This window comes from Haemaphysalis longicornis, unplaced genomic scaffold (genome assembly GCF_048455015.1).
Source record: "Haemaphysalis longicornis isolate Haplotype H1 unplaced genomic scaffold, Haemaphysalis longicornis Haplotype H1 scaffold_7, whole genome shotgun sequence".
Taxonomy (NCBI): domain Eukaryota; kingdom Metazoa; phylum Arthropoda; class Arachnida; order Ixodida; family Ixodidae; genus Haemaphysalis; species Haemaphysalis longicornis.
In genome coordinates, this window is record NW_027526422.1 from 153,864,115 (window position 1) to 153,984,699 (window position 120,585).

Sequence of the window (120,585 nt, forward strand, 5' to 3'; positions counted from 1 at the left end):
CCTCTTCTAAAACTCGCCGCGCGCGAGCGCCTTGCGTTTGGGCTCCCCTAGCTTCTTGGGGGCCCCCAAAGCCGGCTTCTCGCATTCTAAAACTGCAAGATGCCTACGACGCGGGGGGGAAACAGGCAGCGTCATGTTTGCTCGCTAGAATAAAGCTCGAGTCCTTGCAAGTTTCATTCAGCGAAATGGCTACGAAGTATGCTCAATCGCAAATTACAAACAAACGTGTTTTGTTTCGTGCGCTCCGTCAACTGCATCCAGCTTTACAGAATGGAAGGGCACCAATTTTTTCATGTTTTTTTGTTTAGCATACTATGTCACTATATAATAACTGTACTGGTGGGTAGCATCACTGGTATTACCACGAGAAATCAGCACCGCGATCATTTTGTCGTTATGTATCGTGTGCTGAAATATTCCAGTACAGTATAGAGATAGTATCCCACTTCACTGCGGTTCTAAGGGAGACGCTACGCTCGGTTTAATTATTGTTCACCTCGGCAGGTTTTATGTTCATTCTCGGTGCATGAACCATCAGTCGCCCTTTAAGAAATGGGCCGGCCTTTGTGCCCCTAGAAGAAAAAAAAACAAAAACGAACCTTAGTGCGTATTTCTAGCACGGTTCCCTATTCATGGCAGGTGAGGCAAGTAATTGTTCGTGTCAATCTTGGGAAAAATAGAAGGTGCGACATGAATATGCTGCGCTTTTTCCTTCGTTCCTGATAGGCGATGTTTGTGAAACGACTGCACCCAGAGTAACTTACCCTCTGTTGGTTCACAGTTCCACTCGCTGCCAGGAATTTTCTATGGCAATGAAGTTAATGGTGGTAGTGAAAGCCAGGGAGACCAAAACATAATGAAGGGGGGGGGGGGAGGAGGCTCTAGCACTAGAATGACCATGGGTAAAGAAATGCAAAAGGGGCAGTTTCGCACTATATTTGTCCCACTGCACTTTTACTTGTAATATTCAGGAAATTGCCGGCGTGATCAGTGTTTGCTGATTTGCGACTCAGCTTTTTTTTCTAATATAAAGGCTTGTACACACATTAAAGTTATCCGAACATACCGGTGCGCACATTAATAAGCCATGTAAAAAAACTCACGTTTAATACATGCACTCAACGTGATTGCAAAAATAAAAAGGGAGCCATTCCATTCTATACATGGTGGATGACCTGCCAAGCTTTTTAAAAAAGCACACGATGACATAGAAGCGACAGTGTACGAGGAAATATTCTGTGGCAAGCTCCCTCACTTTTTTGCCTCACACCCTCTCCTCAACCTCCCAATCAGAACGAAGACTAGCGATTAAAGGCTTGCAAGCAAACTGACCATGGCCGAGTTTGCCCTGACTCTTTCCCTATATCCCCCTCTCCACTTCCCTCCCTTTGGAACAAACTAGCAATCAGACAATTTCACTGCACAAGCGCACAAGGTGCTAGCTGGACCTTGGTCGAGCCTGTAGGCAAGATTGATGGAACAATGCACTTTCTGGGCCCTCTAATGTGCTGGGCATCTTTAATTTGGGCATCTTTTTAATGTGCTGGGCATCTTTTAAAGATGCTGGGCATCTTTAGGCACATGGGCGTCTCCATTTTTCACCTTCAGAAAAACAGCTGTCACAGCCACGGTCAAACCCGCGTCATTCAGAGCTCAGTACAGCACTTGCCTTAGCACCAAGCCACCAAAGCAGGTAGCCGATAGTATTCAGGGAAATAGCTGGGGAGGAAGTGGTAAACGTTTCCACGTAATGAAGGCCATGGAAAAGCCCGCTCTTCTCACCACCCCTCTCTTTATGTGTTGGACATATCGACAAGTTCAAGTTGTGCAGTGGGAGAAACCGCAGCTGGCCAAAAGCATAGCCCCACAACACCCAGCAAATCTAGCTGCTTCAATGCATTTACAGACTTCCAGACGACAGATCTCCTTGACAGCTTGCAGAGTGGTTAGGCTGACAAAACTCAAAGCATGAAAAAACAACAAACAACTGCACTATACTTGAGACACAAACACAAAGCAAGTGTCGAACCATATTTGGTGCGAATAAACATGGATAGCCTAATATCCATGGGATTAATCTATAGCTCTCGAACAGTTGACTAGATCCCATCTTTGAAGCTGGTGTTGCATGCACCAGTGCTTGTGGAACAGGTGGCATCACACCTGGAGTTTTCGCCTTGCCAGCCAGTCCTGCAATATTTATGGTGGGTAGAAAGCATGTCCGCTTTATTATGGCAGATGGGCTGCTTGAATACAAAAGGTAAGAAATATAAGACGTAAAATGAACCAGTATTAAAAAGAAAATTAGAGCCCTTCCACGCTGGGAAGAGTGAAGTCCAGTGAAGCTGGTGCTCTGGATGGATTTGCTGCGTTGAATTACAAGGACAGTGGCCCTATCTTTGTGTCACAGACTAAGGACACACACGATTATTGGGTTGAGGCAATGATGTTTTATTATAGCACAACTACGCCAATCACAGTGCAGGTTCTAGTGCGCTGCACAGGTTGCCGCCGAAGAACGTGCGGTGTTGTGCAATATCTAGGTGGACCGTAATAACAAAACTGCCAATCACGCAGTTCATACATGGCCTGCTGTGAAAGCTTTGAGGCAGACTATGCTACAATTTGTCATTACATCGCTAAGAAACACGGCCCACTTTTCGAGCCGCCCGGACAAGTCACAACTTGCCCGCTCTGTTGCTGCTCTCCGCAGAACCATAGCTGTTTAAGAGTGAAGCTGTTGTTGCTGGCCATAATGTGCGCGGCGTCATCAGAAAATTCCTGGTCATAGTTAGTCACACCGTTTACCGTGCACGAGACCATGCGTTTCACGAGGTGCCCCCACCGTCGTCCAGGCTTTCGCGTGGTGCTCGCAAGAAAATACAAAGAAAACAATTCATGTGCGTATGCCCCTCGGGGAGGGGGGCACAAGATAGCTTGCGCTATAGTCGCCCAGTTCGTGAAGTCGGTTGCCACCGGTTCTTGCGTGTGCTGACGCGTTCCACTTTGGGAGAAATGCGAAAGCCCGAGGACAAAACGATTCGGGTCTGCCAGTCATGCATAAGGAAGTGGACGATATAGATGGATATGACAATGACTACGCCTACCACAGAGAAAAGCGACAATAGAACATGTAAACAAACTAATTTCGAACGTAATGCAATACATGGTGGTGTGTCCTTCAGTGCCTACATAGAAAACCTCCACGCTTCGCTGCGGTTTGAGCCTTGCGCAACTTAGTGCAAGCTTTGCCAATTTTTTTACTGCTGGTATTCACTAGCGAGGCGTGCAGGCTGGCAACCGTGTGAGTACGCAGTCACTCGTTACGTCAGGCTCCGCGGGATGGCGGTACTTGTCCATGCTAAGCACATGACTGTGTTGCACGTTAACAAATTCTACCTCAACGAACGCAAAGTATTGCCTCGAGTTTAATGAGAGTGTGATTAATAACATCTCTGTTGACACCACTGTTCAGAATCTGGTTGAAACGGAGCAAACGATGCACGCAGTTTTTTTTTTTCCCCGGCGTGCGGGCAGAGTGGCTTAAGCCGCGCCATGTCTGTGGAGCATCTGCTATGCCTGTGGCCGTTTCAAGTGTTGCCAAGCGAAGGAATTGACAGCTAAAGTTTTCAACCAGTACCACCTATATGCACGTGGCTCAGCAAAGGTATACTTCTCCATGATCAATGGGTGTATTGTCTCATCCAAAACCATTCCTTTTTTTTTTTTGCATTTTCAAGTAACCGTTTCAAGACAATGGAAGCCCAGTTTCACACACGCGCCATGTATCCAGAGATCTTATTAGAGCTTTTTGTACAACCAACAATTTGTCAGGCAATATGTTAATTTTGTGACAATGCCATCGGTCCCACTAAGGAAGCTTCATTTCAATGTACGTTTAATCCACTCTGCTGCACACAGAGTCCCTTTAAATTCGGCTTCATTGATTTCTATTGACTTTGAGGTCTAACGCGCTGACGCCACACAGGCAATGACACGCGCTGTAGTGGAGGGCTCCAGATTAATTTTGACAACCTGAGGATCTTCAATGTACAGCGAAATCTTGAACACATTGAAGTTTTTGCTTTTTGCCTCCATCAGCAAATTTAACCTTTACTTTTTCACACTGATGCATCGCTGGTGGGTGCCACAAGCTGTCTGGTATTAAAGTAGGAAGACCTTAGCACCTCCATCTTCACAGCGCACAAATAACGGGACAAAATAAGGGATAACACTGGACAAGTGCTAACCGCTAACCAAAACCGTTGTCCAGTGTCATCCTCCCTTTGGTCCCATCATTTGTGCGCTGTGGAGATGAATCTGTACCAACTATCCCGGTTTTCTACGCTACTTAGCACCTCATAACACAAGACCCTATGCATCCCAGCGAAGCCCAATAGTATCAAATACATGTGCATACATGTTCATACAGGTGCAGTAGGACAGGAGTGACATGCAACCCCGCAATGCCAATCTCTGCTAGATTCAAGCTGCTACACACTACTCAGGTTTCTGGCACCAGATATTAAATCAAAAGCAGGATGTGCATGACGAATGTGATACATGGCTTTGGAATGAATACTGGAACCAGCATTGGTGCAACACCTGCACAGCTGCATGTTTTCAGCACACAAAATTGCACTCAGTGGCAGTACTAGGTTAAAATTGTAGCAGCACAGTTTCAAAGCGTCGACCCATTAACTCTTCTAACCCTTTCACTGCCACTCCTGAGACAACTAGTGTGAAAAGATTATTGTGGGAATGTTGCGTCATCGAATAAAAAGTGATAAATGCATAGGTTGTATCGGTAAACTTTACACGAGATGGAGCACATCTGTCTTCATCCACACTGCTTCGTCTTATCCCTGCAGTATCAAAGAGTTGATAAACTTTCTGGCCATTGTCAGTGATAACACAACACCAGTACTCTGTCGACTGCAAAACAAAACAACAGTTCTTTATGCAATATTAGCATGAAAGGTTACACGTCTTCCATTTGACATTTCTTCAAGCAACCAACTGTCCCCCTCCATTCAAGGCAGAGAGACGGCTGCGTTCTTCCGCGTAACCAGAGTTCCGGATTTGAAGAGCATGGTGCCCCCTGTCCAGTCAAAGGCCCCACCTTGGTGCCTGCTCTTGGCTTGCTCCATTATCCAGTTTGTGGGAGTGGTCTTTTCTTTGGGATAACTTTGAGTCAGTCACAACATTCAAACCAAACATCAAAGGGAGTCGCGCTAGCTGCATGTTGGCTGCCAGCTGCCGCTTTCAGTGCTGCATTGTATTGAAGAGAACATCAAACCAAAAGGCTTTTGATACACCAAGACACACTAATTGGCTGGTAATAATATTTGTAACTGGTTATGTGTTCATTTGTTTGTATTCCATTCAAGTGTTCTTTGGATAAAGTAATCCTGAATACAGTGCTTGGATGCCCTGCAGAGCATCTTTGGGCTTTACTAGCACAAAATTTCCACTGAACGAACATAAAAACAAACCCACAGCCACTAAAAAAAATTACGCAGTGAAAGGGCTAATGTGGCAAGCCATTTATGGTTGCGAGAGCTTTACTATCATGCTAGAGCAGCTGCTGTCACCCTCTAATATTCGAAACTACTCCCCTCCTCTAACATGTCACGAAAGCTTTGAAAAGCCAATTGCCCAGCGAGATGCTACCAGTGGTTTGGCATTCAACTCTTCAGAGCGGCACACTGCACAAAGCTGTGTTGCCTGCTTTTTTTCTTTCCTTGGTGAAAGTAGTGAAAAGATCAGAATTGCCTCCCCTGCACACCTCTGCATGTGCATTCGCCTTGGCGTAGCCGTAGTGTAGTACCTTGCAAGCACTAGATACCTTGTGCTGTGCAAAAAGGTATCTCAGTTTCATTTTAGGGTGCAGCGGCGCCTGTCGCTGTCTATGCAACGGAGTGAGCGAAGAAGCAGCAAAGGCAGAAAGAAAACAGAGGAGTGTCTGGCAAAAGGGTGTGGGAAAGGGCGGCAAGCACGGCTACGGCGTCATTTCTCTTACTGCCTCCCCCTCACACTACCCCAGACACTGGCCCGTTCACCACCTATCCAAGCCACCGACATTTGCACAGGAGGTTCAAACACTATTTGCAACATGCCTGCTGGCGGCGGCAACGTGCTCCGAGATAACAGCAAAGTAGTGCATGCCGCTGTGCATTTGCTGATCACAAGATGACTTCCTGAGACACAGCAGATATGTGCCATGACCAAGACGGCTGCAGGTCAAGTCACCCACAAATTTTGCTTTAGGGAGTATGGTAACCGTCAGTGCACACCGACCCCCCCCCCCCCCCGCCATTATGCTTAACTCTTTCGCTACCGCAGAAAATTGACCAACTTTTAGGGGTCCAAGAAAACATTTTTTTTTTCTGCTAAAAAATTGGTTAGGCACTAATTGCAGGAGCACAAAATGCCGACTATTTAACGGCCTTTCCAAGAACACCAGTTTTTTAAAGGTTTTCATATATCATAGTTGTGAAAAAAAAAATCAAAATCAAAATTTTTGTCAAGTTGTCGAAAAAAATGACAAAAAAGGAGTTGTGTAAATCAAACCACCGGTAGTAGGAAAAAATTAAAATATACATTTTGTAGGGACACATTTCAAAAACACACCCTAAAAAAAATGGCGACTTGCGCGGAACAGTTTTTCAGATATAAAAAAAAAATGTTGGCACGCACGGTGCTCGTGTCATGCGGTGAAGCCCAACCGCTAATTCAAAATGTGCAATTTCGGGTGGTTCTTTGGAATAAATCTGGCTGTTTGTCATTATAAGACGCAACAATTTGCCCCCACATAACGTAAACACATTTTGTCAATGGCTGACTTTGCATTTACAGCGAGCACAATATTTGGGACAAGCACACTATGCGGAAAAAAACATGCATGAAGTTGAAAACGGAACGCCGTGGCTGATGCTTGCTGTCGTTCACGGTCAGTTATCTCTCAAAACATAAAGCTGAGCTTTATTATCATCTTCTTACTCGCAATTGTAGCCTTGCTCGCAAAAATGAGGTAAGATGAGCTACAATCGTGCCCTGCGATCTTTGGCCGAGTAGCAGTAGCGCGCTGAAAAAGATGAGCACAACGAGCCTCCTCTATTGCAGCGCCACCTAACATTTTTAAAATGAAACAGTACAAAAACTTATCAGAGACTCCGTCCGAATAGATAGTTCAACTAAGCAGCAACATTAGATACCCGGATATACCCTCGCATGGAAACGAACCTGGAAGGCGAACAGCTGGCAGTGTAAGACCTGTTTGAAGCGCTGTCCTCGGCGGAACAGATATCTGGCGGCTGGGTGTGACCTTTTGACTTGTATCTGAAGTTCTTATCGCAGAAATCGGGTTAGGGTGGGGGGAAATCAGGAGCGCCGTGCTTTGTTCGAGGATCAGTCGCGGACGCTTCGGACACCATGGCAGGTAGCCTTTAAGTTGGGTAACTGCGTAGTAGCGCTGGTAGCGCTAAATATGAATTTCGCGATGCAGAAACGAAACCGAAACTGTTGTAAACTGTTTGCGAATGGTCCTGGGGTAAGTAGAACTACCCCAGTACTTATAACAACTTGCGCAAAGGCAATAAAACTGCCTAAAATCATAAAGTAGCTTTGCAACCAGGCACTGCTTGACATTTTCAGCCGATTTCTGGAATTATTACTGTCAGAGCGCGAACCTGACGATTGAAAATCGTTTGCTAGTTCCCCGTTCACGCCCTGATAGCAAAAAACAAGCGCTGGTGCAGAGTAATTACGAGTTGCACGCATTCTTCGTTGGTAGCCGTGACGCGCGATGACCACGCCCCTTTTCCACACCCAGGTGATTCAAAAGCGTGTCAAAAATCACGTTTCTGTTGAAAAAATAAAAAAAAAAAACTGGTTTTGAAAGGCCATTTTCTGATCTAACTCCGAACACCTTTACTTGTTCGAGAAACGCCTGGAACGCTATGAAAAGGCGCTCCCAAAAGTATCGATCAAATTGATCGATTTTGATAGGCGCGGTAGCGAAAGAGTTAAGGGGGGACACTGGTCTTAAAACAACTTCTTTTAATTTGCAAGTAAACTCTGTGAAACTTGCCAGTCTTGCTATTTTTTGTCCACTGATTTCAAATATGCCACTATTTTTGCAGTAGGTCAATTAGTTGCCGAGATAATTAGAGAGAATTAACCATTTTTGCCCAAACAATAGACAAAACAGTGTTGGTCGCGAAACTTTAATCTTCATATTTTCCAATACTATGAACCTTGGTGAATGCAATATAGGAAGCAGTTTTCTGATGCACCGCTTGGAACTAATTTTATAGCTCATTAAACTTTGGTGTTTGAAATGGGCACTCAAAATGGTAAAATGGTTCTTTGCCACTGGTGCCACCAAGGTTTAATGAGCTGTAAAATGAGTTCCCAGTGGTACATCAGAAAACTGCTTGCTATATTGCATTCCCCAGGGTTCATAGTATTGGAAAATATGAAGATTACAGTTTTGCAGCTAACACTGTTTTGTCTATTGTTTGGGCGAAAATGGTTAATTATCTCTAATTATCTCGGGAACTAATTGACCTAGTGCAAAAATAGTGGCATATTTTAAATCAGTGGAGAAAAAATAGCAAGACTGGCAAGTTTCACAGAGTTTACTTGAAAATTAAAGAACTTGTTTTAAGACCAGCGTCCCCCCTTAACGCCAAGTGCTGTGCTCCCACGTGATTATGGTTGCCCTGCTAGGTGATAATGGTAAGTACCTTCCGGTGCTGTTTTCACTCGCAATTTCTACCGTGCATGCAACTTAGGTACCCATTTCCCAGAAGAAAAGGTACGCATTAGAACTGAGCAACTACAATAGGTATGTTTGAAACAGTGGGATCCACAACTGAAAAAATGTGACACCACCACTCTCCTAACAGGGTGCAAAGTCCTGACACAAAGCGATACATGAAGCAACACCAGTAGAGAAACGAGGTGCCCATACAGTGACTGCCAACTGCACCCAGTAACTGATACTGTTGCCACCCGTCCAGAACAAGGGAAAAGAAAGGCCATCAGGCGCATCTGACAATGCAAGCCCCTCTGCCGAGTCCCTGTTCCCTCCCCCTCGGAGGAGCTTTGGAGCGAGCCCGCGCAACCTGGTAGCAGCAGCCGCTCCCCTTTGGCCTACTGGGAAGGGGGCCCAGCGTTTCCCAGGGGTCACCACACGGAGGCGGGAGCAGCAGGGGCCAACCATGAGGACCCCGGACCCCCGACTTCACTTGGCATTATTGCTCCTCCCTCGCCCAACCCTGGGGGCTGCTCCTCCAAAGCTCCCTCAAAACAGAGACCTTTCAGCTAATGACCACCCGCGAATGTCCCTCCGACTGCTGTAAGCAGGGTAATCTCTGTGGTGCACACTATAGCAGCCCACAATATTACGAATGTTGAAGCGAAGAATGGATAGAACTTGGAGCAGCTTTCAGATTCAAGCACGAAGGCCACTAGTGATCTGTCACGCTTTTGTTTGCCAGTCATCAGCCGGTTAGCTACCCACGACACACCGACTAATCGCCCCACCCAAAGCCGCCTTCAATTGCAGGCTCCATTTGGGTGAAAACGTGCCCGGCTAAAATGCCAAAACAGAGAGGGAGCGAGAGAAGAAGGAAGAAGAAGAGTGACAGGGCGTGCCTGTGGGGAAGGAGATGGGGGGCCCCTTTATTAGCTCAGTCGTTGTCCTCGTCGTCCTCCTCCTCCTCGTTGTTGATCTGGAAGTAGCGCAGCTCGAAGGCGTCCTTGGTGGTCGCCACCACCCGCAGCCAGTCCCGAAGGTTGTTCTTCTTCAGGTACTTCTTCGTCAGGTACTTCAGGTACCTGCAGCATGGGTGGTACGCACGCTATAAAGTCTCCGTGCATCAGCAGGTCACTGGAAGCCTCCCGTCTGCCATTAAGGTTTGCTTCAATTGCGCAATCTAGACGGCTGCATGCAATGCCATGTGAACCCGAGTGGCACAACATGGCCCAGTAGCTGTTAATGTCAAGCAGGTTGAAAACTACAGTCCATGCTGCATCCATTGCCGAGACACCTGGTTGCCACGACTTCACTACCAGTGCTGCATGTTCAGTTACTGCAACATGATTGATTGATTGATTGTAGGGTTTAACGCGCCGACGCAACGAAGGCGATGAAACGCGCCGTAGTGGAGGGCTCCGGATTAATTTTGACCACCTGGGGATCTTTATCGTGCGCCGAAATCTCGTACACATGGGCGTTTTTGCTTTTCGCCTCCATCAGAAAAGCGGCCGCCGCGGCCGGGAATCGAACCCGCGACCTCGTGCTCAGCAGCGCAACGCCTTAGCCACTGAGCCACCGCGGCGGGTTACTGCAACACGAGTAAAATTGCACTTTACGGGGCCCAGTCTCAATCACAATCAAATTAAAATGCGAAAAAAAAAAAAAAAAAAGCACACTGTTTTTTGCCCCTTGACAATCTCTCGCTGCCGGGTTCTGTAATGACTCCAGAGATAAGCACACCACAAATCTTTTGTTTTAGACCACATTGAGGCTGCATGAAACTCATTACCGCGCTACATGCTTGAGAACAGCTGCCCTCACATAATCCTCATTCAATTGACCTCACGACTAGCATCCTCGTGTTGGGTGGTTCTCCACTTTTATGATAAAGGACATTTCGGATAGTGTCACTTGTTGACAGGCCTTGTAACAGCCCTTAACTCTGTCCTTACCGTGCCATAGGCCACTAGGTTGGTGAGCCCTCAAAAATCCACAACTTGGTGTACAGCGTCGATGCATACATGGAATCATAGCATAGGAATGTGGGAACAACTTGTATATCTTAGATTTCGTAAAATAAATTTTAGGCCCAGCACAATCGCCTATGTATCCTCCTTGGACCCGAGTAATGACTTAGTAAAAAACCAGTTAGTTTTTTTTAAATAACTGAATTTACCAGAGTACAGGGATGATTCTGATGTCATTCTTTGTGTTCTATGACATTTCATTAAAAAGTTATCAGATGTGCAATATATTGTAACGTTACGGGGCATAGTGGTGGGCAATACCACTCGGCGCCATTACAATATTGCACCCCGAGACTAAGTTGTCAAAAAAAAAAAAAAAAACATGGACCATCATGTTATAAACAGTGTGTGCAGCATTGTGTTGTGTATGCGTGCATATGTGTGCCTCACTGTTTTGGCCGAAGATAAAGAAGCCGATCGGCCATAGAAAGTCCGTCCTCTTCTTGACATCATTACAAACGTCTGCTTCACTCTTCAGTGCTCACCAAACATCTGCGTTGATGAGCAAATTATTCCCTTCAGTAGGTAAGTGCCCAATGAAGCAGTTCTTGGAAAAAAAAAAAAAAAAAGATAGGCCTGAAGAACTTTAGCTTGGCAAGGTCTCGAAGCCTTGTCTTAGATTTTAAAATTTTTTCAGGGGAAAGGAAGCCTCACACAAAAGAAAAAATCCCGGGCCTGTGAAACTGGGACAGGGGCGAAGCATGCAGTGTATATAAGTGCATTCCTGGTGCCTTGGCATTTTTGTCCACGGAGATTAAACCACTGGAAGGTAGAGGTATACAGCCTTGCTGTAAAAGTCTCTTGTCTTTGAAGGACAAGCTCTCTAATGCAAGGCGTAAACAAGTGTTCCGGTGCTTTTTAAGAACGTGTTACAAAGCGCTCCAGCGCAATTTGTAAACAAGTGTCCCGGTGTTGTTTTAGTATGCGTTACGTTCTAGCGCAAGGCGCAAACGAGTTACTTGATGTTTTAGTACCATGACTACATGAACCAACGCTCACGACGACTACATGAGACGCCAACAGCCCCATCCCCTAAGGGGCTTTACCCCTAAAAACATGGAATCGGTGCTGCTTGTCCCCATTGCTGCAATCCTCTAAAGAATTTCGACGGCCAGTGATGTCCTGTACTGGGGCGAAAAATTCCCATTTCTCGGTTAAGAAATTCCCTATTTTTAGCATAGTTTCCACGCAGGTTTCTCAAGAATTCGCTGCAAAATTCCCTGCGTCGTATTTCTGCAACTGACAGATCCTTACGTGGCATGCCGTTCGGTTTTCGGCGTTAGCCAGAGCCACGTAGGCCTACTTTACGTAGCCTTCCGGACACAGACTCCATTCAGAGAATGAGAGTTTCAGCGTGAACTAAATTCTGCTACCTCTGCCACTCGGCAGTCTGACTCTGGTACTCTGGTGCCATTTCTTGTTGGCTGCGAGTACGCGGACTGAAGCGCACCCGAAATACTGTTTTGTATATTGCGCAGCCCTTCAGCCGCCACCGCTTCGCGCTTCACTAGCTCTTCCTCATGGAGTGTTCTTTCTTCTATGCTCACTGCTGTTTTATGAACTGTATAGGAAGCGCTCTTGGATGCTTGTAGCTTGCGGGAACACGACTGCGGACATTTGAACACAAATCCGACGAAGCGTTAAGGAAACTTCTTGAAAGAAAACAGTTATAAATGATCCGGAGTCCGGTTACTGACATTATTTTTCTTTTTTACTCCACGAATCCTAAAAATCCCTCCATCTATTAAAGATTCCCATTTTCCCTCTTGGCCACAATTACAGATAAAAATTCCCCGGAAAAGGGAAAATTCCCCACAACTAAAGAGATTTTTTATTATTTATTTGCAAGAAAGGCCCCTAATTTCAACAAAAAGAAAGAGCAAATGATTCACAGCAATGCTACATGTCTGCAGTAGCTCAAGAGAAAGAAAAAGTTTTGTGGACGCCCTCAAAATCGGCCATGTTCCCGTGGTACGACAGATTAACGCAAGTCACGCACTAAAGTTCCAATGGTGTCAGTCGGGAACTAAAATGCTTGCAGTGTGGAGTAAGGTAAACCGTGCTCCGTGACCCACACTGATTGGGTAGATTGGTATGCTGTATGCTTGTAAAAACATTTAAGTCATTAAATAGATCAGAGCTACTAACAAGTGCTTAACACCGTGCGAGCCGTTTTTGGCACGCTAGCATTCATAGCACTGAAGTACCAATTTTAAATCTGTGTATCAAGCAAGGTGCAGCAAATTCGGGACCCATTTCTACACGCCTCTGACCACATATCGGCAGGCGGCAATGAAATGCTACTTCACACGTTTGGTAAACAGGTGGAACAACTGCTGCTGAGTGGATAAAATTTTTTTTTTGCCTGCAAAGTACTTGGGAGAACATTTAAATTGAGCACACTGAGGAAAAAATTAACAACAAAAAAAAAAAAAACCAAGTACCCTTCTGTCCAAACAAAAAAAATGTGGGAAAGCAAAGCTTTCCATAATCAATGCTAACACCTAACAAACCAACTCAGAAGCGAGTACCTGTTTCTTATCGGGACGGTCTACTGCACGGCAATTGTGCTCTCTACTGCTTACTGATATGGGCATCCTACGACTTTCCCTAGCTTTCAACCATCGTCGTCCTTAGACCAGGGCACTTTCTAATTTTGCGCGTCCATGCACCCCCTCTCCAAATCGCACGTGCTTCGACCATGCCAGAAAATGCAACGGGACAGATGCCAGCTTCATAACACGAGGGACGCACGCATTTTAACCACGGGAAGCATTCTTTTTTTTTTTTCCCCACACAATCATCATCCTCGTCAGAAAACATTAGCTTTCCTGCAGTATGTTTTGGGTGGACTACAGACTACATCAGCGAGAGGTTAAAAGCTTCGCTTAAAAAAGAGAGAAAGAATTTTGGTGGGTTGCACAACAGCTGATGGCCACAAAAATTAAAGCCAAAGGGTTCTACGGCGTCTGACGCCCTTGATAGAGCAGCACTTGCCTCTTGGAGAAAGGGACCTCAGCGGTGACGAAGACCTTGCTCTTGTCCTTGTCGACGATGATCAAGTTCGACAGGTTGTTGGTCTTGCCGTTGTACTTTATGCGCTCGCGCAGGTAGGTCTCCTGCAACAGAAATGAAGGGGCATCAGCACCATGACGTCCATTCACGGCAAGACCAGGGCTCCATCAACAGGCTTCCCACCTATGGCTATCCCATGTCAAAGTTACTGAAGTATACTCCAGCTGCTCCCCACAGGACCCATGTATCAAAAACCGGTCCAAGATTGGCCCCCTACACTTGGGGGCAAACTGACTAGACTGCCATCTGTGGACAGGAAGTAGTGGTAGCACTCAAGGCTGCTGCCATAAGGTGTAAGAGAAAAACTGTAGAAAAATTGCGCTACCAGCTTCGCACTTTTTTCTGTGCACTCAAGGCGACGTAGCGTGCAGGGCGAAAGAAAAATTCTACTCTTCTAATTAATTGTCACACCTGTAAATTATCAAATACTTGCACATTCAGATCAACTTTTTTTCCTCAAAACCAAAATTCTAGTGCTGAAAGAGGTGAATGTTTCCTAATTAAGTAAATGCTTAGCAAAGTCCAGTTTTTGTTGCCTGGGTTGTCCTTTCCAAGCATGCGCCTGCTGTCACCAACAAGCAGCATTCTGCCAGCGTACCGTTCGCAGGTGTCATTTGCTGCCTGCTTCCGTGCAGCCCTCTGAATAATATCCCATGGCACAAAAACTAGTAGTTGGACAGTTGCACACAAAGCACTTCCATGTTCAAAGTCAAAGGAGGCCACAGAGTTTCCTCTCGTACACAACAATCGAAATGCCACCCAAAATTCACCTTTCCACGTGCCCACTAAGCACGACGCCCTGCCATGTACACTTGCCGCTCAAGTTCAATGAAGCAGGGGTGTTTGCGTGGCCAGCATTCTGATGCAAAGTTTTCCAAACTGGTGTGTATCGGAGAACTCCGCCCCATGTCAAACCAACCCATGCTCAGCTGTTGAATCTTCCCACCTCATCCTCCAAGTTCCCTGTACGCCTCTAATGTGAAACCTGGGGAGGAGCGATGTAGAGTATAGGTGCTATTCGTTGAAAAGTTTAGCAATCAATTTCTTCGCCAGGCAACACTGGAAACAGCCACAGACATGGCCGATGCGCCAAGGACATGGCGCGGCTTGGGCCACTGCGCCCGCCTCTGCGTCATCGGGCCACTGTGTCATCTGCTCTGTTTCAATCCGATTCTAAACAGTGGCGTCAACAGAGGTGTTATTAATCGCACTCACATTGAACTCGAGGGAATACTGTGCGTTTGGTGAGATAGAGTTTGTAACGTGAAACAGTCATGTGTTTCACAGCCGTGCTTAGCATGGACAAGTACCGCCATTCCGCGGAGCCAGACGTAACGGGTGACGGTGCACCACGGCCCAGCTAGAGCGGCGGCGGCGGCGAGAACAATAAAGCCCCGTCTCGACGTGAAGTTCCGCCACCAACGCACGCACTCACACGGTTGCATGGAGAAGAGGGGTGCCTGATCTGCAAGCCGTGCGCACAACATCGCCTAGCAACAGACGCTTGGCCACAGATATGGTGGCGCACAGTTGGTTGCCTGCATGCATTTCACGCCATTGTATACCGGCTATATAAGTATTCTTCACGCCTTGGCATTTTCCCCCACGGAGATGAAACCGTTGGGGGGTACAGGTATACAGCTTTGCTATACAAGTCTCTTGCCTTTGAAGCATGAAGCGCTCCAGCGCGAGGCGTAAATGAGTTTCCCGGTGTTTTAGTACCGCGACTACATGAGGTGATGATTACAATGACGACGACAGGAGACGCCAACAGCCAAAGCCCCTGAGGGGCTTCACCCCTGAAAGATGATGCACCAGACCATGCCCACAATCGCTTCTGAATTCACTGCACGGGGTCAGGCTTGCCACAACTCGCACAAAGGCAAGCAAGGGCTGGGCAGACTAGAGGAAAGACGCGAATGAGAGGAAGCCCACAGAACCGTGCTGCTACAGCACTTAGGGTCTGTGCCATGCGACTGAATTAGAAGAATCAAAGTAACTGTGGTCCCGTTGACTACAACAAAAGGGAGTGAAAACTGCACGAGCATTCAACGTCATCCGTATTGCTAAAAAAAACTGACGTTTATCAGCGAAGTGACGCTGCAGATGCTGTCAAAAGACTGTAGTCTTCTGCCACAAAAATGCCTCTTCTCTTTCCTGATTGATTGATTGGTTGTGGTGGTTTAACGCGCCGACGCTTCACAGACTGTGAGACACGCCGTAGTGGAGGGCTCCAGGTTAACTTTGACCACCTGGGTATCTTTAACGCGCGCCAAAATTTCGAACACAGGTGCTCTCGCTTTTCGCCTCCATCAGAACTCTTCTCTTTCCTGCTCCAATGAAAAACATAGTGGAGGTTTGCTCAAGTAAATTCAATTTTCCCGCATTCCACAGCTCGCGCACTCTCCACTGCAACCTTCCGTTACCGTTGCACTTCTTGGAATGCTACCGTAAGGGCCAGTCACGTGCGAGGGCCTTTTGTATTTTTGGGTCAAAACATTTTTTTCAAGGCGTACTTTTTTACTTGCTATCACAAAAATCAAGCAGCATTGTACTTTTGGTTACAAAAAAAAAAAAAAACCTGCAAATATCACTTACATACCAATGCTTGGCCACAAATATGCCTATTGTTTTCTTTTTGCAGAACAATGTTGACAAGTGTGACGTGTTTCATTTAGTGGTTTGAAAAGGCTTTGCCGACACAAACCTCTAATTCAATAACTGTGCCAAGTTTTGGCTTACTGGCTGAATAGACGACCCGCGCGACGTCTGCAACAGCTCACATATTACTTGGAAGGCTGCACAGAAACAGGCAGCAAATGACACCAATGAAAGGCACTCTAACAGAAAGATACCTGTTGACACATGCTCGGAAAGAGCAAACCATGTCGCTACCGTGTAAAACCCCTTCACAATCATCCTTGCACGCCCTGTGGCATGTTTTGTTGCTAACTGAACCTCAATGGCAATGAATTGATGGGGGTCGCAATGTGCTCTGCAGCCGTCCAAACCTGACAAAAAAGCTCGAACTGTAAACCGTTACACGGCGTGGCATCCAACAGGAGACCTAAGAAGAAATTGGTCTTGCACTGCACATCCACCAGAAGGCCTGTTGTGTGCAAGTCAGCGCTACTCTACATAAACCATGTTGCTGGAAATGCAAATTAGTTCCATGTTCTAACTGAGATTTCAAGAGTTGAGGCAGCACCTGGGTTATAAGGTGCATTGTTGAGGAGGGCTGGTGCAATGTATACCCCACCTGCTTGCACGTATGTATAAAGAAGCAGGAATCAAACCAGGTAAACTCTCACTCAGAAGCGCAACACCGCAGCCACTATTGAAATTGGTCTCTGAATTTCAGCGGCCAAGAACAGACACGCTCGATCACCAGGAAACTGCGGCTGCCTCCAAGCAATTTGGAAAGCAGCCACCCGGCACTACATAGGACTAAAAGGAAGCCCGCCATCAGCTGATATGCCCTTCAACATGCAGGGTTGCTGTGTAAATAGTGTTCCGGACGATTCGCCATCTTCCAAACGATCCTCGGCCCATTATTTCTCCCCCTCCCCCCACTGCACATGGTACGCCTACTGATGTACCGCAACTGAAACTCAATATGAAACTGATGTTCCATATGTTGCCACCAAGCCAGTAGAAGTGCTACCCAAAATTCATCCATTCATCCACTAAGCACGACGACCTTATCTTTACTAAGGGGAATAGCCTCTCCTGTCGCACAACAATGCGTCACTCCACATGGTAGCGGCTTATTCCATATGATTTCGATGGCGGCAGCTTTTTCAACGAGGCAAGCTAAGAAAGTTGCCGCCCTCAAGATCAGCCGGTGTAGGCGACCACATTCCCCGCAGCATCTGATATAGATTTCCTATTAAAGAACTATTACCTCAACCTGAGACGTGCAGTGGCTCCAGGCCACTTACGAACTCAAGTGAGATGCGAAAGTTGCAATAGAGAACACAACTGTAAAAGCACGTTTTTAAACAAACGATGAAATAGCCTTCAGAAGGCTTTCGGTCCCAAACCTTGCTTCTATCTGCGAGACAAGTTCGCACGTTCCCTTTAACAGGCCGCCGTAAAAAGCCACAACGCAGGTAATAGACGACACTCATTGCAAATCGACGCGAAACCCAGCTGCCGAACAGAGCCAGGCTCAGAATACGAGCGAAGGTCGGCACTTACAAACTCTGCCACTTTCATGATGCCATCCTCGACGGGGTGTGTGCAGTCGATGGTGAACTTGGTCTGCACCTTCTTTTTCTTGCCCTTGCCTTTCGCCTTGGTGGGCCGTTTCGCGACAGCCTTGGTGGACACCTTGCTGGCGGCGGCCTTGGAGGCCGTCTTGGCGGCCGGCTTGGCGGCTGCCTTGGGTGGCTGTGTCTGCGTGGGATCATGGCACCGCGCCGGTGAGACGGCATGCACGCTTAGGGCTAGCCAGCAGTCAACGTGGTTGAGACAGATCACTCGCTCGGAGAGAAATCTGGGCGCCCAACCATTACAATCTAGTTCGGGACATCGCACAAGATGTTCCGAAGCATAACTGTGAACAGATCGCAACAAAAGAACGCTCAGAAACACAATTTAAAAGCGTATTTTTAGAGAACACGAACTCACCACGGCCATGTCTGTTGCTGTACACGTTTAGAAAGACCGGCGATCGGGACGCCACGCAGCACGGGCAGAAAAAAATTCCTGCGCCAGGAACACTGTCTAAAATTGTTGCTTTGAAACAAACAAACTAACAAAGTATAACCATAACTTGTTTTAAAATTTTGTTTTATTAGCTATTTCAGTGTTTAAACTTTTTGATTGATTACTGCTGAATAAAAAGTGGGACTTGTATGCAGCGCCCTCACAACATCCCGAAACCCTCACTTGTGCGAAGGCGAGCCAGGCCTCGCGTGACAGCTGAGGACTCGTAAATGTCGAGTCGGGGTTAGTGGGTTGTGCGCCGAATCGTCGCCCGTCGGACAAGGAATGCTGGGCGAAATCCTGGAATCTAGGAAGAACCCGTTCTGACCGGTAGGTTCGCAAATCTCCCATCTTTGGGCGCAAAGGAATTTCGCAGCGAGCACCGCTAGATCGCCGGGCCCCGGGTAGGCGGTGCCCGAAGAAACCGGTGCCCCTTTGCGGTACGTCAACTCTGTACTATGGCGGCGGCGGCTCAATCGATGGCGATGACCCGTACTCGGGGATGTTTTCTCTTGGTTCGATAAGCCGTTTAACTCGACTTCGGGTTATACTTTGGCCCCTTTGAAGCGTTCTCCAAAAGCTTCTTGTCTGGAGCTAGCAGTCGACGGTGCGCCAGCGCGAGTTCTTCTGTCCCTGCGTGCGGGACTTGGGAGAGCCGGTCGCTAGAGGGGGGCGTCTGGGAGCCCGAGCATGCGGTTTAGTTCGTCGCCGCCCACCGACGGGGGGCTTTTCGATCTGTTCCTCCGCCAGCCCCCGGGTTCTAGCCCGTGTCGCGTGATCTTTGACTATTGTTTGCGGAAGAGGATCCGCATTCTCGTTGCGAAAGCGAGCGCAACCACTTTGTCTACGCTGCGGACATGTGGCTGTGCGGGCTTCGCGCTCGCGACCACATGCGGGACATTACTCCCTCTCGCTTGTCGCCTCTTGTAGAGATGCGGCAGAGAATAATAAAAAAAAATCGGCGGTGTTGTGGACTGACCCGGAAACTGAAAAGAGGACGGCAGTGTCACAGCTAGGGGCGTTCAACGCGGTAACCGGTGTGGTTGTATTGGACGTGACATCGCTGACGGCTTCATGGTGTTGGAGTGCGCTGAACTATGAAGTTGCGGCAGCTAAAGTTTGGGGATTTCAGCTAAAGCTTGGCGATTTCCCCTAAATCTGGTCGATTAAGGTTTGTCACGTGCCCTGGTTGTGACCGTATAACGACTGTTTACCTTCGTTGGTCGAAGTGTTATCTCCACGTTCTATGATTCTATGAACACTGCGGTGGAAGGCCTCTTGCATTTGCCATCCATGGTCCTAGAATCTGTACACGTAGTGTGCGAAGTGACGTCGACGAATCACCTCTTAGCATTTGTGCACACGCAAAAGGTTATTCCGTGGTTATTCCCAAGACTTGTACGTGAAACGTTCGGAAACAACCAGCGAATAATTTTGTTCCGGTTTCTGCCGTTCACTGCGTCCTTTTTTTTGTAAGCACTTTGCACATTCCTGAGCAAAAAAACAGGGAGAAGGTTTGAAAAAGGTATGTAAATTTACACCAGATTGAACTACCCAATTCATTTGTCGATAATAAAACATACAAAATGGACTTTTGTAAGCTGTAATCATAAAACCTGTCGTTTGCTGGTCATTTGAATTGTGCGGAAGACGAGGGGACAGCGCAAAAAAGTTGGGGCATGTAAAATTACATTTAATAGAAACAATCATTTTCTGGTCATTTCAAATATATGGTGAGGGAAAGATATTGCAGGGAAAATTGGGAACGTTCAATACACACATCGACACAGAGCCATCTATGCCTTCAGTATCGACATTGCCACCATCGTTTGGCCAGTTGAGGGAGCGGTAACTAGCCAGTCCAAGAAATGCTACCTCGTTTTTTGAGTTGAGAAAGCAGTGGTTTAGTACAAGTCGAAACCAGAAAATTGCATTTTGACTCCGCATGATATTAATATAAAAACTTAAGCTCCCTAATTCGGTCTCAAAACAGGAAAAGGCATTATGTAGAACTAGAGAAACTAAGCTGCGGTTTGAAACATGCTGGCGTTGGTGTAAGAAACGTGGGGGAAGAAAATGTTGAATGACGTGTGTCCAGTGATCCCTGCTGCTGCATTTTTCCCCCCGTTGCTACCATTGTTTGGTTTCACCGAAGGTGTTTTATCAAATTGCTTTATCTTCGCAGATAACACAAGGCCACTGTGTCAAGCGTTCATCGGCTGCGGTAGCTTGAGATTACCTTTGAAAGCGACAGAATTGTTAAAAAGCGTGACTAGGGGGTGGAGTTGCTTAATTAACATTTGATGTGCTGAATATTCAGGCCAGTTGCTTTCACATTTATGCATAATGCTGTGTTCCATAACTCGAAAGTGAGTCTGATTGTAAAGGATTTTGGTTAAAGTAATTGAATGCAGCAGCACGCATAACGTGTAGTGGTTGGGGGTGGTATCTCCATAATAAATGTGCGCTACAAGGGGTGGCTCTAAACCTCGCTCGGATATTGGTGGCACAGGAATAGAAGGTTCTTTCTAAGTCTAACATTTATTTTTAATGGTGTAACTTGCATTACTTTATTTTGCTGCAAGCGTTTTAATCCCTTTGTCATTTTTTTTTACATTGCTGGATTCCCTGTAGAAATTACGAACAAAGAGGAAGAATAATAGAAATCATGATTGTGAATTACCTGTAGCATTGCAAGTGTCACTCTCATCTTTTAAATTCTGGAAGATGGTATTGAAATACCTATTGCCGCTGATGTAAGTGCCAGACACGAGCGTTTCAACAGCCTAATTGTTGTCCTGCTACCTGTTATGATTTCCTGAAACGGCCTATTTTAAAGGGGCCTGGATGACAAAATGAAAGTTAAGTGGTTCATTAGAAATGCTCTTTTGTCCTGATAACAATGATGGCAATGTTATCGCATACTTCGAACAAATAATGGCGATTAGAAGGGAAACGGGCAGCAGTGGTGCCTCCCTAGCCACACTCCGGCAGCTTTTCTGATGTCACGGAATCTTGCTTGTGCAATTGGTGGCTTAAAAGTTTTTAAATACTTCCTGTGTTTTTTCAGTTGCAAAACGTTTCTCATGGCCGAAATGGAGCTGAGTGAGGTGCTGAAGTCTGGTTCTTTCAAATTAAATTTTGTCTTCATGGGCCCCTTTAAGATGTGAACTTCTGGTCTCCTGTTACTGCTGCTTTGCATTCCCCATACGCACTTGCAAACTAGAGTTGCAGACGAAAAACCCGCCGCGGTGGCTAAGGTGTTGCGCTGCTGAGCACGAGGTTGCAGGTTCGATTCCCGGCCGTGGCGGCCGTTTTTCGGGTGGAGGCGAAAAGCAAAAATGCCCCTGTATACAGGATTTCGGCGCACGTTAAAGATCCCCAGGTGGTTGAAATTAATCCGGAGCCCTCCACTACGGCGCGCCTCATCGCCTGTGTTGCGTCGACGCGTTAAACCCTGCAATCAATCCAGTTGCAGACGAAAACACGAAGTTTGCTTGATAAATTTGTGACATAGAGAAGGGGGAGAATAACAGCCTGTCGTGAAGAGCCCTTTTTTACCTGTTAGCAAGCACCATGGGTGAAGTGTCCCCTCACGGTATGGTGGAAACTTGAACAGTTTGGGAGCAGAGTTCTTCCCAAACTTTAGCTGAAAAGGGTTCGAGTGAGGACACACCCCATGCCCTCTTGCCTTGTGTCATACTGATTTGATGGGGAAGCCATCATAACTTTGGCACTTGGCAAGTTTTGAGTTGCGACGCAAGCAGTGTCTTGTGCAATGCCGCACAACCCAAGTGGGTGCAAGTAAAGGTGTCGCAAAGACTTTTGTTTAATACAAAGTGGCTCATGGCTCAGTAATCTCGACTTCGCTACCCCTGTAGGTGTGGTCGCACTTAATCGGAGTGCTTTCTTACGTTCTGTCATTTTTTAACGGATTCCGTCACCAAAAATGTATGCCTTGTAACTGAGTGCTTAGAAAAAGGGTAAGGCTCTGTTGACAGCCTCGTTAAAAAAAAAAAAAAGGCACCCACCGACCGTCTTTCTTGCAGGTGGGCCAAGATGATTGGGGGCCTCTTCATCTACAACCACAAGGGGGAGGTCCTCATCTCCCGCGTCTACAGGGATGACATAGGGTGAGTGCTGGCACCCCGCTCCTTTTTTGGCTGTGGCTTCGACCCCCACTTTGGCTTGTTGGAAGGCTTTGCCCTGGCTCCCAGGCTCTGAAGGCATGCTGGCTGATTCACCAGGGTTCAGGCTGACACCCACACACGCCTGGTTCGCAAGGAAGCCTTTCAGTTGGTCTGTATGTTATCAGTGTAGGACTTGCCGTTGATAGCTTGGGAGTAGCGTGAAAGATGTGAGCTTTACAGGGCAGATTTGTCTTTCTTGTTACGGGCTCATCCGTAACAAGCAGCGTGCAACACTTAAAGAGGGTGCTCTACTCTATCGGCGTACTGGATGGGCGTTTGTGAAGGTGAACAATGGGATCTGGCGAGCCGAAGTTCGCTGTATTGACACCTCTGAATTTTTTTTTTTATTTTCACAAGCGAGGAAAAGGGCGTGAAATTATTCAAGAGCAAGCACGTTTTCAATGCATCTGGGTAACGCGATGCCGCACAGAACTGCACTGTCAGAGGTCACTGCACTTGTCAAGCAGATTAAAACAAGGAGCCTTACGCCGTTGCAATTCTGGTTTCTGACCACTTTAAACTTTACAGGTGTTTATATGTGAGTGGTAGTGCACCTGCTTCAAGCAAGACCCTTCTGCATACTTGCCAGGTTTCCTGATTTGTCCGGGAGACTTCAGAGTTTTGACTGTTCTGTACGATTGTACGGCTGAAACGAAAATCTCCCAAAAACGCCCCCATGTTTGGCCAAATCCTTCTCCCTCTCTGAACAGTTGAGCTGCAGCTGCCTGAAAATCCAATCCAATCTTACACCAATTGACATCGTTATCAGTGATGAGCTAAAAAAGCAAAGTCGGCGATGCGGACAGGTTGGACCAGTCAGTACCACAGCAACGCTGAATGCGAGAAGCAGTTGGGCATGGAAAAAAAAACTGCACCCAGTTTTGAACCTCTATGTCTGACAATGCCCGGTATAGTTCTTTTGGCGAAGTGTCGCAAGGGCGACCATTGTTAAGCTCGAGAGTATTCGCAGGACTTTCTGACAACGGCGGCATCAGCTATGTTGAAAATTTTACAAGTGACCAGTGGTGTAGCTTTTTAGTAGTTTAACGAGATAGTTTGGTTCCTGCTCTGTTGTAGTAAAAATAAAAAGGCATCCAATCTTTCACTCTGTTGCTATCAATCCCCCCCCTTCAGATCTCCCTAATGCAGTCCCGGTGAAACTGGCAGGTATGCTTCGGACATTTAAAACGGGGCAAAAAGGAAGTGTCAACGCACGCCAGTTCGTTCTTATGCCCCTTGCACTTACGAACCAACACATGCTTACCTCAGAAAAAAAGATGTGCTTGTGTTTTGGGGATATTGTCTTAGCAAATTGACCAGTTGATGTCAATGAAATTTTCTTGGAAAAGATGTTTACTAAGCGCGGAAGTAACCTTGAAAGAGGAGGCTGCTGTATTCTTCGTGCTATATGTATCCGCTGCGTGCACTTTGTACTAAATGTTCGCTGCATGCACTTTGCACTTACAATGAAATCAACGCTTCTTTACCACTGTTCCTGTATTTGTTCATACAAAGGCTATGCTTGCTGTTCTGCATAGCACACTGCCCTTGCGCAAAACAAAATGCAATTGACACAGGACAAGTGACAAGCGCTACTTTGCCTACTTTGCGTGAATCACTTTCAGCGGTGAATTTAACTAACCTGTCGATATTACTGAGCAACAAACAGTTCTGACCGTATTTATTTGGTAGTAGCAGTGAGTGACGAAAAAAACATGACAGACCCAAAAAACTTCCGCTCTGCTGAGCAGTTATTAGAGCAAAAAAAGAAAAAAAAGATGCGTAAGGTAGCAGATCGCAACACTCAACCGAATACAGGCACATCAACGCATATAGGTGTTCATCATAAAATCGTTAACTGCAGTAAGTGACAGAAAGCTGTGATGGCTAAAACGAAAAATTCCTGCAGTGCACAAGGAAAGGAGACATTAATGTTTGTAGTAGTCAACAAAGTGCTCTCTTAATTCCCGTGCTCGGAATGGCTAACATGATTTCAAGGCATAAGAAGTATTGCCTGATAAAGAGCACATACAGAAACATGTTTTTCTATGAAGCATTTAAGTGCAAATATGCCACCTTTCCTCTTTATCTCCTCTGTCAATCTGTCATCCCCCCCCCCCCTCCCCCCGCACCAGCAGGTGTTTCGGTGTCCACCCCTAGGTGTGACAAATGGCGCCTGCTGATGGGCTTCCTTTTCAATTCTCCGGACAATTCATTTTTTCATTGAAACGGATGGGTAGTGTATGACTGGAGCCCCAAGCGTTTTGCGTTGGGTCGCTGGAAATACCGTTGGCGCGTATAACGGGAATCTTGGACACGTCGATTGTTTATCACCAATGAAACGGGCACTGCATATTCTCATTTTTTTTTGCTGGCTGTCGTTTGGTTCTACTGGCACATGTTCAAAAAACAATTGACACCAGTCATCCGTGCACAAAACATACAAGGAAATGTAAACAAGCATTTCCTTCGTGCGACGCACACTGTATCCGTCATGTTCGCTGGTCACAAAAAAAGGAACATGCTAAAAATCGAAAGAACTTCATTTCTAGAAGAGAATTAGAGTAAGTATTTGCACAGCCCGCGATGTAACACTTCTTGCGCACACAACGAAGTCGCCGTCTCAGCGTAATTACATTAGCGCTGTCTGCTTGGCTGCCCACTGTGTAGTGTAGAAAAATTTCGCAAGGCGGCGCTGCAGTTTTGTTATGCGGTCCCTATTGGCGACTTTCCGCAACATGCAATGTAGTCTACTACAGAGCTACTTTTATTGCTTGCCGCTAATGGGTTGGGTGGTTACCAGTATTAGAACTTCGCCGTGGCAATACCAATATGGACTAATGATTTGTACAGGTTTTGAACAACGAAAACTGAAGTTGGCCTTCTTGCATCCAGAAGCTGGACTTCGGAGCTAACGTCGGACGCGTGCTTAAGTAGAACGTGTTAATGTACCACTTCCATTTTCTTTAGTTCTTCATCACATGATGCAAACGAATGATGAGAAAAAATGCTAGTGTTTTTCTGCTAAGTTGTTTCATGACAGACACTGTAGACACTTTGCTTGCTCTAGCATTGCCTTAAAGGCCAACTGCACTCAAATTTTCGACAACGTGAAAATAATGTCACCTAACAGTTCATATAAAAAGGGTGCGAAATGCAAAATATTGCGCTTCAAACATCAACGCGCGCGACGCAAACGGCTCACGACATTCGCGTTTTCGGAACCGAAACTGAATAGAAAAGGCGGCCATAGCGGCGGCCGGACGTGACGTACGTGAGGGAACGGAAGCGACCGCGCCAGAGCCGGCGGCCGCTCAGAGCCGCCTTCAAATGCGCGTGGTAGCGCCGCGTTTCGCTTTTTTATTTCCACAGAAGAACTTCCACTAACGTTTGCCCATGATAATGGAGTTGGGCGCAATTCCGGCATGCCGTTGCTATCAATCCAGATGAAGTAGACCGCCCGACAGTAATTTTTTCCATCATAATAACTGCCGGAATAGCAATTTTCGGCATTGCAAGTAAAAGACGGACCCTGATTTACAAAGCTATTTGCTCGTACACGATATCGAAAAGCAGCTTTTATTATAGCCGACCCCATCGGCTATCACGTCGCCCTCTCTGAAGGGAACAAATCGCACGCGGGCGGAGATAGATCACTATTTCTACTATACATCACATGCAAACAGCTTCGTGAATATCGGCCCAGTATTTTTCCCCTGTGTGCACATCGATAAAGGGATCTGAAACTATAAGCCCGCCTCCAGAGCTAAATGACGCACTAAAACGCGAAAACACTTCCTATCTACCGCTGTTTTCTACTTTAACCAGACACAGGTACTGTTGAAAACGTTTTACTTTCAAATAAACTAAATCTAACGCTCAAGTAAATACTTCACTTGGGAATAGAACAAAAATATTATCTATTGTTTAGGAGAGGAGCAGTTTAGTTTTCGCACTTCCCAAATACGACGGCCAATATTTGTGCGGGTGTATTTGTTACTACGAGAAAGGCTGATTTTGGTTCACTTAGGAGACAAAAGTCGCACAAATGTTTATAGCCGCGTGTACAAGAACTCTATTTGGGTCGTAAAACTTTTGGAAATGTGTAAAGGATAGAGGTGGCGTTGGGCCAGCCCAAATGAGGCTAATATTGGACGCGGAAGTGCAAGTGGTCAATAATTTATAATATACCTTTTTTGCTGTGGTAAATGCAATAGGAATGACAAATGTAAGGCAAGTGCTCCTTTCGTGCTATTTTTTCATTTCATTTTATTTCATTTATTGAAGCCTTAAGGGCCCGGAGGCATTACATAAGGCATTACATATTTACTTGAAAAATATTACTTTCAAGTAAAAAGAGTTTTGCTAACTCCAGCACGTTCGCAAGTGCCTGAATAGGTTCAGGCTTCTAATCATTTTTTTTGCATTGAGAAAAATGTGGGATATCACGGCCTGTGCGGTTAGTTTAAACATTTGATGGCGACGCCGGTACAGCGCGCTGGTGTAGCAGAGAAACTTCGGGCGAACGCATCCCTGCGCCCGACGGAGCGCCCTGCAAGTCGCCGGAGTAGCGCGAGCTTCACGGAACAGGTTCCCCAACCTCCGTCACAGGCCGCTCGGAACTTGTTACGGCGACTCTCCGCCAGGTGCAAACGTCGTCTGCTCGGAGGTACTTTGAACGGCGGTACCTAGTGCTCTCTGTGATTACGAAGCTAAGGATTTCGCCACGGTGATTTTAAGAGCATAGACTACTTATTTGGACAAAAAAAAATTTTGAGTGCAGTTGGTCTTTAAGAGTTCGAAATGCCAAAGAATTTTCTACTTGTGCCCCCTAAAACTGGCACGATTTTTCTGGGGAACATGCTGCACATTAAATTTAGGGTGCTAGACATAGCTGATCATTGACAGCAAATGCTTACATTGTTAAAGTGAACGAGTGCCTTTCTGTAGAGGAGGAGAGTGACCGTTCTGTGCTTTTTTGTCAACTACAGGCGCAATGCGGTGGACGCATTCCGGGTGAACGTGATCCACGCACGGCAGCAGGTGCGCAGCCCAGTGACCAACATAGCACGCACGTCCTTCTTCCACATGAAGCGGGCCAACATCTGGCTGGCGGCTGTGACGCGGCAGAACGTCAACGCGGCCATGGTCTTTGAGTTCCTGCTCAAGATGTGCGAGGTGATGCAGTCGTACTTCGGCAAGATCAGCGAGGAGAACGTCAAGAACAACTTTGTGCTCATCTACGAGCTGCTGGACGAGCTGCTGGACTTCGGCTACCCGCAGAACACTGACACGGGCATCCTCAAGACGTTCATCACTCAGCAGGGGGTCAAGTCTCAGACCAAGGAGGAGCAGAGCCAGATCACCTCGCAGGTGACGGGCCAGATCGGCTGGAGGCGCGAGGGTATCAAGTATCGCCGCAACGAGCTGTTTCTCGATGTCCTGGAGTACGTAAACCTTCTTATGTCTCCCCAAGGCCAGGTGCTGAGTGCGCACGTGGCAGGGAAGGTCGTAATGAAGTCTTACCTCTCGGGCATGCCCGAGTGCAAGTTCGGCATCAACGACAAGATCACCATGGAGACCAAGGGCAAGACTGCCAGCTCCACCCTCGACGACCCCACCCGTAGCTCCGCCTCGTCCGGCAAGACGTCCATCGCCATCGACGACTGCCAGTTCCACCAGTGCGTCAAGCTGAGCAAGTTTGAGAGCGAGCACAGCATCAGCTTCATTCCCCCCGACGGCGAGTTCGAGCTCATGAGGTGAGGCTCTCTAGATTTTTGCTTGCCTTAAATATAAACTCGGCTCCCTTAAAACGTGCACGCGTTGGCGGTTGTGGCTGCTCTGCCCTGCTGCAGGTACCGCATCACGAAGGACATCAGCTTCCCTTTCCGCATCATCCCGCTGGTGCGAGAGGTGGGCCGCACCAAGATGGAGGTCAAGGTGGTGCTCAAGTCCAACTTCAAGCCCTCCCTCATCGGGCAGAAGATCGAGGTGCGTGCTGGGCTTTTCTGCTCGGGGTAGCCTGCAAGGACCCGAGCTGTGCCCTACGATGTTTCAGCTCGGTATCCCACAAGGACCAGTGCTGTGCCCCCTGATGTTCAAGTTTCCTTTTGCAGGTGCGCATCCCGACGCCGCTGAACACGAGCGGGGTGCAGCTGATCTGCATGAAGGGCAAGGCCAAGTACAAGGCGAGCGAGAACGCCATCGTGTGGAAGATCAAGCGCATGGCCGGCATGAAGGAGACCCAGCTGAGCGCCGAGATCGAGCTCCTGCAGACGGACGCCAAGAAAAAGTGGAACCGGCCTCCCATTTCCATGAACTTCGAGGTGGGTGCTACATTGTGACGTCTCTGCTTGGATTTGGGGGAAAGGGAAAAAGATTGAGGGTGGAGAATACTTTTACATTACAGCAAAGGCTTTGTATGTGTTTGTTTGAAGTGTGCCACTACCGTGTCAGGTTATATCTATAGTGAGAATGGCGCGTTCAAGTGTTATGTGCACTGTTCATCCGCATGCCCTTCTATATCGCCATAATGCCATGTTCGTGCTAGTGCAAACGTGGCTGGCATTTATTCCATTCCAGCTTTTACACTAGCCGAGCAACTGCACATCCTGCTCTGCGTCTCTAATAATGGGGTTGGGATACTGGGTGTTACCAAGCATTACTCCAGGCCTTCACATGGCTAATACTGAAGGTTAGGAAACAGGGTTCATTATTCGCTCTTTTTACGGTGCCGCTTGTCCAAACATTTTGACATTCAATTGAATGGCAGTCATCATGATGCCAAATTACTGCCCATCTAGCCGCCAGGTCCCAGACAGTGCCTAATGCTATTTTGCTAGAATGAAGTTTACAGTGCAATTAGAAAGAAAAAACAAGGAAGCGTGAAGCAACAAGAGCGCTAATTCTTAGTGACTATGTTGCCAATTAATTTCACCGCGTGAAAAGACATGTGGAAGATCGCCAATATGCCCTGCAGCAGTGCACAGGTACCGTTGTTTACAGGCTTAGCTGGAACAGCAGATTTGACTTTAGCATTGCATATCTCAAATTCTGAAGAAACATTGTTAAAAAAAATGTGTAGGACTTGAGTTTAGCTTTGAACTCTTTTGTTACCATGCCTATCCACATCGATCGCTGGTGATCGATGCCTTATATCGCCGATTTCAACATGCTGTAGTTGTTTCTTGTGCACCTAATGTGCCACAGTAGTTAGTCTTGGCATTGCATTTTAAGAATCAGTTTAAATTTTCTTGCTTTAGCGACCTCAGAATATGGCAGAACATTATTCGAGCTAAGGTGCGGGTATTGTTGCAAAAGGGAGTGTGGTTGCTGCGCTTGACAAAAAGGCATACTGCTCATAGTTACGCTGCGTTACCATCAAATTTTCATGAACTGCTCCCAGCAAGTCAAATATCAAACTGTTGTCCGTGATGAAAGGTGTTAATTACCTGAAAAATCAGCTATTCATTAGTGAGTTTTGGTTTGGAGAGCGGGGAGGTTTATTCTGCCAAAGCTTATTTGTGAAGGTCTCCCGCATGTCTAACAAGTGTACCTGGCGTTTTCAGCCAGTTTCCAGCAGTTTCGGTTTCGTTTTTGTGTTACACGCCTCTATATGTTCACTGGCCGCTTTCGTTTCCATACGAGGGTATTTCCGGAGACCTATTGTTGCTTTTAGTAGAACTGTTTATTGTGACAGCCTCCAAGTTTTGTATTCTTTTCGAAAAATTTAGGTGCAATGCAGGAGGCTCGTAGTGCTGAACTCTTTTTGTCACGCAACAGCTACTTGGTGAAAGCTTGTTGGGGCATGAATCTAGCGCAAAGCACCTCGTTCCTGCAAGCAGGGCTACAATAGGTAGTCAAAAGATGATGATAAACTGCAAGTGAAAGTTTTGCAGATAAGCGATACAGGGACAGTGAATGCCAACAAGCATCCACCCGGAGTTTCGTTTTCAACTCCAAGCAGACTCCTTCACATTGCGCGGTTGGCCCGGGTCTTGTGCTGGCCGTAAATGCAAGGTCAGTCATTGACAAGGTATTTTTACATCACACAGGGACAAATTGGCACCTCTAATAATGTCAACGACTAAATTGCTTCTGGAGAACCATCCGGAGTCGTGCATTTTGAAATGGAGGTTGGGCTTCACTGCATGGTGCGAGCACCGTATGTGCTAACATTTTTATATATCTGAGAAATTCTTCTGCAAAACCCCATTCTTTTTCTAGGATGGGTTCTTGAAATGCTTACTGACAAAATTCACATAGTTAATTGCTTCTACTGTCAGCAGTTTATTATAAACAACTTCTTTAGCAATAATTTGATGTGTGGACAAAACTTGTGATTTCGATAATTTTTTTTGTGTCTACCTATTATTTATGAAAACATTTTAAAAACTGGCACTGTTGCAAAAAGTATTCAATCATCTACATCTTATGTTGCCACAATTTGTGCCTAATCAGTATGTTTAGCACCAAAAATTTTCTTAGAAATTGTTCAATTTCCTGCACTAACGAAAGAGTTGAACATGCGCTGCTCCAGCTAAGCCAGTGGATGACTGTACAATGGGTGTTGTACGGCTTCACACTATGAAACAGCATGCTCCACGAATGCAATGTAGTTGTAATCTGCGTTACAATTAACACGTCGCCCCATGTACTGCCCACGAAAGGAAAAAAGAAAATAAATGTATGTGTGTGATGCCCCTGATAAGGGGATAGTGTCACGCTACCCACTAGGTGGGTCCACACGGAGTTGATGGGAAGAGAGGCAACACAGGCTTGGCTAAAGAAATAATTTAATTAGCAGTGAAGTTGGGCTAGTGCCGACGCTCTCACCCATTCAGGTGATGCGACTCGTAGGAGCGGGTCAGGAAGGCGACTGTGATTGTGAGACGGTGTTGCCCAAAAGCAGTCAGCTGTCTTGGGCAGCATTGTCTTAGTTTTTGGTCACAGGGCTCTACGGAAGGGAAAACATGGTACACTCCCTACCTTCGCAGTTGAGATCCCAAGATTGTGAAAACAGCGGAGCTGGTGGTCTTAAGTCTGCCCATCTTATCAATAGTTCGGATACTTAATACCATTGAGCGCACAACATCTCTTTCGACTAGAACACCTGCACGTCGGAGCTTATGCTGTCACTTGGTGCAAGCAATCCTTCATCCAAAGCCAACACCCACGCTACAAACCCAAAGTAAATGCTGAACGTCCCAATTGTAGGCACTTGTTTCATGATGCAGGGGATCTAAGTTCAATTCCAACTGCAGGAAGCGTTTTTTTTTTCCCTTGATGTGCGCACTCCCCACATTTGCTCTTTGCCTCTTCGCCACTTCCCCTCACACTTCACGGCCTAGTGTTTTCCTCCTCTCCACTTTGATCTGCCGAGTTTTGACCGATGCCAGGCGTGGTGGAACTCAAGCTCAAACAGCTGCCCTGTCAAAATTTGGTTTAGCCAGAAACGGGGGAGTTCATATCTCGCTGTAGTTTTGTCCGTCAGGCAGTTCTGCTGCCACCCACTAAGGGTTTTTTGTTCCATAGTACGATTTAGTGGGAGAGCTGTGGCTGGTAGGGGACCAGCTAAAGGCAGGCATGGGATGTAAGTGTAGCGTTTGCCTCCAAATTGTGTTTTCTCCCTAATCCTTTCTCCCGAGCTGTTCATGCATGGTTTTGTCGCCACAAGGTAATGCCCTTCTGAATTCGATTCAGCCACATCTTGTTCGAACTGGAAGCCCACAGTACTACTATTTCAATTTCTATCTTCTTTTTTGTCAGTGCCAACCATGGAGCAAGAATAACATAGGAGGTGAAACGAGACTTCCTAGCGTGCGCAGATAATGTCAGAAGTGCTTGTCATAGGTTAAGCTAGTGGCATCTGCCCTGGGTGAAAAAACTGTGGTCACTGCAATCGGTATTGCACTGCACCGCCATGGAAAGAAGTCCGGCCGCTGTCATTTCGCTTATCAGGTGCCGCTACCCTTTCCTTCACCGTCGCAGCTACGAAGCTTTGCAGTCCGCTTTGGTTTTCATTGTGGCATTATCTGGTTACTCGCCCTCCCTTGCCACAACGGGCCGTTTCGCCTCCTATATATTCTTGCTCGGTGGTGCCAACCAATTTCAGAGAATCGGTCTTATGTCACAGGTGCTGGAAAGCACACTGGTGGCCACCCTTTTGTCTTTTTTTTTTTTGTTGTAATATATCTGGTTAGAGTTTGTGTGAAAACTGACCTGAGTTTCATTACGATGAGGCAGTACTTTGAGTAAAGTGAAATGCTATTGTCTTCAGTCTGGTAAGCAGAGTTCTGTGTGAAACAATGCCCGTCGTCTAGTATAGTATGGTTCATTGTGTAGTAATGCAGGCACTGGTCACCACAACATCTGTTAGACTTGATTTAGCAAAAACAGCTTGACGTACTTTACGTACCTGACGTACTTGACAGCTTGACGTACCCAGAAGCTGTTGTAAAGTGCAGAGGCTCAAGGTGAAGTTGATGCCCCAACAAACTGTCAAATGCTTAACTTGAGTGGTAAACTTTGCATCGCACTCTGATCAGCTTGCACAGCTTCGAGACGCAGCTTCCCTTTTACTACTGTGGCCACGGGCACTTTGGTAAAGTACAACTGTAAATTTATGTGCTAGGTCAGTCGATCCGTGTGGCCTGCATGTGAATCGAGGATGTTGAAATATGAGAGTTCAGACCGAGTCAGAAAAGGGTCAAAACAAACAGCACTTACTAATTGCCTCCAGGACGGCTGTCAATAAGCAAAAACAGGCAATATTAATTCACGTCATGCTGACATTGGCACTGCTCTGCTTGGATAACCAGCGTGAGAGGTGCAACAAAGAAGCGATGAACGCAAGTGCACGAGGCTACTGATGATGCCAGTTACTGTCACACACAGACAAAAAACAGTAAACGTACTGTCGGAGGCTCAACTCAAAGCTCCTGCCAAACACGGGATAAGGGGTGCCCTCCCCCAGCTCCAGTTTAGTTGAAGCTTGAACCAGAGTATATACTAACTCTGAACGAGGTCTTTCCACTACAACAGCAGCATCCTACAACAAACCTAGACAAGAAAAACAATGTGAAACAAGTGATGGCTTCACCAGACTGTTCCTTTACGCATTCAGGCCACTGTGTGGAATTGTGGCGGGCAACCATTAGCTACTAGTGCCACTGATTTCGAACAATTCCGGGCAGTTGGAGGTCAGAGAACTGCCACTGCTAGCAAAGGTTCAGACTTCCACTATCGTAAAGTTCCGAAAGAACACCCATTGAATGTATACAAATATTAAACGAAAAATACGGAATGGGCGATCTTTCGGGTCATGTGCGAAAAACTGGAAAAAGGTGGGTGCATCAACAAGCAAAACTGCAGAGATATCACGAAAAAAATACTAGATGAACGGACTTCCGGGTCCTGTGCAGAAAAGACAAATAAGTTACCGACACCCGCCGCGGTGGCTCAGTGGCTAAGGCGTTGCGCTGCTGAGCACGAGGTCGCGGGTTCGATTCCCGACTGCGGCGGTCGCTTTTCTGATGGAGGCGAAAAGCAAAAACGCCCGTGTGTACGAGACTTCGGCGCACGTTAAAGATCCTCAGGTGGTCAAAATTAATCCGGAGCCCTCCACTACGGCGCGCCTCATCGCCTGCGTTGCGTCGGCGCGTTAAACCCTACAATCAATCAATCAAATAAGTTACCGCATCAACACATGAATAGATTCGTGTTTATTTTGTTCACTCATCGGTGCTAAAGCCATCGATTTTTGGGAGTGGGCGATTTTTTGGGGTCTTTTAGTAAATTGAATATTTCGCCACTAAAGGGGGGTGGAAGATGTTTCAGGGGGTGGATGTTCGCTCGGAACTTTACGGTAATTATCTCAAAAGCCGAGCGGCTGCAGATAAATTGCCTTCATTCCGGGGCATGCGTCCTCTTTTCTTCCATCCCTTGCACTGGTGGGTCTGTGCCAAACTGGACAATTCTCATCCCTCCTGCTTCCCAAAGCTGCCTTGGTAAATGACCGAGGATACTGTTAAATCCCTGGCTGGGGTATTCAACAAAAAAATTTAAAGAATAACACTCCTTGGATGTGGAGTGTTTGTTTTTATTTTTTAATGAACGTCGCATCGGATTTTTCTAAAAAAAAAAAAGCCTGGTGCCCATTTTATTTATTTTTCATTGATTTAAACCTGCGACAGCTCGGTTGGTGCGGATTTTGTACTCAAATTTTTTTTTTTTTAATGTGTAGTTAGAGGACAGGAATTAAATGGGATATGCGCTATCGTTATCGTCTAAATAACAGTGTCGTCAAAGATGACGTACCCGCACAGGTCAGCTGTGACCACGAACCCTGCTGTCTGTCTCCTGTTGTAACGAGTAGGTACTCTAGCCTGCAAAACAACTCCCGTGGCGAGAAAGAGAAGAAATATAAAGTGTGCGCACACACGAAAACGGGAGGCTGAAAATGTGCAAGCAGTGTTGGAAAAGGCGGTTGCTCGTTTTACCAGGTGGCCCCTCAGTGAGATGAGCGTCCAGGCCAGGAATTCGCAATACCTTAGAGAGGACACAGTTACTGATTCACGGAGATTCTGCCCTGTATTTCCCTCACTTTTTTGTGAGACGTGCTTTGTGTGCAATGTGGGTGCAGGGGAATGCAGTGAACACTCTTCTTGTGCTTACTGGGGAGGAGCTTTGATGAGAGGGGGGAAGCTTTCTGGGCCGCGCACGATTGTTAGGAACGAATTGTGAGTTTGGGAATGGCCGGCTCGGCAGTTTTCGTTGTAAGGCATTTCGTTTCTGGCCGCAGCTTCATTTTGTGACCATGACTTGTTACGGAGAATTCGGTAATGGTGGGTTTTGTTACTGGAGGACAAAGTGTCTCAAAATACGCACTTATCTTGCCTACGTGCTGCGCCGTATCAGTGGCTAAGGCGTTGTTGTGGTGTGGGCCACCAGCGCACGTTTGGGCTTTGCCACAGTGCGAGTTTTAGGGATGGAGGCGATAACCAGAAATGTCCCTTGGTAGATATTGGCACAAGTCAGATACTCAGGTGCTCTTAAAGGCCAACTGCACTCAAAATTTCGACTTCTTGAAAACCCTATTTCCGTATAGTCTGCTTAAAAAGAAAGCAACATGCAAAATACAACAGCTGAAATACGCACGTGGACGCCGCAAGCGGCCAGCAAAAATCGGCGATTTTGAAACCGAAACCGAGGAGAGCGCGGCCATTGCAGTGACGTTGCAGCCGTCCAGCGAGCGGCCGGACGGTCACCAGTTCGGGAGAATGTCTGCGCGCAAGCTCTACGCGCGCACGGGGCAGCAGAGCTCGACCGGTTCTCCCGCTGCGTGGCTGGCCAGAGGAAAAAGCCACCGTCGGCTGGAACGTCACAGGCGCGTCATGGCTGTTTACGCGATCCGCCGGCAGGTGCAGAGTGGTCTGCGGCGGAGCCTTTTTAAACGCTTCTGACTGATTAACGAGGCGTTTCACGGGGCTACCACTTGTGTCTCAGCTTATTTGGGGGTACTTACTACGCATTAAAAACAAATTTGGCCGAGGTGAAATTTGAGTGCAGTTGGCCTTTAATCTGTAGGCTCCCACTATGATGCATCGGTACACATGCAGTCTTGGGCTTTAAAGCCTGAATTTGAGTCATTGATAATGCCTCTCCATTAATTGTCTGCAAAAATTTCATACTGCCTGTGGTAAGATGCAGTCAAATGCCATAAATTGTATGGCTTTTTTTTTTCTGTAACAAGCATTGCAATTTGTTTGTTTGGATATGGCTTGTCTTGTCCTTGCTGTAATCCGCTGTATGGCTGTATGCTGTATGGCGTGTCCTTGCTGTAATCCGCGCGAAATTATGCCATCATTTTTTTTTTTTTTTTACATAAAGTTGGTTGAGAAGTGATACCGAAATCATGGGAAACTGATCCTCTTTTTTTTTTTAAATTATTCAGCATGATTAAAATAGGCATAATAAGTCTGAGCTTGCGTTTGCAGCATTTTTATCAGCGCCAAGCTGCAGGTGAAGAATTGTGAGCGTTGCATTGCATAATTCCCGCTACAGTGCCAAGTGCTAGTTCATACAGTCTTACGAAGTATTTTCTTCTATCTGACCTGATACCTGATTGCACTACTTTCGAGTGTAAGGTCACGGGTTCAAATGCTAGAAGAAAAAAAAGCCCAAGCACACAAGGGCATCAGTGTGTAGCATGGACGAAACGAATCCAGCGCCATCCACTGTGGCAGACAGGTGCAGCTTCGGCGAAAAGCAAAAACACCCATGTGTCAAGATGTGGGAAGCATGTTAGAGGTGGTTGTAATTGATCCAGAGCCCTCTGCTTAGGCACACCTCCTCGTAGCCCAGGTATGGCTTCGGCGTGCTAAATCGCGATTAATCAGTCCAGTGCTCATTGCAACGCCCTGCCGTCTGCTGCAGGTGCCCTTTGCGCCGTCGGGGCTGAAGGTGCGCTACCTCAAGGTGTTCGAGTCGAAACTCAACTACAGCGACCACGACGTGATCAAATGGGTGCGCTACATCGGGCGCAGTGGCCTCTACGAGACGCGCTGCTGATGGAGGAAGAGACGCGGGCGAGGGGCGACTGCGGGAACACGTCAGCGGGTCACTGGGAACGAAGAGGTCTTTGGGGGACGGCGACGACGGGACTGCGCAATCTGCTCGCGGCATTTCACTGGCGACATCGGTGGCGGCGGTCGACGTGGTGCGGTCGCTCGCTCGCTCGCCCGCTGCGACGGCGGCGGTGGCGGCACGCACTGTTTCTCTCTCTCTCCCTCTCTGCTGCATCAACGACCGCACATCCTTCCGGCGTTGCGAGCTTCATGTGCGCTAAACTCCCAAGACCTTTTCCCAGTGACCCCCCCCCCCCCCAACCCCTCTGTGATGGCACTCAAAGTGCCCCGCATCCCTTCTTGCCCTATTTCTGTCGGAACGGGCCTTTACGCTGCCGCTGCCGCCGCCACCACCTCCTCTCCGTCTTTCTTTTTTTTTCTTTTGAGATTTTTTTTTTTTCTTTGCACGGGGGCGCCAGCCAGCCCTGAACGTACGTTAGGCGCTTTCTTCTCCTCTGTGTATAAAGTGTTGCCGCAGACCCGTCGTCTTGCGCCTCTCTGGGCTGCGCGTAACTCGCACTTTGGGGAGGGGGCGAATAAAAGGGGAGTGGGGTGGGGTGCTGCTGGCAGTGTTTACTGTGTTGTTGGTCTGAATGTTTTGAAGGCTTGTTGACCCGCCCACCCACTCACCCACCCGCATCGAATGTTGCAGTCTCCCTTGCAGGCCTGAGGGACGCAGTGGCTGTTTGGGGCAAGATGATTTGTGAGCGCCAGGATGATTAGTGCTAGCCGCTTCACTCGCGCTGCTTGGCCCTTTACTGCACTCGAGTGCATCAACGTGCGCTTGAGTGTGCGGCAGCATTCCCCGGTGAGCTTTACGCCTCGCGTGCATTGCTGCTCTCCCTCTCGCCTGCATCGAGGCACTTCCCTCCCCCTAGTGTTTTTTTTTTCGAAACCTGCATGCTGCATAATAAAGGTTTCCCCAAAGTCCTTTCCTCGCCTCGTGTCTTCTTATTTTGCTCTGGTGTCAGGTGCACAAGTTTTTACACTAGTACAAAACCTTCATATATGGGGTACATATTCCTCTCCAGCTTAAGAGTTCCTTAGATCTCCGAGGACTTGTGTATAGGACAGTTGGAATAACGTGACTATTGTAATGGCTTAGTAATGAGTATTCCAGTAATCTTGGTATGGTCATCTCTAGTAACCCAACTACATTCGAGCGCCGAAGGACATGTTCACCGAAAGGCGAGAAAAGAATTTAAAATTCCAGCTGCACACTCGATGGGGGATTATGCTTAATAAGGGTAGCGTCCTGGGCACGTTGGTACTCCATTGCTAAATAAATTGCGCTAAGAAGAGGGACACTGACGAAGTTAGAATTGCGCGTTGTGAGTCTGTCCTCACTTCATCCGTGTCGCCATTTTTAGTGCAATTTATTTAGCAAGGGGATTGTGCTACCACTAAAAATGATCTGATGTTAACTGCCCTTAAGCATTCAGGGTTGTATGATCATACATAATCAGTCTCCATTACAATTGTAGAGTTGTGCAGTCGTGTTTTCTGGCAATGGTTTTAGTTGGTCACCACCAATCGCAGAAACAAGTGGCTGCGATGCCTTGAGGTCCTCCGAAAAAGCGTACAGAGCAGTCCTTCAGGGGAAAAGCCTCTTTGGGGGCTCAGGCTGTCTGCATCTCCTGTAGTCATGGTACTAAAACACCAGGACACTTTTTCCCAAGCCTCTCGCTAGAATGTAATATGTACTAAAAGAAGTGTATAATGGATAAAACTGGTTCAAACTGAACTAACGATTTAAAGATTTGCGGTACGCTCCCTGTCCGCTTCAGCAGTCGTCAAGCAGAAGCTGTTTGTAGTTGAGTTATAATTCGTGTAGCCCTCAAATACCCACCCGCTCTCGACACTATTCCTGATTGGGTTGGTTGAAGCAAGAAAAGGCATACTTGCCTGGTGCCAAGGCCTCGATCGCCAAGGACAAGCCCCCAGTGTGAGGCGTGGGCATTGCACTGCACTTGCGTTGACCACTGCCACTACCCCAAACTGGTGCAAATGGGGCATGCAAATTCCTTAAATCCAGTTCAATGCAAGAGAGGGCGCCACCGCCTCAGCAAGTGCGCTATTGCTCCTCCCACCAGTGCTTCTGCGGCGCCCAATCAGCGCACACCATGTGGTAAGATGCTTACAATCTTTGAATACACTTATACACTGCATGCTTTGCCCTTCCCCAGGTTTCACATTAGTGGAGGTGGCCCGGGATTTTTTATTACAATTATATTTGTGGTGCCTTTAAACGCAGGACAAATATTTGTGGGTGGGAGACCCAAATGCCGCATGTTGACTAGTTTGCCACAAGGAATGAAAACAAAATTTAAGCGTCTTTACGAGCTGAGCCGAAGTTATGTGATGTCAAGGAAACAGCAGCGCAATTGCTTGAACGAATGAGTTTATACGCAGTTTAGGATTCAGATGATGTTAATGTTGCATATTGTTTGTGTGGGCCCTTAAAAACCCTTGTTTTCAAGGCCTTGAAAATCCGATAATTCTTGCTGACTGTTGAAAGACCTTGAACTTCATGAATTTTTCTTTTAAATGAGGGTATGCAAGGACTAAGTGAGTGTTGCTTGGTTGGTTTTTAGTGAATGAAAGCTTGTAACACCCCAAAAGGGCTTATTCGTATAGCTCTAACAAATGACTATGAGAAATCATAGAAGAAGGAAGGGTCACTGCAGCCATCATTTTGACAAGGGGCTTGTCTGAAGAGAAGTTGCTGCGAGGAAATGTTTCTGCCATCAGCGTTGCCATTTTTGACGATTTCTCGTCATTTCAAGTCCCTATCGTTCTCTGAACATTGGTATTATTAAATAGTATTTCAAACAGTCTGCGTGGTCTGTGAAATTAAACGGTATTTCAAACAGACTGTGTGGCCTGTGAAAATCCACACGAAGAGCATTGAAAAGCCCTTGAATTTTCGCCGTATAAACCAGCGTCAACGCTTAAAGTAACATTCAGCAGATCTACCGTGCCCTTGAATGTTCTGTGGTAGTTTGTGCAGTCTTCCTTAAAAAAAGTGGTGGGGATAACCTTCCTCTGTTGTGTTTCTATGTGCACAGTTCTGTAAACCTGGAACAACATTTTGGCGATTTGTAATTTGACAAGAAAGCATTTGAATTAAATGGAAGATTTAACCTCGGCCATAACTAGAGTATGGTCCTTTGGCCATAATGATGTACTGGTGTTACCTTTGGCGAGGCTTCCACTTAAATGAAACTGGCTGTAACATAGCCTCCTGTAAAGGCGTTATACAGGGGGCTATGGCTGTACGGTCTGCTGCACATTTTGTGACATTTTGATAGAGGGCCAAGAAGAACTTTTTATTCGAAAGGCAGGACCTCTGGTCATGACGGGGAAAGGGGGGCGGGGCACATTTTTTTAATACTTGAAGCAGTAGGCACATTGAAGCCTTCGAGGGAACAATACTTTGTGGCTAATACAAGTGGAGGAATGCTTTTAGTGTATTTTGACGAATTTGCCAGTCGTTTTGCGGAAGGAATAGGGGCCAACTCGCGTGTTTTTGGGGTGTACTAGCGTCACTAAATAAGCCTTTATTTAGTGACGCTAGGGTGTACGTAACGTACGATAAGATACGCAGTCACTTTGAGGGAGGGGGGTAGGACCTGACTTTCGTATCTATCTCCCAGGCCTGCTTTTTCTTCCGTAAATTTCCCTGTAAGCGACAAACAGAACGGCGAGACCTTGAGTCTTTGCCCGACACCTCAACCAGGCTGAATCCCACGTGTTCCCCGCAGCGTCGATCGGTGTGCAATTAACGACGCCCGCGAATGCTTTCGCACGTAAAAGGCTCCACGATGGGGTGCTGGTACCAGAGACGCTAAGTGTGATGTTGGCGTTACGGCGAAGTAATCGGAACGCAGGTACCAGAGCTCATGCTGAGACGACGAGTCGCTCGCCCCGCAGGGTGCGGCTTTCCTGCACAGCTCTCTGTCGTCACGTGACTCATCTCGGCCAATACCACCGCAGCGCTTGAGGAGGACTTGCGAGAAGTTGAGCACGCAGCGGGAACGGAGAAGGGGTTCTAGCGGGTGGTTCGTGCCGGCGTGGTGTATAGTTTAGCCTTGGCGTTTTTAGCAACGCGCAACTGTTAATCCACTGCTGCCACGAATTCTTGTCGCACCCGTTTCAGCGGAGCACAGGTAGGGGCACGCGGATTAATCGGCGCGTTCCGGGCATTGATAGTTTTCCCGACGAAGAGATTAGGGTTAACAAGGTCCCGTTGTTCATCTGTACTATGTACGGCGTCGGGGGTGAAGTTCGTTATCAGAGCGTCGCATCTATGAAGGGTTGTACTCCTTGACTCCTTGTTCCAGTGAACTGCGCTATGGCGATGGAACTGGTCACCGACGACGGAGGCGTTCTAAAGCAGGTGAGTGTGTTGCGGGGTGTTTTTTTTTTTCCCTCGCCGACGTTAGTCACGATCCGATGGTAGGCCTACCAACCGCCATGAGGTGAACGAGTTCGTCTCCCTTCGAGCTTTTCGGCTGGAGCCGTCCGTATATACCTTAATCCGGTCCTGCTGAATGTCGCATTACAAGCGTTCTAGGCGTATCCGTTTCTCTTTTATTTGAGAGCTAGCAAACCACGTTACGTGCGAAACCAAATGAAACTGCGTTTCTAACGTTCCTGTATCTAGGTCGCACGCGCGTAGCGTTCCGAGCGGGCAGCACAGACCCGCAGTAGTCTAGACACCCGAAGCCTCATATTGCCTTGCATATGCATCGCATTTACTACTTCCGCATTAGCCATGGCGGGGATAGTTGCCCATGCGTCCTCGCGCAGGCGTTCGATGTCGGCGTCCATTTAACTACCGTTACCGAACGCCGATCTCGGTGGCCAACAGCCTCCTTGATTGTGACACCGGTGCGCTGGCGGTCTGTTGGTGAAAACGTTTAGAAAAGAAAGGAAGGGAGTTGGGTTAACAAGTGGAACAATGGGGGTGGCCATTCAAAAAAAAAAATTCCCCGTGCAGCAGCGTTGAGAGCAGCTTAACTTTACAGCGGCGGCACAAATTTTTTTCTTTTAGATGCGGAGCATCTCATGCTCGGGGCTATGTCCCTCCCTCCCTTGTCGTTGTCCGCCGTCCGCACACCCACTGCGCATGCCTGGCCAGGCACCACTGATGATGATTGGGGCAGGATGCCCCTAGGGATTGGCCAACCAAAGAATCCATCACGAGATAAAGATAGCTTCGCGTTCAACCACTGTCGCCATCTTCCCGTAGGGGAACCCTGAGTACCACACCCCCACTGCGCATGCCTGGCCAGGCACCGCTGATGATAATTGGGGCAGGATGCCCCTGGATTGGACAACCAAAAAATCCATCACGAGATAGCTTTGCGTTCAACCACTGTCGTCATTTTCCCGTAGGGGAACCCTGAGTAGTATGCGAGGCATTCCTCCTCTCCTCTCCGACTCTCCTCTCTGGCATTCCTCCTCTCCTCTCCGAAGCTCTTCTCCTCTCCGGGATCGCGCAACGAATGGCAACACCTGCGGCTCGCCGCACGATAATGCAAAGCAGCTTAGGGTTAGAGACGTGACGGTAGCCGCTGCATACTCTGCTAGGGGCGCCACTGCCAGCGCTGGTTCGGAAGTACACGATGCTTTATTCACCGTGAAATCAATCAATTTAAGCTAAACTTGTGATTCTTGTGCCAAAACGTGTGTTTGAACGACGTTTGTAATGGCATCATAAGAACAGGTCTTCCAGCTAAACTTGGTGTAGAGCGCAGACTTGCTTACTGTTTGTCAACCTAGATGGCGCCACCACACCGCGGCAAGCCTGTGACCATATTTAAACCTGGCTGTTTTTGTTCTTGGAGAAAATAATCGCTTCGTGAAACATGGTGCTCGCTTGACAAATATATGGGCGCATAAGACTTGCGTCAATCGGCCAGTGTTGTCTGAGACAACTCCAAAGTTCTGCAATGCTGTGCATCTAAACCAATTGCATAGTGCGCGCGGTACCAACAGAAGTACGCATCGGTACTTCTATGTTTACGCGTGCTTTTGTAACTTCCACTGTTTGTCCCACCATTCTTACTGATATGAAAAGAATGTGCCCTAAATTAAAGCGCAAATGGCTCGTTCGGCAAGCTTTTATAAGCTCTGCCTAATTTGCGTTTGCTTTTGCCGGCCTCTGCCAATTGCAGAGCTGGCTTGTATGACATCATAGCTTCTGTTACGGGAAATGAGTTGGTGCGTAGCATAACCGTTCCCTTTTTTCCCTTATTATAGATGGTTTGCACTGACGTCAACGTAGCTGCCATGTTTATGACCCTCAAGCACGGTGAAAGGCTGCACACTTATCTGGTGCTCTTATCTTTGGGAGCGCTGAAAAAGCTAGAAGTGGGTCACAAGAAAAGGTTGTGAAGACGTCATGTGCAAGCTATGTATACAGCTAATATTGAGTGAAGTTTACATTAAAAGTGCTGTCAGCGTGATTCTAAGAGAGGCAATCTTTTGAATGAATCAAACTTGCATTTTGTCTTCACGGCCCCCTTAAAGGTTGCGTCTTTGCTTTTGGCTTAATAATATAATTCCCCAGTGTTGAGACTGCTGGCAGGTGTCCCCAAACACATCAACTTGTGGGACACACTGTGAGCCCTTTATGGGGCCAGGGTCCCCTGGGATAAAGTGATTCGAAACAAACAATAATAAAACAAAAAATTGCAGCAAAACAGTGAGTTGTCAATGCACTGCTAGCACAACGTGATGGCTGCCGCACCACACTTCGCAGCCTGTTCGGGCATGCTTTGCCTCCTCATCATTACTTTAGAGAGAACTGTCGTGTTGTCCCCTGTGCGATTGCCTTGTATGGTTGGATTGTCGCCTTTGATTGGTCCGTTTGTCTCGTGTTGAGAATTCTTTCAGAGGCAGTTGGGTTGGTCAGCATTCTTGCTCTGTCCCAAATGGCTTTGAGCCTAGCGGAGAATTTTGAGCTTCTGCCAGGCTGGCAAGTGACCATGTTAAATGGGAAAAAACGTGACAACCCGCTCGTATTCATAGCCGCTACGTTAATGTGTCGCAACATGCGAACACGGTGACAGCCGTTGCGCTGCCCTTGACTGCCTATTTGAAGCCTTCATCCCGTTGCTCATTGCATCGCCTTGCTGTGGAGGCCTGTCTCTTGCTGCTCCCGTTCATTCCAAGTGGGCGAGGGGAGGGAGTGAGTTAGTCGAGAATGCAGCAGTTGCAGGAAGCGCGCAAGCTTTGTTGCGTGGTAGTGTTTCACGTTGGCAGTTCCAGCAGCGTACTTGGTTCACGTTGTTGGTGGTAGGATAAGACCAGTAAAACATTTTTTATTGCATATGGGAGGAGGCTTGAAAAAAAGGCGTTGTGGCATGCTGGACCAAATTTTACCCTGGAACTTTTCCATTGTGATTGATTTCTCAAGCTGCCTCGTGCGATTGGCAGCACTTGCAGTGAATCTCAATAGACCACGAAAATTTAACCCTCCAGAACACTTACGATGCCCCATTGCATGCGGGCCCAGGCTTCCTTAATTTCACACGTAGGTTGATTGGGTTGACAAGCTGGTGCCAATCGTTTGCGTCAAAGTTCTCAGTGACGATTGAGGAAATGATATTTAGGCAAAATATGCCCGATTGTCGCTTCAAAGTTCTTGGCACTTGTTGCTTTGCCTGTTGAGACAGTTCATGTGTAGCTCTTTGTCAGCAGACTGTTGTGCTGCTGAGTTTCAGTTTACATACAATCTGCGGGAAAAAAAAAGAACATTGTATTCAAATTCTGGGACGGTAATAATTGTGCATAAAGGATATCAGGTTTATTTTTAAGGGGGGGGGGGGGTGCTATATTTTCGTGTAGTAATGCCATGCCCTATAGGGCGTGGCAACCTTGCAGTGGCTTTGGCAAGCCTAAGTTCACTTTAGCAGCATTCGCTCGTTATGCACACATTGATGCAAGCATACTTTTTACAGCCCGGAAGGGTGGTTGTCAGACAAAACCATTGGCACTAAGAGACCTACCGTATTTAAAAATGTGAAAATTTCTGTGGCAAAGTAGGGGTGCGGATAATACGCAGGTTTTTTTTCCCCTTAGTGCAGCTTGACGGCAATGCGTGTTGGGCCATGAAGCTCCTACGCAGATGCAGTAACACGACTAAGCCTTCCATGGCAGCGATTGTGCACAGCGTATAAGGGCAAGGAAGAAAAAACAAGGATGAGCGCACTCTATCAACAACTAAAGTTTAATCGCAGTGCCTAGAGTTGCGTCCGACGGAAGCCAAAATTGAAAACTAGAGTTACGTCCGATGGAACCCAGAATTGAAAACTATAGTTACGTCCGACGGAACTTTAATAAGCCAGTTTCTAGGCTTACGTCCGACGGAACCCAGGATTGAAAACTGGAGTTACGTCCGACGGAACTTTAGGCCAATGTTTTGAGTTACGTCCGTAAAGCACAAAAACAAAAATTACAGCTAACGGCACCGGTTACCGTGACGCTCTCTACATGTGTAATCTATATGCAACATGATTGAAATGGTCGCTTGTACGATAAATTACGTCAAATTCGGAAACACAAATGCTGCTGCTTTACGCCCAAACCGGTTCAGAATGAGTAAAGCATAGGTAACGTTCGACAGCGCCGACTCCTCGTCGGTTGAGTGGTCAGGAGCGTGATATAAGCGCCCACACTACTGCAGCGATGTGGGTTCGAATCCCAGCTGGGTTGATGGAGTTTTTTTTTAATTAAAGGATTAACATTTTTCTGTACTAGTCTACGTACACTTTTTTCCATATCCAACACATGTAAGCGAAGGAGGAGACAGGAATTAACAAAATTGGACCTCGTGCAGAGGCGCAGTGCCAGTTTGTAGCATCTGCAGTTTGCCGAAAACAAATTTACGTGGTCCAATAGTCTTTTAACAAATGTAATTAATAGGGTATAGGCATCGGTTAATATTTTAACCCAATTAATCAGCTGTCTTTATGCATCGATTATTCGGTTGTGTTGGTTTGGAAGAACAAATGATCAAAAATAATTATGTAGTAGCAGAAATAAGATCAATATGCTCATACACTTGTTCACACACATTTAGGTCATCGTCACAGCGCATGATGTGGGCGAGACGCTTCTCAGCTCATTCGTCACACACGTTTCTAGAATCGGGAACATCAGCACCCGCCGTGACTGCAGATGGCGCCGATTAATCGCGCCTTGCTTACTACAGAAATAGTTTATGCAACTGTGAAATGGTATAATATACCCGCCGCGGTGGCTCAGTGGCTAAGGCGTTGCGCTGCTGAGCACGAGGTCGCGGGTTCGATTCCCGGCCGCGGCGGCTGCTTTTCTGATGGAGGCGAAAAGCAAAAACGCCCGTGTGTACGAGATTTCGGCGCACGATAAAGATCCCCAGGTGGTCAGAATTAATCCGGAGCCCTCCACTACGGCGCGCCTCATCGCCTGCGTTGCGTCGGCGCGTTAAACCCCACAATCAATCAAATCAAATGGTATAATATGGCCCACTCGTTTTCTGTGTATATTTGTAGTTTTTATTCAAAATTTTGCCGTGTGGAATGAAGATATACGAGTTCAGAGGTACACGAACAGTCGACTTCGTGTAGGAAGTTTAAGAGTTATTGATGAAATATTATTGAGTTTTCTCACCAGCTTAAACCGGTTAAAACAATTAATCGTGGCTAAAGCATTAATCGATTAATTGAAAGGTTAATCGACCAATAACCTACCCCTAATAATAAATAATTCATTAGCGGTAATAAAGCGAATGTCCTGGCAGTCATTTTTTTCTTCACAGAAAAAAAAAAGAAATGTCGATAAATTTTACTGGCTGACTAATGAAAAAAGTAAGGAGGTTCTATTTTGTTAATTCCCGTCTTCTCCTTTGCTTGCATGTGTTGGATATGGAAAGAAATGTACGTGGACTAGTACAGAAAAATTTGAATCTTTTAATTAAAAAAAAAAAAAAAAAACTTCATCAACCGAGCTGGGGTTCGAACCCAGATCTTTGCAGTAGGGTGGGCGCTTATATCACGCTCCTGGCCACTCGACTGACGGTGAACCGGCGCTGTCGAACATGTTACCTATGGTTTACTGATTCCGAACCGGTTTTGCCGTAAAGCAGCAACATTTGTGTTTTCGAGTTTGACGTCGCGTATCTTACAAGCGACCATTTCAGTAATTGGTCGACTCAATTTCCCAGTCCTGGACGGTCTGCAGGCGATCCAAGGACTGCGTTCGGACCAGAAGTCCGATAGGAATACATGGGAAAATCAAACACGTCGGATCGCGTCTCGGGCAGTTCGCCGATGATCCACGACTGATAATCTAGGAACCTCAATGTTGCGTATGGATTACACATTTAGAGTGTCACGGTATTTGGTGCCGTTAGCTGCCAATTTTTTTGTGCTTTACGTTACGCCGTACGTAACTCAAAACATTGGCCGAAGTTCCGTCGGACCAGGACTCTTGTCGGACGTAACTTTAGTTTTCAATTTTGGGTTACGTCGTATGTAACTCTAGACACTGCAAATTTTAATTGTGAATTGTGACTTTTGCCTTGCAGTCAGGGTCTGTCAACATAGTATGTGATGTGTTGCTTGAACACTAGCTTTGGTGCAGCCTTTCTTGTATCAAATGTGCAGGCAATACATGAGGATTTTTTTTTCTTTCCCGGTGGGCGGAAAGTGGGGGTGCGGATTATATGCAGGGGCAGGCTATACGCGCAAAAATACGGTACTCGGCATTGGTTTAGCAAGGGATGCCGCTTTGCCGCCAGCTCACAGTTTCACTCGCGCTTCAGCTCACTAAGATCACTAAACTGGGTTATTAGAGGCCATACCAACAGTTCGCACAAACTGCGAATGAATACATGAACTGGTGGCTTCCATAAGTGAATAGGATAAGTTGCCGAATGATGTTGTGTCAGTTATGTCTGATGATGCGTTCTCGTGTTTGCAACGTGTTCTCTGTGGTCATGCTTGGTTTTAGCTTGTGTGTAATAATTTAAATCATATTTCTGTTGGCATGTTTTCTGTATGCCTACACTTTCTGGGTACAGCAGATGCTATGATAAATACATAAAATAAATGAACTGATAGGGTACCCGTGGTAGTTTATCGCGGCGTGATTGTCCTGGAAAAAAAAAACATTCCATGCTTAGGATCTGCTTTTGCCAATACTTTTAATGGAAGGGCCCCTGAGAGCTAAACCGAGTGCGTTATTGCCTTCCCGGGTGAACATATTTTTTTCTAGCTGGATTATTGAACCAGAAATTTGTGCTAGCTAGAAATAGGGATAATTTTTAGCTATAAACTCAGTTTCTAGCTCATTTTAGCTGGATTGAAATTTTGTTCCGTCTGGTACTTCCAGCTAGTATTTGTCAGTTGCCTGCGTTGCGTCGGCGCGTTAAACCCTACACTCAATCAATCAATAGTATTTGTCAGTCCAGCTGGAAGAAGAAAAAAACTGCAAGCTGGAAATAATTGTCTCTAGCTAGACTAAGATTTTCATTTTTTCAAATTACCAGAGGTGGATTCCAGCTGGAATCTATAAATCTAGTCAGAAATGGAGCTGGGAATTACGAATCCCTGCCAGAAATGCTTTTTCCATTTTCACGGGGGTTGCTGTGCGCTCAGGTGATCAAGGAAGGAACGGGCCCTTGTGTTCAAGAGAGCAGCTTTGTCATCTTCCACTACAACGCCTACCTGGGCGAGGACAGCCCCGAGCCTTTCGACTCCACCTGGCTGAGGAACCAGCCGCACCGGGCCAGGTAGTAACGCTCGCTTTCTCTCCTGACGGGCGCGTTTGTTCATCCGGCACCGCTTTGAACCCAGAGTTTTTCAGTGTACACCAGTTGTGAGGCTGCTTTCGAATGCGGGCCGCATGGGCCCCCCGACCTGCTTGGTTGAAGCCGAAGGAGCAAGTGCCTGGGCGCGCCGCTTTGGGAGGAAAAACCGAACTTCGTTGAGCATTTACTTAACAACACGGTCGGGTGCCAGAAATGTCACGTCTGCTGGCTGGAAATCGCACCATTCTCAGCAGGAAAAAATGCGACTTCTAACTGGAAATCACCCTTTTTTTTCTGGAAATACTGTTATTTCCAGCCAGAATGGTGGTAGCTTACCAGCTGGAAATTGCTTTATTCTTGCTGGTTCTACAACGCTTTCTGGCTGGAAATTGATTGTTTTCTTGCTGGATTGTGCACCACCTTCCAGCGAGAAATCACTTCTTTCATGCTGAATTCTTCTCCATTCCCAGCCAGAAATCACCTTTTTGTTTTTTTTGCCAAGTTTTGCAGTAGCAGACATACCAAATTTAATTTTTATGAACAGCATTCTGACCTGAAGTTTGTAGTAGACGCCAAAACACTTTCAGCATTTCCGAATAAAAGAACTTCTGTGTGGGCTTTTGTGCCCCGAAACACTAACACAGAGGCCAGATTGAAAATTTAAAACTATATTGTCGTTCCGTATATTACATATTTTCAGCCTTGTCACTTGTGTACCCAGAACGTCCGCAGGGGCCGGAATCTCCACCTTCTTTGGGTAAATGGTCCAGGTTTCCCATGATTCAGGTAGCCTATGAAAAATAAAGCATCATGAGAAACCGCGATATCAAGTGATTTTGTGAGCTTTGCACAACTGCCGATCAGACCATTTCCATCTTTTTATGTGCTTGCTTACCAGAGTTCTCGATTCCACTTTTTGGTCCTTCGACCCGCAGTCTTCTAGGTTGCAAGCCTCGTGTACCACATTCTGCAACGTAGACGTTCCCTCACAGATACTAGAAAAAACAGAGGAAAAAGCGAGTTCACCTCGTAACATAATATGACATGTGACTGTCTGCTGCACTTCAATTGTTGACGGCGGCGCACCGCTCGTGCATTAATTACGCCGTGTTTATTAAAATACACGCCGACGTCTGAAACGCACTACTAAGGTCTTCGACAGCTACTCACGTACACAGGCCACCCAGTCGAACTTCAGCGAGGCCCAATGCAGTGTTTTTACGAGAGCGCCACACGTGGTGCTAAGTCGATGCAATGATCAAGACTACGTTATGGCTATAAGCGTGCACGCATTTTGATTCGCTTTACACACTGAAGAAATCTACAAGCTCAGATTAAAAAAATCAATATGAATATGCACTTACCTATATTTGGTAGTATCAGTGTTGAACGGTATGCAGTCCATTGTTGCACCACATCGTTTTCTGGGCATTTCACTTTGTTATCGACAAGTGACGCGAATAACGCGAGAGCGATCCTGTCAACGTCTTCCACGAACAGCAAAAGCTCGCTCAAAACCGCTGTAGAGAAAAGAATTAAATACACTGTCAAAAGTTTAGCCCAAAAGAGGACGTAAAACATGCTGCAGCCACGTCCGGGCCTCTGCACAGTGCACGTACGCCAACAGGGAGCGGTCAAACACGTTTTAGGTGTGTGAAATGGCGTCCGGCACAGGCGCGCGAAAATGTAGTCCGTGCACAATTAAAACAATTTTGAAGACATTGTTGCTTTTTAGTTTGGGATCGCTTATTGTTGAAGTGTTTTACTTACGTATTAAAGCGATTAGCACACTTTTTTATGTTACGCATTTTGAAAGTTAAAAAAGTGCTACAACGCTCATTTCCAGGAGCACCTTCGGCTGGGGCTGGAAATATCTTTTTCAGCCAGAATTGGGAATTCCGCCTCCAGCTGGAAACCCTTTCCGGCCAGGTCACAAATTTCCAGAGAGAAAAAAAAAAAACTGTTCTGGCTGGAAATCGATATTTCTCGCTGGGAAGGTTACTCTACCAGCGGGAAGTTGATATTCACAGCTGGCACTGGAAAATTATGCTAGAAATGTGGCTGGAAATGCTCATTTCCAGCAAGAATATGCAGTCCATTTTCATGTGGGTGTGGTTTGCTACTACTTTCTTCTCGGGGCAACCACACACAGCAACCCCCGCTGCCCGCATTTGTGCCGCGTGCACTGCATGGGCATGTTTCCGCCACATTGCATGCCGTCGTCAAAACGAGGGCCTCACCTCGCACCACGCTACATGAATGTTTTGAAGGTCTCTGAATCGAATGTGATTTGACTCGAATGACACCTGTGAGCTGGTTACACGACGTTTTTCAAAGGCATTTGGTTGGAAAGGAATGCGAGTCAAGGGAGCACGACAACTGACCTTTGAGAATCTCGGAGGCTTTTAAAACGCGAGCGTTTTCTACTCGCACGCAGTTTCTGCGTGCCATTTACAAAATAATTGTTTACAAGTAAAACTTGGTACGAAAAAGGTTTTGTTTTTGTTTACAATCTATGTTGGTGCTCTCAACAGCGGCGCTGCAAGGAAAAAGGGGAAAAAAATGCCTATTTTGTGCATGTTGTGCTTGTTTACAAAGGTTATGAACAATTTTAGCTTTTTTTTTTGTTTTCGTCTGACATTGAAATTTTTTCGCCAAGTTGTGAGAACGAAATTGGGCAGCGGTGGCGGCACCAAAGCATGGCGGGTGAATGCAGAATCATTCAGCTGCCTTTGAGAATCGTCGTTTAGATTGGCGGAACTCCTTCCAGTTCGAATGACATTACAAATTTCGAAGGCTATTCAGCTTAAATCTCCTTTCAAATACTCGTGTAGCTTGTATTAGGAAAAACGTAATGAGAACGCTCGGTACTTGTTGTTACTAATGGTGCTACCAATACAAAGAAAACTAGGCACATCTCACGCATGTGAACTAGCAGAGTTGTTGAATCCCGTGGCTGCAATCCATGAAGCCCCTGTTGCATTGGGATTACAAACACTACTGCCAAGCATCAAGGCAGACCGTTCTCCTGCATGTATAGTGAACCATTGCCTGGCTCACCAACCCAACGTCGTGGTAGGGTTTAACCCTTCCAACCCAAATGGTTTGGCAGGGTTAACCAAAAGGTTTAAACCTTTGAGCATCAAATTTTTTTGCCAAATGTGATCCCCGGAGGTCGATTTTTTTTATTGCTGATTTAAAATTTTTTAGACAAATCTATTTCGGGAAAAAAATGCCGTAATTTTTTTAAGGTGACGATGCAGTGTCAAAAAATTGTTTGTGCGTTTCATACACGTGGCTAAAAAAAAAAGAGTTCTAAAAAAGTTTCACGAGCGCAAGAAGCTTGGGGAGGAGTGCAAGAAGTGCATCCGTTTTGTGGGCACAAGAAGTGGGAGGCTCTCGGAGGATGAAATCAAAACTAGCCGCTGCGAGCTCGCACGTGACCGGATGCGCAAGCGAAAGCCGGCGCACCCCTGTAGTGAAGCGTAAAGGAAGAAAAGGGAAGAGTCATCGGTGCAAGAAAGAATCTTCACATATTTCCGCATTGTGGCAGCAGCACATGCCAAGTGAGAGAAATAATCGATAAAGGTGTGCTTTTTAAACACACAAGCGATGACATATATGTACGTCATTGAAAGGGATAGAGGGGCAGAAAAGCTTCAAAGCAAGTTGGCCCATATGTCCGGTAGATTAAAGCATTGTGAGCACAATTATAACTCGCATGCCGTTTTGGGATATATTTTCCTTGTAAAAGGGTGTGCATTAGAATGAAGTAAATATGGTAGACCGAGTGAATGTTTTCCAGCTTGTGGCGAAGCTGCCTTTAATGCAGCTCGTTTTTAAAGTGAAAGCAAATTTCTTGTGGGACCAGTGGCATCTTGTCAAAAAAAGCTAATGCATTTCCCCATGACCGTTTGGCTGGCACAAGAGATGTGATAAGATCATCTCTGGACACACAGCGCAGACGTGAAATCGGCCTTCCACTGTGTCAAAACGGTTAGTGCTTGGAAATAGAGGAAAAGGAACGATTGTAGATAGGACAGTATACACGGATCGGTCGTGAAGAAGGAGAACAATGGTGTACACCTTTATCTCGTAAACTACGTATCGGTATGCGTTTTGATCGTTTGCAGATGTGTTTACTTAGTGCACGAAAAATCGTCGTGTAGGTCCGTTCTTCGATAGTTTGACGATCAATTGGACTGACTTTCAGTGAAGGTTGGAGGCACTTTTAGCTTTCGCGCTTCTCCTCGCAACTTTCGTTAAGGAAAGGATCGACGGTTCTTCTCTCCCCCTCTCCACTTTGACAGCATGGACACCGTGCTGGTGCGCGGCCTGGCCCTGGCGCTGATGGGCATGCGCAAAGACGAGCAGTGCCGGGTGCTGGTGTCGCCCGAGTACGCTTTTGGCGCCCTGGGCTGCCCGCCCCGCATTCCGCCGGCTGCCACGCTCCTCTACGAGGTCACGCTGCTCAACTTTGTCCAGCTGGAGGGTGACGTGAACGAGCTGCAGGGCTACCGGCGGCGGGATTTCAAGCGGTTGGACTTCGAAACGCTCGTGGAGGTGAGGCAGGCCCGCACGGTTCCGGCCCACTCATTTCATTCGTTTATTCATTCATTCACTTCATTCGTGCGTCTAACTGTGAGCCCTGTTCGGGCTATTACAGGAGCGGAGAATAAAAAAATCGGCTGGTTGCCTCTCTGCTCTGTTTGCTGAAAATTTTGTTGAAAGACAGTGCTGCATTTGCACGACTCTAAAGCGCCCCCGATAGTAATGCACAGGTTAGTTTGATGAGGTCATGAAATCAAACTGAAATCAGTTTGCAAAAATACCATCTATACTTTTTGAAGTTAGAGGACTAATTACCTGAAACTTGCAATCAGCATTATTAACTAATTACGTTTAAGTCAGTGTGATCAGAAATGTCGATTCTGTGCAGGGAAGCTATTAGATTATTGCGTTATATTCTTTAGGCATAAAGAAAGAACAAGAAAAGTTTCACCTTCCTTTCGAAATCGGAAATAGTTTCATGTCAAAAAGAAAGGGAAACTTTTCTTTCTTTTTGGATACCTAAAGTTTATTTCTAGGGTTGTCACCTGCCCGGTTTTGGACCAGCCCGACCGGTTTCTTAAACAGCGGGCCGGTTCCCGGTCCATACTTGAAACCGGCCGTCATTGGCCGTTTTTTTGGCCCTCGTGCAGTAGTTATGCCCGTTTTGGCGTCTTATAAGCGTCAATTCAGCAACGAAGACGGTAAAGATGTGTCCGGAAGCTGTGCAAAGACATGCGAGCAGAGAAAATATGCGGGCGAGCGCGCTGCCTGAGATGGAGGGGGACCTAAGGGAGGAACAAAACAACAAAATGCTGCCTCCGCAGTCAGCAAATTGGTTACTTTTCAGTGAAGCGCATACAGAGCAATAACCGAGCTCTCAATCAATTTCAGTACAAAGGTTATGTTGATTCCTCTCTAAGAAAACGCTACAATAAATGGCACTGCATGTCAAAAACATGGCGTCTTTTTTTCAACGCAAATTGTACACCGTTTTTTTTTTTTTTTTTTTTCGGGGGAAGGTGGCAACCCTAGAAATAAAGCAACGATCAAATAGCTTCCTTTGCAGAGAATAGACCTTCCTGGTCATGCTGAGATAAAAATGTTGTTGAGTTCTTGCCTAATTAGTTAATTAATCTTCCTGGAGTGGCTTTGTGAAGGTAATTAGTCAGGTAACTCAAAAAGCATAGAAGAGATCTTTAATCTGATTTAAGTTTTGTTATTAGGTTAGTTAAATACATAAAATCTCATAATTTGAATAAATTTGGCCCGTAAACAACAAAAATAGTTGTACTTGCCACGTCCGCTCGTAAGACCTTTAAACGGAGTTGTTATTGCTATAGAGGTTACCCATTCTCATTTGTTTGCAACAGTAGCAAAGGGGGAATATATTTCACGCGCCCTTTTCTTTCACTGCAAGGCAAAGTGACAGTGTTTGGGTGCACGGTAGCCAGCAGGCGTGAAGAGAATGATGTAGACTGCATTTTCGCTGCAAACAGTTGCCAAAGTGGCAGCAAGAGCTGTGCCACGTCAATGCAATGCAGTTCAAGTATTATTGCTACCAGTTTGCTTGATGCCAGTATGCTTGGCATCAAGGACATTCGAAGCTTCAAACATTTTGCGAATAGTGTTGGCTGCTTGACATGATTCGGAGCACCGTTTTACCGTTCAAGGTATTCGGTTACTCGAAAGTTGCGCGTAATGGAGCAAAAGCTGGCTCTGCCATACGGAAAGCAAAATTTCCAGTTGCATGGCATGCCATGCCTTGTCTTGGGTTGGCTTTTTCGTGTGACATCTAAGCTATGCGAGGATGCCTAACGCATGTAAGCCTTGCGTGAAAGTGTAAAATTGACGAGCCGAAAAGAAGTTTTTTCTCAATATAATACGACATTAGGCACTAATCAAATACTCATTGGCGAGGCTTGTAGTGAGGTGCTGATCATTCTAAACACTGGCAAGCCCATGTGGTAACTTGGCCAGCAGCTCCATTCAAGCCATGAAGGACGTTACTAAAGAAACTCGAGGGAAGAACTTTCAAGTTTCTTACTGCAGCTGTGGTGACGTAATGTGGGCAGTGGTGACAATGTGGTGGGTTAGTGCTAAAAACGCGGTTATCAGCTGTGTGAACTGCACGTTAGTGCTGAACAAATGCAATCAAACTGAACCAGAGGCCCCACTACAATCACCCAGTCGTGTTCCTGGCGGCGGCTTGGGTTGGCAGCAGTTAATTGCGCAAACATGGTTCTGTGACGTCGTAAAGAAATCCCCGTAGAGTTTCTGGAGATTTGCCACTGCTCCCATTGGTTTCCCTAATATTTCCATTGTTTGATTGAAGTTTGCAATAAAGTTGATGTCATTGTTTTCGCTACGAGGCAGTCTTTTTATTGAACGTGCGTTTTGTCTGCATGGACGCTGTAAAATAGCTGTTGGAGCTCTTTAGCCAGCATGTGACCGTGTCTGTTGTCCGCATTGCACCGAGAAGTGTAAGAATGAGGCCTTGGTTATCGGAAATGGTGCACGGCGAATTAAATGAAAATATTTCATGTGTAAAAACGTGCTTCTGAAGGGATGTAAACACGGATAAAAAAAGAGGGGGGGGGGGCTTCATTGGAAGGGGATGCCCTCCTTCGAAGGTGATCTACATGGCCTATTAGTGTTGCAAACGTGAGAGGCTCTATATGCCCTTCGTACTCATCTTCATGACCTGGCATTGCTGACGACTTTAGATGCGGCAAATGTGAATTAATATAGGGTTTGGAGGAGGTGCGAGAAATCAGTTCTGGAGGGATTAGAAAAGGAAGTTTGCAGTTAAGGCAGAAAGTTGGGCTAGTTGGTATCTGACTGCATTTTACTTGCGAAAAAGAGACGCGGACGAAAAAGAAGTACACAGGACACTTGCTAGTGTCCTGTCTACCGTATAATGCGGAATATAGGTCGAGGCGGAATATAGGTCGACCCCCTTACCTTGTAGCCGAAAAAATGAAAAAAAAAAAAAATAATTAGGTACCAACCATTGTTTTATTGAGACTATAACTTGTTTTGTCTCAGATTACTCATTTAAACCTGTCTGAAGCATCGTCGGACGACTGCTTCTGGCTCGCTGTCGCCCACACACCAGGTCGTCCTCGGTGCAGTCCAGGGAATGGCTTATGCAGCACTTCTTCAACACTCGCAAGACCATGTCATCGTGAAGCGAGTGCAAAGCATGGGACACTCGTGTGCAGACCGGAGCGACAGCCAGTCTGTGCAGGTGGTCAGCAAACATCTTGGGGTATCCATTCGTAGAGACACCGCTCGACGCTAGCGGACACAATTTGCCCCTTTGTACAGCAGCACGGGTGCACAGAGCAGGGCCCATGAAACGAGGCCTTTCGAGCGTTGCATACCGAGAGCTGCCCCTTCAGCTAATGCTGCTAGCAACACTTCTTTTGGTGATACCGAACTGGCGTAAGGTGGACACGTCATTGGCCTTGGAAAACCCCCAACTTTTCTTTTAAACGCTGCTGTAAACTGGCACCAAGTGCCTAAACTGATTTTGAGCAAGAAGAAAATAGCACGCACACATTCGCCGACAGCGAGAGAAGCAACGAAACAAAGATGGCATCGAGTCTGATTGATGGTGGTGGCGATGGTGCCTTTGGGGTTTGGATGGGCTCGATGGGCTGCCCGGTCGCCAGATGACAACTGCCAGTGACTGCAATATAGGTCGAGGGGTGACTCTTCTGCTTCTCTTTTTCACTAGTAAATGCAGGAAGTTTGCACGAAGGAGAAGCACAACTTAAAAGGTGAGAGCATTGTGCGAATAAATGCGGTGGTAAAAATTCACTGCAAATTGAACATTTTTAAATAAGAACATCTTTGCTTTGGTGTGTATGTACATCGTGGCACTGATCACCTATCTTGTCTGATTTTTTTTGTACACATGCTTGAGACATGATGGCAAAGCAATGGAACATAAGTGTAGAGGCTTAGACGATGCTGAGTTACTCGTGATCACGGTGATGTTAGGTGCGAAATGTGGTTGGGATGAGCTCTGTGCTGTTTGATCCCCCTCGGTGCTGAGGTGGAGGTGAGGGCTGGAAAAGTGATTTGATCTTGGTGTGAAGTTGAAGCTGGTGAGCCTCCTGTGGGCCTCTTGTTGAACAGTTGGAGAGTGGAGTTCGAGGCAAACATTCCTGCCCTCTCTTAAAATTAAAAAAAATTCACAGCATATCCACGGGGTGAATGATGATGAGTGGGCGAAGCTCCTGAGGGGAAGTCATCGGTAAAACCGTGACTCTTCAGTGAAACAACGCCCACTACATCTGTGTCCGAACGTAACGTCTAGAAAGTCTCGCTTAAACCGCGCGTCGGCACCTTGGGGCTGAGCTCGCCTGATGCGTTTTGCAGACGCCTCACGAGCTCTCACTGCATCGGGGTCTGCCTGCCGATACGCGCGCTTTCTCGCCGCTTCCCGTTCTCTGACGTTTTGGAGATCCTCTTCGCGCCGCAGCCGTGCCGCTTCGCGTACGGCAGGGTCCTCGCGCCGTTGCCGTGACGCTTGGGCCTCTCGTTCTGGAACGCTGGGATCTTGGCGGCGGCGTTGCGCAGCCAGACGACACGCTTCGGCCTCCCGCTCTCGTACGGCAGGATCTTGGCGGCGGCGTTGCGCAGCTTCACGGAGCGCTTCTGCCTCGCGGGCTCGCACATCTGCAGCCTTATCCATCGGGCGACTCCGAGCGCGTGCCAACAGCGAACGGATTTTATTACAACGCTCCCCGCCATCTAGTAAACAATCCAAAAACTAAACTAGAGGTAGCCACGCCATCTAGTAAACAATCCAAGATCTAAACTAGAGGTGGCTACATACATACGTCGAGGATGGACAGACCCACGCCCTAAGGAGCTTCGCCCCTAAAAAAAAAACAAGACAATGAATCTACACGGTCGACATCACACAGAGGCCAGGGTGTTACTAATGAAAGATCGAGCGATTGAGGAGGTGGCGTCGTCGTAGAGGAGACAAGTGTGCCCAGTTTTAAGTTTTATCCTCAGTGCAGAGAATGTGTGTACGGTACATAACCGCAAGAATTTTTGCTTACACAGCGATGGATGTGCGTGCGAGCTGTTGCTCTGGCTCAAACGTGTTATGTGCAGATGTGCGGCCGCGCGCACCGCAACGGCAACCGGCTGTTCGACGTCGGTGACCACCATGCGGCGTCCTCGTGCTACAACGCTGCTATCCGGGCCCTGACGAGCGCGCTGTCGCCCAGACAGTGCCGCGATGACCACCCGCTCAGCACGCAGCTCCTGGTCAAGCTGTACGCCAACATGGCGCTGTGCGCACTGCGTTCGCAGAACTGGGAGCAGGTGAGTGCCAGTTGGGCGTGACAGCGTGATTGCATACCTGCCAGGTTTCCCGAATTGTCCGGGAGACTCCCGAATTTTAATGGTTCTGTACGATTGTACGACCGAAACGACAATCTCCCGAATATGCACCCGTGTCTGGCCTAACCTTTCCCCCTGTCCGGCCACATTCCACCGCAGCTACCTGACAATCCAATTCAACACCAATTGACATCGTTACCAGTAAGGAGCTTAAAAAGCATCGGGACGGCCATTCGCGCAAGTGGAATGGATCAGTACCACAGAAATGCTGAATGCGAGGGGCGGTTCAGCATAGTAAAGAAAAATTGCACTCCGTTCCATGCATCCATGCCTGACACAACCCTCGGTCGCGTTCTCTTGGCGAAGTGTCGCGGGAGCGGACATGGTTACGCTCGAAAGTATTCCCAGGACTTCCCGAAAATGGCGGCGTCAGCCACGTCGAAGATTTAGCAGATGACCAGTGGTGTAGCTTGTTAGTAGTTTGGACGAAACAGTTCAGTTCCTGCTCTGCTCTAACTAAATTAAACATTCATGTAAATTATACGATTTTGTTGCTACTAATTTTTCGATCGCCCCCGGTCTGATCTTCCTAATGCCATCCCGGCGAACCTGACATGTGATTGGATTGTACTGTGATTGCATTGTATATTCTTTATAGCAAAAGCAGGGTGTCTAGCGACCGGGAAAAACTGGGGAAACCATGGAACTGTCGGGAAAACGTTATCTACCGAAAAAAAAAACAAAAAAAAAACGGGGAATTGTCAGCGGATATTGTCAAAATACCAACCCAGTCAGGAAGATGACCTGAAAACTTGATAGAGGGAGAAGTGAATAAATTCTACCTGGAATGGAGTATGGACTCCTCTGCTCACCCAAATCAATGCAGAGGGAACAAGCGGCCAATGCAGACAAATCCAGTCCAAGCCAGTGGGGCAGGTAGCAGGGCCAGGGTTGGCAAGTTTGGCCCGGGAAAGTTTGTCTGGAGACCTCATTTGTCTACAACCTCGAGGGGTGCGCGCTGGGTGTGCGATTTTGTGGTTTCTGTCCTCAATCTTCTGTCTGAACACCTTCCATCGAAGCTGTGTTTGCGTTGTGCTTCCACTAGTGAAGTCCCTCAGTGACGATGTCACTGGCAAAAAAGTGCTCCTTTAGTAAACGAGACTGGACGAATCCGAACGGATTAAGGAGACAGAAGTGCAAGTTAAGTCGGATGTTGAGAAAAACAAGAAAAGTGTGGCTGGTGTTGTCAATGAACTAGAGGAAAAGAACCTAAGTAGGCTGCTTAGATAATCGCCAACAGAAGCCAGTCTCCTGCAAAGAGTGACGCTCTTAATTAAAAAGTAAGATGTGTGCTTCGAGAGCCCTTGTGCAATGGCTGACCCTCTTAGACAGCAAGAACAGATTTGTGTTTGCATAGACCTTGTGCAATGATAGACACTCGTGTCAGCAGCTCTAATTTGTGGTGAATAATTTACGCTTGCGCCCTGTGAATAAAACAATGCTTTGTGTTCTATGCTAATGCTCTTACATAAGTCGCCACATCTACTGCAGTCGGGGAGTTTTACCTGAAATTGTCGGGGAAAACCTGGAAAAGTCGGGGAATTTTAATATAGTAATTTGCTAGGCACCCTGGAAGAAAGCTTTCTTAGTGGGACTGATAAGCGTCCTGCCAGAAAACTAATGCATTTCCCCATAGAACGGTTGGTCGACCAAAAAAGCTGCGGTACGATTTCTGGACACACAGTGTGTGCGTGAAATTGGTCTTCCATCATGTCAAAATGGTTACGTGAAAATCGCGAAAAAGGTGTGCTTCTAGATGAGACAGTACACACATACGTCAGAAAGGAGAAGTACAGTAGTATACCTTTATCTCATAAACCACGTATCAATATACAGATACGCTCGAATCCCTTTACAACGAAATTGATGGGACGTGCGAAAAATTTTGTGGAAGCGGGACTTCGTTGGGACGAAACCTGCCCCAACCCACCACGGAAGAACAAGAAAAATGGCCCCATTTATTATCGGCTTCATTCACAGCATAATGCGATGTTTAGGAAAAGGTGTGGCGATCAATGACGTGTTTATTTGGATAACAAGCATACCAATGGTTCTCTGCTTTTTACCTGCTTGTAAAGGGCGCGTTACCCGGAGGGGGGGGGGGGGGGGGGGTTTGAAGAAATGCAGTCGCAAAACATATTGCTGTGCAACAAGGCATATCCACCGAGAACTGATTACTTGCATGTAACTACTAGGCTGTCGGAAGCCCCCACTCTCGCTTAGGGCAGCAGAAATGCCGTTTTCTTATCCTCTGAGTGGACACGGCGGCCACTGACCTTGGTAGGCAAGCCATGACTGCGCGCTTGCATTAATCGTAACTGTGTACTCGCGACTGAGATGGGATGACGCGGGCTCAAGTTTAAACACGAAAACATTATTTTTGCTTTTGACTTTGAAGAATTGAGGAAGGAAAACTGCAAGGACAGCTGCTCACTATGCATACATAATGGCACCGCGCCAGCTGCAGAGCATATTCACGCGATTTCAACTGGGTACGGATTGTCTGTAGCTCCGTCTTGACGAACCAGGTCCTGGACATCGTGCCGCTGCTTCCAGGCATACACGTGCGAGAATAGGATGCTGCTGCGATGAAAACAATGACTGTATGTTATTGTGTTGGGAAACCTGGCTAGCTTAACTCTTTCGCTACCACACCTATCAAAATCGATCAATTTGATCGATACTTTGGGAGCGCCTTTTCATAGCGTTCCAGGCGTTTCTCGAACAAGTAAAGCTGTTCGGAGTTAGATTAGAAAATGGCCTTTCAAAACCAGTTTTGTTTTCATTTTTGCAACGGAAACGTAATTTTTGACACGCTTTTGAATCACCTGGGTGTGGAAAAGGGGCGTGGTCATCGTGCGTCACTGCTTCCAACGAAGAATGTGTGCCACTCGTAATTACTCTGCACCAGCGTTTGTTTTTTGCTATCAGGGCGTGAATGGTGAACTAGCAAAGGATTTTCAATCGTCAGGTTCGCGCTCTGACAGTAATAATCCCAGAAATCGGCTGAAAATGTCAAGCAGTGCCTGGTTGCAAAGCTACTTTATGATTTTAGGCAGTTTTATTGCCTTTGCGAACATTGTTCTAAGTTCTGTGGTAGTTATACTTACCCCAGCGCCATTCGCAAACAGTTTACAACAGTTTCGGTTTTGTTTCTGCATCGCAAAATTCATATTTAGCGCTACTACGCAGTTACCCAACTTCAAGGCTACCTGCCATGGCGCCTGGAGCGTCTGCGACAGATCCTTTAACAAAGCACGGCGCTCCTGATTTCCCCCTACCCTAACCCGATTTGTGCGATAAGAACTTCAGATCCAAGTCAAAAGATCACACCCAGTCGCCAGATATCTGTTCCACCGAGGACAGCGCTTCAAACCGGCCTTACTCTGCCAGCTGTTTGCCTTCCAGTTTCGTTTCCATGCGAGGGTATATCCGGGTGTCTGATGTTGCTGCTTAGTTGAACTGTCTATTCGGACGGAGTCTCCGATAAGTTTTTGTACTGTTTCATTTGAAAAATGTGAGGTGGCGCTGCAATAGAGGAGGCTCGTTGTGCTGATCTTTTTCATCGCGCAGCTGCTACTCGGCCAAAGATCGCAGTGCTTGATTCTAGCTTATCGTACCTTATTTTTGCGAGCAAGGCTACAATTACGAGTAAGAAGATGATAATAAAGCTCAGCTTGATGTTTTGAGGGATAACTGACCGTGAACGACAACAAGCACCAGCCACGACATTCCGTTTTCAACTTCATGCATGTTTTTTTCCGCATCGCGTGCTTGTTGTCCCAAATATAGTGCTCGCTGTAAATGCAGTCAGTCATTAACAAGATGTTTTTACGTTATGGGGGGGCAAATTGGTGCCTCTGATAATGTCAAACCACCAGATTTATTCCAGGGAACCACCCGAAATTGCACATTTTGAATTGGAGGTTGGGCTTCACCGCAAGACCCGAGCACCGTGCGTGCTATCATTTTTTTTAATATCTGACAAACTGTTCTGCGCAAGTCGACATTTTTTCTAGGGCGTGTTTTTGAAATCTTTCCCTACAAAATGTATATTCTAATGTTTTTCTACTACCGGTGGTTTGATATACACAACTCCTTTTTTATCATTTTTTTCGACAACTTGACAAAAATTTTGATTTTGATATTTTTTTTACAACTATGATATATACAAACTTTTAAAAAACTGGTGTTATTGGAAAGGCCGTTAATAATCTGCATTTTGTGTTCCTGCAATTAGTGCCTAACCATTTTTTAGCAGGAAAAAAAAGTTTTCTTGGACCCCTAAAAATTGGTCAATTTTCCGGCGGTAACGAAAGAGTTGTTAGTTAGTTACCTGCGCCTCACGTAAAGACGGCCAGCCACATCGTTGTCACCAGAAAACAATAGCGTCCATCTGTGAGTTTGTTTTTGTTTATGGGTGGTAGTGTGGACACGTGGCGCACGTTTTCAGTCAAGCTAAGCACCGCCTGAATGTATAAGAAGGTACAGATAGCTGGCATCATGCTCATTATATTGTAAAATTCAAACCCAGCCCCAATGAGTGAAAATTTTGTTTAAGCGAAAGCAAACCAGACAAATGGTTTGTTGTGGCAAGGACTTTGTTGCATTGACTTCTATGGCTGGCCGACAGGGAATTGGAATTATTTTGTTAAAGCGGAGTTTTTTTGTAGCGGAGTTCAACTGTAGATCATTTGTAGATGCATTTACCTTGTTTGCAAAAAAGTTCTTCGGATGTGATTTGGGTCTTCGATTGAATGTGCTTTCAGCAAAGGTTGGCTACACTTTTATCTTTCGCACTTCTCTCAGTTTACTTTAGGAAGAGATGGTATTTCTTTTTTGCTGTAATTGGTGCAGTAATGAATTTTCTCCTCTGGGGTTGATTTCGCCTCTAATGTACTACCGATGTCCCCTCTTTCCTTTGCTGTCACTGATGAATAGATATGTGGGGATGCTGTATCCTAGCTTGTTTCAGAGATCACAATTCCTGCCACATGCATCTCAGAACAGTAAAACTTGATGCCAATATGCTTGGCAGTCGTCGGGGGCGTTGTTGGGTTTAGTATAGGTGACATAAAGGCTTTGTCTGTGTTACGTACGATGAAGTGTATAAAATGGCATGTGGTTAATATGCTTTAGCTCACTTGTAGTTCACTGCACATGAGTTGTTCCGCTGTGTAGCAAGGCAAGTGCCATCTGGATTGTAAAATGGAAAACGCAGATAAACCAGTTGCGTGTTGGCCTAAGAAGGGGTGCCAAGGCAGGCTCTGTTTCCACGAATTTCGAGTTTCTCTTGTGGAATGGGCATAAGTAGGGGTGTGCGAATATTCGAAACTTCGAATATTCGATTCGAATTTTTTGGTATTCGATTCGATTCGAACGACACTTTTATGGTTCGAAATATTCGAACCACCCAAAACTAAAAAAAAAAAAATTCAGAGCGTGTCTCAGCAGCAAAATCGCGAAGCATATACACGGCGAACGGTACGTGCTTTCGCAGACTGTATCGGTGTTTATTCGTAGTTACAGTGGACTCTCGATGATACGATTCTGGGGGTGCGAATTTCGGGATGATACGAATTTCCGAAAAGTCCCGGCGAAATTGCATTGTTCACAATGGGAAAAATTTCGGCTGTTACGAACGGACCTGGGCGGCCCGGCGGAAGATATGAACGAGCCGGCGAGGCACCCGACTGCCGAACAAGCAAGTGACGGATCTCGCTCCCCTGTTTGTCACTTTCTCCAGAAACGGCCGGGCTGTTGTTTTCTGCTCGCGAAAACGCTCTGCGCACGCCCAACGCGCGCTGACACCGCCGGAAAACCACCCCCACGCTGTGCGCGGCGCGGCCAGCGGCGTCAACATGGCGTCGGCTTCAGCCGTGAAGTGCCGCGGGCGCTCAAGCGACCGTTTCTAATCGCTCTTTAAAATGCGGCTCAAGGGAGACACGAAGTTGCTAATGCGGTAAAGGAGCTGATAATGCACGCGAAAACGGTACTATAAAACATCATCTACGCCGCTAGAAAGCGCCCGTAAAATATTTGCCGGGGTGCTAAGCCTAACCATCTCCGGCAGAGCCAAGCCGGCTGTCTCGATCTCATCGCAAGTAGTCAGGCCCCTCCATTCTGCCGCGCGCGTCGTGGGTCATTTTCTGACCGATGTAGGCGCTACTGCGGGCGCGAAATCGTCGATGCGGGCGTGAAAATACAGCGCTCGCAGAGCCGAGGTGAGCGAATCGCGTGCAAAAACGCACCATGCGGTTCACACTTGACTGTTGCGGCGTGTAGCGAGCTTGGGCACAGCGAGTGAGGAGACGAGCGCGAAGCTTCACGTGCTCCAGAAAGGACTGCTTTGCGACATGGGGGTTAAAAAAAGCAGAAAAAATCATGAATTTCTTCACGCGAAAGTAAGAGAAGAAATAAACGAAAACTATTTTCAGCGCTCAATGTTTTGGTCTGCGTTGGTTCATACGAATTTCGGATGATACGAATATTTTTCGCGGTCCCGCGAGATTAGTATCATCGAGATTTTACTGTATCAGCGCACGGCAATGTGCACGGGCTCGGGCATGCCAGCCACTAGTGTCTCAAGTGAGCGGCTGCTTTCGGTATCTGGTGGAGTCGTGAGGAGCAGGAGGTTGTCACTGCTCCCCAAACATGTCGAGCAGTTAACCTTTCTCCATGTTAACATTTAAGTGAGTGCAGACCTTAACCTGTTGAGTGCAATGGTATTGTGTAATTCCTAATTTTACTTTGTATGATTTGTTGTGCAATAAAGTTGCACTTTTTGTGTCTCTAGATGGTGAAAACTTTAATTTTACAAAAAACAATAAGTATTTGTATTCGAAAAATATTCGATTCGATTCGAACTTTGTTTTTATTATTCGAATTCGCTTCGATATTAAAAAATTGATATTCGCACACCCCTAGGCATAAGAGATATAAAAAAGCACAAACAAGGAGGGGACTTTCAGGAAAGGACGGGGGCTGAGTTGGTCTCCAACGTCGCTTGTCCCCATCCGACGTTGTCAATGTATGTAGTGGCCCTGCAAACCTTAGCGATGAGGAGGCCTAACTGGGACCTAGTCATGCGGCGGTGCTTAGTAATTGTGGCAGTTTCTTGTGTCGTGTGAGAGCTGGAAGAGGGCACTAATGGGACGGAGGAGAAATTACACTGGGATGCTGGCCTTTCTTTGCGATTGGTTGAGATTATCTCCTTCACATAGCAATTACTACAATTATCTGTGTGTGTGTGTGTGCACGCTTGCACGCCGCATGCGGCGTGCAAGCGTGCACACATGAGCAAGGAAAATTCTATCTCTCTCTTGGATGAAGGGGTGTGTGCTTCCCATGCTGCAGCAGCTGGGAAGGCGTGTTCCAGTGAGCCAGCTAAGCGCGGCATTGAAACTGGGATTAATAGCCATGCTCGGTATTTGAAGGGGCCACAATGACAGAATGCAAGTTTGGTTCATTTGAAAGGTTTCCTCGTTAGAGTAGCGCTGACACTGCTTTTAATGAAGAATTCACTAAAATAAGTGGTATTGTGAGGAAAACAGGCGATAAATATGTGGCACTTAAGGTACTTTTCTGCATCGAACTCGGGACGTATTGTGGGCAGCCCGTTGCAATTGGCTGAGGCCGGCAAAATCTAATTTGAATAAGCAGGGATAATAAGTTTGCAGAGTAAGCTATTTTTGCTTAAATTTACTACTGCGCATTCTTTTTTCTAGCAATTCGAATGGTGGGACAGACGGGATACGAATGAACACCAGTGTGTACGGCACGCACTATGCTGGCCAAAGCTGCCCAGACGTTGGGCGTGTTGGGCTTGTTTGACACAACACTGGCCCACTGGCATAAGCAACATCGCCACTTGCGTCCTCCTTTGTCGAATATACCCAGTCTTTCGCGATTGATTACTGTCAAACGCAGCAAAAGTATACGCCAGGTACAAATGCGGTCAGAAGCAGAGCAAGTGCGGCTAGCAGTTAAAAGTGGTATCCTCGCAGCATCTACAAAAGCAGACGGTAAACAAGCCAACAAAAAACAAATCGCCTTCCACAGCAACCTTTGTCGGCATACTAATGTTTCCCTGATTACATCATTTATGACGTCACGAAACACACGATTTATGGGTAGAATTAAAATTTTGGCTTGAAATGTTTGATTTCTCAGTGAATAAAGCATCGTTTGCTGCCAGACAAGCGCTAGGGGCTAAATGAAATACCGAATCTTTCGAATGAAACAAACTTGTATTTTGCTGTCATGGGCTTTTTAAAATGAAGCAGTCTCGATCATGCTGACAAAGACTGGGCCGCACAGAATTCCTTTGTGAATGTGAAACTAGGCGCAGTGTTCTGCTGTGCAGTGTAGTTAGCGGCGGCAGTTGCAGGGGAAATTTGACAGGACGGCAGCTCCACAGCTACACTGGGGGAGAAAAGGGCCTTTTTTTTTTTCATTTCCTTTTTATTCATGATGTAACGCCATCTGGTGTACAACTCGTTATAACCTTATTTTTGTGTGGTGCAGTTATGTAACATTTTTTTGATGCAGTTTTCTTTTTCAAAAGTTTTTTTTACCTATATAGATGTGAAGATCTTGATTCGTTTTTGTAGAAATGTTTTTGATGTCTGATTTTTAGTTAAAAGAACAATGTTAAAACATCAATTATGCACTTTTATTCTGCCTCAGATAGTATGCAAGGTTGGACTAAATGTGATGTTTATATGGAGGAAGTGGTCCACCAATTTGCCTACATTTGGTGCTCTAGAAACGAGAGAGTTGAATGGTGCTGGGGTACTGAAAAAAAATGCTTTGCAGCGAATGTGCGCTCATCTGGCGAGGATTGTTACTTCGAGGAGAGGCTGGCCGTTTCCAAGAATGATTGCAGCGTAACCTTCAAGTGCTAGGATTCCAGCAGTGCACCTAGACCGCAAGTGGAGCTACGGTGCCCTCACGCATGCTAGCGTGCCCCTCTTTCCCCTTCGTCTCATTCGCAACTGCGTTTATGTTAGTTGGTACAGTGTAGACCATTTGTAACGTAACTGCCTATAGTGCGGGACCGGATATAACGCGGGTTTTTGTGACCACCGGTTCACCTCCAATAGGACTCAATGCACTGCATGTTCTCGCGAGAAGAAATCGCTACATGCGGTTCACACTTTAAGGGGACACTGAAGTGATTTGTAAACATTGCGGGATTACTAGCGCAAATTGTAGTTCGGAGTCCGTAGGCATTGTTTCGACCACTCTGGCCGCGTTTACGCGAATTTATTAGTAGAAAAATCAATTATAAAATGCTGTCCTCCTCTCTTTACGCTCGCCCATTTTCTGTGGCGTTTTCGTGTGACGTCAGCAGGAGATGAGCTGGAAAATGGCTGCGCTACTGCACGGTTTTCCGACCAGCCGACTTACCGATCGAGTCAGTCGGCTCAGCGTTTCGTCCGCCGGCCGCCGACGGGTCGTCGCTATTCGCTCGCTCAGTTGAAACTAAGCCACAACACCTTTGTGAATGAAAGAATGTGCCTTTCCTTACTTTGTTAGTTTGTACACTGTGTCAAAATCAGAGTCCGGGTCGCTCCACACAAGCGCTGCACAAGTGCACATGACGCTTCGCTGACTTTACGCTAGTAGGAAAATCTAAGGCCAATTGAAGGCGGGAGAAGAGTCAGCGAAGTCAATATAGGTACTAAGAAAATAAAATCACTTGAAACTTTTACCGTACAGCGCAAAACTAGGGAGCAGGAAGCACTTTTTGCGCTGGGTAAACAAGCACAGCGATCAGCAGCACGACCGCACATCTGCGAACGCTTTTCCGTCAAAGAAATGCAATTGCTAGACATGAGATATTGTGGAAGTATGGGGGACACTTACTGCAGGAGTGATATACAACAAATAGTCACATAAAGTACTTAAAATGCTTAAAATAAATAGAAGTGTAAACTGGTCATACATTATAAACCTTATATATCCAAACCACCCAGCGCCGGCTCGTGGCCTAGCGGTCTGAGGCGCTGGGATTTGTTTTGAAAGTCGCAAGTTCGAATCCCCGAGGGTACATGTATTTTTTTTTTTTGTAAGTTGATTTTTTCGTATGCGGCCGATGTTTTCTGAACTGAGTTCATTATTTTTGGGCCGTAACGTTCACTGCTCCACGAGCAAGATCGCAAAACGCGCGCATACTGACAATGACGCGCTAGCGAGTTCTCGTTGGCGTGCTGTTGCCACAAGCACCGACTGCTTGCGGGCAGTGGGCCCAGGCCTGAATCAGCACACCCTTGGCCTGGTGCGAACTAGCTTTTTACGAACAGACATGAGTGAGGCAAGCTCCGAATATGCGGGAAAAGCGCATGGCATTTGAGAGTCTGCGGTGACGCGGAGGGCGTTCATCCACTGCGTAGGCCTCGTCTAGTGATTTCTACGATTCCAAGCCGCCCTGGGAGGTTTATCTTAGACATTTGACAGCCGACAACATGGCAGAAGCGCGGTACGGCGATAATTGAGAAATCGAGAATGCCCATCCAACAACGCCATCAGATGTCAAGCATGTTTTACAGAACCGAAACCGAAACCGAAACTTTTGATTGCTAACCTTGGGCATCGTCCAATCACGGTGCCCCCCCCTCCTGACGTCAGCGCCTTTAGTTGGTGCAGCCGCCGCAAACCGCGCATAGTAGTTTTTCTTCTTTCGCGCTTTGTAAAATAATTACCGATTTGTCAACCGAATAAACGATGAATAGTGTGTTAATTTGAGCCAGTCTACACAGTGCAAGCAAAAACGGGAGCTTGACAATTCACTTCAGTGTCCCTTTAAAATGTTGTGCAGATACGCCACTGCTGTTTCCCTTTCCGAACAAGGGAGCCGCGTGAAGCCGAAGATTTCCGAAGCCGAAGTACGCTGCGCTGATGAGCAGCTGCCTTTGGCATCGTGAACGCAAGGTGGGGTAAAAAAACAAAAATCCTGCTGGCGTTCTTACCACGTTCTGCAGCATCTGTTCATAGACGCTAAAAACGCGGCCACGATCCTCCAAAACAAATACAGTGGAAGTTAAAGCCGTGCTCGCTGTTCGTAAGACCGTGCTTGCAATGTGTAAGACCCTGCAGGAGCGGCTGATGTAAAAAAAAAAAAAACAATATAAAGACCAGGCCTTTGCTTTTAAGTGCCGTGCGTTTGAGTGATGATAAATAAAGGATGACTTGAGAGGCAGGTTGCGATGTGGTTGGAATTCGCGCATGTTTTGGATAAGTGCGGTACCGCTTATAGTGCGGATTTTTGCGGCTCTCGCGACATACGTTATAAGCGGTCTACACTGTATTACGGTGCTCCCGAAGGTGATCAGTGAGGCATCTTCCGGTGTGACCGATATACCTTTTTCCACAATTTAACGGCAGGTCGTAAACTACGCCTTCAGCGCAATCAACGGAGGGCGATCTGTGCTTTATGTGACACAGGGATTTTTCCCTCCCCGAACCGTGGTTCATGCTGCAGAGGGCCGACAGTTCCGTTGTGGCAGAAAAGCACACGTGTATGTCCGCTCTGTTGGCAATCTTTCTTAATAAGTTGTGTGGCACGCCATGAAGGTACGGGATCACAGCCACTTTTCCCTTAGGCCTTTGTTGTTGGTCTTGTGGCTGCGAGCCCCACATCTCCTGCTTTTTGGCCTTAAGCATACCTTCTGCAACAGAGGCCAACACGTGCCCAGGGTGGCCTGAACCTAAAAGGCGCGTCGTTTGCGCTCTGAAGCTGGCTTCCGCATTGTGGCTACAAGATTTTTTGAGAGCATTTGAAAAGCAGAGTCGGACAATGCCTCTCTTCACGAATTTTGAATGTTCTGATGAAAAGGGCAACAGCGCTTTTGAACCTCTCGGTTCGTAAGCCCAGCAGACATGATGACCAAGGGAAAAAAACAACCTAAGATCTAGAAACCTGATAGAATTGCAAACAGGTGTTTCATGAGTGAGTGTCAAAGGTTTCGTGCAAGCTTGAAAAATCGACAAGACACTCAAGATCTGCTGATCGAGTCACTCGAGGCTACAATTGAGTATGACTAAAAAATTATCCACGTACCGGAAAATCTTCAGCACGTTGCACTCTGAAAGGCAACTAGACACAGCTCTACCGTAGTGTGCTAATACCAAATTGCTGAGTACCTTTTTTTTTTCTTTAGTCATACTTGCGCGCCTTCTACCCCTTGTCTTTGGACTTTGGACATTTGCACGGTTTTGTTTTCGGGGGCTGGCCACTGCGCCACAATCAGTGGGAAATGACCAAGAAAAGATCAAAGGTTCTCGTGTCTCACTGCAACGGTAAAAAAAAAACAGGTAGAATAATATTTGCATGAAAGGTTGTAGTTTATTGGAGGAAAACATTAATTTAGTCGACCATTTTTGACGAGCCTAGTTTGCGACCAGCAACTCTTCGTAGCTGTATGTATTTAACAAGTAGGGTCTTCGACGCTTTCTCTTCACCTTTAATTTTTTTTATCGTTTATTGAAATGCAGAAAAAACACGTGGGGGTCTCTTGGTAGTGCATCAGACCCCCTAAGGGGTAGCGATAAGGTTCACGACGGGTGGCAGCAAGGGCGGAATGCGAAATGTGTGGCACATCAGAGGCGATACGCCACGTTTTATGCAAGTGCCCACGCTACTCGCCTGCAAGGAAGAAGCTGTCATCAGCACTGAGGAACTTCGACTCTTGGCGGCCATTTTCGGAGGAGGAGATTCTGTGCCACTGGCCTTCTCAGTCATCCGCTCAGAAGGCGACTAAAGAACTATTACGTTTTCTATGGGCGACGAACTTGAACACTAGGCTATAATAGACTGAGAGCCTCCAGTGTTGGGCCTCAGTGCTGGGCATACGTGTCTGGTCCAACTTGTCCTCTTTTTTTCCTCTCTCTTTTTTGCCATTTCCCCTTTCCCACGTGCAGGATAGCAAACTAGGCTCTAGCCAGGTTAACTTTCCTGCCTTTCTTCTACATTCTTCCTTCCTTCCTTCACGACGGGTGTGGGTGGGAAATAGCAAGGGAAAAATGGTGGGTTGGGATATGAAATGCGGGAGAGTGTCCCACACTGGCTTTGCTAAATTAGGTGGGAAGGGGGGGACGCAGGAGATCATTTAAGGAATTTGGTCGTAAGTTCGGTTTGGTTTTGTTGTGAGGTAATTAATCATATTTTCCAGTGAAATTGGGGTCAGCGTTGCTGATGTGGAGGATGATCTAACATTAATTATGCATCTTAAAGGAGCCATGAAGAGAAAACACAAGTTTGGTTCATTCGAAAGATTGCCTCGTTAGAACCATAACGACACTACTTATAACGCAAACTTCGCTCAAATAAGCTACATAATTAGGAAAAAAGGAAATGACCATGCGACCCACCAGCTCATTTTCCGCAACAGAACCTATGATGTCACTCGAGAATGCTCTGCGATTGGCGGAGGCCGGCAAAAGCAAACGCATGTTAGGCAGGGCTTACAGTTTGCATAGCGAGCTAAATGCCCGTGAAACACACTGCACATTCTTTTTATGACAAAGAACGGTGGAGTAAACGGTTGAAGTTCCAAATGAACACGCAAGCGTGTATGCCAATGCGTACGAAACTACCGCCAGCCGAACTCGACATGGTGGTGGTGGAGAAACTTTTATTCAAGCGAAAGAGGTTAGCGCTTGAAAGCGGGAGAAGCCCTCAGTCCAGGGCCCCTGCGGCGGCTGCGGTTCTGCGTGCCCGGTCCACCAACTGTCGACATCTCGCCGTCGCCACCGTCGCGCAGACGAATTTTCGGGTTAAGGCTCTTCAGGGCCAACGAACCGTCCTAGCACGCACAGCCGCGACCTTGCTTGGTATCGTAATCCCTTCACAGGAGGTTGGCCGTCATATCGCCAACCAGCAAAGGTAAAAATGGAAACAAGGGGAGTAAGGAACACAGAGCAGCAACGAGATAGTGCCACTCGTCGCACAGGTTTCGGTATGGAGGTCGTGTTGGCTTGCTGCTGTCGTTACGAGCTCGTTTACAGTTTACAACCACTGAAAACTTCAGTTTGTTCGAGTACTTTACAATGAAATTTCGTTGCTGTGTTTTGAAATGCCCATGTAGTACGGGCAAATCGTCGAGGGAGTGCGACATCCCCGCCGGTGAGATCTCCTTTCATGTGCTGCCCAACGACGAACCTCGGCGAAGCAAGTGGCTACGTTTTGTGAACTTTGCAAACGGAGGAGAAAGAGCTAAAGGAAGTACGAGTGTGCTCGCTTCATTTCCGAGGAAGTGATTACGGCAGGGACCCGGACATGCTGGAGCTCGTCGCCGACTTCGTCAAAGCGCTCTGACCTTGGGGAAAAAAAATTGCCGTACACACCGTGCGTTGATGCTCGAATCTTTCTGGTCGGAGCAGAGAGCTCGAGCGAACGGCTTTCCATACACGACACCGGCCAACTGGCATAAGCGATACTGCTACTGAAATTGAAAATACGGCACATACGTAACAGTCTGTATTCGTCCATCGCGACGAGGCTGACGAGGCAGCGGTGCCGATGGCTGGGCGTTCGTCTGTTGTGGCTATTGCGGAATGGTCGCTTTCCCGTCCACCGCGTATCCCACAACTCTTGCCGCTCGTGCACTTGGAAGCATTGAGCATTCAAGTGGTGTGAGGTTGTTAAATGCAAGCCCGAGCTCCTCAGCGAGAGTTTTGTTCTCCGGATCAGGCAATTCCATGACTAGGGCTGCGGGTGCACTAGGTTTTACTAGTATTTTTAAAATGGTCGCCGTCTCGGTTGACTCCCGCGTGTGGGTGCTATATGGAGTCGACATACTAAGTATGTGTTTCATGGACCGGCTCGTATGACGCCATTGTTCACGTGACCAAATGTGCAATTTTAGCGGGAGATTTAAAATTTTGGCTTAAATTGCCTTATTTCTCAGTGAATGAAGCATCGTTTGCTTCCCGAAAAGCGCTTGGGGTACTATGAAACACCTAATCTTTCGAATAAAACAAACTTTTGTTTTCTCTTCATGGCTCCTTTAACACCCTCTAGTTATGTGGTCTATGGCGTACATTTGTTGACGCTCGCAACTCCGTTACGGGCAAATGCAAAGCTATCTTCAGCATCGCAAGCACTGAATCTGCTGTTCGATAAAAAAAAAATGCAAGCAAACGCCTTGTTTTCCGGAATGCCGTCGCGATTTCGCATGAACACTGCCGTTTACCGGACACAAAGCAAGGCCTGTTATCTGATCCTCTTTGACTCTGCGCGTGAGATTTGACCTTTGAATGGTTATATCGCGATGCATTGGCCGGCACGGAAAGTAAATAACTCTGCATGTTGCAATCCTCCAGATTTAGTGCAAGAACTGTGTTCCTGATTCAGAGTAGGTTCCGGTGCACTGTGAAACACCTGATAACACGTAGATAGGTAGATAAAACTTAATTGTCAGGGAGCTGGCACAGAGGCCTGTAGGGAGGTTAGGGAGGCACCATAATGCTGTGAAATGGTGTTACATCTGCTGGCTGCTCCAAAAGGCACTTTCGCATTCTCCCAGGACTTCTCCCAAACCCATGTACCCTGTTCCACCTCTGGCTGTCAATCTCGGGCACGCCGCGAACTCCCCAAGAAGCAATTCGACGTTCGTTTTTATTACCATATTTTCCGGTCTATAATTCACACTTTTGATAAGTCGCACCCCCTCAAAACGGCAGTTTTTCTAAACAACGTATATAAGTCGCACCGGTGTAGAAGACGCACCAGCATACAAAACTCACTTGTTAATCAGGAAAATTCGTAGAGGATTAGATGGTTAGAAAGTGCAGTGAAAGTACATGGTTGCGACGGCTGCCGCCTCTGAACTCATCCCCCAGTAAGCAGTGCTAGACACGTGCATCTACCGTCCAAAGTGTAGACAGAACTAACTTCTCAAAAATGGTTTAATGATACACGCAGAAGGCATGTACTTGCAGATGGCGTTTAGGCAAAACCATCGAAGCCTACTTCCTCCGACTCGCCATCAAATAATTCATTCGTTCAGACCATACAGCTGTGTCTCAACGTGCACTGACATCCATACCTCGGCAAAGTTTGCGCGGCTCACTCAAACTCACTCACAATTTTTTTTTTCGTATCACCACTCACTCAAACTCAGACTCAATGCTGAGCAGCACATCTGCGTTCACTCAAACTCAAACTCGCATCGAGCGCGAAATTCAGAACTCACTCGGACTCAAACTCAAAATGTACTCAGAACTCAAAATGTACTCAAACTCAAAATGGACTCAAAACTCATATGTACTCAGAACTCAAAATGCACTCAAAACTCAAAATGTACTCAAACTCAAAATTTACTCAAACTCAAAATGTACTCAAAACTCAAAATGTACTCAGAACTAAAAATGGACTCAAACTCAAAATGTCCTCAAAACTCAAAATGAACTGAGAACTCGAAATGGGCTGAGAACTCAAGATGAATTCAGAACTCAAATGGCCTCAAATTCAAAATGTACTCAAACTCAAAATGTACTCGGAACTCAAAATGGACTCGGAATTCACTATAGTGAATTCCGAGGTCTCAGGCGTACTCAAACTCAATCGGACTCAAACTCAGTCGGGCTCACTCTGCTCAAACTCACCATGCCACACTAGCCTTGCGCTCACTCAAACTCACGCGTGAGTTTGAGTCCAAATGAGTCTGAGTGAGTGGACTCATGAGCGAGTTCGCCGACCTCTGCTGACATCACGCAGCACACACGCACCCTTTCGAGCACAGACCACGCACAGCGCCATGCACCAAATATATTCCACACGTAAGGTGCATCGGTAGATAAGACGCACAAAAAAAATTTTAGAAAGATAAACGCGACTTTTACATCGGAAAATACAGTATATATTATGGGAGCCTTGGTTATGCAGCCAGCACTCTTGGTGCTAGTTCCTATGCTTCGTGTGCGCGCTATCATCAGCGGTACCATCGGCCGGACGCTACCTTCAGTGCTCGCCACTATCATCAGTGGTAGTCGCAATTATCTCCATCATCATGAGATCCATCCTCCTTTTTCCTCTAATCAGCATTGTCTGCTGGGGTTGTTTCACAGCCGAGTGACGGAATAAACGGTCAGTCCAACTCGCGTCTCAATATTCCTATGGCATGGGGAAATCGTGGACTAGCCGCGGACTATGCATCGAGTCCGAAACTGTAGATCAAAGAGCCCCACTGTCTACACACACAGCCAGTGGTGGGACGAGAGTTAGCTTAGTGTGTGCCATGTGACAGGTGAGCGTGACGGCACACGAATAGAACGGGCACACCCCAACAACGGGAAGTCTAGGAGCGACGACGTTAAAGGCCAACTGCACTCAAATTTCACCTCGACCAAATTTATTTTTAATGCGTAGTAAGTACCCCCAAATCATGTCTCAGATTGTGTAGCGCGGGGAAAAAATGTGGTTGAGTCTGGGTTCTGTTTCCCAGATGGAATGCTCGCATGGTGGTTCAGTGGGTAGGCATTGTGCTGCTGCACCTGAGGACATAGGTTCAAGCCCTGGCCGCCGGGGCTTGTTGCCATATTCAGGTGAAAAGAGAAAACGCCCATGTTTCGAGATTTCGGTGCATGTTAAAGGGACACTGAAGTGATACGTAAACATTGCGGGATTACTTGCGCAAATTGTAGTCCGGAGTCCCCAGACCATGTTTCGACCACCCTGGGCGCGTTTACGCGATTTTATTTAGTAGAAAAATTAGTTCGAAAATGCTGTCCTCCTCTCTTTACGCGCGCCCATTTTCTGCGGCGTTTTCGTGTGACGTCGAGAGGAGCCGAGCTTCGCAATTGGCTGCGCTACTGCACGGCTCCCCTGCCTTCAGACAGTCAGTCGGCCCAGCGTTTCGTCCGCCGGCAGCCGACGGGTCGTCGCAATTCATTCGCTCAGTTGAAACGAAGCCAGGACACGTTTGTGAATGGAAGAATGGGCCTTTCTTTACTTGGTTAGTTTGTACACTGTATCTAGCTCCAAGTCAAGGTCACTTCACACAAGCGCTGCACAAACGCTTCGCTGACTGGTACGCCAGCAGGAAAATATAAGGCCTCTTGAAGGCGGGAGAAGAGTCAGCGAAGTCAATATAGGTACTAAGGAAATAAAATCAACTGATATTTTTACCGTACAGCGTAAAACTAGGGTGCGGGAAGCACTTTTTTGCGCTGGGCGAACAAGCACAGCGGTCAGCAGCACGACTACGCATCTGCGAACGCTTTTCCGTCTACGAAATGCAATTGCTAGACGTGAGCTATTGTGGAAACTCGGGCGATGCTTACTGCACGAGCGCAATACAACAAATAGTCAGCTAAGCTGCTTGAAATGCCAAAACTAAATAAAAGTGTAAACTGGTTGTACAATATATACCCTATATTACCAAGGCCAGCGGAGCCCGCTCCGTGGTAGAGTTGTTTGGGGCGCTAGATATGCCACCGCAAGCATTTTGCAAGTCAGGAGTTCGAATCCCCGCGGGTACGTGCTTTTTTTTTTTAAGTGCAATGCACTTCTTAAGCGACCCTGAATCTGCGTCCACCGGCGATGTCCGCGCTTGTGGAGATGGGCGCGCGCAGCCTGGCCGCTGACATAGCACATACCCACGTGGGGGATTGGCCAGGAATCTCCTCGTCTTCCTTGGCAACGGGGGAGATGGGCGCGCGCTGCCTGGCCGCTGACATGGCACATACCCACGTGGGGGATTGGCCAAGAATCGGGCGTGAGAAGGGCTAATGCACCTGCTTAAAGGAGTACTGACACGAAATTTCAAAGCTGAGATCCGCTCTAGCAATCAAGTACAACGACAACACAAATAGGTGTCTGTGAATGAATGCATCTTTTTTTTTCTTTGTAGTTGTGTGTGTGTGTGTGTGATCTCTCTTTCGCGAACATTACCGAACCGCGCAAATTCAACTCGTGCATTCGCACTTTCACATTCTTCCCCTCGGGGAAGTGCGGGGAATTTTCTTTTTTCTGTAAGTTAACTTTTTCGTTTTCCGCCGATGTTTTTTATATTGAGTTCACCTTTTTTTGGGCCGCAACGTTCATGGCTCCACGAACTAGTTCACAAAACGCGCGCAGGCTGGCACTGGCGCACTAGCGAGTTCTCGTTGGCGTGCTGTTGCCATAAGCACAGACTGCTTGCAGGCAGTGGGCACAGGCCAGAATGAACAGACCCTTGGCCTGGTGCGAACACGCTTTTTACGATACAGGCATGAGGGAGGCAAGCTCCAAATATGGGGGAAAAGCGCATGACATTTGGGCGTCTGCGGGTACGCGGAGGGCGTTCATGCACTGCGTAGGTTTCGGCTAGTGAATGCTACGATTCCAAGCCGTCCTAGGAGGCTTTTTGCATTTTTGCATTATCTTTATGCATTTTTACAGCTGACAACATGGCAGAAGCGCGGTACGATGATTACTGAGTTATTGAGAATGCCCATCCAACAACGCCAACGGTTGTGTTTTACAGAACCGAAACTTGTTTGGTTGCTCACCTTGGGCATCGTCCAATCACGGTGCCCGCTCCTCCTAACGTCACAGCTTTAGTTGGTGCGGCCACCGCAAACCGCGCATGGTAGTTTTTCTTCTTTCGCGCTTTGTAAAATAATTACCGATTTGTCAATCGTAAAAACGATGAAAAGTGTGCTAATTTGAGCCAGTCTACACAGTGCAAGCAAAAACGGGAGCTTGACAAATTCACTTCAGTGTCCCTTTAAACATTCCCAGGTGGTAGGGATTAATTTAGAGCCCTCCTCTGCAGCACACGTCGTGGCCCAGGTGCAGCTTCGATGCATTAAACACCGCAATTTTTAGATGCGACTGCGTCTCATTCACTCGCCTTGTCCCTCCATATGGCGTTGTTGTTGTCCGTCCACACCCCTCCCCCATTCTCCTCGCCACGCGAGCTGCGCTCTCCCCTGCTCACCCCCTCTCCTCTCCGATAGCGAACACTCTCTCGCGAGGGGCGTTGGATTGGGTTGGCTTGGCTTGGATTGGATTGGGATTGGATTCAAGTGGATTGTGTTGCGTCATAGCCGCGCCACTTTGCGTCATAGCCGTGGCAGGGGGTTCACGGCACGTTTCACGCGATGGGAGAATCAACCTAACGGAAACAACAACGGAACCCCCTATGCGTCGCATCTACACAGGGGTTCCCGCGAGGGGAGGTGGGAGAAATTTTTATTTTGACTCTAGGGTTTTAACGCGCCGGCGCAACGGAGGCGGTGAGGTGGACCGTAGTGGAGGGCTCCGGATTAATTTTGACCACCCAGGGATCAATCTTGAATGTGTGCATGGGCAATGTGGATGTGCTCGTTGCAGGCGGTCCGCTGCGGCAGGAGTGCGCTGGAGGTGGATGGCGCGTGCGCCAAGGCCCTGTACCTGTGCGGAGTGGGACTGCGCAAGTTGGGCCGGCTCGAGGAGGCGGCCGACATGATGCGCCGTGCCGCCCGCATCGAGCCCAACTCGGCCGACCTCGCGCGCGAGATGGTCGCGCTCAACAAGGAGCTCGCCCGCGAACGAGCCGACGAGGCCGCACTCTGCAGGTATGGGCGCACGTCACCACCGACCACCGCAGCTGTGGCAACGTATGTGGGGAAGGCATTAGTTTGTTCCAAGATGGGCACAACCGCGGGACTTCCGGTGCGGTGCAAATCGTTAATTGATGTGTTGAGATGCCGCGCCCCCATTCCTAAACCGACCCAAAAGATACCAAACCACTTTTATTTGGGAAAAGAAGGTGCAGAATTGAGCTAAGGGAAAATTGATAATGAAAGAAATTACAGGCCTTAGGAAAAAAATTCAAGTCGTTGGGGCTTGAACTCGGGGTGCTCGTTCCAAAACCTACGATTTTGCGCTACTATTGCAAGGGCATAGAGCTTCATACTACAATACATGCTAAAGTGTTTTAAACATGGATACCCAAGATATAGGCCATTTTTCCTAAAGGGAGATCTGTCACTGCAGTCACATGCCATAGTGGGCGCCGCGATAACACAGCTAGCAACATTCCTCGCAGGCTTGGCTCAGCTTGCCACATCGCTTCTTTTCATTCTTGAAGCCAAAATAAAAAAGACGGGTAACATTTTGCATGAATTTTTAGTGCACAGAGCACTTACAGGGGCCATGCAGACAAAACACGAGTTTGGCTCATTTGGAAGATTGCCTCGTTAGAATCATACTGACACCACTTTTAGCGTAAACTTTCCCCAATAAGCTACGTAATTAGAAAAAGGGGAATGTCCATGCGACCCACTAGCTCATTTCCCGCCATATGATGTCATATGCCCAGCCGTGCGATTGGCTGAAGTCGGCAAAAGCAAAGTTAGGCAGGGCTTATGAGCTTGTCAAACAAGCTGTCTGCACTTAAATTTATCACATTCTTTTTATAGCAGTAAGAATGGTGGAGTGAAGAAGCAAAGTTACGAACAAACACATAAACATAAACGTAAACACGTAAGTACCAGTGCGTGCTGCTGTTAACACTTCAAGCACTATGCTTGTTATAGCTTCCCAGCAGTCTGGCACTTTGGGGCTGTCGCACAACACTGGCCGATTGGCGTGACAATGCCTTACATGACCCTTTTTGTTGAGCACACCCCATGTTTCATAAAACAATTACTACTTACAGCAACAAAAGCAAGCCAGGTGCAAATACAGTCAAAAACAAAGCAAAGGCGAATAGTGGTGCAGAGCAGTTTGGTGGCATCATCTGGCAGGACTGACGCTAAACAAGGCTTTGCAGTATCAACACAGCGCGCCTCATGGCAAAAATTGGCATCTACACTGCTTACGAGAGCGGCAATCGAATATTTGCCGCAGTGTTAAGCATAACATCTGTAGGCAGACCTGTAGGCAGACTGGCAGTGCTAGGTCAGCTCTGCTCTGTGATGTCCGTCCAACAGTCACGTGGGCCGCTTTTATACCAAATCCAACCTTTCGCGGCACCCGCTGAAACGGAAGCTGCCACTGGCTGTATTAAAAACGTCTCGAATTGAACAACCGTCGCCCACTGGAGCAAGCCAGGTTTTCACAGGGCATAAATAGGTCATTAGCTACTTATTGCAACAACAACAACAACAAAAAACTATGCGAAATTTTTGTGTCGGTGCCCCTTTAAAGCCAAATAAAAATAAACAGTTAAACACCTAAAAGTATAATGTGTAGGGAAACGCCAACGGTTTTTACAGAGATGGAAAGGTGCGCAGTGAAATCCGATTTTTTAACGTGTTGCCTCATTTAAGTGCAATGCACTTCTTAAGCGACCCTGAACCTGCGTCCACCGGCGATGTCCGCGCACGTGGAGATGGGCGCGCGCAGCCTGGCCGCTGACATAGCACATACCCACGTGGGGGATTGGCCAGGAATCTCCTCGTCTTCCTTGGCAACGGGGGGAGATGGGCGCGCGCTGCCTGGCCGCTGACATGGCACATACCCACGTGGGGGATTGGCCAGGAATCGGGCGTGAGAAGGGCTAATGCACCCGCTTAAAGGAGTACTGACACGAAATTTCAAAGCTGAGATCCGCTCTAGCAATCAAGTACAACGCCAACACAAATAGGTGTCTGTGAATAAATGCATCTTTCTTTCTTTGTAGTTGTGTGTGTGTGTGTGTGTGATCTCTCTTTCGCGAACATTACCGAACCGCGCAAATTCAACTCGTGCATTCGCACTTTCACATTCTTCCCCTCGGGGAAATGCGGGGAATTTTTTTTGGCCTCACTGTGACGGAAGTGGCCAGTTTAAAATGCGCAACCTTGGCTCACTGCAGGAGGATGGTCCGTGGCCTGGGTATGTCCCAAGTGCTGCCGGTGGAAGCTCGGCGCGATGCCATCCTCGAGGCTGTGGAGCCGATACAGCGGTGCAGGATCGAGCGAGCCTTGGACGAGCTGAAGAGCAGACCCAAAGGCTCGAGTCGGGCCTTCACCGACGGCTTCAGCAAGTCGGAGCTCGACTATGTTCGCCTGACGTGCCGGGACATGGGCCTAGCCTGCGAGGACTTCGAGGAGGGCGTCATGGCGACAGTAATAGGTGCCCCCGACCCTGGAGACTCCGTGGACCCGGGAACCCGTCGTGTGATTGCGCGTGCCATCGAAGCACTGGCCGAGGCACCCGAGAACACAAGCCTGCCCTTCGTTGACGGCTTCACCAAGGCGGAGCTGGATTACGTGCGCGCGCTGTGCCGGGAAAAGGGTTTGGCTTGCGTGGACTTTGAGGATGGCGTCAAGGCCACGGCAATGACCGCCGCCTGAGCGGCAGCTCTTGCTGTGGGGTATCCGGAGGGAAACAGCCGTGCCCCCAGTAGCAAGTCTTCAATCGTCTCGTCTGGAAGACCTGCAGCATTACCTCTTAATATGTCTGCTTATTCCCAATATTTTCAATAAAAGTTTGCATTGTAAAGTAGCAGCACTGCTATCGTCTCACCAGGAAGGCCCATTGGCGGATCCAGAGGGGGGGTCCGGATGTCCTGACCCCTCCCTTAATTTTTGAATTTAATCCTCCAAGAAGATGACTACTCAGGTCGCAGAAAAAGGTGAATTTATGATTTGTTGTATTCCTTGGGTTTTTGCTTTCCCGAAATTTCAGTGAAGAAATAAGGCTCCTCCTCATCCTCCTGCTCATCATCATCATCATCATCACTGATAGGAGGTGACCCCCCTCTCAGAAAAAGCCTGGATCCGCCCCTGGGAAGGCCTGTAGCTGTCTTCTCATTCTTCCCTGTGTCATGCCTTCTTAATTTAAATACTTCAGTAAGGGTTTGATTTTCTAAATTCCCATGTGTATAAAAAATTCTCGTGGCGTAGCTAGCAGGCCATGACAGCTGTGCGCATGTTTAAGCACAGGCTGCTGTTGAGCTGGGAGACACTATATATGCATGTTGTGTATAGGTAGGTTTGTGTACTATACATGAAACACATATGCTAGATCCTCGTTAATTTTAACTTATCACTAAGCTCTGAAATTCAACTGTGAAAAGTGCATACAATTCTAGCACATTTAAAGGGGGCCTGAGATGGATTTCAAAGTTTTTGTTTGTGTCAGAAAACTACTCTATAGTTCTTGTAGAAACAAGTCCAAAAATAGTAAGCATATTCGCTCACGCTAACAAAAGTTATTACCCCGACGAGACAGAACTATTTGATGGTTCGGCGGCTTGCGATGACGACATAGTCCGACCTCGTCCGAGGCGAAGCACTCATTTCATGGTTGGCCGCCGGAATGTCCGCGATTTTTGACGGCGGCGGTTTGGTTTAGAGCGTCGTCGTTACCATGGTTACTTCAGCGAGTGGGATCGCACATGAGACGACGACGTCTTTTTTTTTTTTAAGCTACCTTTTCAGTCCTTACGGACTTTGAGCAGGAGATACTGGTGATTGCGGAAGTCGACCTTGCATGCGCGAGAGTTTCCGTGAACGGTAACTTATTTTTACCGTCGCTACAAGCGATACAGAGGCTATAGAATTTCTACCGGCTGTAGTAGCGAGCCCCCTGCGCCGGCGAAATGTACGCTCGCGTTTTGATTAGATTACCGGAAAGTTCCGAGTGAACGACCTCCCCGAAACATCGCCCACCCCCTTTTACGGGTGAAATATTCAATTTACTGAAAGACGCGCGCCCACCCCGTAAAATCCATGGCTTTAGCGCCGATGATTGAACAAAACAAACCCGAATCATCTCTTCATGTGTAGATGCGGTCACTTATTCGTCCTTTCTGCGCTTGACCCGAAATTTCGCCCATCTCGTATTTTTCACTTGATATCACTGTACTTAAATTTTGGTGGGCGTTCTTCCGGAACTTTACGGCACAGCAAATGCGCTGTGCTCGGCGCTTCATGCAAGCAATCTTAGTTGATGTAGTTTACTACATTCTTGCTAAGTGATGATCAGGAGCACGATAAATGACAATTTTTTTTTTAGAATGAGCGAGCAAAATTTCCGCCCCTATTCCAGCTTCCCACGCTTCCAATGGTTCAGATGCCTTTATGAACTAGCACAGCTCTTTTATGCATTGAAAATCGTCTTGGGCAAGGTAATATAGGCAACTGCGGAATCATTACAATATATCTTACTCATTTTATATCGAAATATTTAGCGTTGGCGTGAATTCTGGTTAATGCAATACTTGGTCCTAATTGTTCCCACTAGATGGCGGCGTCAACGTCATGTTTTCGATTTTTTAAGCTCTACAGTAGAAGTATACGGCTCTTTTAAAAAAAAATATTGTATTGTGAGAGTTCAATCTAAGACGTCCAAGATTCACGCCATTTCAAGCGTAAGCGAACAGTTCTGGGCAACAAACGTTTGTGTCATTTGCTTTGAGACAAATACGCCAGATGTCGCTACTCGGCAGAGCCGCTAAGCCGGAATGCAGAAACCGCAGAGTGCAATCCTTTCGTTTTCAGCGGCAAACGGCTACTCTTGCTTCATTTAACACGGTAAACGGTAAAGCGCGCTAAGGACACTAGGCAACAGGTTCATTCACAAGGCCGGTGCAGCAAACCACACTTTCCTGCGATCATGACTTGATGGGAAGCAATGAAATGAAACTCTTTGGCAGTTGTCGTTACGGGATGAGCATGCTCTTGCCCTTGTCGCGACCGCCGCAGAGAATCAGCTGCGACAGCGTTTGGGCTTGAACTGATTTATTCAGCCCGCGTGAGCGCACTTGAGCGTGCGCCTCGTGATCACGAGCAGTGCCCGGCGTCGTCCAAGCGCTGCGTGCGGAGCTCCGCCTTCGTCGTCGGCGCGGCGCTCCCTTGGCGCGCCGTTCGTTACCACGTCTGAAACAACGTCGAGGCTACGCTCGAAACACAGATGGTGCAAAGAATCCTTTCGGGTACAGCGTCCAAGAAAGCAAATGCAAAGAAAACTGATGATACTCTAACACCAGACACGGAGCGCTGAGCGATCACGCTGGCTGCAAGCGTCGTTGCACCTGCGCTCACTGTATCCTTCCGCCGAGAACGGAGGAGCGTCAAGCCCGGTTTGGCCCGGTGTGTAAGTGCTTTACACTCCGGTATAAAACAAATATGTGTGACTGTGTAAAAGCACCCACACACAAAAAAACGTTTTTTGTAGCTTTCTGATGTTTTTACGCTCGTAAAAAATTGATTAAATCAAGAGCGCACAAACACGTCACGATTAGTTCAAGAAATAGCCGTTGCGCTCCGATACCATCGACCCCCAAAAAAACCCCATCTCAGGGGCCCTTTAATGAACTCCAGGTGGTCAAAATTAATCCGCAGCCCTCCACTACGGCGCGCCTCATCGCCTTCGTTGCGTCGGCGCGTTAAACCCTACAATCAATTAACTCTTCCAACGACACCTCGTATCGCTTGTGAACTGCGTACCATGTATTCAAAAAATCCGTCCGCCAAGTGATCAGTCGTTCGTTGAAGGTGAAAAACAAATGGAAACTGAACACGCAGTCCGTGTGTGTGATTACTAAAACGTTCATTCGTTGATTTCGCTGCACATTTTAGTTGAGCGTCCCCCTCTCCTCCCCCCCCCCTCCATGTCTTGCGAATTTATCAGTGCATTTCGCATCTAGTAGTTCTGGTGAATACTCCCTTGATTAAACTTAAACGTATTTACATTTCCGAAGCTGCACTGTTTTTTTTTTTTTTTTTTCATTCCCGTACCACTATTCTATTTACTCCTTAAATGCAAATCCTTCATTTTTCCGGCTTGGTTCTTGCTAGAAGCTTGAGTGGGCACATAGCTTAACAACGCACAGCCTTTAAGTGCACTTAACATTTTCGCGTGGCTTATATTCCCATAAAAAGTACAAGTTATTGTAAGCTATTGGGTTATCACATCGCCGAAACATATTTTTCTACGACGTACATATTCGAAGAAAAGCCGCATTTGTTGTCTGCGCTGAAAAACGAACCAATCTCTTACGGTGCCAATATCAGGTTTAAACGAGGCGACAATAAATAGAATTCACTTGTGCTGACGTCTTCGAAGGTGACGATGGTGATATGCTGCTGCCGTCACCGACGCCCGCAAGAGCGGCCGAGAAGCGCGCGAACTGCATCCCCGGGTAGCTCTTTTGGCGTTCGAGCGCTCTACCAAGAGGCAGCTGCTTTTTTTTAGTGCCCTAAACGTGCAATTTGCTTCCAGGCGTCACCATAACAAGTTGTTTGGTGCGCGGAAAGGCAAAGAGAAGCGAAAGAGAACCAAAATAGTGCATGACTACCTATCAGCCACGCAGCGCTAATCCAGTAAACGCCGCGGAGAAGCGGCGACAGGCGGCGCAGCGATCGCGAAGCTCGAGGCGTATAACTAATTTGCATCCGCGGTTCTCGCAAGCCACGTGGTCCTCTCAATCCGTTTTCAGCTGCATGTGGAGTTAAGAAGTTTTGTAGTGTACTTTTCCCTACCTGTGTGACACATTTCTTTTGGAAGCAGGAAGGTAAGCGAGGGTGTTAAAACCAAAATATCAATTTCTACCGCCATTGCGAAAAAAACAAAAGGAAATTAGCCCACGAACGGAGAAGGGTCAACCTGGTATGAACTATCGCGGTTAAAGGCTCTAACACCCCCCCCCCCCCCCCCTTTTCGACATGCGCCAAAAATGAAACTTCCAGACCAGACAAAATTTCCAAGAACGAGAAGGTCTTTGCAACCACTTTCCCCATTACAGACCACTTAGAACCACATGCATCTTTGACCAGTTTTCGCACGACGAGTTGGCTGTGACGAGTTGGCCTGTTCCAATGGAGGGTGCCCAAGCTGGCCGCAATATTAAAAAGGGGTGCGCGGGTTCTTCGTTGTGTTCCGTCTTCCAAGAACTTCATTAGGCTACATCTCTGCCTGACCTTTCTGTATAGGGTTGTTGAACTCGTATCTGTGTTCTTGATTAACCCAAGTCATCCTACTTGCCCAGCTGTGGCTTGCACGCTTTGCTTTCGAGATGTATGGCCGAAAAGAAAGAAAGAAAAAAAAAAGAACACATGCGCCTCGCTTCTCTCTTAAAGGGGCACTGACACAAAAATTTTGCATCTTGGTTTTTTTGGTGCGATAAGTAGCTAGTGACCTACTTATAACCTGTAGAAACCTCATTTGCTTCAGCGTGCGACGGTTGTTTAATTAGAGGCATTTTCAATGCGGCCAGTCGCAGTTTCGGTTTCAGCGAGTGCCGCGAAACGATGGATTTTGTGGATTTTGTGTGAACAAAGCTGACCACGTGACCGTCGGAGGGATGTCACAGAGCAGAGCCGCCGTAGCACTGTCGAATCCGCATCGACGGTAGTTTTTGCGAATGCCCCCACGTACTGATCTCGTGAGGCGCTTAATTAAAAAGTGACTGTGGATGTGACGCAGGCGCTGCGAGTTCAAATGCTACCGCGGCTAAAGAACGACGCGCGACGCTCGAGACGGTGGGTGGCAAGACGCCCGCTGGGAGCAGCCGGCCGGTCTGCCTACAGGTCCGCCTACAGATGTGTTCGGCTCAGCACTGCGGCGGATATTCGAGTGCCGCTCTCGTAAGCGGTGCAGATGACAATTTTTAATGCAACCCGCCATCGCATCATTAACTCCTTTCTCACGTAAGCCACCATGGTCGGGACTTGGGGACAATTTCGTGCAGCGGTAACAAGCTATCACTCGAGCTACCTGCGCCGGCCTGGGCCACTTCGCGGCCGTGGCCGCCGCCTGCACAGCGACCGTGCGGCTAGCTCAGTGAGCTTTTCGTGCCTCCGGCGCGTTTTCGAATCCAATGGTAATAAACACTAATAGAAACAGAGTGCCTGGAATCGCTGTAGAACTTTGGTCGCGGCCAGCTGCCCGATTAGCTGACGAAATCACGGCGCCTCCGCCGCCAACGATCGGGTTGTTCGTTCTCGAGAGCAGAAGCTCCGCCCTCCGGCCCTCCGATTGGAGCGGCGAACCGCGCGAGCCGGCGCAAAACGCCGATAGTGCGGAAGCGGCAAACACAAACTCGTGACGTGTTTGGATGTTGTTTATTTACAATTGCGCGTGGTCCTCTGCTGGCTGCTCGGTTGCGTTTCGCACACTTCAAAACTGATTTTAAATATGTTCTAGGCTGTATTCGCCGCTGATATTTTGCAGATGATGTATGTGTGTTCCCACCAATCTATCTCCGAAGTTATCTCGCCTTCAAAATTTTGTGTCAGTGCCCCTTTAATAGATAAACCATCCTACCTACTTCGTTGAGAGCCGCATGCGTTCAAAAAGAAAAACATGGAGATTCGTTCTGTGCACCTATGACGAACTTTCCCATTTGTCAAATCGGCTTATGACGAATGATCCTATGTGACCAAATGGCCTATTACGAACGGGCCATAGCTATCCTGTCAGTTACGTTTTCACAAAAAAATGTGACACGCGCCTCTGCAGCGTTGACGAAAAATGAAACGCACGGTCTTCAACGCCCCGTTCGAAATTATTTTGCGAGCAGACGATATCTCAAGCGCACACTCCGGCTGCAGACGGAAAGAAGCCATGTCCGCCGAACCACCTAAAGGAAAGGCGAGGTTCGGGAAACACGTCTCCAGCGATCATATTGCGCACAAACCGGCTGACTGTCGACTGGTGGTGGTGGATGATGCGGTCGCTACCAGCGCTTCAGTGGAAACTGCCCGTCGCGTAGAACTGCAGAGCACACAACACTGAGCCTCGACGGTGATAGAGGGAAAGGCGCGCCTTTAAAGGGACCCTGCAACACTCACCGTCGAATACTCGGTATGTATTTTAAGGTAAAGTCTATCGCCCCAGCAATCTCCTCCCGCAAGAATTATGAAAATCCGTTCACTATCACCGAAACGACGCGCGATGAAAAATCGCGCATAATCCGCCTCTTTCATTGCGGTGTGCTGCCACCTAGCGTGCCTAGCGGAAGTTGAAGCCGTAGGGTTTGCCGGCGTTTCCTCCGGCTGCGTTCTCGTTGTATGCACGGCAATCCCACATTACGGCGAGGAGCAGCCGAAGTTTTTCTTCTGTGTTGGTGTTATAACGCCTTAAGACGACAGCCCCTGGTCATCACATAATACCAGGCGGCTTCTTATCACTGAATGAGGGCTGGCAGAGAAATCTCGGACAGATCCGTGTGCCGTCCGAGTGGCAGCTCGAGCAGTACTTGGAGTCGTCTGGCATGAAGTGCGATCGCCAGTTCAACAAAGGCCGGCAGTTCGCAAAATGCCTTTAAGCGCTGAACACATGTACGATTGGTACACGCGATTCGCATGCGACTGATCGTTACGACTGTCGCCACTAGTCGTACGCGTGAATTTGAGACGGCCCGATGCGCGCATGAGATGCGTCGTCGGCGTCGCTCCGCCCACAGTTTTTGCACCATGGTCAACTACGACGATCGCTGAGCTGAATTTGTAGATTCTGCGCGTTTGTTCGCAAGAAATGGATAAAGCAAGCAATCGTGAAGCGTTTTCTGCCTTCGGAAACAGTCCGCGCACACGCCGGCCGCGCCTGCCAGCTCGGCACACTCAGCGGCTCGAACCGGCGCAGACCACGGTAGCAACCGCGCTTGTCGCTGCTCTTCTGAATCAATCTGATCGCTAAAAAGTTCCACATGCGAGAAAGTAGGTGTTAGTGTGGTGAAAAATTGTGCTAGGGATTGTTGTCAGGGCTTATTTTAAAAGCGGCGATCAGATATATCTGCCGCGATGCAAGCCTACGCTGACCGGTCGCCGCGGCGCGCGGTGCGCCGAGCAGCCGAGAGATGGCGATACCTGCGCGGAAGCATCGAAACAGGCTACGCAGATGTCTTGGTCACCGATCGCTCAAACGGCAGTTATAACTTAAATAGAGTTCTACATGCGAGAAAGGGTATGATAGTGTAGTGAAAAGTTGTGTTGCGTATTGTCATTCGCAGTTGCACAGATAGCAGCGATCAAATATCCGCCAGGATGCTAAGCCTACAGTTCCCATCACCCGAGCCGACGCGAGCGACGCAAGCCGCCGTAGCCGATCGCGTGCGGCCGACGGGAAGCGATAGAAGCCGGCACCGTTCCCTTTTCGGCACTGCGAGTTACAGCGGAACGCAGCACAAGTTGTGGGCATTGTTCCGCGCACAACGAGCGCACACAAAAAATCAAACGATGTAAATACAACCACGACCCCTTCCCGCTTGTGCGGGAGCTGTGGGGAATGTCGTCTGCTGCCCCTACTGGACTGCTTCGGGACTTGGCCGCTAGGGGATTGCGCATGCGCAGTGGGGTTGTGAAAGAGGCGGATTGTTCCCCCTCAACTCGAACGCGGACAACGCGACGAAAGCTGCGCGCTCTCTCTCGGAGTGGGGGGCGGCTCTCGGCGTCTTCTCCGGCGGCCTTCGATGTATGACATGCCGGGGAGTTTTCCCCCTTTTCTCCGAAACACAGAGGGGTCTATTTCCGGTTAGGTGCCACAAAAAATGCAGGCATGGCAGCCTGCTCGCAAGCGCGCGCTCGTGCTAGTAAGGCGTCTTTGAAGCAATAAACGTTTCTTGTCGAGTGGTCCCGTTGAAAGGGAAGTATTGAGCTCATCACTCAAACTCCACGCCCACTAAAAACACAAAAGAAACGGCAAAACTGTGCCTACAGGTTCAGGCATAGAAGAGGGTCGCACACAGCGCCGACGGCAGCGGATCGCCACAGGAAATGGGAGAAATTAGCCGCGAAGTTGACCAGTGACAGCCGATCGGACAGCCATGGCCCGAGTGACGTCGTATAGGCCATGCCAGGGGTGCATAATGAGCGGAACTGAAGAGAGTGCGGTCGGTTTTTCCGCGTCTTTCACAGCGATTTGCGCGCTCACCGCTTCTCGTGCACGTGTAATATTTGGCTCAGGTATTCCTGGCAGTGTAATCTAAACGTCGCGCAGGTTTACTTGCACCGCTCAAAGAGTGTTGCAGGGTTCCTTTAAGTCTTCGCAAACGGGGTCTGTAGGCAGATGCCTGTACAGCCAATGCAGTACTATTGGAAAGATAAAGACGAGCTCGAAATTCCTTCTTCGTTCGAAAGACGTGTCGGGGTAGAAACGTGCCTGCTACGGCGACCATAACAATAAACCACGCAGGAACAGCGGCCGCCACGTGCGTCCCGAGTTCAGCTCGGCCGTGTGAAAACATTCCCGAGTTTTCCCGTCCGATTTCCAATGTCTCAGGCGAAGAAAACAATTGGAGGACCATTTGGACCTGCCGAAAACACAACTGGTTCATACGGAACAATTTGAAAATGCAAATTGCCCCATTTCGCTCAATTGTGTTTCCGATTTTTTTTTTTTTTCGCCCGGGGTTAATCAAACGAACTCGCGCGGCGTAGCAGCCGAAACCCCACCCAAGGCGTCCACTTTGTGGGCGTAGCGTCGGAGTCGTCATTAGATGCCCGCTAGCAGCGACCAGAACTTTACACCAAACAAAAATGAAGTCCCCAAGCCACCGTGAGCCAATGGTGCCACAATCGCGGGGGTGTTCGGTCGGAAGTGGCGTTCATTCTTGTCCGAGCCGATTGGAGCCGCCAAGACGGCACGATTTTCCGACGGGAACTGTCTTCATACACCACAGTCGCTGACGAATAACACGACTTCAACGTCTAAAACGCACTCGCCAATGCTCAAACACGCTCTTGACGCGCTGAATTGGGACGATTTCTGATAAGTGTCCGCCATGCGCACTCGACCAAGCAGTAGTAAACAAAAGCCAGATTTAACGGTGGGAAGCAGGGCGGGTTCCGTTCGCTACAGTGAACCCTCTTGCTTACTTAGTTTGTGCTTGCGCGGAGCTGCACTGGGTCTACCCTCAAGCAATGTAGCAAACATAATTCGTTGGAACTTGGAAGAACAGAACGCCGAGAAAAACGGACCGCTCAGCACCGGGCGGGCGTGGCCAACAGCTAGGCTGGAGATTTCAAAGTAGTAGTGGGTGATTGCTTGATTGATTGTAGGGTTTAACGCGCCGACGCAACGCAGGCGATGAGGCGCGCCGTAGTGGAGGGCTCCGGATTAATTTTGACCACCTGGGGATCTTTAACGTGCGCCGAAATCTCGTACACACGGGCGTTTAAAGTAGTAGTGGGGTTTATCTATATAGTTTATGCTAGGGAGTGAGTATTGCAGCTGGGTTTCAGATAGCGCTGCATGCGGACGATATCACAAGTCGTACCTTATCAATGTAAGCGGCGCCAGTACGAAGCGCTGCAGCATGCCAGGCGTGCAGCGCGTGATTACAGCCGTTTCACTCGAGGTGTATCAGATGCTCCACTATCACTACTTTCATAACCCAAGAAGCTGAAACTCGGGAGTAGGCTAAACTCGGGCCTTCTGGAATAGCGCCCCAAAATGGCACAGCAAGCATCCCAGAAGCGAAACCCCGTCTCAGAAGCTCGGAACGAAAATAATGCTGGCACTGCCGTGGCTAATCCAAGGCTGCGCAGCGGAACCTCAAGGAGCTGGGGCCTGATTCTAGTAAAACGCCGACAGGACTGCTTTTCATTGCAGTAACTACACTGAGGGGTTAGAACCATACATGAATTAAGGTACCTTAAGTAGAGTCGAGGCCGCTGATACAGGTAACACGGAGCGGCTAGCCCTCTGAACTTTAGTGGAGATCAGTGGGCTGGCCGCGCTCGGCGGAGCGCGACGACGGGCTCCACAGGAAGTATTGCGGCGCAAGCGCAATCAGGCCCAGCGGCGGAGTTAGCTGAGCGTCGTCTGCTACAGCTCCTCCCACTTCACCGCGAGCCGCGAAACTTCACCAGAGAACGTGCGGCGAAGTGGGAGGGGCCGTAGCAGACGACGCGCAGCCGTGCTCCGCCTCTGTGCTTGCGCATCGCCTCCTGTATCACGGCCGGACTGGAGGAGCGGCGAGCGCGCACTTTCATGAAAGTGCGCGCCCGCCGCTCCTCCAGCCCGGCCGTGCTTGTATTTTTGCAATGCCAAGCGCAATTGGCGGTGAGATCTTTGAGTGGCGCCCCCTGGCTCTGACGTCGGCTTAGGGATTCGCGCCGCTGTCGTCTGCTACACTCCGCTTGTGAGGGGCAACAGTGCCTGTGCTAGAAATCGCCCGCTTCATTGCTGTAGTGCGTTAAAAAGCGTATTTCTAGCGACTCAGTTATTTTGCCAGCTTCTGACGCGTCTGAATAATTTGAAGCTGTATCCCCCACAAGTTTGCAACACACGAAGAGATAGAGAACAACTTTCTTCAGAGTATCGGTCAGAAGATCATGTGTAACTAGGATCAGCGATCAGAGCTTCTCGATAAGTATTCAAAATGCATAGGCTTCCCTGCAGTATTTTTGAGATGCTCCTATGAATACTCAACAGTCTAATACTACGTACCAAGCAGCGGCCTCTACACGCTCATCGCACAGCAGGAAAAAAAGCGGATTTCTTCTGTTTCTTTCGTTGTTGTCGTGTATCGGATTAATGTTTCTTGCTTTTTTTTCTGCCCAACGCATTAATTTTTCTGCGCCGCCACCAACTTCTTATTAGGAGGTTTCGGGATGTTTGGGAGCCTCACAAAGGTCGTGTGGATATTTCCTTCATTTTGTATGGCATACATTCCCTTCTTCACAAATTGGCTTTCATTACGGCTGCGTGCAAGAAGGTGCATATCCGCAGCGTGCTTTGTTTATTCACATGCAAATACAATGAGAAGTTTTGTGCTACGCCACCGCGATCGCGCCCTAAACAACGTGGTCAAAGTACTCGAAGGCGGCTTTTGTGCTCCGAATTTCTATCGTAATTATATCGTTATCATAACGAACTGACTCTCAACTCGAACAATGATGACATGATTACGGTGTTGAAGGCATGATATACTCGCTAACTAACGTAATAAATAGTATACCTGCATATATTACAAGACTCGAAACCGAAGAAGAATTTCAAGTAGCTCTTTATTGCTTTTCAACCCTTCCAGGCGCGAAGAACAAATCCTATTCTACTCGGAATGGCGTTCTATGATTTGAAGAAATTTACCTTTACTCTCTTGTCCTGGACTGAGGACCCGGCCCACTAACCAGATCGATTTAATTGTTAAACAAAGTTTTCCCCTCCTCACCTTACTCCTCCTCCTCCTATTGAGTGCAGTTTTCCTATAACGCATATCCGAATATCGATAAGATATGGCTGTGCAAAATGGTCCGAAATATCCCTCCAGGTATTAACAAACATATATCTGTTACTATAAATTTAACGAAGACGTGACTCATTTTGCTCAATAAACCTCCATACTGGTTAGATGCCTGGTATAGAATCAGCACGCGCGTATATACACACTGGGTTATTTGGAACTCAACCTACAGTTTTTGCAGTCTATAGTGCATGTCGGCAAACTTTTATGCCTTGACAACGTCAAGTGCACGATGTGACAAAACGCGTTCGAGCGTTCGGCAAGGTTGCAAAAACTGTTTTACCTTACGTATGGTTACCGGGAATCGTGATGCCTTCTGCCAAAGCCGACAGCCCTGAAGGCCTAGAATTTGTTTTGGTCTTCCATTTTCGCTGTTGTCGGTTATTAGCAGCTGACTGTTCCTTTTGTTCGAATGCTTACATAAGAAGCTGACGCCTAGCTCCGACTCTTCGCGCTCCGCGCAGGACCGGCTCCGCAAGGAATGGGGTGGCGCCGGCAATGTTTCTCCCGTAGCGGTATCCAAAACTATACTTTAATTGACACCATGAGCTAGTGTATACGATTTTAAGCCTATTATTACGATAAAAAGTTACCCACACGCCAATTCTGGTGGGGACAAGCATCAGACGTTGACTGAGCCCAAAGAAACAGCAGGGAGAGCGATCCTGAGTGAAGCAGACGACAAATGCGAGAATCCCTAAGCTGACGTCACGGAGACGCGCTTCGCAGCGCCGCCTGTGTTCGCGCTCACCGCCAATAGCCTGGACCTGCTGGACCGGCCAACCAAGACCTCTCCTTCTACTCCGGCCACTCTCCCCCAATCGATAGCCTTCCCAGCGCTTCATTCATGTGACCAATTCAGCTTGGGGCGACGCATGGTGGAGAGCGGCAACGTTGGCGAAACCACGGCCGGGCTGGAGGAGCGGCGGGCGCGCACTTTCATACGGCCCGCGCTTCGGGTATAGTTCCCACCTTTCACCGCCGCTAGTTCGTGGCGCTGCGGACCAACCCTCGCTAAGGTCCCTAAAATTACTTTTTAGGGACCTTAACCCTCGCCGGTTGATCTACAGCACGGGCGGGGTAGAGCGGCGGCGCGCGCGCATTTGCCACTGCCCTAGCCCTGCCGTGGCTACACGTGATTCCTGTCTGTGTAAATTTAAATGTGCGTCATTAAAATAGGCGACTTCTTCCCCCCTTCTGAATTTTCGGTTTAAGAGGGTTCAGCAGTTCGGCGCCAACTCAAATTCGCACTTTTTCGCTTCATAGATGGCATCACTCACCGCCCCCAAAAAGCTGCGTCAGGCAGATGCAATCTAGCAGTGTAAAAACAACCAGGACACCGAAGCACGCCTTATTCCGCCGCACGAAAGGAAATATAGCTCCGATGACGGCATGCATCGGTCGTAGGATGACACGAGCATTCCCTGATACGACCGAAGATCGTGGCCAAGAATGTCAGATATCAGTACGGAATGAATACCGGCATGACTTGGCCCAGATGTTTTTTTTTTTTTTTGCGTTTTTGCATGCTGTTTTTTTTTTCTGGAGAACACGAAGTCGGCGACTTCAAAGAGGGCGAGGGGGGTGCTTCTCGTGGTGCGAATGAAAGGATACATTCATTTCCTGCGACCCCCAGATAAGGCCACTGCGTCTAAGAAGGCGACAGAAAATGTATTTAGAGGTTTTCTAAACCTTTGGTATCAATCTACGCGCGCACGTAAGAACACAGAAATACGACAGCGCGTATACACAATTCACTTTCGCGCCGGCATAAACGGCGGCGGTTACATGGCTCCGACCGACAGAAGAGCATTGCAGCGAGCTACGGAAGCGGCAAGGGGTGCGTGTGACGAGAGCTTCGCCGCTGCGACATTGGACAATAAAACACAATAAAAACAACGTACTCTACTCTCGCTACCAGACCACTGCTCAGTGGTGATCTCTGCGCCCTCAAGCGTATTTTTTTTTCTTTCTTTTTCTTTTCTGTCTTTCCCGCGATGGCGGATTTGTTGTAGTGTATGTGCGGTCGTCGCTTTTCAGCAGCGGCGGGTTAAACAACGGATCGCCAGCGATGCGACATGGTGAGTGTGGTGAGTACATACGACCAGTTTGTTACGATTCAATGCTTTTAATACCTCTACGCTTCCTTCTTTGCTGTCCCGCCCTAAACTGTTGTCGCGAGGTTTCACACTCGATCCGAGAGGGCAAATTAAACGGACGATCATTGTAAATTTACCGCAGCATCTAATGACTGTTGGAATCCGTTGGCATTAGCTGTTAATAGTGCCAGTCTTTGGTGTTTCGCAGACAAGCTGGTTGCTCAACCTGAATGCAAACGAATGAAAACGCAGCACACATTAGGTAGGTAGGAAGCCAGCGACGCGGATGAGACAACTGGCTGCCTTGGCATTTAATTACAGCAAAATGTTTGCACCAAGAAAATTGATGAGCTATAGCGATCGCCATCCATCACGTTAAAACCACATTCTCGCAATCTGTGTTCCTTAACTGAACGGTACAAACGTTGCTTTGTACATTGTTCGCGACGCTGTTTCGTCTCACTTTAGCAGCTTTTTTCAGTCTCTCGCAGGGCATATTGTCGCGGCATTAGTTTAGTATGCACTCGTACGGCTAAAGTCAAGCCTACGGATTTTCACGCGATGAAAGACTTCGCAACCCCTTTGGCTCTTACTCGGAAATAATGTTGGGGCGTTGCTATACCCACCAGCACACAATAAAACAGAGTACAGTGCACGTGCCACACACTTGTCTATAACAGCGAGTTCATCTTCATTGAACTACCTCTGAAAACGGCGGAAACAAGCTTTTACAAAAACTGTAAGGCCAAAAGTGGTGGGTAAGATTTAAGAACGCCATGCCATAGTAGTTTTCTTGATATCCTTTTCGGGCGAGGAAGGATGAGGCTAGAAGTATGACAGTTGTGTTATAGATAAGTGTGTTGCTCTCTGTACATACTATATCACCGGTGGTTAAGGAGCTAGGGATAAAGGAGTGACAAAGAGGGAAAGGAAAACTGTAAGTTAGCTATCATTTTTGACAAGTGACTTTAAGGTACCCGCAACATTTTTGAAAGTACAAGGGCAGTCTCACCAAAACTGAGAACCCTGCATGATTTAGTAACGTGACGGGTTGGCCTAGTTGATATTCCATTGCTCGAACAGTGTAGGGCAATAAAATGGACAGGGACTGTGAAAGGACAACACAAGTGCGCTACTACAACTGCAGTTTATTATACAGACACTCTTTTTTAAAAACAAGCTAAGGACAAATAAAACTGTGCAGAAAGAAACAGAACAAATAAAGGGGTAATCACGTGTGATTAATTCTGCACGCTCAGACACCCATCAACCCATGCGCCATTGCAAAATTGAATTTCAGTTCAATTTCTCTGCCTGATGGTGCAAGTGATGCATGCCAATACACCTGTCTTATGCAGTCTTGAGTATTTGCTGCTTCTACTTTTTATTTTTTCATTGTTGAAGTTTGCTAATCGGCATAAAAACTACCTCCCTACTGTGCCGATCGTTCGATCGACTGCAGCGGGTGGAGCTGAGATTGGGTAAACCATTCAGGCATCATTGCAATGTACCTGGGACCCACTGCAGTGGCTATAGTGTTGTGCTGCTGAGACCAAGGACGCAGGTTCGATTCCCGGCCATGGCGGCTGCTTTTCTGATGGAGGCGGAAAGCAAAAACGCCCATGTGGTCGAGATTCGGTGCACGCTAAAGATGCCCAGGTCAAAATTAATCCCGAGCCCTCCACTACAGTGCCTTTAGCGAAGGTGTAGCTTTGGCACAAACCCCACAAACAATTATTCAAGCATTGTACCAGGTGAAGAAAAAATAACGTAAGAAGGTAAATAAGTTTGCATTGTTTTCCGTTCATGCAAATAAATTAAACATGCTGCTGGTCATAACAGAAATTTCAGGGTTCAGTTTTTTGGTATGAAGGCCTCTGGTACTAGTGCTCCCTTTAGTACGTGTGATCAAATGCTGTGTGCTGGCCACCAGACCCACCCGCAGCTTGGAGAACATCTTGTACAGCCTTCTGCTCAGTTATTGTTGGCCAACTGCTAAGGCCCCTGTTGTCTACCAAAGAGCTGCTTGAGAAGTAGTGCGTGTGTGTGTGCGTGTGTGCAAGTCATGCAAATCAGTTAGGCAGGCAGGTGAAAGTGTTATTTGGTGTGTTAAACCCGAAATTAGACTGCTTATCCTTCCGGTTTATCAACCATTCTTTGGTGCTGTCTTCATGTGGCACCTAATTTGTGCTTCCCATTATAGCTACTCAGGACCATAGCCAGATTTTTTTTTGGGGGGGGGGTATGGATTTTGGGAAGGGGGTAGTTTTCCCGAAGGCAACAGTAAGTATTGCTTACATGCTGCCTGGAAAAGGTTTCAGAAGGGGTTCAACCCCCCCCCCCCCCTCTGGGTACGGCCCTGTAGCTACTGCATGTAATTCAGAGTTCAGCTGACCATCATCTGAAGTGACACTTTGCTTCTTTTGCAGCTGACCATGGCCACGATGACTGCGACACACTGGGCCATCTTTGGATGTGCAGAAAAATGGAGCAATAAATTTGTACACTGTAATAACGAAATACTTCTGTTGAATGGTTACCTGTGCTACCAGAAAACTTTTCTTTGAGATTTATGGGCCGATCAAAATTCATCACATAGAGGTAATTGCAGGGCATTATTTTCTAGTACCAGGGTCCTTTCACCCGACCGTGGTTCCCAAGAAAGACACGGAGTCCCTGGAAAACCACACCTTTACTGGAAGTCCCGTTCCCCCAAGGTCCGATCATCAGCAGGTCACGCTGTGCACACCTAGTCCAGCACTGTTGGCCATGTTCTAATCCAGGCCATGTCGTGCCACATCTTTGTCTTCCCCTGGGACATATCCCGTGGGATGGACCACCGCCACCATTGTCCGGTTACAATTTAAAACGACGCGCAAGGAGCAGTATAACGGATGAGCAGTTGTACACAAGCAAATTACATAGGCAAAGTTACACATGCCGTGATCCCCGGCTAGTCATCATTTGTCTGGCTGAAGTGCAGAATAAATGTCTTTCCATTCTGACCATTTTGGTGTTGCCGTGTCACTTCCTCAGCAAGTGTGACAAGGTCATGCGAGGCGACAAAATGAGCCATAATGGAGTAAGGGATACAACAGGAGTTGCAAGTTGTTTGTTTTCATCACGTTACTATTAGTAGACTACCTATAACAAAGCTACCTTTTCAGTTCTTATGAGGTTTCACTGTAAATGCCACGAAAAAGTAAATCCCTGTTACTCAAAGGGGCTTACTCTTCATTTTTTCATGAAGAAAAAATGAATGTTTGGTTCATTGGAATGACTGCCTCATTAGTATGACACTGGCACGCATTATGGGACGCAGTGCAACTGGCTGAGGCCAGCAAAAGCAAACGCAAGTTGTTAGGCAGGGCTTATGAGCTTGAAAAACAAGGTTTTTTTTTTTCATTTTATAATAGTAAGAATCGGGTGAACAGTGGAACTTGAAAAACTTGTGTAAACTAAACAAAAGTACCAGTGTGCACTGTTGTACTGTGCACACTATGCTTGTTAGAGCTGCTCAGCAGTATGGCGCTTTGGAGTTTTCTCACAACACTGGCCGATTGGCGTAAACGACATCGTCTTAGATGACCCTATTTCTTGAGCATACCCTATATTTCACGAAACGATTACTACATGCTGTAACAAAGACAAGCCAGAAATACAAGCGAGGTGCAAATACGCTCAAAAACAAAGGGAGTATGGACAGTGGGCCTGAGTGCTATTCATGCGCCATCTAGAGGATGGGCGGTAAACGAAGCAATGAAATTATAAGGCATTTATTTTGCCACAGGGCATAGATGAGGGAGTAGGAGTTGATTACCAAAGTTAATTGAACATGAAAATGTTCACTTCGCAGATGAAGTCCAAGAGGGAATGATGATGAGGCCCATGTATCCATGAAGTGTATGCAGTTGCGTCGCCTACGCGGAGGCCTGTCACCGCAAGATGCTGCATCCTTGTTGGATGCAAGGCAAGGTTTCCCTATCTGCTGCAGCCCTAGTTAACGTGCTCAACATTCATTTCAAATACCTGCCCTGGATATATCATCGCTGACATCACAAGACACCATTTAGCGAGAGGATTGAAACTTTGGCTTAAATTGTGTAATCTCTCAATGAATAAGGCATCATTCGCTGCTTGGCAAGCAGTAGGGGCACTATAAGACACCCAATGTTGTGAGTGAAACTGGTATTTTGTCCTAATGGCCCCTTTAAGGCGAATAAAAGGTTTCCTCTACAACAGGATTTGTAGCAACTGTGAAACTTAGCAAAGAACTGTAATGTTGTGGCACAGCAGATAAGACGAACCATGGTTGAAGGTTATGAGCGATCTATTTACAACATTTACAAAATGGCCATGAGAGAGTCAGTGCTGGCTTCGCCCCCACACAGCTTCTCCCTCGTCATTGTCATCAATGGTCAGCCATGGGAATTTTCGTCCACCATGCCCCGTGACAGAATGGCACCTGTAAAAATCAAGGAATGGTCAGGGTTACTCATTAAAGGCCAACGGTACTCACACTTCAGCTCGGCCAGATTTATCAATTTGTAGTAAGTACCACCCAACGCCGCCTGTATAAACATTGCCTGACACGTCGCGTGCTTTTCAATAGGAAGGGTAGGGACGCTTAGTTCAGCCACTCATCCGCTATGTGGTGCGCGCCGGCGGACATTTCGCCTTACGTCACTGCTCAGGAGTCGCGAACGCTGCACCCACTTCTATGACGTGTGTCTGTCGGCTTGCCTGTTGGGTTTCAAGAGCCGTTTCGCTCACATCTTAGGCCGGACGGGGCGATAGTTCTGGGGCGCGCTGGGGATCTTGTACAACGTGTCGCTCGCTTTATACTTGCTGCATTTTCCCAAAGATAACCGACGGAGGAGGAACTGAATTATATGTGTAAGAACATATTAATTGTCAGGTAGATAAATAGTGAACAGAAAAACGATATTTTAGGAAGGCACAGCCATTATTTTACTGATGTTTTTTTTCTCTCTGGAGGATTTAGGGAGAAAAAAATTGCCGGCACATTTTTCATTCAGGCGCTCGCTTCCACCATTACTTTCGAAAAATATCACGTGCTTGTATCATGATGAGGTGTTCATATGGAGAACATGCAACAGGGTTGCCGCTATTTAATACTGCAAAAATTCCTGAACAATTCGCAGCTTCTATATTTTGATGCATAAATAAATAATTGGTTTTCTTCGTTTGCTGGTGTGATTATTGGACCTGCTTGGTACGCTGGTCATACGCACGCACCTTGACAACAAATTTGTCACGTGTTTATATTTGGCAGAGGCATAAACAGTAATATTTAACAGCCTCTGAATGCATTGCAACACCACAACGAGTGTGATGCACTGTGCGGAAGAAGCAGGACATGGAATATTACTGGGGCTCTTCGATTGTGCATAGTCTGTAGACGCTTCCTCGTATTAGTCCAAGGATCATTCGTTTAATTTGTCCTCGCGGATCGAGTGTGAAACCTCGCGACAACAGTCTCGGGGCGGGACAGCAAAGAAGGAAGCGTAGAGGTATTAAAAGCATTGAACCGTAACAGACTGGTCGTATGTATTCACCACACTCACCATGTAGCATCGCTGGCGATCCGTTGGTCAACCGGCCGCTGCTGAAAAACGACCACCGCACGCTACAACAAAGCCGCCATCACGCGAGAGACAAAAAAAAAAAAGAAAAAAAAAAGTACGCTTGAGAGCGCAGAGATCACGACCGAGCAGTGGTCTGGTAGCGAGAGTAGACTGTGTTGTTTTTATTGTGTTTTATTGTGGAATGTCGCAGCGGCGAAGCTCTCGTGTGCGTGTGGACCTACTGGGCTGCAGGCTTCCCTCAGCATTCGTTGTCAATCCTGCCGTTTGCGGGATAGAAGCTTGGTTCGCTGCGCTTCTGTGGAAGCCACGAAACGTGCCTTCTTCGAGGAGAATTCTATCCCACTTATGCGTGTTAAATTACTGCAGCGACAATTGCGAGTGTTACGCATGAAGAAAAATGTGCGGCGTTGTGCCGGCGATAACTGCAGCTTTATCAGCTCTTCTAGGTGGAGAAGGGTGCCTTAAAGTTGTCACGCGCTTCGCTTTTAACATGCAAAAATATTTGCATTCTCATTTATAACATCATTTATAACATTTCTCGAATAGTGAAACAGCTTAGTTGGAATTTATTACCGCTGTATTGCTTTTGAAAAGTTTCGTACAATGCGACATGGGATTTGAAGTAAAAGTACACGATTGTACGTAGTATCGACGAGATAACTTTTCGTAAAAAAAAATCACCAAACAAGAAGTACTATCACTTTCCCGATCAGACTATTATGCAAGCGGTTAAGCCCAATCTAAGCTACGCACATAGTGGTTCGAACGGTAGTAATTGTGGCCTTTGCTGCGACGACTTGTGAGTTCTTGGACAATTCAATTTGGCTAGCTGCCCGGTGTCTTTAGCATGAGAAGCGAAACGGGAAAACGGGTGTTGCGGATGGGATCCAGCCATGGCTCTGCTTTAGAACGCTCTTTTATGACCTATTCTTGCTCTACGTAACAATGGTGATTTCTCTCTTAGCTCGTTCTTTTTGTTCTTTTCCGCGATATGTGTTTGGTGTACCAAGATTTTCTATTTAGATGGCTTTAAATCCTACGCAGCGCACTTATTTGAGGCGTTTTGTTGTATTGTTTATTTTTGTCAAGAAATATAACAAATTATTGTGACCATAAATATTAGGGAACGACGAAAGCGCATGTAACAAGTGCAATGCATACGTCACAGCTTTGGTAAACGTTACCGTAACGCTAAAGTCATATGTTATACATTGAACGAAATGTGATGCCGGTTTACTTAAATTATCGCACGTTTTTTCTCAATTTTTCTTAATACGTCCACACTGCGTAAATTGAGTAGTGTACGTACGTATGTATGTGCATACGCAGGTATGTATGTATGTATGTATGTATGTATGTATGTATGTATGTATGTATGTATGTATGTATGTATGTATGTATGTATGTATGTATGTATGTATGTATGTATGAATGAATGAATGAATGAATGACCAGCCTGGTCAAGGGCGTTGCCCGTGGAAGTCCAACTGCTTTTATATTGCTCTGTCCGAATAACTCATTTACGCTTAATTTCTTCATTCCATTCTTTCATAACGCTAGCGGTCTTCTGCTCTTTCTATTCTCATTTCAGGGTAGTCATTCCGTTACCACGGTGGCCCAACGGTTATCCGTTTGGGCCAAATCATTCCCCTCCCTTCGTTCACTTTCAGTGGTATATCCCTTCACCCCCTTCTCCCCTCTCCCCCCCCCCCCCCCCCCCCCCACCAGCAACACAGTAACCCAAGACGCTCATTCCAAATGTCGGAGCGCTTTTTTTTATCATTATTGTTTCGGTGGCCACATGGGCCGACCGAAGATTGTTTTGACGTAATAACTCCCTGACTGGGAACTTTGTAACCTGGAAATCCGGCGACCAGATGCTTTTCGGCTGTTCAGGTGCCCCTTGCTTCTGTTCGGGCCGAAGATAATGCCCGGCGTGCGTGTGGCATGTACAGCTCCGAGCAGTAGCGGTCCCAGAGATTGGTTTTAGGGGGGGGATTTTTTTTTTTTTTTTGTGGGGCGAATAAGAACCGCTCCTCTCCTTGCGCCAGTTCTGCGGAGGAGGTGATAACCATGCCGGCGTGTGCGTGTATGTTGTGTAACCCCGCCTGCGCACAAATCACTTAGCGACACAGTGGTTTTGACTCCCCGTAGGCGCTGCTACGGCTGACTCGAGCCCGCATTTCTGACGGTCGCAACACGTTTGCGACCTCGCACAAGTGGGATTTAACCTCCGCGCAAGTGGAATGCTTCGAAAAAAAACAAAAAATAAGAAGCTGAGGACCTTTTTTTTGGGGGGGGGGGGGGGAATTAAATTAAACAGAAAAATTAAATTTCGTTCTTTCAAAGACTAAGCTAAACTTCCGAGCATGGGTTTCTTACCTCTACGCTGTATCAGTGCATTTTACAGCACACCGTGCATTTTTTTGCCTTGGGGACTGAAAATCGAACGGTGTGAAGGAGGATTTTGGAAGGGCACATTTAAACCGCAGAGAAATTAACCTTCATACCGACAGCAAAAGTAACTCATTGGTCAGCCTGAAGAATTTCTAATTATTGCAGTACAAGGAGAATGATACTTTTGATTTAATATACTTAATTTCAAGTAAGGTGAACATTCTGTGCGCTCGCACAGTTACCTCCGTCTGCAACTTTCATCAATTTCAGCCTTGAATGGATACAACAAGGAATCAAGTAATAAAAACGTTGCATTTTACGATTTCTATTAAGGCGCCCTGATATTTAACAACATTGCTACGCTAATTGAACAATACAATAATGTGGTACACCTGCTTCATATTAGCGTACGAGTCAGCGGGTTTACGCATTACTCCGCTAACGGAGACTTACCTGATGCAAGTGGCTGCATAAGGTAAGTCCGTTTGCGGGAATGCCAAAGTTGAAGATAAAGAAAAAGCTGTCCCTGTAATTTGAAAAACGGGTGCTCCTAAATGTATATTGCTCATGCTACGCGAAGGGGAGAGAGAGAGAGAGAGAGAGAGAGAGGGAGAGAGAGAGAGGGGGGGAGTGAGAGAGAGAGAGAGAGAGAGAGAGAGAGAGAGAGAGAGGAGAGAGAGAGAGAGAGAGAGAGAGAGAGAGAGAGAGAGAGAGAGAGAGAGAAGCAGGAGGATCAGAAAGAGGAGGCAAAAAAAACAGAAAAAATAAAGAAGTCAGGTGGCGCTTCCCGTTCCGGAAGCCCCACTAAAATTTTTTTAGCCGCTCAAGTGCGAAACCACCCCCTTGCCCTCTTCCCCCATCGTACAAGAAAATATTATTCCTGCATTTTTGCACCGTGACACCGCCAGTATGCAATGGACACAAGCAACAGCTTTAACCCGCAAGATTTGAGGTGACGTCACTTCGAGCAAGCGCTTCGTCTTTGCTCAGAGTTTAATAATACTAAAAAATAAACAGCATTACTGCGGAATCAAGCCGTCGTTCGGTGAAAAAGCAAAATATTCACCGCTTCGACCAACGCCATCCGTCTAACCGAGCTCTTCCCCGCGCTCTGATAAGCGTGGAACCCGGGCTCGCAAGAGATGACGCTGCAATGCATAGTTGCAATCAAAGCGGTGGCAATCAAAACGGCAATCAGAGCGCGCATGCGCAAGCAGCGCGCGCTCTTCCAAGCCCCACCGCGCTGCTATCACGCACCTGTTACGCCGAGACCGCGACGGAGCGAACGGGCTGACTACGACGCATGCGCGCGCCAGCTGCTGTTCAGAGGAGCAGGGAAGGAGAGGCGCACCTGCTGCGGACGCGGAACTGTTGACACCGTCCGACGCAGGAACAGGCGAGGCTAAGAAATGCTCTGCATTTAAAAGAGGGTTGGGAGGGTAGAAGGTTGGGTTCGAAGCGCCCTCACTCTGTCAAGAATCTGCTGTATCGTTTCCTTGTTGGGTGCGCAGGCCGTATGAAAGTGCCCGCTCGGCGCTCCTCCAGTCCGGCCGTGGCGAAACATGCTCCGCAGCGGCTCTGAGCTTACTATAGTTGATGACAGGGTAAGAGTGTAGCCGGAGCTCCGCCCACAAGCGTTGTTGTGGCCGCTACCTGACTCTCCGCGGTTAGAAAAAATAGTTCGTTATATTGCAGCTGTTTATACCCATGATTACTAATATGAGCGGCTGACAGTATAACCATCTGATTATGAAGTCGTTATATATGTTTCATTCCGAAGAATGAATGATTTTCACAGGAAAAAGAAAAGACCGTCCTAATTGAAAACTGATCCCCCTCCCTTCCCCCATCCCCTGAGCGGTGGGAACGCGCGCTGACCAGCCTGCACCCGGAGGACCAGCAACGCCTGATCAACCGGGCCACCCGGGCTGCGGAAGCGCGCGGCTTCCTGAACTGAGGACGCCACCACCTTCTTCTTTTTTTTTTTGCTCAATGAAACGTTTTGCCTCCTCCTCCTCCTCCTCACTAAAACAAAGGTTATTCTTGGTAGAAAACTATTTCCGGTGTATTTTATACTTAAATCAAGGCTATCTGTGATTGTTTTACTGTTAGATAACAGAAATCAACATAAAAAAACGCGCACACAATTTTCGGGTCTGAATAGTCCAAATTTCGACCGCTGCACGTCGCTTAGCTGTCGTGTGCTTAGAGAAAAATAATCAACATAATGGTCGTCGTTATATTTGGTCGGGCTCCCCGCAGTGCGAATATTTCTTCACTTTGCGTGTGCACTCATTGTCAAGAAATGTAGTCGGTACAATAACTTCCACAGCAATCATCACCGTTAAATCAAGCGTCGTAAACGCACGGTGGAAGAAAGGCGCGGTTCGTCGCCGCAATGGCTGGATGCAGTGCAGAACAGCTTGTTTTAGACATCCATGCATTGCACTTACAAGCTCTAAATGCACACCATCATGTAGAGCTTCAGTGGATTCCTGCCCACTGCGGTATAACTGGAAACGTCAAGGCGGACACTGCGGCATCGATAGCGCATGATCTGCACGGGCCAGTGATACCGATACCGTTCTCCAGAAAACATGCTTCTGCCCTTGCGTCCAAGGCTGCCTGGAGATTTCAGCGATCCATGTGGGCTGTTGCGCCGCATAATTACGCGCCGCTTCACTCCATAGACCCGCACGGGACCTTTAGGATGCCTGAAGGACTTTCCAAGCATGACGAAGCGGTTCTTCACCGTGTGCGGCTAAATGTCGCTTACACCAATTACTTTCGATTCAAGACGAAACAGGCCGCTTCCCCCTTGTGCACTCTTTGTGACGTGCGCGAGGACTTGAACCACGTGCTACGTGAGTGTACGCGGTATAGAGCCGCCAGAACGTCCCTTTTAGTGTCCTTGGGTCTTCCGCTGTCTAGAGGCCTAACTCTCAGTGACGTGCTAGGCCCTTGGACGAACGCTAAACGAGCATCTCGAGCGACGAAAGCTCTACTGTCTTTCCTGCGAAGCACAGGACTTGATCAGACTCTTTAAACAGGACTCTCTTAATGAGCGCGTCATCTTCATCACAGTCATTATCATCATCTCTTCATCGATTTCATTTTTTTTATACATCTGGTGTAGCAAGCTAGGCGCCTTGGCCAGGCTAACCTCACCAGTATCATTAAAGACTATTCCCTCTCTCTCTCTCTCTCTCTCTCTCTGCACCGACTATGTAAGCCCAGGGTTTAAACGGAAACCAGCGGCTAAAATTCATCGGTGTCTCTCAGAAATCGGCCGCGATATCAACGGGCCACGCATTGTTCTATGCGACCGTTTCGAACGTAGTGACGCCCTGCAAACACCTATCGCGGCGACGCACGCAACGGTGGAGCTCGCGATGCCGCATAAGGTGTCCTGCCTTGCAAAATCAGCTGTACGTGCGAAGAAACAAGCGTTATTTCATTCCGCTTAAACGAGACGACAGCACCGTATGGCGCGAGCAGAGAACTGCGGGATGTGAAACGTTACAAGTCTAATCATTTCTACTTCACGCGAGACACGCGAGTGGCAAGACGCTCTACGTCAGTTGGTTAGATTGACAGAATACGGTGTCATGTTTTAAATCCCGGCGACGATTTCCGAGGTGTCTCCCCGCGATGTAATAAAACAGCTGCCGCCATTTCTTTAGTGTCATATCACCACCCCGCAGTTTACAGTGGAATGATACGGCAGAGAACCCTGACTGGCGGTGAAAATTGATAGAAAACACGCGTAAACACTAGCATCCGCCTAAAAAATTACTGTTGCGAGCTTTTATCGAGAAAATGAATAGTGACCTACAAATACATCCTTCCGAAGTTATACTTGCCAAGTTGTGCTACATTAATCTTTCATTGGCTTTACACTGATGCAGCAGCCTACCGTGAAGATATTTTTATTGCTGATGAGGTTATTCGGTTCAACAAAAATATTCAAGTTGAACCGAATATTTTCGGTTCAAGAAAATATTCGGTTCAACGTGTAGTTCCTTTGCAGCCATGTCAAGCTTTTGTGGAAGCATTTTTGTTTCTCATAATCTTCCCGAAGCCAATAATATTCCCCTATGTACACCAAACAGTGACGTTGAACGCTGACTGCTCCATACGAAACTTGAACGAACGGCTATACAAGTGTATTCAATTGTTACTGCACCTATTTAGACAACTACACTCAACAGGCCCAATAATATGAGTATGAACATGAGATCTAAGTGACTTATTTAAAAATGTGCCGACATCTCCATGCAAGCATTTCAATTTTGTCCACTTCTGCAACCAATCAGAGCACCGAACTGGAACAGGGAGAAGAAATATTTAATTCTGACTGCCTCTTGTCAAGGTGTCATGGGCTCCTGCACAAGCATTTTCTATTCTTACCACACTTTCCAGCCAGCAGCAGCAAAGTGGCACCCTGAAAGCCTGACGAATCCATTTTGATTTGCTGCACCAGTGTTTTCGATGCCTAATGCAGCTTTAAATCCAAAAGCAACAGTGTGTACGTGAAAAGCAGTGACTTCACAGCATGAAGGTGTGGCATGAATTCATTCTAACGCATTACATAAGCATCTTCAACTCTCACCACAACTTCATGGCCAGAAACTACAATGTGTGCCTTGCGTTGCGTCGCGTTGCGTTGCGTCGGCGCGTTAAACCCCGCAATCAATCAATCAACAATGTGTGCCTGAAAGAAGCAGCGACTTCATAGCCTGAAAGTGTGGCATGAATTTATTCTAACGTACTATGTAAGTGTCTTCAACTCTCACCGCAACTTCATGGCTAGAAGCTACAATGTGTGCATAAAAAGCAGCGACATCACAGCTTGAAGGCCTGGCACAAACACATTCCAACATATTTTATTAGAGCTTTCACTTCTTACCATAGCTTTCTAGTCAGAAGAAACAGTTCAACCTTGCAAAGGAGTTACATATCATATTGAAGAAGTGACGTAAAATTATTGCGACCTGCTGAGCAAGTTTTTCCAATTTTTACTGCGTCTGAAACAGCCGGAAGCAAAGGTGTGCTCAAAAAGCAGCGACATGACACTCTGGAGGCCTGAAGTTAAACCATTTTGATATTCCGCATCGCTGTTTTCTATTATTGTTGCAGCTGTATAACTAGAAGCAACAGTGTATGCTTGAAAAGTATGAACATAGCATTCTCCCATTTTTCCCTGATACACAAGTGTTAGCCATTATTACTGCAGCTCTTCAACCTGAACCACCTTGAGTCACTGTTTGAAGGCTCTCCAACTTTTGTCACAGTTGCTGGAACAATAAAAACATCTAAAAGTGGGAAGCGGTGTTGAATGTAAATTAAAGTATGCTCCATGGGAAGACGCTCAAACATGTCCTCCACTCTGTATAATAACAACAGTCTATCATGACAGAGAAACTGGAAATCAGTGTCTGCCAATACACTATGTAACTCCTTTGTTGAAACTTAAACTGCACAAGCACCAGAATGCAATCATTAAACTACAGCCATCACTATGAAACACAGCTGCAATCGACAAATTTTTATAACTCATAAAGCCCATCACACAAACTTTGCAAGAAGATAATGCGAAGTTAAACTGTAGGTTCATTCCTACGAAACGCATTCAGCTATTCCAAAACAACTTTAACAGTTCGCGACACTTCTGAGAAATTCCCCACTGCACACAATATACGAAGCCTCAGTCCACGCATAAGCAGTTTCTCTGATGCCACTTTGTGTAGCGATAAGAAAATACGCACCATAAGCTTAGCAGGCAGAATAAATAGCTACGCGCATGTGTATTTTTGGCAATGTATAAAAAAATACGTGGTCATGTCGCGCGGCCACACACTTCCAGCTTTCTTCAACGGCGTGGTTCAAAATCCAGCAATCATACAGTGTCGATGTTTACTTACCCCTCTTATACGTTTTAAAAATGCTACTGATGATTACGACCAACCAATGACAGTCAAAAAACGAAACGCCACCACATTTGATTACCTCAACAATACTCGCACTCGTTCATACTTTTGAATGTGCGATAATGTGCCCATTGATATCAACAGAACGCCATAGACACCCATCTCTCGCAGGAAGGCAGGTTCATACCGATTTTTTAAAGCTACCCAGTCTCGGATAATTGTGTACGCACGTTTAATTCTTCGCGAGTCTCTGCAATAATTCTTGATACCTGTTTACGCCACGGGGGGAAAAAACAGAAAAACGCCACACCGCTGCTCCGTTCGTACCCCGGCAAACTAAATCAATGCGCGAATCAGTAAGGAAAGATACGTTACATTGTAAGATTTGGTAGTCGTCTTAATAACGCGTAAGGTTGTACGAGCAGCCGTATCCGGCCAAAAAACACGCCACACACGTTTGGACAATCCGCGTCCGGCCAGACGGACACCACGTAGGCCTGCGCTCAACATCGGGCGCAGCCTACACTCACAGCAACAAACGAAAACGCTTGCAACTTGTCACCGCTACTGCCGTAGACGAAAGCAAATCGTATTATTTATTCACACAGGTTGTGTTACACCGACACAATTTCCACAATCACACCAGCAACAGATGCAGCTTCGACGCTTCGTCGTGCTCTGATCGAGTTCGGTGACGACGTTCCGCGTAAAAACAGCCACCACGATTTCCTCACGTACGTACAAACCACGACGCGGCAAGACACACACGGGACAGATGACGATAAGCGGCTTCTTGATGCACTAGAGCACATTCGTAACACAAATCGCATACAGAGCTTTTGGTTCTCGGCAACTTCGTTGTCGCTCGACGGCGCAGTAGCGGTCGGCAAGCGAGCGCGGCCATATTGGAAGTAGTTCTCTCAAACGTACGTCGCAGGCGTCACACAAACGGCGAGATGCCATTGGTTGCGGATGAACACAAAACACCTTTGATCTTGAAAAGCCGCTGCAGAGTTAAGCTGTCGCCAACCACGGCCGGGCTGGAAGTGCGCGCTCGCCGCTCCTCCAGTCCGGCCGTGCGCCAACTTATACGCCTCGAGCGCGGCCTGTAGGGGCGCCACTGAAATCCCCCTAGCGGCCCGTTTCGAAAGCAGGCGCGGGAGTCGGCGTCCCGTTCCCCAATGCCGCCGCTGCTTTTGTGGCCCGTTCACGACTGAGATTTACCGTGTGCGGGCGTTTGAAATCCGTGTTTATGTGGAGCAGTCACTCTGTTCGCAAATTGGGGTGTGTTTACGAGAGTGGTATATTCGGTCTGTATAAGCGCCCGGTGTGTGTCACAGGCCAGCGTCACGGAACCGGCATATGATGGAGCCGATTCTAGTTACACTGACCTGAATTTACTAGCCGTGTCTCCGTAACCACCGCTTCCTCAGATGTTCATGCTACGGCTATACACTACGATTTAAATTGGTTTTGTGCGCTTACATAATCAGCGGAGCACTCATACCTAACAGCACGCGAATTATGTTTGCCAATATTATACCTCAGATATTGATCACCGCCATTTACAAGCCAGTCTGTGTTAATTTCGGGAATATTCAACAAAAGTACGATGGACAATGCATAATTATACTCGGGGATCAGCACACGACATAGTTGTTTTGTCGTGAGGTGAGCGCCCGCAACATTCATTTGCTCCTCTGCGAGCAGCGCGGAGACGGGCTTAGAATATAATGCGCGTCCGCGACTAATGCTTCTTCGAAAAATCGTCATATGGCACAGGGAGCCTGCAGAATAAAGCAGAAACTGAACTCAGGGGGCCTTATCACATACCACACTCTTCCAACGACACCTTTCATCGCTTGTTGAACAGCCTACCCTGTATATTTCCAAAAATGCGTCCGCCGTACGATCAGCTGTTCGTTGAAGTAGAAAAACAAAAGGAAAGTGAACGCGAGATTTGTGCGTGTGTGATTACTAAAACGCTCATTGCTTGATTCCGCTCCGCATTTGTACACATCGTCCGCCTCCCCCCCACCGATGTCTCGCGAAGTAGCAGTGCATTTCGCGTATAGTTGGTCTAGTGAACCCTACCTGGCTTAAGTTTCGACGAACGTCTTTAGGATGTCAGAAGCTGCACTGTTTTTTTTTTAATTTCCGTTAGAGAATTATGTTTCTTAATTCCGCACTTCCACAGCATTTATTTTTCCGTGGTTCAATTAACTTGTCTTGGTGTGTGGGCACATATTTAACGACGCACAGGCTTGGAATATACTTAACATTTTCGCATGGTTTATATTCTTATAAAAGGCATAAGTTATTGTCCGGAATTGGGTAATCACATCCCAGAAACATATTTTTCTGCGACGTATATATTCGAAATGAAGCCGCATTAGTTGTCCACGCTGCAAAATGAAGCCAACCTCTCATTGTGCCAGTATCAGGTCTAAACGAGGCGACAGTAGAATTCATTTGTGCCTGATGTTTTGGAGGTGACAGGGGTGATATGTTGCTACCGTCGCCGACACCCGGAAGAGTGGTGATGAAGCGCGCAGCACCGCGTCTCCGGGTAGCTCTTGCAGGCGATCGCGTACTCTACGAAGACACAGCTGCTTTTTAAGTGACCTAAAAGTACTCTTTGCCTATAGACGTCACCATAACAAGTTTTTTTCAGGGCGCGGACAGGCGAAAAGAAGCGAAACAGAACCAAAACACTGCACGCGGCCCTATCAGCCACGCAGCGCAAATCCCGTCAACGCCGCGGAGAAGCGGTGGCAGGCGGCGCAGCGATCGCGAAGCTCGAGGCGTATAGCGCTGGCGCGAGCGCCATTTCTTTGACAATCTCAAACATCGGTTGCCTTGGCAACCAGGCACAAGTCGCTCTCGAAGTCAGTTCCGTGATCCCGGTTCAGCTCGGGGCCCCACCTCGCGACATGTGGGCACTGCAGGCGTACCACTCACTCCCATTTGGAAGCGCGCGATGCGTTTGGCATTTGGCTTGCGCCGCAATACTTCGCGCGGCGCCCGCTTGGAGGTCGAGAAGCGCGGCCACGCGCCCTGTGTTCCCTGTATGAGTGGCCGCGACTGTACATACACATGAAGATCCGAAAAAACGTGGTAGTGCGGGCTTGTTGGTATACATACTTGACGACAATAACAGCGCTTGAACGGGACACAAGAAAGATTGACAAGACAAGGCGCCTTGTCTTGTCAATCTTTCTTGCGTCCCGTTCAAGCGCTGTTATTGTCGTCAAATATGAAGATCCCTGTTTAGCTGGGATACATTACAGCGAAAAACCATACTTCTTTCTATAAATAAAGGCTGTTCAAAATCATCATCGTCGTCATCATCGTCATACGCCTTCTCATTCTCCTTCCCATCGTAATCGTCGTCGTCGTTGTCGTCATCATCTATCGCGCAGCAAACATCACGAGCTCTCGCACTTCAAGGAAGGAGAAGAAATAACACCGGATTCCAAATTTTTAAAATTTTCCTCGAGTAATGTACCTATAGTCTGTAATCTCTTTCGGTTTAACGACTGATGTTTGGCCGATTCCCTGATTGGGTATGCGCCATTAATATAAAGAACAACAACAATCACTGCAGGCGCCGCACGCACTTTGTGACTGCAGCAGAAAGCCCTCCCGCTGCGTAGACCAGAACCCCAAGCCGTTGTGTCGCCATGTCGCATTCGTAAGTAAACGCCTTGTGTGTAACACTCCTTCGCGCATCGCAGTTCTTAGAAAACTACACACCAGTTTTCCCATCTCGCCCGCTTACTAATAGGTCGATTGTGTCACTGATTAAGCTTTTGTTGCGTTCAGTTCAGAAAGCTGTTAGCTGCTGTATGCGATTCGTTATTTTACATCTTCTGCTGTATCACTGTCCAACTTGGCTGCAAGCTAGGAGGCGCCTATTTATAACACAACCAACTAGCTGAAATTTTAGTAAGCTCCGGTATTTTTCTTTTCTGAGAAGTGCAGGGTGGTAAGGCTGCACAATGGTTAGAACCGCTTTCACTGCTGACATTGCGGCAAACATTGCAACCACACGTGGCGACTTCAGAACAAAGTGATGAGGTATTCCCATGTAATTTAGGCTTCAATCAACCAACTATCCGTTCGTATACGTGCCTGCGTCACGGCACCTCTTTGTCACAACCTCAGTTGTGGGAGAAAAAAATGGCGGCGTATCTATCTGCTCCTTTTGTTGCAAATGTCGACGAAAAACGATAGTCGACTGGCGCCCCTGCCAAGTAAATGCCTCCCTTCTCTTTTTCATTCACGTCTCATGCTGTTCCCCTTCCGTCTTGCGCCTTCCAAGATGAACACGCAAGAGATTGGCTCAAGTCAGTTTAAATTTACCGCGTTCCACTGCTCCAGGCCGGGTGCCTCGATGCCAGCGCCGCCGTAAGGCGTTGACGCGCGTGAATCGGGGCACCCAACTATAAAGTTTATGGAACCACGATTCCCTACCCCATGCTCATTCCAAGCGGAACGTGGAACCTATCTAATTGAACCTTTCCTTAATGTTGCCGTGTGATTTCTTGAAATGCCGCCACGAGATATAGTGGCGCAGGCGACAGCAGGCGATGGAGCGTTTTTTTTTTCTACAGTGGATGTAGTATTTAATTCGCTGTCGCAAAATCAAGCTTGCCTGAATTTAACAAAAACACTGCAAATACCACTTATGCATTCTGCCTCATATTAGCGTAATGTTTTGTTCTTGTTTAACAATGTTGAGTATGAGCATTTCCACCGAACTTAGACGTTTAGATTTGGCTGTGGGTATAAAAACCAATTCTGCAGCTTCTACTTCACTTTGGCCGGGTGGCTTAATCGCGGAACAGACAAATACAAAAATTTCTGCGTCTAAAGGGCTACTGAAGCGCTTTTAAAACTGGGTAAAATTCTACTTTTCACAATTAATACATTGGTACGTTTATGCGTGTAAACTTTTTTTCGGTGTTTTTAGCTTGGGTACAAAGGTATTTGTCGATAAAGTTGACCCTACGCCCGCCCACTGCCGCCTCCCGCTTCACCGGAAGAGTGAGAAACCGAGAGGCAGCGACCGGATATATACGCCTCGAGCGCGGCCTGTAGGGGCGCCACTGAAATCCCCCTAGCGGCCCGTTTCGAAAGCAGGCGCGGGAGTCTCCGTCCCGCTTCCCACTGTCGCCGCTGCTTTTGCGGCATGTTCACGACTGAGATTTAGCGTTTGCGGGCGTTGGAAATCCATGTTTATGTGGAGCAGTCACTCTGTTCGCAAATGGGATGTGTTTACGAGAGTGTAAATGTTTCTGACGCGATCTTAGTGTGGTATACTCGGTCTGTATAAGCGCCAGGTGTGTGTCACAGCCCAGCGTCGCGGAACCGGCGTATACATGGACCTGATCGTAGTTACACTGCCCTGAATTTACTAGCAATGTCTCCATAACTACCGGTTCCTCTGATGTTCATGCTACGGGTATACGACTACGATGCAAATCAGTTTTGTGCGCTTACATATTCAGCGGAACTCATACCTGACAGCACGCCAGTTACTTTTGCCAATAATATACCTCAGATATTGGTCACCACCATTTAAAAGCCAGTGTGTGTTAATTTCGGGAATATTCAACGTAAGTACGACGGATAATGCAGAATTATACTCGGGGATCAGCGCACGACTAAGAATCGTCTTGTGAGGTGAGCGCCCGCAAACATTCGTCTGCTACATATATCCTCTGCGAGCAGCGCGCAGACGATCGTAGTATATAATCAGCGTCCGCTACTAAACGCTTCTCCGAAATATCGTCACATGGCACAGGGAGCCTGCAGAATAAAGTAGAAACTGAAATCAGAGGGTCGTATCAGATACCCCACACTTTCATCGCTTGCGAACTGCCTACCCTGTATACTTCCAAAAATGCGTCCGCCCAACGATCAGGTGTTCGTTGAAGACGAAAACCAAAACGACAATGAACGCGAGATTTGCGTGTGTGATTACCAAAACGTTCTTTGCTTGATTCCGCTCCGCATTTGTACACAGCGTCCTCCTCCCCTACCCCCCCCCCCCCCCCCCCCCAAATGTCTCGCGAAATAGCGGTGCATTTCGCGTATAGTTGGTCCGGTAAGCCCTGCCTGGCTTAAGTTTTGGCGAACGTCTTTAGCATGTGAGAAGCTGCACTGTATTTTTTTTTCATTTCTGTTAGAGCTATTATTTTTCTTCCGCACTTGCACAGCATGTATTTTCCCGTGGTTTCATATTAGATTGCCTTGGTTCTTGCTATAACGCATGTGTGGGCACATATTTAACGACGTACAGGCTTGAAATATACTTAACATTTTGGCATGGCTTATATTCTTATAAAATGCATCAGTTATTGTCCGGGGTTGGCTAATCACATCCCTGAAACATATTTTTCTGGGACGTATATATTCGGATCAAAGCCGCATTAGTTTTCCACGCTGCAAAATGAAGCCAACCTCTCACTGTGCCAGTATCAGGTCTAAACGAGGGGACAGTAGAATTCATTTGTGCCTGACGTATTTGGAGGTGACAGGGGTGATATGCTGCTACCATCGCCGACACCCGGAAGAGCGGCGACGATGCGCGCAGAACCGCGTCCCCGGGTAGCTCTTGCCGCGATCGCGTGCTCTACGAAGACGCAGCAGCCTTTTAAGTGACCTAAACGTACTCTGTGCTTATATAAGTCACATTAACAAGTTTTCTTTAGGGCGCGGAAAGGCGAAAAGAAGTGAAACAGAACCAAAACACTGCACGAGCCCCTATCAGCCACGCAGCGCACATCCCGTCAACGCCGCGGAGAAGCGGTGGCAGGCGGCGCAGCGATCGCGAAGCTCGAGGCGTATACGTCATATTCGGAAGACGGCCAGCGGCGTGCGCTGCCGCTTCGCTGTGTCCCAGGTTTCTTGGCGAATAACCGAATTGATTGATTGTAGGGTTTAACGAGCCGACGCAACGCAGGCGATGAGGCGCGCCGTAGTGGAGGGCTCCGGATTAATTTTGACCACCTGGGAGTCTTTAATGTGCGCCGAAATCTGGTACACACGGGTGTTTTTGCTTTTCGCCTCCATCAGAAAAGCGACCGCCGCGGCCCCGAATTAAGCGGGCGTGTAATTTGCACTTTATTAATCCTTATTTTTTAGGGTTGCTTCCCCGTCGAATTTTAACCGTAATGCTATTGTGGTTTAGAGATTCCCTAAAGCGTCTCCTAGATACCAGGGGTTTCCTGCCCTAGCGCCCGTGGCTACTACATTGCCTTCACGAGTAGTCGGGGCCGGCCGTGTCATCGGGTGTTCTGTGCTTCATACGTGAAGCGACGGGCTCAAACAAATACGGAGGTGCCCTAAGTTCCTGATCTATTATTATTAGGGATTAGAAAATTTGTGGGACAGCAGCGCTCTGGGTTTCCCGAACTTCTTGCTCGTTTTCCCGATCAACATTGTTGGCTATGACGACAGCTTAGGTAAGTGGGTAGGTTTTAAGAAGAACAGAAACAAGCTGGAAAGCATGAAGCGTTTTCTGCGTGCGGGAGCGCAACGCACACTCGCCAGTCGTGCATGCCCGTACGGCTAGGGTCCCACGCTATAGTACGGCTCAAGAAGCGGGTCGAACCGCGCCTGCCGCGGCAGCAACCGCTCTTCGCTGCTGTCCAGAATCAAGGCCGTCGCGAAAAGCAAGGTAAGCGTGCAAGAGAGTGGATGATGGTGTGGTGAAAAATTGTGCTAGGGATTGTCATCCAAGGTGATTTTGAAAGAGGTGATCGAATTTGTATCGCGGTGCGAAGCGTCGGCCGGTCGCGGAGGCTCGTCGACGGCAACAAATGGACCTGCCTAGCGTCACTAAATAAGCTACGCTTATTTAGTGACGCTAGGCAAGTTTTTATTTAGTGGCGCTAGACCTGCCCGAGCACGAGATGTGGCGAGAGGCCGACGGATGGCGCTACCTGCGCGCAAGAATGAACACAGCACCAATCGCTAGGACGACGATATACGTGAAAATAAAGTTCCACATGCGAGAAAGGGGATGACAGCTAGTGTGGTTATAAACTGCGTTAAAGATAGTCATTCACAATTGTAGAGAAAGCAGCGACCAAATATCTGCCTTAGTGCTAAGCCTAAAGTTCCTAACATCCGAGGCGATCCGTGCAACCCAAGCCGGCTAGAGATGTTGGGGAAGGCGTTCTTGTAAAGCTCGTCGTGGACCGGCGTGCTGAGTTTGGATTCCTGTACCGTATGGGGGGCCACCAAAATTAGGTTCCCCTACTCTAAAATTGCGTATAGGCAGCAATGCCATACGCAGCACCAGCACTTCCGAATATGACGTCATCTGGCGCCGGCCAATCGCGAAAGGCAGCCAGGGCTCTCATCGTGCTCCCGGGGAGGGGTCGTTTATTTTGACGAAAAAAAGATGATTTGGGTGCATTTACGCATAAAATAAACATGTTTTTCGAGTTCAGCGTCAAGAAAACCACAAAGTAATGCTTTCAACAATTTTTTTTTTGAAAAGCTCTACCATCCCTTTAAGTAGCCCAAGAAATGCTATCGTCTTTAAAAACCAGATGACCGTCATCTGGTTCTGGTCAGGCAGTAGTGTTGAATGACAGCATTCCTACTCTTTAAAAAGCTTGTCATGATCATCCTCCTCTGGACGGGCAGCCATTTATCATCCAGCGTAATGATTTATGGTCCCCTCCCAAAGGTGGTGATGATGACAATGTGTCGCTTCAAATTAAGAGAGAGTGGGTTTAGTGCGCTCCTGAATGAGGATGAGTTTTTTTTTTCTTTGGACATTTATTGTAATTTAACAGCCGAGCTGTTGGTCCGTTGGCGTTAGCAAGAAAACTCCCCCGGCGCGAGGCTCCCGGCACGATCTTAGCGCAGTGGCGTTGCAAAAAAGATACCCAGCCCAAGTGAATTTGCGCCAGGTGAGGAGCTCCCGCGTCCGTCGTCGTCGTCTTCGGCGCGGTGGACCCGTGTCGCGACTACCGCTACAGCACCCACCCCCGTTACCGTAGAGCTGACGCTGTTGTATTGCCTACGTGAAGTTTTTATTCGGTTGAGCTTGCAAATTCCTGGGTGGGGTTGTTGACAAGGGGAAGCCCTGGGTGAGCCGGAGGAAGGCGACGTAAGCGGTCTTGACTCGGTCGGCGGCGACGACGTCTTGGCTGCCGGTAATGTCGAGGGTACAGTCTTGGGTTGCTGCTGTCTGTACGAATGTGAGTGAGTAAGTGAGTGAGTGAGTGAGAGAGAGCGTGGTTTATTGAAATGTAGAGTGGAACAGGAGTAGACTGTCGACCCCAGCTGTGCTGTTTCTTCAGCCTTGCCCCACTAGTGCAAGCAGCGGAAATTTTTTTCATAAAAAAAAAAAAAAACAAGACAGCCCGTGGGCCGAGTTTTCAGCTCAGTTTCAGCACGAGTGCAGCACAGATCCACAGGTGACCAACACTATTCTGCAGCCAGAACATTGCGGCGTGCCTTACAGCCCAAGTGCAGCTTTGATGCGTAAAACACGCAAAATTTGAAATTTCGAGGTCATTCTACCGAGCTCTGCAGTACCACACAGGATCTCGGTCTTTTCGTACTCATGTAGGCAACATAATTTCCTACCACTAACTGGCGAATACGGGTGCTCAGCCTCCACCATCACCCCCTGGTAACGCACAATGGTTGGCAATGAATACACCATTCATGAATCAGGGAGCCACTTTTTGCTTGGGTTCGAAGACATTGAAGTTGCTTCCCAGCACACTTACTTAGTTCTTTCGTCAGCTTATTGGCATTATCTGATAGTGCACATTTGAAGTAATGACCAGTTCTGTAGCAACTTATCAGTTCGATGTCCGTGCCAAACATCGTACGCAAAACACATCGTGCCAACCCTGTATTTGCTCTTTACCGCTACTGCTGAAAGGGCTGTCCGCCTAACTGCATGCATACACCGACGGCGTCGTCACGTGCTCTTCGTGTACGCGCCGCTAGAGTTCCTCTATATAGCTCCCCGCAGGGAGCTAAGAGTTGCGCGACCGCCCGCCATCTTGTTATGCGTATTGCTTCGGGAAAGCCGCCCGTCGCGGGTGTAGGAGCCTCGCCGCCACGCTCCCGACGGCGGCCGACGCGCGGTGGGGGCGCTTCGATCGGCGGCGCCTTAAAGGGCTGGTGAAGAGCTTTTCAAAAAAATTTTGTTGGGGGCATTACTTTATGGTTTTCTTGACGCTGAATTCGAAAAACATGTTTATTTTATGTGTAAATACACCCAAACCATCTTTTTTCGTCAAAAT

At 47.5% G+C, this 120,585-nt stretch overlaps 3 protein-coding genes and 1 long non-coding RNA gene across 6 annotated transcripts; 2 read left to right on the top strand and 2 right to left on the bottom strand.

The window, feature by feature from the left end:
• Window positions 1–9,664: 9,664 nt before the first annotated feature.
• Window positions 9,665–18,579, bottom strand: Rpl22 (Ribosomal protein L22). The gene is made up of 4 exons (XM_077679224.1): window positions 18,502–18,579; window positions 18,070–18,267; window positions 13,792–13,913; window positions 9,665–9,846 (listed from the first exon to the last, which is right to left on the bottom strand). Exons 1-4 carry the CDS (start codon window positions 18,508–18,510, stop codon window positions 9,699–9,701), a joined length of 477 nt encoding a protein of 158 aa, XP_077535350.1. The 5' UTR covers window positions 18,511–18,579; the 3' UTR covers window positions 9,665–9,698.
• Window positions 18,580–18,752: 173 nt separating this feature from the next.
• On the top strand, window positions 18,753–38,326 carry Ap-2mu (adaptor protein complex 2, mu subunit). 2 transcript variants are annotated; one of them, XM_077679222.1, is made up of 6 exons: window positions 18,753–18,909; window positions 22,629–22,712; window positions 27,761–28,528; window positions 28,625–28,760; window positions 28,886–29,095; window positions 37,206–38,326. In XM_077679222.1, exons 2-6 carry the CDS (start codon window positions 22,639–22,641, stop codon window positions 37,338–37,340), a joined length of 1,323 nt encoding a protein of 440 aa, XP_077535348.1. In that variant the 5' UTR covers window positions 18,753–18,909; window positions 22,629–22,638; the 3' UTR covers window positions 37,341–38,326. The 2 variants fall into 2 exon arrangements, with proteins under 2 accessions (XP_077535348.1, XP_077535349.1); XM_077679223.1 differs by lacking the exon at window positions 18,753–18,909 and adding an exon at window positions 19,000–19,019.
• A 2,776-nt stretch (window positions 38,327–41,102) lies between these two features.
• Window positions 41,103–82,575, top strand: LOC144147153 (inactive peptidyl-prolyl cis-trans isomerase FKBP6-like). 2 transcript variants are annotated; one of them, XM_077679225.1, is made up of 7 exons: window positions 41,103–41,286; window positions 41,740–41,795; window positions 49,045–49,178; window positions 53,507–53,759; window positions 58,881–59,093; window positions 79,495–79,718; window positions 81,944–82,575. In XM_077679225.1, the coding sequence occupies exons 1-7, from the start codon at window positions 41,253–41,255 to the stop codon at window positions 82,422–82,424; spliced, it is 1,395 nt and encodes a 464-aa protein (XP_077535351.1). In that variant the 5' UTR covers window positions 41,103–41,252; the 3' UTR covers window positions 82,425–82,575. The 2 variants fall into 2 exon arrangements, with proteins under 2 accessions (XP_077535351.1, XP_077535353.1); XM_077679227.1 differs by lacking the exon at window positions 41,103–41,286 and adding an exon at window positions 41,365–41,565.
• Window positions 49,876–50,795, bottom strand: LOC144147154 (uncharacterized). Its single transcript, XR_013317835.1, has 3 exons — window positions 50,561–50,795; window positions 50,092–50,191; window positions 49,876–49,987 (listed from the first exon to the last, which is right to left on the bottom strand). It is a non-coding gene; the product is annotated as an uncharacterized LOC144147154 (long non-coding RNA).
• Window positions 82,576–120,585: the final 38,010 nt, after the last annotated feature.

What these genes read in the sequence shown, in the direction of transcription:
- LOC144147153 (XM_077679225.1), top strand. Translation starts at nt 41,253, where the DNA reads ATGTTGGCGTTACGGCGAAGTAATCGGAACGCAG. An exon ending in GCGAAGTAATCGGAACGCAG is followed by an intron (nt 41,287 to 41,739) that starts GTACCAGAGCTC and finishes TCCTTGTTCCAG; the next exon opens with TGAACTGCGCTATGGCGATG. An exon ending in ACTTCGAAACGCTCGTGGAG is followed by an intron (nt 53,760 to 58,880) that starts GTGAGGCAGGCC and finishes TGTTATGTGCAG; the next exon opens with ATGTGCGGCCGCGCGCACCG.
- Ap-2mu (XM_077679222.1), top strand. Translation starts at nt 22,639, where the DNA reads ATGATTGGGGGCCTCTTCATCTACAACCACAAGGGGGAGGTCCTCATC. An exon ending in GTCTACAGGGATGACATAGG is followed by an intron (nt 22,713 to 27,760) that starts GTGAGTGCTGGC and finishes TGTCAACTACAG; the next exon opens with GCGCAATGCGGTGGACGCAT. An exon ending in GGCGAGTTCGAGCTCATGAG is followed by an intron (nt 28,529 to 28,624) that starts GTGAGGCTCTCT and finishes GCCCTGCTGCAG; the next exon opens with GTACCGCATCACGAAGGACA.
- Rpl22 (XM_077679224.1), bottom strand. An exon ending in TCATGAAAGTGGCAGAGTTT is followed by an intron (nt 13,914 to 18,069) that starts GTAAGTGCCGAC and finishes TTTCTGTTGCAG; the next exon opens with GAGACCTACCTGCGCGAGCG. An exon ending in GAGGTCCCTTTCTCCAAGAG is followed by an intron (nt 9,847 to 13,791) that starts GCAAGTGCTGCT and finishes CCCATGCTGCAG; the next exon opens with GTACCTGAAGTACCTGACGA.